At 50.9% G+C, this 138,506-nt stretch overlaps 5 protein-coding genes across 9 annotated transcripts; 4 read left to right on the top strand and 1 right to left on the bottom strand.

The window, feature by feature from the left end:
* The first annotated feature begins 3,005 nt into the window (after nt 1-3,005).
* On the top strand, nt 3,006-7,311 carry TMEM184A (transmembrane protein 184A). Its single transcript, XM_030958291.1, has 8 exons — nt 3,006-3,245; nt 3,884-4,049; nt 4,886-4,976; nt 5,064-5,139; nt 5,673-5,764; nt 6,171-6,340; nt 6,440-6,637; nt 7,061-7,311. The coding sequence occupies exons 1-8, from the start codon at nt 3,021-3,023 to the stop codon at nt 7,309-7,311; spliced, it is 1,269 nt and encodes a 422-aa protein (XP_030814151.1). The 5' UTR covers nt 3,006-3,020.
* Nucleotides 7,312-15,945: 8,634 nt separating this feature from the next.
* On the bottom strand, nt 15,946-25,906 carry MAFK (MAF bZIP transcription factor K). Its single transcript, XM_030958198.1, has 3 exons — nt 25,761-25,906; nt 17,690-17,769; nt 15,946-16,507 (listed from the first exon to the last, which is right to left on the bottom strand). Exons 2-3 carry the CDS (start codon nt 17,723-17,725, stop codon nt 16,073-16,075), a joined length of 471 nt encoding a protein of 156 aa, XP_030814058.1. The 5' UTR covers nt 17,726-17,769; nt 25,761-25,906; the 3' UTR covers nt 15,946-16,072.
* On the top strand, nt 24,065-40,105 carry LOC115909110 (lysosomal alpha-glucosidase-like). Of its 3 annotated transcripts, none has more exons than XM_030958197.1 (20): nt 24,065-24,116; nt 30,285-30,813; nt 31,019-31,164; nt 32,100-32,265; nt 32,734-32,830; nt 33,812-33,931; nt 34,192-34,310; nt 34,574-34,705; nt 35,458-35,568; nt 36,379-36,492; nt 36,651-36,735; nt 37,077-37,194; nt 37,544-37,677; nt 37,763-37,914; nt 38,418-38,566; nt 38,646-38,787; nt 38,973-39,071; nt 39,190-39,354; nt 39,434-39,580; nt 39,790-40,105. In XM_030958197.1, exons 2-20 carry the CDS (start codon nt 30,292-30,294, stop codon nt 39,850-39,852), a joined length of 2,781 nt encoding a protein of 926 aa, XP_030814057.1. In that variant the 5' UTR covers nt 24,065-24,116; nt 30,285-30,291; the 3' UTR covers nt 39,853-40,105. The 3 variants fall into 3 exon arrangements, with proteins under 3 accessions (XP_030814057.1, XP_030814056.1, XP_030814055.1); XM_030958196.1 differs by lacking the exon at nt 24,065-24,116 and adding an exon at nt 28,986-29,089 and having other exon boundaries at nt 30,282-30,813; XM_030958195.1 differs by lacking the exon at nt 24,065-24,116 and adding an exon at nt 28,995-29,089.
* Nucleotides 40,106-40,803: 698 nt separating this feature from the next.
* INTS1 (integrator complex subunit 1) lies at nt 40,804-68,880 on the top strand. Of its 2 annotated transcripts, none has more exons than XM_030958248.1 (47): nt 40,804-40,974; nt 41,079-41,369; nt 41,924-42,120; nt 42,335-42,472; nt 43,071-43,230; nt 43,602-43,707; nt 43,970-44,156; nt 44,286-44,431; nt 44,734-44,875; nt 45,214-45,390; nt 45,640-45,748; nt 46,366-46,486; nt 47,154-47,231; nt 47,732-47,889; nt 49,049-49,145; nt 49,593-49,684; nt 50,009-50,069; nt 50,451-50,648; nt 50,931-51,060; nt 51,225-51,404; nt 51,496-51,645; nt 52,202-52,381; nt 52,569-52,673; nt 53,500-53,667; nt 53,945-54,056; nt 54,382-54,543; nt 55,282-55,428; nt 55,824-55,922; nt 56,297-56,421; nt 57,117-57,476; nt 58,055-58,214; nt 58,830-58,970; nt 59,343-59,517; nt 59,601-59,724; nt 60,260-60,378; nt 61,338-61,425; nt 62,015-62,241; nt 63,223-63,346; nt 63,825-63,958; nt 64,325-64,517; nt 64,778-64,905; nt 65,365-65,477; nt 66,026-66,139; nt 67,020-67,090; nt 67,591-67,682; nt 67,756-67,865; nt 68,272-68,880. In XM_030958248.1, the coding sequence occupies exons 1-47, from the start codon at nt 40,917-40,919 to the stop codon at nt 68,385-68,387; spliced, it is 6,663 nt and encodes a 2,220-aa protein (XP_030814108.1). In that variant the 5' UTR covers nt 40,804-40,916; the 3' UTR covers nt 68,388-68,880. The 2 variants fall into 2 exon arrangements, with proteins under 2 accessions (XP_030814108.1, XP_030814109.1); XM_030958249.1 differs by having other exon boundaries at nt 54,385-54,543.
* Nucleotides 68,881-77,735: 8,855 nt separating this feature from the next.
* Nucleotides 77,736-102,331, top strand: MICALL2 (MICAL like 2). Of its 2 annotated transcripts, XM_030958090.1 has the most exons (17): nt 77,736-77,938; nt 84,453-84,501; nt 88,356-88,497; nt 90,838-91,001; nt 91,623-91,744; nt 92,103-92,774; nt 92,982-93,151; nt 93,998-94,073; nt 94,214-94,329; nt 94,844-94,993; nt 97,671-97,726; nt 98,248-98,371; nt 98,812-98,902; nt 99,264-99,337; nt 99,602-99,716; nt 100,599-100,645; nt 100,737-102,331. In XM_030958090.1, exons 1-17 carry the CDS (start codon nt 77,796-77,798, stop codon nt 100,820-100,822), a joined length of 2,397 nt encoding a protein of 798 aa, XP_030813950.1. In that variant the 5' UTR covers nt 77,736-77,795; the 3' UTR covers nt 100,823-102,331. The 2 variants fall into 2 exon arrangements, with proteins under 2 accessions (XP_030813950.1, XP_030813951.1); XM_030958091.1 differs by lacking the exons at nt 77,736-77,938; nt 84,453-84,501 and adding an exon at nt 87,950-88,089.
* The last annotated feature ends 36,175 nt before the right edge of the window (nt 102,332-138,506 follow it).

Below are 138,506 nucleotides of genomic sequence, written 5' to 3' on the forward strand. Positions count from 1 at the left end.
CCAGCAGGCGGGCAGGGCTGGGACGGTTCTCCGGAGGAGGAGTCACCAGCGGTGCAGGTGGAGGAGGGCACGGGGGATGCAGAGACAGGTGCACGGCAGCCAGACTCCCTCCCGGAGGAGCCCCAAAGGGTGAGTGGGGCTCTGGGGGGGTGCACAGCAGCTGGGGGAAACCCCACAAATCAGAGTTGACCCAGCCGTTGGTTCTGAGCACCTGTGGGAGCCGCTGGGAGGGCAGAGCCTCCGCTAAGAGCCCTGTGCCTGCGTCATCCACTCCTCCAGATGGGCTTCAGAGAGGGCTCGATGCTGCCCTGCCGCGATTTGTAGCTGTGTGCTGTAGGTCCTTCCCCCTGAGTGGCCTGATGGTGGTGTGGAGAGGCTGGTCCCGTGAATAACCCGGGTGTCCTGGCTTTATCGGATAGCAATCAGGAGGATTGCTCCTGCTCTGGTGGGGCTAAGCGTGGATGCTCCCCTCCTCAGGATGTGGGTCAAGGATCTCAGAGGCGGTGCTGGGGAGCTGTGAGGGCTCACCTGTCCCTCCTGACTTGCTTCACCCCACAGGGGGCTGCCACTGAGGTGGGGATTTGTCCAAAGTGCTGCAGGACACAGGTAGGGATGTGAGCTGGGAGTCTGGGCTCTGGCAGTCTGCAGATGGAGAGGAATCCCTGGCAAGGTGAAAGGGCCCATTTGCAGGTGGCCTCCCTGAACACAAGCTTTACTGCTCAGTTTATCTTTTCAGTTCTCACTTAGCATCCTAATATCCCAGGGAGTGCGTGTAACAGGTAGATGCTGTATGGCAGGTACTTGCAAGGTGTCTGAAAACAGGCAGATTGGATATGGCTCAGTCCCATGGAGGAGCTGAATTTTGCAGCTGGTATTATTCTCGGTGTCTCCTTGCTGCCTTTGTTTTGGAAGCAAATGGCTCTCTAACTGCATTGAATTGCCTGACTACCTTGCACGGCCGGGATCTAATTACCTGTGGAGCTGGGAGCCCTGTCTGTGAGCGGCACCGAGGCTTTTGCTTTTAATGACTTGTTCTGCAATGTTCAGAGTGTGACAATGTCGGGGAGGCTGCCAGGACTGGCTGTCGGTGCCACCGTGCTCGCACCACGATGGCTGGGAAAGTTAATAGGAGATGGGATGTCTTGGGCCAAGCATCTGTGGCACAGCACTGGGCTGGAAAACAGAATAGATGAGTCTAGTGAAGAGCACAGCTCTCTGCCATGTCTTGGGGAGTAAGCTGGATCATTAAAAAGTGACTAGAAAAACACAGCTAGAAAGAGTAAGCTTTTCAAGAGTGAGTTTTCATCCTGCTCTGTCATGATGCTCTGGCAGAGGCAAAGCGTGGCCAAATGCAGCCATTTAGCCCCAGCCAGCAGCAGGGCAGCCCCCAGAAAGATTGAGGAGTGGTTGGGGAACGAGGCACAGCTGGACTCTCATCTCCTTCCCTGTGCCACGAGCTATCTCCGTCCTCCTGTTAATGTTTACAAGGCAGTCCGGCAGCATCCAAGTCTGTCCAAAGACCAGCTCCCGCCCCGGCTTTCCCGGGATCCTTTTTCCTGCTGGCCGGGGCAGGAGCACAGGCCGGTGCTAGGGAGGAGGAGCTCGGCTCCCTGCTGGCTGTGTAACACTATCGGCCCGCTGCTGTCCCCGCAGCCAGCTCCAGCTCCGCTCCGCCTCTCGCAGCGCAGGTACTCGCGGTGAGCGGCTGGGGCCTCGCCAGCTGCTGCCCGGGCATCTCCGCTTACACGGGCTGCTGCCAGAGCCGGGGAAAGGTATTTTTAGGGCTGTTGATCTGACACCAGCTGAGTTTGCTCTCCTGTGAGGTTGGGGTTCGGTGAGAGGGCAGAACAGGGAGCTGCAGGGTCAGCTCTTGCTTTGGTTTGTTTTCAGTGTTTAATTGGACCGAGGTCATTCCCTACCACTCTTATCTGTGGCAGGTATTTTTGTGCTTCTCTCCTGTTCATGCTTACAGTTTTACCCCAGGCGATAGTTACCCAGCAGCTAAAATATTTGTTTATTAACAATGCACTGAGAAGCATCTATATTGTTATAGTTCAGCTTGCAGCTTGTTGGGTTTTTAAACCACTATTGTCATACTTGGGGAAAAAGCAGCTTTCCATAGATTAACAAAAAGAAAACCCAAACATGGCAGTTTATGCATCTGTCGGCCTTGAGATATGAAGCTGCCCTATAAATAATTGCTTATTATTAGGTTGGTCCTTGCTGTCTGTAACCACAGGGTACACGGTGTCCGTATGCCCAGCCACCCTCTGCACCAGGAATGCTCAGTGCCTTGGGGCAGCCAGCTTTGAGGAGCACACACTGAGCAGGGAGATGCCATAGCTCTGCCTCTGGCATGGCAGGCTTGCTCCCCTGTGCTTAATTTGGGTGCAGGAGGAACTGCTGGCTGTCCTTCAGGTCTTGGGGTTGGCACTACTGGCACTGTGACACTCCCACAATCCCAAAATGACTGGGTGAAGAACGTGGGTGACACCAAATGTCTGGTTTCTTGGGCAGCCCCAGGCTTTCCACCAGCAGGCCACACAGGATAAAAGGAGCCACGTTTGGGGGGGGACTTGGTGTTTTCTGGGCTCCCAAGGAAGATGACACAAGTATCCTGATGGCTTGTTGTAAAGGACTCTTTATTATCCTGGGTGAGGGATTGGTTTGACCCTTAAGTCTCTGTTTTCTGATGGAAAAGTTGCACAGATCATTCCCTTTCAGGTAGGAGTGATTCCTGAGAAAGAAAGGAGAAAAGCTGGGAAGGAGAAGTGTGTCTTTTGGGAGGCATGGGAACTGCATAGACCTCTTCAGGGAAAAGAGGGTCTGCTTCTGAAGGATATTTGCATTTTCCTGCTGGGAGAAGCAAACACAATCATGGCAAAGGGGCTGGTTTGGGTGAAGGACACCCTGGGGAGGAGATAAACCTCACAGGAGGTTTGTACGTGCTGTGTGGGCTGGGAAATCTGCTGGGACCTTCCCTGTCCTGCACCACTGCCCTTCCCTCTCCCTCCCTGCAGATGAGTAATGCCACACGTGCTGTGCCCTCTCCTGTGGCACCTGGCACACCGGGGCCTGGCACAGCAGCCAGGCTGGCCTCAGCCCCACCATTCTCAGCTGTTGCCCTGCTCATGGCCGCCCACAACACCTCCCAGGAGGACCAGCAGCTTTTCCTGACCACCACAGCAGCACAGGTCATCTCTGGCATCTTCGTGTGGTCAGCACTCATCGTCACCTTCCACCAGGTATGGGCTGCAGCAGATGTGGGACTCAGCACAGGGGTTGACATGAGAGCAAAACTATTGATTGCCCCCAAGTCCATTGCAAATTACTCAGCTCCTGGGTAAGTATTTCTTCCTGTTGCTGCCCAGAGGTGATCTCCCTGCTGTCAGGAGCCTGGTGCTGGCAGCTCATAAGGATGGACTTTGCCCACTCTCCCCAGGTGTTTGCCAGAGCCAGGAGAGGCTGCAGGGATTGGCACTGCCCAGAGGCAACACCCAGTGGGGCATTTGGAGTGTTTGGGGTGCCCAGCACCAGCTGCCTTGAGGCATTCCCTGGGTGGGCATGGTTTAGGGGCTGTGCAGGTCCATGCTGCTGAAGGCAGCCCTGGGGCAAGCAGCTGTCTCCAAGCACTGGGATGGGGCTGCACAGGGGAGGGCACATTCCTCACACAGCCCAGGGAAGGAACCTGATTTCCACATGTTTTCATGCAAGGGATGGGCCCAGGGACTGGGATGGAGCCTGCTGTGTGTGTTCACTGAGATGGGTCTGTGGTGGGAAGCTGGCAGAGCTCTCACCCCAGAGAGGAGGGCTAGCACTGTGCTTTGGAAGCTCCCATCCTGACCTGTGGCAGCCACAACTCTGCATGCTGGGCACTTTGCAGATCTACACACACCTGAGGAATTACACCATCCCCAAGGAGCAGCGCTACATCATCCGCATCCTCTTCATCGTGCCTGTCTACGCCTTCGACTCCTGGCTCAGCCTCCTCCTCCTCGGCAGCCACCAGTACTACGTCTACTTCGACTCGGTGCGGGACTGCTATGAAGGTGAGCACAGCATCTGCTCAGCAGGCAGGCTGAAGGCAAAGCAGGGCTCTCAACCTGCTGACCTGTCTCTGGAGTCCCTTGGGTTGTGAAGTAGCAATTCTCCATTTCTTCCACTTCCCACTCTCCCTTCCTCCATGAAGAAGTTTTCCCCTTCCTTCTCTGTCGGCAGCAGGGAGGGGATGCCCCACACACAAACACGAGGTGCTGCCTTTCAGACACAGGCTTGGAGGGACCCCAGCACCACAGTCCTGGGAAAGAGGTTTTCTGGCTGCCTGGGGGGGGTAGAAGTACAGCTTTTCTAAAACACAAGGCAGATATACCCAAGAAACTGGGGAGTTGGGGTGTGTTGAAGTGCAAAGGAAACTTGTCAGGATTAAGGTTGTTTTTCTACCTTGGTCCTCTCTTCCTCAGGAATTAAGTTGTGTGGGCATTTGCATTACTTCAGGTTTGGTGTATATGAAAAATAAGTGGGGGGATGTCCAAGAAAACTGTTCAGGACCCGCTGCTTGCTGGCCACCAGCCATTTTTGCTGCCCTTTAGCAATTTTGAGGTACTTCCATGCAGATGGTCCCTGGATAGACTGTGTGTGCCCAGAGGAGCTGCTGTGTCTGTAATGAACTCTGTGCACATAGTGCAATGTGTCTGACTCCACTTTGAAGTTGAATAGATTTGACCTGCTGCTCCTCTCACTGGGCTCCCACCCCCCAGCATCCCAAATCTTGATGCAGTGCCAGCTTGGATGAGGAAACACCTGAGCAGGAAGAAATGTGAGATGAAACAACCCCCTCCAGGACTTCCATCAGCACTGCTGATCCTGTCTGCCCTTGCCTTGGCAGCTTTTGTGATTTACAGCTTCCTGAGCCTGTGCTTCGAGTACCTCGGAGGGGAGAGCACCATCATGACAGAGATCCGAGGGAAGCCCATTGCGTAAGTCCCAGCATCCTGAGAGTTCCTCCTCCACCCACTTTCCCCACCCAGCACCCCCAATGGCATCCCCTTGCCTTCTGCTTCCAGGTCCAGCTGCTTTTATGGGACCTGCTGCCTTCAGGGTATGTCCTACTCCATCGGGTTCCTGCGCTTCTGCAAGCAGGTGGGTACCCCGTGGGGAGCATCGACTCCACTTCCCTCAGATGAGGGTTCTCTGAGAGGCAGGTTCCTTCCCCACTGCCCTGCCAAGGGGGCTTAGCTTCATTATTCACTTAAGATGCTGTATTTGGAGGCTTTTTTCCTCTGAGGGAGGCAGGTCACCAGCTTGCTGGCACCTGGCCAGCAGCAAGGCTGCTTGCTGTCCTTGCCTCTGACTCACTGCTGAGTCAGGGTCTCCTCCCACTGCAGAGCTCAGATTGCCATCTCTGTCCAGTCCCAGGTTAGCCTGGACGCTGTCTCACTCTCCAGGACTGCACTGTGGGCTGAATCCTGTCACCTGTCTGTCCCCAAGCCCTCTGGTCCCCCCACCTTGGACTGACTATGCTGCCTTTTGAGAGCTGCCTTCTGGAAGCCCCACTCCCTTGTGCTGGTTCATATTTCACCCCAGAGCACTGCTCCCTCCTCTGTGTGTGTCCCCGGAGCAGAGGGGTGGGATGTCCTGCTGCCCATGGGACACTGTGTCTCTCCCCTGTGCAGGCCACGCTGCAGTTCTGCATTGTGAAACCCCTCATGGCAATTGTCACCATCATCCTGCAGGCGTTTGGGAAGTACCACGATGGAGACTTCAAGTGAGGATGCTGGGTGGGGCGGGGGGTGAATGGGAGAGGATGGATCCCTGCTCCATCACCAGTGTGTCCTGCCAGTCTCCCCAGGAAGCTGCTCCATGGATAGTGAGAGCACTGTGAGCCCAAAGTGCTGGGGAACAGAGACTCACTGCCCCCAAACAATAAAGGGATAAAACTCCTGTAAGCCACAATAAATAAAATAATAAATTAAAAAGTTAATAAAATGAGGTCCCATCAGCAGAGAAGAAGCTGTTACCTCTGCCCTGCTCCCCCTCCTGGGCTGTGTTCTCCCCCACAGCAAAGCTATGCACCCTCCCCTTCCCCATTGATCTCTCTTTGCCCTCAGCTGCACTTGCTTTGCTTCCCACAGCCCAGGGCAGCAGCTCTCTCTCTCTCTCTCTGCCTGCAGTGTCCACAGTGGATATCTCTACATCACCATCATCTACAACTTCTCTGTCAGCCTGGCCCTTTATGCCCTTTTCCTCTTCTACTTCGCCACCATGGACCTGCTGCGCCCCTTTGAGCCAGTCCTCAAGTTCATCACCATCAAGGCCGTCATCTTCCTCTCCTTCTGGCAAGGTGGGTCCCACAATGGACACCCTGTGCTTCTCCTCCCATAGCCCCACCTGGATCAGGGGTGCAGGAGCAGAACTGATCCCTCTCCCTTCCCCCACACAGGGACTCTGCTGGCAATACTGGAGAAATGTGGGGTGATCCCTGAAGTTCAGATCATCGACGGGAAGGAGGTGGGAGCTGGGACAGTGGCTGCTGGCTACCAGAACTTCATCATCTGCATTGAAATGTTCTTCGCTTCCATTGCCCTGCGCTACGCATTCACCTGCCACGTGTACAGGGAGAAGAAAGAAAACTCAACAGGTAACTCTTCCTCACTTCTTCCTTTCTGCAATACTAAGGAAAGAGGAAACCTCCCTTATTTTATTAGTACCCCATTACCAATGGGATGCTAAAAGCTACAAGAGGAATTTCTTTACCCTGTACCCGTGCATTTCTTCTCCCTCTTCCCTCCTGACACCCACAAGCTAAAACAATGGGGCATGTAAGGAGACCTTGGTGTGGCTGGGCAGGATTAGGGGATGGTGGTATTACCCACATGCTCTTGGAGAGGATCTATCCTTTGGAACATGGAGCTGGGATTGCCTTCCTTCTCCTTGGAACCACAAGCTGACATGGCCCACAATGAGCCCCTGATCTCAAATCTCTAAGTAGAAGTGTCTTGGATCACTTGTGCTCATTGACTGTCTGCTGTCCCATCACCCTCCTGCCCTCCCTGTTTTGCAGCAAACCTCGCCCCGATGCAGAGCATCTCGAGTGGGCTGAAGGAGACCATCAGCCCCCAGGACATCGTGCAGGATGCCATCCACAACTTCTCACCTGCGTACCAGCACTACACCCAGCAGTCGATGCAGGAGGCAGAGTGCAAAGCGCCGGGGGACAACGGGCACGTGGCCTCCAAGATAGAGGGACAGAGCAGCAGGAAGAGCAAAAACATTGAAAAGAGAATGCTCATACTGTCAGATGAGGAGCTGTAGGAGGTATCAGAAGAGCCACTGACACTGAAGAGGTTTTAACCCATGCAGAAGGGAGGTGTCTTGAGACTGAGAGAGCCTGGGCTAATCAGAATACTGAGAAGCCAGGAACTCTATCCAAAAAGCCAGTCTCTCAAAGGGAAGATGCAATAACCCAGAAAAGGTTAAGTGAAATAGTGCCAGCTTCTGCTGTCATGGATGAAGCTGTGTTGGACCCTGTGTTGCAGCCTGGGCTTTGCTGCCCCACTGCTGCTGTCTCTCTGCCAGCCCTGTGCCAATGCTGGAGGATGCCAGGCAGGGAGGGGAGCCGGGGTGCAGGACGGACCAGCCGCCCTCGCCCTACTCTTACCTCCAAGCAGTGCTGAGAGGCCTGAGAGAAATGCTTTTCTCAGCACAGTTCTGCTCTAGTTTCTCCCAATTTGAGTAAAAAATTATCTCCAAGGGCTCCGTGGAGAAAACCAGCCCAGGAAGGTGACTTCGCTTCACCTCAAAACCCGGTAAAGGTTGAAAGACGTCATTCCTTATTTTTACATCTTTCCCCCTCTCCTTCTCACAGCAAAGCTTATAGAGATGTGCAAAAGACCTTTACCATGGAGAAGGAGTAAGTCATCCTCTTCTCCCTCCAGATGTGGATGCAGCTGTCCAAGTAACTCCCCCGGGAGTGTGGCAGGACCTCACTGGGACTAACCAGAGGTCTGCAGCTGCGTTTCTGAGAGCTGCCGGTGACAGAAGTGCTTGTTTATGTCTAATCCAGTTTATCTCTGAATGGATCAGAAGTTAAAAGGGATTCCAGCTTCCTTATCAGAATCTTTATTAGGGAACCAGACTGTGACTGGTGGTGGTAGGAATTCACTTACTGGGAACTGTCTGTTCCTCCTAACCCTTCACTATTCCTGGGCTTTGCCTGGCCTGTGGGAGGGCAAGCAGGAGCTGAGCCCAGCTGGGTGACCATGGTGAGGGTAGAGAGGTGCTGAGGGATGTTGCCATGTGAGGCAAGACCACAGGCAAGGGAAGACTGTGTATGGAGGGATGGTCTTTGTATCAAGTGATGTTGAGTTCATATCCTTCTGTTAAGACTTCTCCTTTCTTCTCCAATTTTTAGTCTAATTTCTATTCTCCTGTTAATGAGATGATCCCTGGGAATGAGCTTAGGCACTGGTTGTGCTGTTGTCTGGGATGGTCGCTGGCTAGTGGAAGGATGAAGGCAAATCTGTAGCCTCAGGTCTGCAGTCATGTGGCAAACAAACCAATGGATAAGGCTTGGAGCCCTTTTAAACACAACTCATAGAATTTGGATCTTTTTTTTCCCCTGCTCTTAAGCGGCAAAATGTAAATCACAACACAAAATTATTTATTTTTTTTTCTAATAAACAGCAATTTCTAGCACAGAGCAAGCAAGCATTTTCACTGAGCTCAGCAAGCAAAGCCCACGATCTGCCTGTTCCTGCTATAATGCTGATGCTCTTAAGCTTAACGTCCTCCCTGCCCCTCAATGCTGGCCCAGCAGAAATACCTGCACACGCAGCATCCTGCACATTTTGGCATTCCTACAGGATTTGTGCTCATCTTTTTCACTCCACAAAGAACGTGCGTGTCTCCCGCTTCCTCTCCTTGCACAGCCCCTCTTCCAACCCTCACCTAAGCTGGTTCAGAGGTGCTGGATCTGGTTTAGCTAAGCTAAGCCCAGACTCCAGCACCAATAGGACAAGCTCTGTTTATTATTATTATTCTTATTGGAGAAATCTTACCATGCTATAGCCCAGACTCCACATGAGCAACCTATAGCTCAGCCAGTCCTGCAAGTCCCTCTGGTCCAAAGGAGCACTGCTCATACCTGCTCAGCTGGTGAGACTGCTGCCACTTTTCCTGCAAGGAGGTCCATAAACAAGAGCCAGATGCTGTGCACATCCAGGCATTCATCCAGGATCCTGCACATCCTGGGAGCCAGACTGTCCTGCATAGAAAGTGCAGCCTCAGTACTCAGGGACAAGGCTGCTTGGCTTTGTAATGCAGCCAGCACAGAAGCAGGGACATCTCAGCTGAACATCTTGGTCTTCACCCCTCTGGGAGAGGACAGCCACAGCTGCAGGAACAGAGGCTGCTCTGGCTCCTGGGGTGAGGACAGACTGCAAAGGTGATGATGGCACATCTGCTGGTGCTCTCACAGCCGCTGAGATAAAGACTTGCACAAGAACACAGCAAGAACCGTGGTTGTACTTCATTGCACAAATGATCGACTCCGGTGCATAATGGGCTGCCTCCACTGCTCTGCCAGCAGGTGCAATTCCCAATGCAGACAATAACATTTGCCTATTTATGTCAAGCCCTGATTACTGTATTATATGTAAAACAGATCTTTCTTGCAAGCCAAACAAGGGGGGGAAGAAAAAAAAAAGTCAGCTGTGACTCATGCAAGTCGGCAGTGTGATACCAGCCTGAAGGAGCCGTGCTGGGCTGGACACCAGCTGGCTGCCGCGACAGCAACAGCAGGCACCCTCCGTGCTCCAGCCTGGGCCTCCTGCTCATCCTTCTTCTTGGAGAGGGGAGAGAGGCAAGAGCTGATGGCTCAGGCTGGGCACTGTCATGGCCCTCAAAGCCTCAGGCTGTCAAAAGGCATCCATGGGGAACAGAAATGCCAACGCCGGTGTAGGCTGGACGCCGTCTCCTCTGCTCACGCGTCTCCTCCACCTCCTCAACAAGGACACGGGGAAAGCTGGCGGCGAGCACACGGGTGACCTACACAGGAGCCTGCTGTGCCTGGAGCCACGCCAGCAGGCAGCCCGGGAGGAACAGGCGTCTCTCACTGCCAGCAGCAGGCTCCAGTGGTCGGCAGATTTGTTTTCCCGTTGTCGCTTGTCCTCGGGCTTTCCCCAAGGACAAGGCTGAGCTGCAGCTATCGGATCTCCTGGTGTTTTTTGGGCTTGGATCAGGCAGGTTTACACCCCACTCATGTCAGGGATGATCATCACAGCAAACCCTGCCACTGCACCTGCAGGAGCTGAGGCTGACCTCTCTAAAAGCAGAGGGGAAGGAAGGCAGTCACTGGCCTCATAGCAGAGGCAGCTCTCATGCATGGCTGCTCGCTGCACAGCACCCAGTCAGAGACAGACACTTCTTTTTTGGGGTGCACTCACCAACAAGTCCCTGGGCCCAGCTGATGACAGGCACCAGACTGCCAGACCTGTGCCAGAGAGCAGGATTTGTGCTTTTGCCACCCTGTTCACAGCGACCTTCTATGCTCCTCCCCTATGCATAGTAAATGTTGAGTTTCCTTTCACTTCTGAATCTTCACCTGGCCCATTCCTGATGCCCTTTTCCTCCTGAACTGTGGGCTGCCTCCACTAATGCTCCTCTATCCCTCCAACAGTCACAACTGGCCCACCTCCCTGTCCCCTCTGTTGTCACCATCTCCTCACTGCAGTGACTCCAGGCAGGAGCCAAAGCAGCTGATGATGCTTTTTTTGCTCAGCACAGAGACTGCCATCACCCTCAGGCTTCACCCACGTGCCTGCTCAGCCAAGCCTGCCTGGCCCCACCTAATGCCCATCCATTACCTGCTGACACACAAAGCCTTGCAGCCCTGCTCCTCTTCACTTTGCTCTACCTCTTCATTCCAGCTTTGGCCAACATGCCCATGTGTCTCCAACCTACTGCCTCAACACAGGCCAAGTGTTTTACCCCCTTCAGCTGTTCCCTCAAGAATTTCTACCATTTGAAATAGGGAATTAAAGCCAACACAACCCCTGAAAGCTCACTGGCACAAGGTAGCACCTTTTTAAAAGCCCCAACAGGGAAAAGCAAAAAGATGGAGTATTGATGTAAGGGGTTAAAGCAGTTTATTCACAAGCAGTCACACAGGGAAACCATGAAGGGATATTTCGCAACCCAAAGGAAGAGAGAGGAGTGTCTCTCTCCAGCACTTCCAGACAGGTCACAGTGTCTCCAAGCCACAAGTGGCTTTGCTCAGCATCACAACTACAGGCAGGTGCCTGCTGAGCTGTCAGTCCTGCTTGTGGTAACACAGACATCCCCTGATGGTGCACAAAGACAGAGCCCCTGGGTCAGGAACAGGCACATGTGGTCTGAGCACGGCATCGACCGGACAAACAGCTCGGACAACAGCTATCCCTGGAGCACATTCCAAGTGTCCCAAGAAAGCACCACAGCAAGGCTGAGATGGGCTCCAGGAGGTTGGGTCAGATGATTGCAAAAGCCCAAGGTGCCAACCCACTCACCTTAGCCCAGCCTGCCTCCAAAAAACACACTGCTCACCGCAGCCGGGTGCTGCGCTGGGGACAGGCAGCAAAAAACCCGAGGAAAACACTCCACTGGAGATCAATTCAGGCTCCAAAACGCTGACCATAGACCAGGGCAAGTCTGAAACCAGAAAATGCTTTATTGGAAAGGTACAAAAAAACCAGTCACTGCAGCTAAATTTACAGCAATAAATTACGTCGTGGCTGTCAAGAGAAGTAATGGACACATACACAGGGCTATTCGCCTTACAAACAGGAATCCACATTGCTTGGTATATCAATAATTTATTTTATAATAAAAAAGCAGCACAAAAATAAATATTGAAATGAAATTACTGAGTAACCACAGAGGATAGAATGAGCTGGTGATAAAAAACAACTTAAAACAGAAGACTTCTATCATTAAAAAAATGAAAGCAAGTATCCACCATCTACGGAAACACCCCAGCAGACTGAAATACAGACGAAGGAAAACAAATCCACATTACAAAAGTTTTTCGGTTTTGTTTTGTTTCTTTTTTTTTTCTTTTTTTTTTTTTTTTTTTTTTTTTTTTTTAAATAAAAACAATCATGACAATGAAGTTTAAATGATTCGAGAGAGAAAAAACTGCCACCTTCTCCTCCTCCCCAGGTCTGAGCCATCCCGTGGCACAGCTCACATCTGCCCCAGCCCAGTGCCAGCGCCTCGTCCCTCCCACCGTCCCGGAGCTGCCGTGGCACCCAGGTCTCTGCACTTTGTGGTCTCCTCCTGGCAGATGTAGAGCTGGGCAGGAGCAGAGATGCTGCCTTGTTTCAAAGGGATCTGGAGCTGCCCTGAAGGGAAAGGTTCCCCACTCCCAACAGAGAGCACAGCGAACACATCTACGAGAACAGAGGAGTCCCTTCCCGACGCCTTCGTCTTGTCCTGCCTCCCACCCAGCCTCGCTTCCCACGTCACACTGCGGATGGGGAGCAACCAAAGAAAGGCCAGGCCCAGGGGAGAGGATCCCAGCACCCAAAAATCAGATCCCCCGCTCCTCCTCAGCAGGGTCAGGGGGACAAACTAAGAGGGGCAGAGAAGGGAGCCATCCAAAGTACTGCAGCAGAGAAACGCGGGAGGTGCGGCTGCGGGACGCGCCCCACGCCGCCCGCTCCCCGCTCGCCCTGGGTGTCAGGCTGGCAAGTGCAGGACGGAGAGAAAAAAAACAAACAAAACAAAACAAAAAAATTAAAACACAACAGAAACAAACCGAACCCCAGAGGAATGCAACGCGACAACCCCAAGCTGGAGGGCCCTCCAGGGAGGAGGGTGGAGGAGCTGGGTCTCCAATGCGATCAACAGCTTTCGGGTCATTCCTCCCTCCACGTTACCTTGCAATTCTGATCCCTCTGTGGAAGTTTAGCCAGGACATTTCATTCTCCTCCAGGTCACCACCCAGGGAGCCCTGGACTGGCAATTTCTTTTAATAAAGATTTACAGTATCAAACTTGGAAAAAAAATTATTTTTTTTCTTTTTTACGAAAAATCTGTACGATAAAATGTATATAATTATATATTTATATATATATTTCTCTCTCTTTAAATATTTCCACGTGGTCCTTATGGATATCCAATATGGATTACCTACCATGGCTATGGTATCAACAGCTTTAACAACACCCAGGCCTCTTGTTCTTTATCGAGTGACCAGAGATTTAAGTGCCTACCAGCACTAAACTAGCAATCACTTGGACAAGCCTTTGGCACCCTTCCAAGAACTGGAAAAAAAAGAAATACTTGGCCACAAGGGAAGTGCCACATAAAGATATGTTTCTCAACTCATTCCAACAGCAAGAAGACCCCAGGAACAAAGTTCAACCTCTGTCCCCTTCAGTGAGACAGGTCTGATTTCCCCGGAGGGGTGTCAAGGGCAGCCAGAGGGTGTTCCTATCTAGCCAGGAATGTTATGGAGCTCTGGAGCTGTTTTAAAGACTGGAAGCATTTGGGCATTTTCAAGTCAACTGGCCTTTTTCAATACAGTTTTCATTTAAAGCCCCAACAGTGCCAGGAGTCTCCATTTTGCCTGTTTTTGGAGGCACCTGTAAGGTCTGGGAAAGTGTCCAATGTCTGTGAGCTGGAGAACATGAGAGGACCAGGAAATGACCGTAACATCTTTCTCTTCCTCAGCTTCTGCTGTGGGAGTCAATAACTGGTACTGATACACAGGACATCGATCTGCCTGTTTGGAGATAGGGAGGGAATGGAGGAGAAATGAGGTAACACTAAGTGCCATCCAAACTCTACATGTTGGAAAATCACTTGAAGAAAACTTCCTTCTCCCCTCCAAAGCGTGTGGGTCTGGCAGGGGGAACGAGCCTTCAGGAAGCATTTCACTGACACCCTTTCTGGCTCAGTAAAGTCACGGATGTCGATGTTGGGGACTGAATGAGAACCAAGTCTGAGGTTTCTCTTTTCATTAACCTATTTCACAAAGGATCCTCCTGGGAAATCCAGAGACTCCGATGACAAGGTGAAAAAAAAAAGAAAAAGCAAGCTAACAACTTCTTCCAAAGACAAGTAGGGCTTCACTAAATTTCTACCAACTTACTGCCATTCAAGGCAAGACAAAGCCTCAAACAACAAATTATACGGGGTGTCAGATGCCAGTTCACTGTCCTCTTTCCAACAACGGTAGCACTTGATTATTCTCTTTCAGTCCAAACCACTTATGAATTCTCCGTGATCTTTGTTCCAGAGCCCAAATTCTCTAAGCTCTTCTCCTCATCTCAAAACCTCAGCAATCTCATTCTCTTCTCTTCTACCTGCATGACAACAGGCATCGTCCATTCCATAAGTCTCTGACCTGCCCTACAAAACACACAGTCCCTTCCCTTTCCCACTTCAAGAAGAAAAAAAAAACAACAACAAAACACACAAACACCAACATAGCTAATTTTTTTTTACAGTGACCTGGAAACATTCATTGTTTCATCACTGCTGCGTGACAGCAGAATCTCTCCTTTCAGCTTCCCAAATCCTGCCCACTGCCAAGCCAGAAATCCCTCTCCCAAACCACTGCTCAGAGCCAAACAAACGACTTCTCCATCCCAATTCTTCTGTCCCCTACACGCACATTGATTTTCCATCCTGCCCTCATTATAACTCACCCACTTGCAAGAGAAAGCATCAAGTTTCAGGGTCACATTCACACAGGTTGTCTGAACACTGAGGGTTGTTCACTGTACTCTTTGGATCCCAAATCCAGCATCTGATGTGCTATGGAGAGGGAAAGACTCTTCCAAGCTCCCATCTGACCTCCCCACAGCCCTTCTCTGATCACCAAGGACCGGTGAGCACAGCTCTCCAGCTAAGGATGCTCAATGCCAACATACCAATGCTTTTGTCAAAGAGGAGACTCTAAACTTCTCTCCTCCTGGCTGAATGCTATTGCCCTCTAGTTACACTTCAGTGCTTTAAAAACATCCTTCCAACATCCTCTGCACAAACCCCTTCTCGCAGTGCTGATCCCAGCAGAACTGTCCCACCTTCTCTCCCAGCCAATTCTGCCTCCACCAGTAATACATGCAGCATTTTTCCTCCTCATCTCCCCTCCTCCTCCTCACCACACTGCTCTTCACAGCATTGACTGTGCCTCCCTCCCTTCAGCTTCAGGTAACCCAGGAAAAAAAAAGCTGCTACTTCAAGACTGCGGATCATTTGGAAGAAATAAACTGCATAAATATACCCAATTCACAGGCACACCTTTGGGAAGGAGCTATCAGGAAACTTGGGCTTGGAATAAAGGAGGCTGCAATGTAGTTTTTTTTACAGGCCACACAGGTAATGGGGCATATTAAAATATGTAAAATATATATTTTTCCATATTTTAACAGCATGGATTGAAAACAAAAGGTTATTCTTAATGGGTGTGGTCAGACCCAAGCATTTATCTCCATCATCCTCCCACTCCCATCCACTGTTAGCAGGATGAAATCAAACCCAAAAAGCCTATAGTCCTGCCCTCATAATATCAGGTGGAAGTGGGGAAGGTAGGGGAGACCCTTCTTACAAGGAGTAGGAGGCCACTAAAGGAAACTCATTTTCCCATACATTCATCTCACATGATGATTTCTACGGTCCATATGTTTCCTGGCTCTTGAGCATCATTCACGAAGACTCCGGAGGCTCCTCAGGTATCTTCTCCCAGCTGGAAAGCTGCCCACAGCTGAGAGGGGTTTGTGGAGGCAGAGGGAAGGAGGAAGCAGATCTTGCAATTTGTACTGCATACAGAGCTCAAATCCTGGACACGAGAGGTTGATGGAGCCACTGAGTCCAGACAGAAGCAGCCAGTTAAGTTCCCTTTGTAGGAACCCTTTGGGTTTGTTTGTTTTTCTCTTTTCTTTTTTTTTAATATTCTTCTGGTTTTTTGCACTTTTGGAAGAGACTTCTTAAAATGCCAATTCTTGACGTGACCAAGGACTCCGGAACAATGCATAAGAGCCTTATCCCCTCCCCTCTGAAAGGCTGCTAGTTCCCCCCACCGAGGGCACTAGGAGGCTGCTGAAAAGGGCACAGAACTGGATGAGATTTCGGCTGATTTCACGATGGTGATGACACTGGTGGTGGCAACTTTGGTCGGGGTAATAGGCCCTCGCGCCACAGTACGAGCAAAGGTCTGGAGTGCTTCGTACTTGGAGCGCAAGGCATCCAGCTCTAGCTTCATGCTGCTGTTTTCTCTGGCCAGCTTCTCCACCTCTTGCTGCAGCTCAACCCGCTGCCTCTCGAGCTCCTCTTTCTGAGTCACACGCTTGATGCGGCAGCTGGCAGCGTAGCCCCGGTTCTTGAGCGTGCGCCTCCGCTGCTTCAGACGGATGACCTCCTCTTTGGTGAGACCCCTCAGGTGCTGGTTCAGCTCCCGTACGGACATTGACACGAGTTCATCATCACTCAGCACTGGGGCATTCTCTCCTGACTCCTCCTTTACCTGCAAATACCAACAGCACAGGGGTAGCAGCAAGCCGATGTGAGCAGATGCTCCGGGCAGCAGAAGGAGAAAAGGCCACCCCAACATAACATCCCTACCTGGGAAATACTCCCAATGTGCTGTGGACAGCACAAACTCCACTAAAACATCTGGGTTAAACATGGCAGAGATCTGAGCGCTGTAGTTGTCTGGGTTTGGGTCACCCTCTTAGGTCACAGATCTTTACACACTCAATGGGAACCCAACAGCAAGATTTTCAAGGGGAAAAATGTAAAGTAGGCTGAAGCCTTTTTTTGTGAAGTCCTTTGTCAGGACCTGGAATTCATAATGAATGCTAAAGATGACACCTTATCCCAGCATTATGCTGGGACACCAGTGCAGCATCTCAAAAGCAGAATAGCTGCTTCTGTGCAGGGCTTAATTCAGCATTTTTTGGTTTTTCATTGAAGATTGCTCACTTGAGTCGTGAACAAAACCAACCATGCTTGGCTTCAAGGACAGCCTGATTTGGTTTTGCTGGAGCACAGCATGTAGTAACTGAAGTTACATGAGAAAACCACCAAGGCCTTGCCCTTTCCTCAAGCACATTTGTCACCACCATTATTTTCAGAATCCCAAAATTTTTTAGGCTGAAAAACATCTTCAATATCACTGAACACAGAAGTTTTAAGACACCATCCTTTTGTCTTTCCAGAGACTGCAGGACATATGAAATGAAGAGCTGAAACACTAGAAAGAAATTTCAACCATGTATGAACAGCCCAGGCACTGACCACCACCAAGCTGGTAAGTCTGAGGCATTTACTGTCTCATGGATCTAAGAGACACCAGCTGAAAAAGTCCCTTCCCCAGTGTCTCCCAGTCCTGAGAGTAAAAGTAGTTCATTGCCAAGACTGGGAGCACTGGTTTCAGGATGCTGCCAATAACTCCTGTAGTCAGAAGTCTCTTGGGTAGCTGCTGGGATATGCCAGCCTCCACACAATCCCAGAGACTTCAGGCCTCTTTCTGGGTAATGCCAGTATTCTTCTACCCTAACCTTTCCTGTAGACAGTGGGAAATTGTATCAGCACCCATTTCTAAGTCTCTGGGAATGAAAAAGAACAGTCACGTAGGAGCAGCACGGCACAGCTCTGTGACAGCCTCCCCAGCCACCCAGCGCCACCCACTCAGCCTCTTCCCTACCTTTAATGCCTTGTTCGGTTTGGGATTAGTCGTCATAACCTGAGCACAGTCTTCCGGACAAAACTGCTCAGAAATTGCAACTGGAAAAACAAAACAAGGCTTCCAGGTTAATCACAGAGACAAGGGCAGGAAGAAGATACCCAACACACAGTCCAAACCCCCAAATCAACCACCAGTAAAAGAAATAAGCACACAGTTGTTTGAAGCACTGGGATGGATTCAGATATCATTTACCCTATTCAGATAAGAGAACGAGAAATTTGTGTTGACAAGTGCATTGCTTTTTAACACCCAGACCTTGTATTTTGCTGTTAACCACACTAAGATGCAGCAGAGAAGACAGGGCAGGGAGGAAAGAAGGACACCCACATTCATCTGTAAACAAGAGTCACACTCAGCATCACGCACCACCTTGCCATGTGCCACCCCTTCCCAAGGGGAGAATGGAGCGCGGCCTCCGAGGCCCCGTCACTGGCTCACCTCCCTCTGGAGGCATCCCAGACGCTCCAAATGGCCTATTAGGGACTGAATTACGAGTTACCTCTGCTCATAAAAGGCACCGAAAAGCCACAAGACAACAACTCCCTTCATTCTCATTTTGATGATTATTAGCTCGGCTCCAAATTGAGCCAGCAACCCAGAGAGAAGCTGCCTGGTCTTTAACCTGCTTCCAGCACTGTCCCCACCCAAAGGAGACGCCACCAGAAAACCCAAACAACAGAAACAAAAGCCCCCCTGACAACAAAGCCAGGAAGGAGTTCACCTCTCCCAACACACCAAGACTGTTGCTTCCCAATCCTCCAGCCCCAGACTGTGACAGCAGACCTGCTTGATTATTTCTAGTGACGTGGAGGCATGTCCATCCACAGCCAGCCCGTCCCCTGCCGTGACACTGCCCTTCACTCTCACCTTAGCCACGACTACACCCCTCCGACCAGCGCCCTGCAGAAAATCCACCTGCCCGCACCTCCACCCAGCCCCTTCACCCCATGGTCAGATGGTACCTACCCTGGGAAAGGCACCAGCAGCCGTGCCACCATCACAGCCTCTGCTATGGCTCCCCAGAGGGGAGGGGTGAGGCGCTGGTGCCCCCGACACAGGGCGGCTTCGAGGGCTGCACACCCGCGGCACCGCAGAGCTCCTGTCTGGCGGGAGTCCTCTGTCTCCCCCCACCTTCTCCTGCCCAGCCCAAACCCTCCCCATTTCCACGTCTGCATCGTGTCACACATCCTAATCATTCATGAAAAATCCAGCCAAAGCATCCCAAGCATGATTCCCTTCTGATAGTTGCCATGGTGACCTTGGGAAAGTAGCCAACCCGGAGACAGTCGCCATGGAAACAGAGAAGCCCAAAAGCAATAATGACTTCAGGTCATGTCTGTGCAAAGACATCACGAGGTCGTCGGAGAGTAAACAAACTCATTCATATCTGCAAACAGGGGCGGCGGGATTTGGGGGGGTGCAAAGGTGGGGTGTGGGGACCAGTGGGAGCTGAGTGGGCGAAGGTGCTGGCTCAGCCCGTGCTGCTGTCACTTGAATTTTATCAGTCAAGGCACCTCATCATCACACGACTTACATAAAAATCAAGATGAAGAGCAGGAGGGGGAAAAAAATAATCCTGTAATTGCAGAGCTGCAAGATACTATCCTAGATATTAGGGAGTGTATTTAGGCGCCTCCTCTATTTTTAAGCCTGAGACAGCACAGCTCTCCATGTCTGGAGGAGGGACAAGGACAGCCGCACAGCACACAAGCCAAGATGCTCCGTGATGAATGGACCACTTACAGCAACTGGTGTGCGCTGCATTTTCTAGAGCATCAGCGAGTCCTTCCCTGCTCTCCTCCAGCACTGAGCCCCACCCCGGGCACACCTCCAGCCACAGCCGCCCCTTGTCTCGCCAGAACAGCAGGAATGGGCAGGGCACGGGGCAGGGGGGCGACTCCCAGCCCCCCTGAGCTGCGTCCGACAGACGGGGATGCGCCCAACCTCTGTCTGCGCGCTCTTCAGAGCACCATCTCCCGCGAGCACAGGCACCTCTCCAGACCCCAGCGCTGCCCTTGCACCGTCCAGCGCTTCCCCTCCGCACCAGCATTTGCTGCCCACCCCTACCTCCCGGCCGGAGCCGCAGACGCAGGCACTGGCAGCCGGGGGGAGGAAAGGAAAAAGCTCCTTGTCTTGGCCAGGAGGTCTCGGAGCTGAGGAGCGCAGAGGCGCTGCCAGTGCGGAGAGGAAAGGGCCGGCAGCCCCCTCCCTGCAGAGGCGCAGCCGGGCCGCAGGCAGTTGGTGCCATAGTTATGCAGTGAGTCACCAGCTGTTTACAGAGTTTGAGCGCTCACATTCCCACAGCATCAGAAACTCTTCCTTCCCTCGGCGGCATCCCCCCCTCCCGCGCCGCCCCCATCCCTACAAGGGAAGGGGCGCACTGGCCGCTGGCCGCGCTGCGAACGCCGGAAAAGGAAAGGCAAAAAGGAGGGGGAGGCCAACGAGAGCCCCGTCACACCCACCGAGTGCACAAAAAGCCTTTTGATCCTCACCCAGCGCGTCTTCAAAGCGTTTCGTGCGCCAGCCGATGGAAAAACTGAACGCGGCCGCTTGGCCGCGCGGAGATGGAAAGAAATGTAAAGTATAATGGAAAACAAGAGGCGAGGGGTGAGGTTGCCTCCAGTGGGGGTCAGCGTGAGGGCTCACCTGCCACCCTGAGCAATGCTCCAGCTCTGAGTGATGAAACCCTGCTGGTCACCTGTTGCTCCATGTCACCAAAGCAACAGCTCCTTACCCTGCACATTCCTCAGAGGACAGCACAGGCGCTTGGCTCGGCGTCTTCTGCTGCACACCTGTCTCCCCCCACACCAAAACACCCTGGATGGGCCAGCATCCCTCGGACATAGGCTGGGATCCACCCTATTGCACCAGGCGCCATGGCCAGAGCTGCTGCTGACACAGATTAATGAGGAGGTTCAAGGCACCATCAGGATTTGTGAGGCCAGACCCTCTTAAGACAAGGGTGGGAGAATGTGGGCTGGCCTGACCCAAAGGGCAAGATTTCACAGAGCAAGTAGAAACACTTGAACATGCTCAAGTCAGATATGAGTGCAAGGGCGAGTCTTATCTCTGCACTAGGTGAAGGCACAGGTGTGGTCTGGGCTCCGCTCGAAACCGATACAGCAACACTCGCAATCCTCACCAGCAGTCCTCCAGGGCCTTGGGCCTCATCTCATCTACCAAATCCTTCCCATCAGGATTATTTGGGACTATTCAGCTACCAGCAAGAAGACACTAAAAATCAGCATGTCATCTCCCTTACATTTGTTACTTACAAAGCAAAACCCCGCAATGAAATCATAAACCACTCTGCAAACAAGTCATACCCAGCAGCGTTCCCTAAACATGCTGCACAGGGGTCTTCTGGGACCCTGCCTGCGATTTGATTATTAGAACCCTTTTAGTCTTTACCCTACTCCTGCCCTTCTTTCCTTAATTGCATTTGCTGCATCACATCTAAAATTAGGAGCTCAGCTTTTTGGAACAAGGACCACGCTACATCCGTGCTCTGTAAGCAGTACGACACATTCCGAATGCCACATCAATAAAGCAGCAAGTAGTATTACACCAACTGTGAGGGGAAAAAGCTTTTCCAGAGCTGCTCCACGCTCGTATTTACAGCAAGTGTTTTGACTGTGGGTTACATAAAGAGCCCTTGTAATTCTGCAATAAAGTTACCCATTGACAGCCTTGCCAACGCCCTCTCCCTCTCTCAGACAGCTCCTGTGCCTCCTGCAGCATCCTCCCAAAAACCTGGAAGTCTCCAGCTGACATCCTAAGTCTGACAGTCTCAGCTTAGAGCATCTAGAGATCTCAGTTCCTTTGCTTTGAAAGGGAAAGGCAGCAGAAAGCCTGACTCAGGCAGAGGTAGGACAGAGCTTTCCACACAAGGCTTGCAATTAAGAAAGAAAACATGCCAGAGTGAGATTTCAGACTTTCCACGCTACAGGGCTTTCCAAGCGCGTTACACATTAAGGAATTACTATAAAATCACTGCCGACACCCGACAACTGCAGATGAACTTGAATTTTAAAACTCTTTCTACACCGAAAGACAACCCCGGCCACAACACAAGTGCCTGGCAGACAGCCCTGCTGGCGTTTAGCTTCCATCCTCACACACATAGAGCAAACTGAAAACATGCAAGCCTCACCTTCCGCCAGGCCAGCGACGACTTCCCGAGGGCAGAAAAACAGTGCAAGGTTCAAGCAGTGACAGGGATCTCTGCCATCATGTCTCAATTCAGCACCGACAGCTACGCAGGGAACACTCTACTCATTCCCAAATGCAGCCATTTAAATCCTAGGCAGCTGTTTAAATTTCTCGTTTACCCTCAAGTTGTTCCCAGCTCCGGAGTGCCAGCCAAAGGGATGTGCCTACCACGGGTAACATCTGAGCTGACAGGTGAAGGCAACTACAGATGCTTAAATCCTCATCGCCGCGCCTCTGCCGCTCGGAGGCACGACACGGATTTCCAGCACATTGCAGCATGGTAGGCAGAGCACCATCCCTCTCCCCATCACTCAAAAAGCCATTCTCCTGCTCTGACAACCTTCACACATCCTGTAAGGCAGACTGACGCTTGTCACTCATTTGTAATGAGAGCGGGGAGGGACAGGCTGGTGGTGTGAATCAGAGAGTAGAGAAGCATATGCGAGGCAATATATTTGACATGAAGAGAGAGAAGACACAAGGAGGGGGTGAGTCACTGTTTACTGTTCTAGAGGAGCTCCACGCAGCCCTCGCCCAGCTGGCCAGCCTTCCATTTCCCTTATGGATCGGAACCAGCATCCAGCAGCAAAGGGGAGATTCAGGAACCTTCAGAGCACATTTGAGAGCTGCCAGGACAGAGCTCTCTGAGGCGCTCTCTGGGGAAGCCTGGACATGGATCAGACAGTCTTCAGTGCTTTGGTAAACAACCTAGTCAGAAGCTGCAAAGAGCCTGTGGTTAGGGAGCAGGGATACAGAGCACCAGGCGGGTACGTCTGTGTGTCACCTCTGAAACTTCATGGAGGAGGAGGCTGAAGGGGAAAGGTATGTGACAGCCAGCCCTGGTACTGACAAGCTTACAGCACTTTTTCCATCACGTGCTCATTAAACGCGGTGACAGAGATATACTGGAATTACACCTCAGCATCACCAGCCCAGAGATGCAGCTCCCCAGCCGGACAAGCTGAGCCACCAAGCAACAAATAACTTGCTCGGATGCACAGCCAGACCCTGGGGCAGAACTGGGATTCCTAACTTTGCTGCTCCTGACTCCAAGTGCCAGCCACCAAGTCAGAGATCTTCACTAACTTTAATAATGGAACATACCATTGCTATTTGGCGTCCTGCAATACTGCAAAGCAGTGGGATCCACTATGCAGCCTGTCCCTCAACTCAGGAGCACAGTGCCAGGGTAATTGCTCTCATTACTGCCTTCCCCCAGCCCTTGTGCTGATGGTCACAGAGCACTGCATCGCTTGTGCTTGCTTCATGCTTGGAAGACTCTCTGCCCAAGTTTGAAGATAGCCTCAAACAATAGCTGAGACAGAAGTGGAAATTGCCTGTTCATCTCTACAGGGTGCTGAGCCTGAAACTTCCTGATAATTGAAAGTGCTAGCACCGCTCAAGTATTTCACAGCTGGATGTTTACAAAAATGATCAGCGAGCAAGCTTATCCCGCAAACCCCAACTGCCGCAGGGGCCAGCGCTCCCAGCTGTCCTTTCTTCGCTTCCCAAACATCTCACACAGCTAGAGATTTTCAATACCAAGTCCTGCAGCACATTCCATGCCATTAATCATCTTCCAATGCTGATGGAAATCAGAGGGTATCAAGCTGATCTGTATTTTTCCCTTTCAGGAGGCACACAGCAGTACTGAACTCCACACCGCAACAGATTGCTGAGACGGGCAACGGCGCAGAAATGACATAAAACATGACAAAGCACGCTGTCCTTGACAGGCAAGCAGGGGAAAAAATAAAAAACCCAACAAATTTCTACCTCTGGTTCAGAAACAGTTGTGAAGCAAGGCAAGAAGCTGGTGTAATACAGCCAGGGACACTTAACAGGGCTCAAAGCCCTGTCAAGCTCAGAGCGTGCAGAAGCGGGCAGGGTGTCCTGACAGGCCAGAGTCACCGTGTGCCCAACCTTGCGGCAAGTGCATTGAAATCCTAGGCAGCCGCAGGTCCGGCAGCCCGGCCGGGCGGGAGCAGAGTGAACTCCAGGGCCGCGCAGCCCTGCCTGCCATTGGGCAGCCGCGGCGTCCATCAGCCCGAGGAAGTGACTGAAGGCTTGGGGAAGGGCTCTCCGCAGGCAGCGCCGCGGACACACACGGAAGGAGAGGGGGGAAAGAGCGGAGGGACGCACGCTGCTTTCATCAGTGAGAAAAAAACACCAGGTAAACTCATTCGCTGCTAGAACCCCGACGGCGCCAGGCGCTGGGCTGGGGCGCTGGGCTGCGTCCGCCACAGGGCTCACAAAAACTGAAAGTGCAAGAAAAAGGCGTGCAGCTTTTCAGGGAAACACTTTGCTCTCTCACTGGCTCCCTCCACCTTCCGCAGTCCCAGCTCAGCTTTAGGCACGCTGGCAAAGGAGGGGGCGGCCAGGTGAAAGCGAAAATGGAGGCCTTTCCCTTTTCTGTAACAACTTTGCCCAAAGGGGGCTCGTTCCTAATTTGAGACCTCATGGCCTGCTTTCAGCAGAATCTGTAAAATAAATCCTCCACAGAGAAACCCACGAGGGAGGGGAGCGGGCTCTCAGCCCGAGGAAGAGGAGGAAGGAAACAGACCCTGACACACTGTGAGAGTTTGGAGATCTCAGTTCCCGTCGCTCGTGGCCTGGATGTTTCCCCACCTTAGGCCGCTGCCGTCACGGGGAGGCTGAAGAGGTTCCCCCCACCCACCTCCTCACTTCTGATTAAATCCCCAAACCGTCCCGCGCCCACCAGACAGTCACGCGGCACTGCCCGCTCCCGGAATGTCACCGTCCCCTTTCCTCCCACGGCCAGTCCTGGGCGGCCGCAGAGCATCCCGCTTGCAGGGCGGCCCCATGCACACGCACCCCCCTCCCTCCCTCCCTCCCCACAGGCTCCGGGACCAGCCCGAACACACCACGCACCTCTCCCTCTTTCCACCCGACCAGCAGCTGTGCTCAGCAGAGATAAGCCCCCCATCCGCCGCAGCCCTGACCCCCTAGTCCATCCGACGCGCCCGCCTGGCATTTCCCGGTGGCGGCGGCTGCTCCTGCCCGATAACCCGGGGCGCAGAGCGGATCACGAAGCCGCCACCACGCCCGGCCAGCGCCGCACGCCGCGGCCACGCTGCCCGGCCCCGGCTGCGCCCCGGCTCCCTCCGTACTACAAAAGCTGCTATTTTTAGTCGGCGGAGCGCGCGGCGTCACAACAGGTTTCCTCACTTGTATTTTAAGAGCCATTCAAAGGCAGAGGCAGGCAGCGCGCTCATCCTCGGGGGGAAGAAAAATAACAACAAGAGACAGGGAAAGCATCACCTCGGCAAACACCCAGGGGACCCTCCGGCCCCGTGTCCCCGAGGGTGCGGGGGCGCTGCCAGCCCCGTCCCACGGGGGTTCAGCGGTGCCGGCTCCGCACCGCTGGTGCGAGGTGACAGGGAAGCTGTGACGGCGGGGCCGTCGCGCCTCCGCCCCGCGGGGGCTTCGGGGGCCGCTCGGCGGGGGCGGGCGGCGCTCCCCGAGCCCCCTCCCGCTCCCGCACAGCGGGGCCGCCACCGCCCGCCCCGCGCCCCCCGCCGGGCCCCACGTGCGCGCCCGGCCCGGCTCGGCCCGGTGCGAGGGGCGGCGGCACCACGTGCCCGGCGCGGTGGTGACTCAGCACTTTTACCTCCGCCGCCCCGCCCGCCCGCGCCCAACCGGACCCGACCGGACCGAGCGGGAGCCGGGCCGGAGCCGGGCCGAGCCGCCCCTTCCCCCGCGATCGAGCGGCAACGCGCGGCCACCCCCCCTTCCCGGCTCCGACCCACCCCCCCCCCCCCCGCCCCCTCCGCGCCGCGCCCGGGCGGCTCCTCACCTGCGTGCCGGCGGGAGCGCCCCGTGGCGGGGGCGGCGGCGGGGGCGGCGGGGGCGCGGGGGGCGGCGGCGGGGGCGCTGCGCGGCTCCCTCCTCCCTCCCTGCCAGCGAGTCCCGCGGACAACAACAAGCGCGGGGCGGCCGCCTCCCCCCGCCGCGCCGCCGACCAACCAGCGCCCCCGCCGCTTCCGGCATGGCGCGTCACCGCGCGCGTCACCGCCCGGCCCGGCCCGCCCGCCGCGTCACCCCGGGACCGCCCGCGCCGTTCATTCATGGGCAAGGGCGCGGGACGGGCGGGGCGCCGCTCGCTGCCGGCACGTAGTCGCCCCCCATCATCCCCGTCCCCGTCCCCATCCTTGTTCTCATCCTGGTCCCCATCCCTCCTTCATCTCCATCTTCCTCCCCATCCTCACCCTGATCCTGATTCCTCTATTATGCCCCCTTCATGCCCATCCTCATCCGCGTCTCCTCATCACCACGCCCCGTGCCCCCGCCCCGCTGCGGGGCTCACCCCTCTCCGACAGCTCCCTACCAGCCGGATCAGTCCCGATGGCGGGGGCGCAGCGTGGCCGGGGGTTTTGCACGCTCACACATGGGTGCGTTTCATGGAATCATAGAATGGTTGGTTAGGGAGGGACCTTAAAGATCGTCGCGTTTCAACCGCCGTGCCATGGCCAGGGACACCTTCCGCTAAACGAGGTTGCTCCAAACCCTATCTAAATTGGCTTTGAACACCTCCAGGGATGTGACATCCACAACTTTTCTGTGCAACCTGTGCCAGTGCCTCACCAGCCTCATGGAAAAGATTTCTTCCTGACATCTAATCTATATCTGCTCTTTGTCAGTTTTAAGCCATTACCCCTTGTCCTGCCACCACATGCCCCGGTCAAAAGTCCCTCTTTAGCTTTCTTGCAGGCTCCCTTCAGACAGGGAAAGATGGCACTAAGATCTCCCTGAAGCCTTCTCTTGTCCAGGCTGAGCAATTCCAATTCTCCCCTTTCCTCCTAGGAGAGGTGTTCCATCCCTCTACTCAATTTGGTTGCCTCCTCTGGACTCACTCCAATAGCTCCATGTCCTTCCTGTGCTGAGGACCCCAGAGCTGGACACAGCATTGCAGATGGGGTCTCATAGAGCAGAGGGATAGAATCACTTCCCTTGACCTGCTGGCCCCTCTGCTTTTGGTGCAGCCCAGGACAGAGTTGGCATTCTAGGCTGGAAGCATTTTGTTGGCTCATATCCAGCCTCTCATCCACCAGCACCCCCAAATCCTTGGAAGGGCTGCTCTTGATCTGTTCATTCCCCAGTCTGGATTAATAACAGGAGTTACCCTGACCCAGGGGCAGCACCAGCACTTGGCCTTGTTGCAGAGCAAATGATGGTGGGGAAATGTGTCCTGGGCATCCCAATGCTCTTGGGAGGAGTCACTTGTTCCCTGGGCTCCTTGAGGTCACCAGCCTTGTCCTGCACTAGCTCTGGACCAGCCTTTGCCAGCACTGCCTGTCCTGCAGCCCCCTGAGCATTGCAGCAGGGCCAAATCCTGCCCAGGGCTGGATCCTCAACCCAATCTTTGCACTTTCCTTGTGCAGTTGTGTGAGCTGCTAAACACAGCCCCCTGACCCCAATGGTGTGAACAACATTTCAGACCCTGGTGGCATCCAACAACAATGATAATGCATCAAAAATGTAATAACACAGGCAATTGACTAAACCAAACTGCCTCCCTCTCAGCTGGGCTTGTTTTGATTTTTTTGTGTCCATAACAATGTTGGAAAATCTGTGTCAGCCCCATGCAGTTTGTGCTTTCCAGCCTTGGGGCCAAATATTGGAGCAGCTCTAAGGGCCACAACTGAGGCTGTAAGATCCCATCTTTCCCTGCTCCCTTTGAACAACACAAGCTACAAAACACAGGGAGCCTCATATCTGGCACAGCCCCATGGGTCTGGGCAGCCAGAGCAAGGTTTAGTGAATGCACCTCCCTGATGTTAAGAAATCCCTATTTATCATTGGAACTGAGCTAATGAGGTTGGCTAAAGCTCCCAGGTGATGGGTGGCATGAAGCTGCTGTCCAGTGTAGCTGCAGCAGCTTTGGCCTTCACCTCTCCCAGATTTCCAGGCACTGGTTGAAATCCTGCGCTGGGTGCTGGGACAGGGTGAGCTAAGGGCTAGAGGGCAGATTTCAGCCATCACTGTGGTCTCCACTGATGCCTCTGAGGTTTGTCTCCAGATCTCCTTTCCACCCAGGAAGGTTCTAGTGGCTCAGAGAGCCAAAACAAGCAAGGAGAAGGGATGCTGGGTGTGGGAGACTTTGGGGCCACTGATGTCCCCAACACAGCCACCTGCTGCTTGTGCTCTTTCTGAGTGGTGATAACCAAGAGTGGTCAGAGCCATCCTAAACCATCCAGGGTTTACCCCTGAGACATCCATGAGATGGTGGTCCTCAAGGGCAGGAGGGATGGGCTGGCTGCATCCTGGACGGGGGTTTCACCCTCTGTGGTGACAGCCCCGCACGTGGGGCTCACCAGAATTGAGATATTTCCCCCTGTTTCTGCTACAACACGAGGTTTGACAGACCACATATAGAAGGAGGGGAGCAACTGTGTCACCCAAAATTCTGTTTCTGGATGAATTGCCCCATTCACAACAGGTTACTTTTCATTTTCATTCCCTGGGGAAAGTACCTCTGCTCCAAAGGTCTGTTTTCATTCGCTGCTGAACTTTAGACAGCGGTGGCCTTCAATAGTAAACAAGGAGGAGCTTTCTAGTCCCTTGAAAAGCAGGAAAGCCTGTGCAGCACACACACTTGTTGAGCAGATGAAGAGGAGCGCATGGGAGACAGGACCTCTGGTGAAAACTTGGGTGGAGAAAGGTTCTGGGATGTGTGAGGGTTTGTGAGTCTGGCCCAAAACACACCCAGCATCACGATTCCCTGAAGCCACTGAGCAGGGATAAAGTGCTCTCACCCTACAAGGGGGCACAGAGGTTTAATCAGCTAAACGGAGGTTTAGAACACCTAAACAGAGGTGTTCATTCTTTAGGTTTTGACACCCTGCATGCATCAACTGTGGAAAAACCTAAAAAACCGCTGCTCTCCCATACTCTAGACACAAATATTAAAAATAAAATTCAAAAAAGCACCCAACGCGGAAGAGCGAGCGGAGGAGGGGCGTGTGGGGATGCGCTGCTACTAGAGAGGCGCGGTAGGAGCCGGCCGAGCGGCTCGTCGGGTGTTTACGGCGGGGCCGGCGGAGCCGCAGCGCCGGGAGCGCTGCCCGCGCCCTGCCCGCTGCCCGCGCCCGCTGCCCGCAGCCACAATGTCAAGAGGAGACACGTGTATGTAAGCGCCGGCACGGCCGGAGCGGGGCCCGCAGGCGGGCAGGGGTTCCCGGGGCGCGCCGCTGCCCGGGGACGCCCCGGCTGTGTGTCCCTCCCCGGCTGTGTGTCCCTCCTCGGCTGTGTGTCCCTCCCCGGCCGTGTGTCCCTCCCCGGCCGTGTGTCCCCCCGGCTGTTTGTCCCCCGGCCGGCCGGGCACTGTCCCCGGTGCGTGTGGCCGTGGCGGGCAGAGGGCCTCGGGGTTCGGGAGCCGGGGGAAGAGGCGGGCGGCTGCGTAAGGCGGAGGCGCTGCCGCTCGGGGAGGTTCGCGGCCGGGCCCCGGCGGGTCGAGCCGTGGTGGTGGCCCGAGCTGGGAGAGGGCTGGGGACTAAATGCCTTGGTGGGGGGTGGAGGCGTTTTCTGAGCCTGTGCAGGGAGGAGGGTGAGGGGAGCAGGGTCTGAGTGAGAGCGAGGAGATGGAGACAAGAAAGTTGTGTCTCTTTTTTAAGGTGCTGAGATTGCTGCCTGCAAACTTAACAAGAGCATGGGGGTCTCCTTTGCTTAGAGTATGGGAGGTGTTTGCCTGAGAGGTTGTCAGGATCAGCATTTATCAGTGGAAAGCAAGGACTAATGGCATATTCCCAGACATCCCTTGCTCAGCCCTCCTCGGGTCTAAAACCTCTGAGTCAGGGCTTTGGGCGATGATGACAGAGGATGCTCGAAGAGGATGCTCAAAGCAGAGGAATGCTCAGAGCAGAGAATGCTCCTCACCTCCGAGCTGCACCTCTCAGCATCACAGCTCTGTTCCTACGGGAAGAGCAAGCTCGGTTTTGCTTGCACCTTTCCAGAAACACTGCAGCCCATTAATTCAGACCTGGGAAAAACTCCTTGAGGGGCCACTCTGCCACCTCCCGAAAGCAAATGGTGCTTTGACCTCTTCACAGAGAGCAGCAGGCACACTTTGACCCTTGGGACTGGTGGGCTGTTGGGTGTCAGTGTCTCCCCACACTTAGCAGGCTCAGGACCACCTGACCTTGGCAGAGCCCTCCTTTGCCGAGTTTGCCCGGTGCATCTTGGCTGAAGTGCAGATGTGATGCTGCAGGGTGCTGAGGGAGCAGGCTCTGCCCAAACCACAGGCATCAGGAGAGGGGGAAGCTGTCCTTGAGGCCTGGGCAAGCTCTCCCCCTCTGTCTCTTTCACCCCTTCCATCCAGCAGCAGGACAATGAAGTCGTACCAGAAGCTGACAGCAGCCCAGCCAGCAGCGTGCCGGGTGGAAGAGGAGGGGGCTGCCCCGGTGCCCTCCGGCCATGGGAAGCTGGCCCCGTGGTGGGTGGGCAGCGGGCTGCTGGTGGCCGCTGTTCTGCTGAGCACCATCACTGTCTGGGTGCTGCGGCAAGTGTCGGGGGGCTGGCTGGGACCCACAGCACCCCCAAAATGCCTCGTGGTCCCCGAGAGCCAGCGCTTTGACTGCTACCCGGAGCGGCGCGTGGTGGTGACCCAGGAGCTCTGCGAAAGCCGAGGCTGCTGCTTCATCCAGAGTCCCCCGCTGGCAGAGGGCAAGCAGGGGGTGCCCTGGTGCTTCTATCCCCCTGACTTCCCCAGCTACACCCTGGAGAGCCTCAACCAGACAGCGCTGGGCATGGTGGGGCTGCTGGTGCGGAGGGAGAAGGCCTATTACCCCCGGGACATCCAGAAGCTGAGGCTGGATGTGGAGTTTGAGACGGACACACGGCTGCACATCAAGGTGAGCTTCCTTCTGGCTGCCCTCAAGGGCCTGTGACTGTGCTCCTGACCCTTGAACCTGCCTTCCTGTAGGGGACCATCCCTTGCTTGGATCAAGTGTGGAATCTGCTGTGCTCCAGGCATGGCTGTGTGGAGCCAGTGAGCATCTCCAGCCCTTTGCCCTCTTGCTTTGCTGGTCTTTAAAGCCCTTTTTCTCCCTTTTGCAGATAACAGATGCAGCCAACCCACGCTATGAGGTTCCCCTTGATGTTCCCCGGGTGATGAAGAGAGCAGAAAACCCCACCTACAGTTTGAACTTCTCCTGGGACCCCTTTGGGGTGCTGCTGCAGCGCAAGGCAACAGGGACAGTGCTGTAAGAAGCCACCTCACGCTCACACTATGGCAGTGGAGAGAAGCTTTTCTCACCCTAGTCAGGATCCAGCATGCTTCCTAGAGGTTTTTCATTGGGAAAGCCCATGCTGTGAGGTCTCCAGCCAATTATCACTCTTTGCCTTGCATCTTTTGAGAAGTGCTGACATGGGGATGTGGCAGCAGGTGGCTTCCTGGCCCTGGGCTGGCCACGTGCTTGCTCTGGCCATGGCAGGCCTGTGTGGGATCAGCATCTCTCCAAAAACTTCCCAGAGCTCCCAGGGTGCTACAGAAGCCAAAAATTGTGTAGATCCCAGCACATCACCAATAAATGATCGGGTGGCTCAGGAAAAATGTCAGAGAACAGTTGTGGCTTTGCCCTCTCCCTGCTTTTGGGTTTCCAATCTGTAGGGACACACACAGTTCCAGGCTTTTTGGGGAAAAGGACTGTGGGTAACTTTGCTGTGCATTTTCTGTCACCTCCACAGCTTTGCCCACACTCAGTTGGTGGCAAGCACCACCAGCTGGACAGTGTCTGGTCAGGGTGTGTTTTGGGATCCCATCCTTTCCTCCTCTTTCCCATTTGCTGGTGGCTGTGGTCCATTCTGTACTTGGGAACTGCTTATCAGTGACAGCAGGCTGAGAAACCCCATGGCCATATCACCTCAGTGGTTAAAATTAACCTGGGTGGAAACTTCTGGTGTCAAAGGGAGGGCTGTGCTGTGCTGGCTTGGGTTGGGCTGTGCCTTGTGTCCAGCCAGACCTGAATTTGCTCCTGGGCCAGGGTGTTGGGGGCTGGATGCAGGGTGGGATATGCTGCTAGACTGCCCCTTGAGATGCTTTGAGAGGGAAGAGATCAGTCATTGATGGACAAATGGATCCTAATGAGTCCCAGAACCCTCTCTTGACCCTCTCTCTTTCTTGATGTTGCCCTGGCAGGCTAAACACCACCGTGGCCCCCTTGATCTTTGCTGACCAGTTTCTCCAGATATCCACATCACTGCCATCCAAGTTCCTCTATGGGCTGGGGGAGCACCGTGGCAGCCTCCTGCACAGCCTGGACTGGAACACCCTCACACTGTGGGCCCGTGACGTCTCTCCCACGGTACATCTGCCCTCTCCCCGAGGGGGTGCAGGGGGTGAGGGCAGGAGTGCCACTCTCCTGTGCCTGGGAAAGCATGGCAGGGGTGGGCAGCAGCACTGGGAGAGGCTGATGAGCAGGTATGTGCCAGGGAGGATTTCAGAGCAATTGCAAAATGCTCTTGGCACTCCAAGGGCGCTGGGTGTTTCCGCTCCACCCTGCTCCTCGTGCAATGTGTTATGGTGAGGCAGGAGGCTCCCCCCTCACCCAGCCCAGCTCAGTAGCAGCCCCTGGGCTGGAGGAAGAAGCAGTCTCCCACAGCCTGAAGCTCCAAACCTATCCTCATTCCTTGCCTTATGCTCCAGAGCAGTGACAGATGCCTGGTGAGGTGGTGGCAGCATGTAGAACTCAGAGTCATTTATTCCCCTTTAGTGACATGGGGCTCTCCTGCTTTGCCCTCTTTGCTGTCTGACTGGGCATCTTGCCTTGCAGGAATCATTCAACCTGTATGGTGCTCACCCCTTCTACCTGCTGATGGAGGAGGGTGGAAATGCTCACGGTGTTTTCCTGCTCAACAGCAACGCCATGGGTAGGTGTCCAGGGGACCCCAGGCCAGCTTGTCCATGGTGGAGGACCTGGCAGATTGGGACAGATGGGGACTGCTGGAGTGGCCAGTTTGGGACCTTGGGGTGAGAGGAAGGCGTAAAAAGGAAAGATGTGGTTTGATGGCTCCGTTATTGAGAGCAGCCATCTGTTTCCTGGCTACGGCGAGGCTCTTTAGCAACTGCCGAGCAGTTTAACCACACGCCCAGCTGCCGAGCTGCCATCAGCAAGGCAAGTCCCCTGCATGCAGCTCCATGCCCATTCCCCTGCTCCAGCACTGGGCACGGCTGGGGCACAGCCAGGGGTGCCATCTGTCATCCTCACTCTTCCCAGCTGTGCTGCCAGCTGTGGCCGTGGGATCTGCCCCTGTGTGCCAGCTGATAACACAGCAGCTCCTGCCCTGCCAGGGGCAGCACCAGGACCACCTGCACCTCCCTGCAGCTGCCTCTTGCAGCCAGCTGGGATGATGCTGCTCACCCCAGGGCTCTGGCAGCTCCAGCTGTGCTCAGCTCTGTGGCTGTGATGCTGCTGAGCAGGAGATGCAGCGACCTGAGCTGAGGTGAAAAGGCTGCTCCGTGTGAGGAGCCCTTCCAGGAAAGGCCTGGCTCCCACATGCTTGTTTGTAAAAGCAGCTCTCAATTCACTTAAGAGGGGATTTCAGAGGAGGACATGAAGGAAAGCACTGCACTGAAGTGCTTAGTCTTGGTCCAGAAGCTGGCATAGATTTGAGATTAAAGAGCAGATTTTCAAGATAGCATAAACCCATGATCTCTCTGGGCTGTGATGATTTAAGCTTCCAGACACCCATTTAGCATCTGCTGAGTGCAAGACAGGGATTTCTCTATTCTCCTGAGCATTGCCTGTGGTGCTGCCTGGGCCCCATTATAGGGGCTAAGGTCTGGGGGCTGCTCCCCAGTTGTCTCTACCTTTTTCTCTTCTCTTTCCCTTTCTATCTTCCCACTCAAAGAGGTGGCTCTGCAGCCTGCTCCAGGCCTGACCTGGAGAACCATTGGAGGGGTGCTGGATTTTTACATCTTCCTGGGGCCCGATCCCAACATGGTCATCCAGCAGTACCAGCAGGTGATAGGTAAGTGCCCACACCCCAATACAGCTCTCTGCAGGCACCTCCTTCATGCCCACATCCCTGTCTCACCCCAGATTCACCACCATCCCCAGCCCTCTCAGCTGGGGAGGGATCAGCATCCCCGCTGTCCCATCCCCAGCCCTTCCAGCACACTGTGGTCAGTGATCACCCTTTATCTTCCCTCTTCCCTTACCTTCCCATCCTTTTGAGATGCTGTTGTCATCTTGGGACTCTCCATCCATGCTCCCACTGTCCCACTGCAGGTTTCCCAGCCATGCCCCCCATCTGGGCTCTTGGCTTCCACCTCTGCCGCTGGGGCTACGGATCCAGCAACAGGACCTGGCAGACTGTGAGAGCCATGAGGAACTACCAGATCCCCCAGGTAACCCCCAGCCTGTGGGGCAGGGAGTGCCCTCTCCATCACCCATTCCTGAGCCCCATCACCCATTCCTGAGCCCATCACCCATTCCTGAGCCCCATCACCCATTCCTGAGCCCATCACCCATTCCTGAGCCCATCACCCATTCCTGAGCCCCATCACCCATTCCTGAGCCCATCACCCATTCCTGAGCCCCATCACCCATTCCTGAGCCCCATCACCCATTCCTGAGCCCCATCACCCATTCCTGAGCCTCTTTCCTGCAGGATGGGCAGTGGAATGACATCGATTACATGGATGGGTACCGGGACTTCACCTTGGATTCCCAGAAGTTTGCCTCCCTGCCCTCCCTGGTGGAAGATCTCCACAAACACGGGCAGCACTACGTTATGATCTTGGTATTCCCCCTCCTCTCCCACTGTGCTGTCTTTGCTGCAGGGATGTCAGACAAGGGCATAATGGATGCTCCTGGTCCCAGCTGGTCATTCCTGGCTCTGGGGATTTTTGTAGGAGGCCAGTTCCCAGTGCTGGTCAGGCAGTTGTAAACTGTGACTGGAAATCCCCCTAATGCAGGGACCTTGGAGACACAGCCAGGTTCTTGTGTCCTGTGGGTACAAGGATGGCCCTGACCCCTGTGAGAGAAGGAATGGAGGAACTGTGGGTCAGGCAGTTTAACTTGTGGGTGCTCAGCTCAGGTGCTCTCACATCCCCACAAGTGCTGGGATCTTGTGACCTAGCTGTGATGTCCCTTCTTCCCTCTGCAAGGAGTGGGGACATGGGTTCTGCTTGCTGGAGGCAGTGGGGACCAGCAGGTCCTTGCAGGGGGAAGTTGGATTTCCTCCTCATTGAACTCTCTCTAGTAGCCCTGTCCATGACCCAACATTTCTTGCATAAGAACAAGAGTTCTTGTATTTGTCCCTCCCTCCCCAAAACACCGTAAGGGGTCCTGGGGACTTGCAGAAGTGGCATTTTAGAAATCATGCCTGGAAGTGTTGAACACAAGTTTCTCTTCCCCTTGGGGGGAAACAGCCGCTGTGTGTGGGCTCTGGCTGACCCTGTCTGGGTTCTCTTCTGGAAATCACACTGGTCTGGCCAGGGGAAGGAGCCGTGGTCTGCCTGGGGTGGCACTAACCCTCTGCTCCATCCCCAGGATCCTGGCATCAGCAGCACCAGCCCCCACGGCTCCTACTGGCCTTTTGATGAAGGCTTGAGACGGGGCTTGTTCCTCAACACCACCCAAGGGCAGCCACTCATCGGGCAGGTGAGGAGCTCCAGGGGGAAATCCCAGCCCAGAGGGTTGTGCAATACCAGGGTTGGGATTTCAGCACAACAGAGGGAAAGCCAAGTGGCCAAGGGACTTCTCTGGGATAATTGCCAGAGCCTGGCTCAGCCCTTGTCCTCCTTGTGTGTCCCCTCCTGGTGTCTTCACCAGTTCAGGGACCAGCCCCTGCTCAGCAGAGGAGCCTGTGGAAGTCATATGAGCTTAACAGAGTCAGCAGTGCTGCCTAAGGCTGATCATCTGATTTCTCTCCCTTCCTGTTTCTGGGGTGAGGGGAGGTTGTCTGTGATGAGCAGTGTGCCTCGAGACCTGCTCTGCAGCTCTTCCCTCCCACTTTGACCCCTCTGGCTGTTTTCTCCCACCTGCTCTCTCTCTCTTGCTGTCTCCAAGGAGGGAGCTTTTGGTGTAGCCTGAAAACACGGGGGAAAATGAATTGGCTAAAATTCCTGGAATGAGGCAAAGCACAGAGAAATCATGGCTTTTCCCTGCCATGTTCTTGGTGAGATGATATCAGGTCTTGTGCAAGTGAGGGCAGAGCAGCTCCATCAGCTGCCACTGCCCATGGCCTGTGGGCACTCCTCAGCACCTGGTACTCCTGGTACCATGGATGTAGAAGGGATGCTGTGTGTGTGTAACCCCCAGACTCAAAGCATTGGCTGGGTTTGTCTTCTGTCTCATTGCCTGTTTCACCCCCAGTTGAAATCCCTGGCGTGCTGTGGTGCCCTGTTCCCCATGGTGGCTCCCCACAAATCACCTGCTTGCTGAACCCATGGATTTGTGGCGTCTCCACAGGTCTGGCCTGGTTTCACTGCCTTTGCAGACTTCTCCAACCCAGACACACACCAGTGGTGGCTGGAGAACCTGCAGCACTTCCATGCCCACGTGCCCTTTGACGGCCTCTGGATCGTAAGTCCCTCCTTGCCCGTGGGTTGCTCCCTGCCAGCAGCTCAGCTCATGCCTGGTGTGTATCCTGGCAGGACTGTCCCTCAAATGCAGCTTTTCCAGGTCTACCACTAATCCCAGAAACACACATCTGAAATTGCAGCACAATTTTCTTTGCTTAGGACATGAATGAGCCATCCAACTTCATGGATGGGTCTGAAGATGGCTGCCCCCCAGGAGAGCTGGACAACCCACCCTACACTCCAGGTAGGGAGGGAGATGAGATGTAAAGCTGTGCTCGTAGGTACTGTGTGCTTTGAGATGGCTGCCAACTGAGTGTGGTGAAGGAAAACCATTTCTGAGAGACATTGTGTCTCTTTTACACCCTGAATGCCTCCATCCCTACCTTCATGTGCCAGTATCCATGTGCAAGCCATACACACTTGTTAGGCCATGTCAGGGCGCAGGATGGGGCCATTTGCATGAGCTTTTGGCGCTGGTTGGCAGTGGCAGCTGGCTGTGGGAGGGCTGACCCAGAGCCAGCAAGTGTGGGGAGTCCATATCCCCTGCACCCCAACTGAGTCCAGCTGGGCTCTCCCTCCTGGCAGCCGTGCTGGGCGATTCCCTCTCTGCAAAGACAGTGTGTGCCTCAGCAAAGCAGAAAATCTCCGTGCACTACAACCTCCACAACCTCTATGGGCTGATGGAAGCCAAAGCCACAGCAAGGTACCTGAGCATCCCACTTCCTGACAGCCTGGGCATGGGCTGGGACAAAATCCTTCTCAGAGCTGAGCAGGAAAAGGATGAGGATTTGAGTGTGATCTGAAGTGGAGGAGCTCTGACTGCTCACAGCTTCTGGGATGGGAGTAACCCAGGAGAAGAGGGGAGCTGGCACTGCTCTGGGAGGAATAGGTGAATGAGGCTGGTCCTGCTGGAAGCCTTGGCCATACTGCTCAGACTGACTCTCCACTCCTCTGCCAGCAGGCTGGAATTCTCCCTCAGCTGTTGTGGGATAAGGCAAACCCCTGGCGGGCAGCTCTTACCTTCTGCCCCCAGCTCTGCTGTTGTTTTCCAGCGCCTTGATCCAGATCCGGGGGAAGCGCCCCTTCCTCATCTCCCGCTCCACCTTCCCCAGCCAGGGCCGCTACTCGGGGCACTGGCTGGGTGACAACCGGAGCCAGTGGAAGGACATGCATTACTCAATCCCAGGTGGGTGGCACAGAGCCCCTGCCAGCACTCTGCTTGTTTGGAGGTGTCTCCAAAGCTGTGCCCTGCTGACTGTCCCTGCCCTCAGGGCTGCTGAGCTTCAGCCTCTTTGGCATCCCTCTGGTCGGGGCAGACATCTGCGGCTTCTCGGGCAGCACCTCGGAGGAGCTGTGCACCCGCTGGATGCAGCTCGGCGCCTTCTACCCCTTCTCTCGCAACCACAACACCCAGAACGAGAAGGTCCAGGGCAGGGTGCCCAGGGAGAGGCATCCTAGGGCTGGGATGTGGGATATGGGATGCAGGATATGGGATATGGATGGGGATGCAGGATATGGGATATGGAACTGGGGATGCAGGATATGGGATGTGGAACTGGGGATGCAGGATATGGGATGTGAACTGGGGATGCAGGATATGGCATGGGGGATGCAGGATATGGGATGTGGAATTGGGTATGCAGGAGGTGGGATGTGGAATGGGGGATGCAGGAGGTGGGGTGTGGAATGGAGGATGCAGGAGGTGGGGTGTGGAATGGGGGATGCAGGAGGTGGGGTGTGGAATGGGGGATGCAGGAGGTGGGGTGTGGAATGGAGGATGCAGGAGGCGGGATGTGGAATGGGGGATGCAGGAGGTGGGGTGTGGAATGGAGGATGCAGGATATGGGATGTGGGATGCAGGATATGGGGTGTGGGATGGGGGATGCAGGAGGTGGGACAGCTGCTGACTGCCCGTGCCTCCCCCAGGCCCAGGACCCAACAGTGTTCAGCCCCGCAGCCAGGACAGCCATGAAGGACGTGCTGCTGACCCGCTATTCCCTCCTGCCCTTCCTCTACACCCTTTTCCACCATGCCCACCTGCAGGGGGACACTGTGGCCCGGCCCTTGTTCTTTGAGTAAGGCCATCCCCACCAGGAGTGGGGAGATGCTTGGGCTGAACCAGGGAGATCACGCAGCATCTCCATCCCACTGCAGGTTCCCTCAGGATGAGGCCACCTGGGAGCTGGACAGGCAGTTCCTGTGGGGCCAGAGCCTGCTGGTAACCCCAGTGCTGGAGCCCGGGGTGGACTCAGTCACAGGTTATGTCCCCCAAGGCACGTGGTACGACTTCTACACGGTGAGGAGCATCACAGCATTTGGCCAGGGGCTGGCTGATCCCTGCTTGACCCTCTTGGGGCTGTGGGTGGGAAGCCCTGGCTGAGCCCAGTGAGCCCTGATGGAGGGAGGGTTGGGGATGGCTGCCCTGCAGACCCCTGCCTGAGCCCTGGTCCCTCACACCCATGTCTCTCACTGCCTGCCCAGGGCTCCTCAGTGAACAGCAGTGGGGAGATGTTGAAGATGTCAGCCCCTCTGGAGCACCTCAACCTGCACATCCGGGAAGGTTCCATCCTGCCCACCCAGGTGAGTGCCCACCCACCCCCTCCCTGGCTGCTCTCCACAGTGTGTGTGTGTCCCCCAGCACCTCAACTCCTGCACCCAGTGGTCATGGCCCTACAGAACCCATGTCTTTGAACCCCAGAAACCAGGAACCACCACAGAGGCCACCCGAGGGAACCCCCTGCGTCTCATCGTGGCCTTGTCCTCGCATGCCACTGCCTGGGGTGACCTTTTCTGGGATGATGGTGAGAGCCTGGACACCTTTGAGAAGGGCAACTACTCCTACGTGGTGTTCAATGTCACACAGGTGAGTTGTGGTGGGGAGGGCAGGAGTGGGGGTCCCGTGGTATGTGGTCACCTTTAGCTCAAGCTGTCCCCTCCTACAGAACATCTTCACCTCCACCGTCCTCCATGCCACCACCGAGGCCACCAAGGTCACCGTTGGCACACTGAGCATCTTTGGGGTGCAGAAGCCGCCCAGCAAGGTCCTCCTGAATGGCCAGGAGAAGCCCTTTTCCTACCTGGACAACCAGGTACGGCCCCATTTCAGAGTGCCCTTTGCTGGGTGGGGGTCTCCATCCTGAGGGTCTCCACCCTTCCTCCTCCTCCAGGGTCACAGTGTGACCAACGAGGGGGTGAGGACTCTGTGTGGCTCTCCTGCCATGCCAGGGTTTAGGGGAAAGCATCCTCCATTTCCCTCCTGTCAGGGCTGTACCCCAAAATGTCTCATTTCCCCCCACAGGTTCTCAACGTGAGTGACCTTGGCATGAGCCTCAGCCAGGGCTTCTCCCTGCAGTGGCTGTGAGCAGGGGGCTGTGGGGTCACCCCCACCCCACCAGGACACCCTGCTGGGAGATGCTCAGTGCTCCAGCCCCTGAAGCCGGGATGCTGCCATGGAGGGGGCACTGGGGACTGTCACCTGCTGCTGCTCGTCCCCCTCCAGCACAGCTGGGGACAGGGGGTGTGGGATGGGGGCTTGGCTGCTGGGTGCCCCCTGCATGGTCCTGGGTGGGTGCTGTGGGTGGAGGTGTGGGTACCTGCTGTCCCCACCGCAATAAAGGCATGTGGAGAACTTGTCCTGGGAGCATGATGTGGGGACAGAAGGGGTGGCATGGGGGAGAGGGGGTGAGCAGCCAGTTGCTGCTGTTTTAGTCCTTGACCTCAGTTCTCCTGACTCCATCATCCTGGTTTCAGCTGCTCAGTTTTAGCCCAGATCCAACACCATCAATTCCAGCCCCATATTCCACCCCTCCAATTTCAGCCCCTGACTCCAGCTTCCAATCCCACCTCCTTGATCCCCCTCTTTGATCCCAGATCCCCCAATCACAGACTCATTTAATCTGGAAAAGACCTCTAAGACCAAGTCCGGCTGTGAACTAATCACTTTTTCACACACCATGGCACTGAGTGCCACGTCCAGTCATTTCTTGAGCACCTCCAGAGGCGGTGGCTCCATCACCACCCATCCCAACATATAATCCCCCTTTCCATGAAGAAATTCCTCCTGATGTCTGACTTAACACTCCCTGCTGCTGCCTGAGACTATGTCCTCTTGTCCTGCTGCTAGCAGCGTGGGATAGGAGACGGATCAAGCACCAAAGAACGTATTTTTTAAGAAGATATTTACATATTCCGCACCTCGCAGCCTCTCTGACCTCGGGCTGCCCCGGCGGCCCCGGCGCTGCAGTTCCCCCTCCCGCCCGCCAGACGGCGCTGCCCGGCGGGGCGGGCCGGGCGGTGCCGCTGCGGCGGCGGTTCCGGTTCCGTGCGGCCGCGGCCGTCGGTCGGTCCCGGCTGTCGGTCCGCAGTGTCTGTCTGTCTGTCCCGGCTGTTGCTCGGTCCGTCCCTGGGCCGGTGCTTGGCGGCGCCATGAACCGGCCGAAGGCGGCGGCCGTGCGGCGGCCCAGCGCCGTGCCCAAGCCCTCCGGTGAGTCCCGCGGGGCCGGCCGGGCGCTGTCCCTCACTGTCGCTGTCCCTCACTGTCGCTGTCCCTCACTCTCGCTCACTGTGTCGCTATGTCTCCCCTCGCAGCTCACCCGCCGCCCGGAGACTTCATCGCGCTGGGCTCCAAGGGGCAGAGCGGCGAGGGCAAGGCCGCCGTGACGCTGCTGAAGCCGGCGCCGCCCGGGCTGCCCTCGGAGCGCAAGCGGGACGCGGCCGCCGCCTTGGCGGGCCCGGCGGGGCTGCCCGGGCTCACCAAGCGCCCCAAGCTCTCCTCCACGCCGCCCCTCAGCGCCCTGGGACGCCTGGCAGAGGCGGCCGTGGCGGAGAAAAGAGCCATCTCGCCCTCCATCAAGGAGCCCTCTGTCATCCCCATCGAAGGTGAGGCCTCGCTGCGCTCCTGCTGTCGCACGGAAACCTCGGGGAAACTTCTCCTTGCTCTGGAGTCTCTTCCCAGGAGTCGTTCTGGAAGACCACACTGCAATTATGTTCTCTCCTCGAGGGTTTCCTTCTCTGGATATGGGGCTGAAGTCAAGGTTTTCTCTTCTGTTGGCATTGGGTTGCGTTCATTCTGATAGCTGTTAGTAGCCATATGTGAAATACTCCTTCGAGGAGATCTCAAAGTCTTGATTGTAGTATGTTAATCACATACTTCTTTAGCAAACTCTGGGTCTGGATGTTGCCTTTGAATTGTCATTCCGTTTCTGATATTGGATACATTTACCGAGGAGTGTGCTAGCATGGAAAAACAGTGAAGGGGCATTGTCAGTTGTGAAACAGAACTTTTAATGGCAATTGTGTAGGGAAAAGTTATTGCAGGGGCTAAAAGTGAGCTGGTCAGTGCTTTGCTGTCCCTTGTGACTGGTCCTGCAGCACCTCAGGGTGGTCATTTGGCATGAGGGTAAATGCTAATGCCTGTGTGTTGGTGGTTGCAGTTGTCCCCACGGTGCTGCTGGATGAGATTGAGGCAGCAGAGGCAGAAGGCAACGATGACCGTATTGAGGGGGTGCTGTGTGGAGCTGTGAAGCAGCTGAAGATGAACAGAGCCAAGCCTGACACGACTCTCTACCTGAGCCTCATGTACCTGGCAAAAATCAAACCCAACATATTTGCCACCGAAGGGGTTATCGAGGTGAGGATTCACAAAGTCACTGATGGATCATTCCTGCCAAACTGTGAGCAGAGTTGCACTTTCTCTCAGGCCAGAGCATGGTCTGCATGGCTTTGTAAATACCAGAGCTCTGTGGCAAGCTACTGCAATTTGTATTTCTCTTTCTGCACCTTCTCTGCATGCTTTCTCAATAGATGACTTGTTTATTATTTTGATTTTGTGGATGTTATTCCAGGCACTGTGCAGCCTGCTCCGAAGAGATGCCTCCATCAATTTCAAAGCCAAAGGGAATAGTCTTGTGTCTGTCTTGGCATGCAACCTTCTCATGGCAGCTTACGAAGAGGACGAGAACTGGCCAGAGATCTTTGTCAAGGTTGGTGAACTGAGGAGGCTTCTGCTGGACTGAGGCAGTGGTGGGCAGACTGGGTTGGGAAATGTGGATGTGTTGGAGTAGGAGAGCATCATAGGATTTATTACAGATGTAGGGAAGGGGATGGATGGCTAGTGTCCTCTTGTCCACTGTGGGAATGCAGCTGGAGGAGGCAGAAATTGGAGTCTGGGCCCATCCTTTTAAAGAAAAATCTCCATGGGTTTCTCGAATGTGGCCACCATTGCCTTTTGTTGCCTTAACCCTGCTCTTTTCAGACATATCTTTGAGAGTCTGTATTGATGTAAGTGTTGCAGAGATTCCTTGCTTTCTTTTTGGTGTGTAGGGATTAACTTAAAAAGGCTGGGCTGACCAGCTTGTATATTTTGATGGTATAAGTTGTTGCAAAATCTCTTTTGAGAAGGTGCCCAGTAGAGCTTGGGATGTGGTGGTGTATATTTTTGCTCTTGTATGATCATCTGGTCTGGTTTTCATCCATTCACTGGTTGTGCTAGTTTCTTACTCTGTATATTGGAAATTCATAAAAACTCACAAATACTCCTTTGATTAACCGCATGGAAATGGACTGTGCTCCCTGCTGCAGGTGTACATCGAGGACTCCCTTGGGGAGCGCATCTGGGTGGACAGCCCTCACTGCAAGACGTTTGTGGACAACATCCAGACAGCTTTTAACACCAAGATGCCTCCTAAGACCATGCTCTTGCATGGAGAAGTTGGACGTAGTGGAGGGGACCTTAGTGCTGGTAAGATGATGTTTGGGAACCAGGAACAAAGGTTCAGGGAGTGCATGGAGCCTGCAGTTCTTATTGGCTTGTGAGAATAGTTTGGTATTAGATGGAGTCATATAGACCAGGCTTTGAGTTTCCAGACATTGCTTTTCTTCTTTTGGGCCTCTCTCATGTGCAGGGGATGTTTGAGGGTGGTGAAAAATGGTCCTGTATGGGATGCAGTGTGAGAGGCTGTGGTGTGCTGAAAGGGATCCCTGAAAGAAGCTGAACAAGCCAGAGCACAAGTGATTGATCTCAAGAGAGAGGAGTTGTGTGCTGTGGCCAGTGATTGATCTCTAGGGAGAGGAGTTGTCTCATAGGGTGTACTGTGTCCTGGTCTCTCTTAGGGAGTAGCCCACACCCTTCCATGACAGAGGAGGAGGACAGCCAGAGTGAGCTGCTGATTGCAGAGGAGAAAATGAGCCCGGAGCAGGCAGGCCAGCTGATGCCCAGGTACAGTGCCTCTTCCTCTCCTGACACAGTTGTGTGCAGCTGTGTCTGTAGATGTGTCTGTGCTCACTCACCCTGCAGAGCTGTGGCAGGAAGCTCCTCTGTGCTCCTGTGGCATCTGCTGGGGGATGTTGATAAAGATAAAACTGGGGCCAAGAGAAAAGAGGATTTTCCTGGTTTGCAAGTCATACCACAAACAAGAGAGAGTGCTGATCTCTGGACTGGCTTTTGTGGAAATGAGTAAAGTTCAATTCATGTGGCCCAGGTATGAAGACCTTGCAGAGAGTGTGGAGGAATATGTGCTAGACATGCTCCGGGACCAGCTGAACCGGCGCCAGCCCATGGACAACGTCTCCAGGAACCTCCTGCGCCTGCTGACAGCCACCTGTGGCTACAAAGAGGTGCGCCAGATGGCTGTGCAGAGGCTGGAGATGTGGCTGCAGAACCCAAAGGTGAGGAGAGGAGCTGCTGGAGCACAGCCCTGGTCTGCAATCCAGCCAGGAGGGCTGCATGCTGTACTCCAGGTACCTTTCTGGTCTGTAATGGCGAGTGGCTGGAGTCTTTCTGCTCTTTCTCTGCAGTTGACCAAGCCAGCTCAGGACTTGCTGATGTCAGTGTGTATGAACTGTAACACCCACAGCTCAGAGGACATGGAAGTTATCTCCAACCTGATCAAAATTCGTCTCAAGCCAAAAGTCCTTCTCAACCACTACATGCTGTGTGTCAGGTGAGTGACTGGGTCTGTGACAGGAAGGGAAAGCACTGTGGGAGACATGCCCAGGGACTTGACAGTCTCAGTGTCTCTGCACAGTGGTTTTAAATATCAGCTTGGGGCACAGAGTGTCTTGTGCTTATTTAAATGAATTTCATTGTCCTAGAAATCTTTCAGTAGTCCTTTGATATTGTCCTTTGATATGTGCTGTTCCATCCTTTTCACTTTTTTGTGCTAAATACTTCAAGGAGAAATGAAAAGAATGTGTCCAGCTGCAATGAAGTGTCAGTTCAGGTATCCCTGGTCTTCCCTTGCAGGGAGCTGCTGAATGCACACAGGGATAACCTGGGCACCACCATTAAGTTTGTGATTTTCAATGAACTATCAAACGCAAGAAATCCCAACAACATGCAGATCCTGTATACTGTGCTTCAGCACAGCTCAGAGCAAGCTCCAAAGGTAGGTGCAGTGTCATGGATAACTGATGGTAACCCCAGAACCCCACCTGACAGATACAGTTGTTTTGAGGCCCAGATGAATCTTTTCACAGACAGCTGTCTGATCTGTATCGTACTATTTTGAAATTATATTATTATTCTTGCTCGGAATAAACAAAAATGGGCATTTTTAACTCCCACATTCTGGGTAATAATGCAGTTTCATGAGAGAAACATTATTACAGCTCCCCAGGGGTGTGAAGGACAGGGTACCTCCAGCATGGTTCCCTTGTGTCTCTTCATTTTGTGGATGCAGACCCATTCCAGTGCACTGAACGTTTTCTCTCTGTGTGGCCCCAGTACCTGGCAATGGTGTTCCAGGACCTATTGACCACCAAGGACGATTACCTGCGAGCTTCACGGGCTCTGCTGAGGGAGATCATCAAGCAGACAAAGCATGAGATCAACTTCCAGGCCTTCTGCCTGGGTCTCATGCAGGAAAGGAAGGAGGCCCTGTATGCAGAGATGGAATTCAAGGTACCATTCCCCACCCTTGTGCTGCTGGGTGTGCCAATGATGCCCTGAGCTCTTCTGTGTCTGCTTTCCTGGCCATTCTTCCTTTTGCTCTTTGGTGTCTGAGTGAGTCACTATTTGTGTGTCTCATAGCAGCACTCCCATATCTCAGTTCCAAACATCCACGTTCATAATTTTTGATGACAAAACACTTCCAGAAGGCAGCTCTGGCTGTTGCTATTCAACTCTTTTTTTCCTCTTTTCTATTTTAAGGAGCGGTTTGTCATCCACATAACCGACCTGCTAGCTGTCTCCATGATGCTTGGTATCACAGCCCAGGTGAAGGAGGCTGGAATTGCTTGGGACAAAGGAGAGAAAAAGAGTAAGCAGAAGAACCTAGGTTCTCTCTGAGGATGAGCATTTTAGTGGATATCTGTCCCTGGTGTTGGGAGAAGCTAGGGTTGGGAGCCTGCTGTCATCCTGGGGCTGACAGAGATTGGGGATGTGGCATTTACATGGCCAGGTGCTTCTTGTATCTATGGAAGCAGTGGCTGAGAGGCTGGGGAGAGGGAGCTGTGGGTGGAGGGGCCTCAGGCCTGAAGGGGCAGCTGTAAGGATTAAGGGGCTGGGAAGACAGGCCTTTGGTGTGGCACTGACATGACTGCCCATGTGCCTTCTTCTCACAAAATGAATCCATCTGTGCTTTGTGCTGGGGATTTTGCTGCAGCAGGTTGTCAGAAAGCAAAGAACATGTTCTGCCAGAGCTGGGGGACTCAAGTCTTTCTCATACACTCCTCGGGTTTCCCTTCTCTAGTGGAAGGTGTCCCTGCCCGTGGTGCAGGAATTGAAACAAAATGATTTTCAAGGTTCCTTCCAACTCAAACCATTCTGTGATTCTATGATTTACTGTTGATGCCTCAGAGTACTGGTTACTCTCTTGAAACCACCACACTTCTGATGAGGCCCATGTGTGTATTTTGTGTCCTGACTGTTTTTCAGACCTGGAAGTGCTGCGCTCTTTCCAGAACCAGATTGCTGCTATCCAGCGAGATGCTGTCTGGTGGCTGCATACAGTTGTTCCATCTATCAGCAAACTGGCTCCAAAGGACTATGTGCACTGGTGAGAGTCAGCCTGGTCATGTCTGTGCATAACCAGTCCCTTCCCCAACACTGATATATTATGAAAAACCAGGTATACACCAGGGTTTGGTTAGATTTCTCTCCCATTTTCAGACAGTGAGTAGAAACAGTTATAGCAGGGACTGTCTCCCTCTCTGAAACTTCTTCAGATCCATTCAGAAATATATGATAATGGAAAATATTTCTGATTTATATGATAATGGAAAATATTTCTGATTTAGATTATTTGGGTCCACTCAGTAGGGGATTTTAGCTATCTGACCAAACAAATTCCCTGTGGCCTCCTTGTTGTTTTTTTGTTTGACATCGTTTTTAAGGCTCTGTGGCTGAGGGCTCCACAGATAGTTCTGTCTTCTGGAGAACAGATGATATCCTGGGGTCTTGACACAAGGCATTACTGAGACAGTTCAAGCCAGAATTAATAGTAAGCTAGACAGGTTACTGAAAGTATAAAAGCCCAGAGCCCATGTTGGTTGCATAGTCCTCTCTGTTCTGAATCATGTTGTTGCTGTTGCTAGACTCGTTTATCTGACGGGGCTCCTTCATGTGCAGGTTGGGAAGCTTTAGCAGGATTTGAGGGAGACTGGACTGTTGTATGTGTTCTTAAGCCTCACAGATGGTGTTTACTGTCCTCTTCATCTCTACAGCCTCCACAAGGTGCTCTTCACAGAGCAGCCAGAAACCTACTACAAATGGGACAACTGGCCCCCCGAGAGTGACCGCAAGTGAGTGCGTGCCCCTCCCGGGGTGGGTGCAAGGGGAGCTGCTCTAGCTGGAGGCAGAGGAATGGGTGATTTCTGGTGATCCTTATATAGCTCTGTGTTGGAAAGGCTTGGAACTGTGCTCAGATTTTCTTCATCTGTTACGCTGCCATAAAACTGGGGGGTGTTGTTCCACTCTCCATCTGTTCCTCTTCCTCCTTCGTTCCTGTTCCCTGTGCCAAGCTGTTCTGTATCTTGACACTGTAGTTGTAAGGAGAGCAGCCCCACAGTGTGTGGGTAACTGGGGTAAGGTTAGGGAGCTCAGACTCAAGGAGGCTGAAGCATAGAGGTACAAGGAATTTCAAGTGATACTCAGATAATAATTTGTTTCAAATAGTTGCATTTGGAGCTGGAGATCAGGGAAAGAAGCTGTGATGTATCTTCTGCTCAGATACGTTGTAAGGTCTGTGGAGGGTTCCAGGAGGCTGCTGTGTGTGGTGTGAGATGTCTGTTGTCTCCTGCAGCTTCTTCCTTCGGCTGTGCTCGGAGGTGCCCATCCTGGAGGACACGCTGATGCGCATCCTGGTGATCGGGCTGTCGCGGGACCTGCCCCTGGGCCCCGCCGATGCCATGGAGCTCGCCGACCACTTGGTGAAGAGGGCTGCAGCTGTGCAAGCAGATGGTGAGGGTGCACAAGCTCCCACCAGCAAGAGCTGGCTTCTGTCTCCACGTCCTCCTATTGCCACCCAGGGCTGAGACAGCTCCTACCACCTACCAAAGTGCCTTTGCATCACTTAAAGCATATTTTAGTCGTGATGGCTAAACATTTGGCTCAAAGCCAGCTGTGCTGCTGCTGCTTTCTCACTAGAGGAGCTTCTTATTTTTTCTTACTGTTTCTCTCTGTTACTAATTTTGTATCATGAAGTGTTTGGGAAATTATTGGTTGTGTGGAGAATGAAGGAATGTGAACAACCACCCAGAGTTTTGAGTCAGCGTTTTTAAATTCAATTTAGTCCTTTGTACGTACTGTAAAATGAAATTTGTAGGCTATGCAAAAATGGAAGGATTGGAAGTTAAATTAATTAACCAATTGTGTGCTCTTCCCAAGTCCATTATTGGGACACTTACAAAATAGCAGTTACAAAAGCAATCTTTACTCTTACTCCTTTTATGAATTCATTTAGCATTTGTCTAAATTCCTGCATTGCTGATAAATACATCCATTCAGCTGAACTGTGTGTGTTTGTGGCAAAATTGAGGGTGTTGTCAGAGTTTGATTTTAAAGCATCTTACATGCTCTTAGTGCTGACTGCTTAATGGCAAGAGTGCTTGTGGAAGGATCTAGGCTTTCCTTGCTTTGTTGCTGTTCAGTATCTCTCAAAATGTGTCCAGCCTCTCATATGGGATTTTAAATCCTGCACCATTTCATACGCTGGAAGACACAGAGTGAATCTGAAAACTTGCAACAAAGTTGAAATGCATTTTTAGTTCCTCCAAGCCCCAGAAGTTCTGAGCAGATTTGTTGCTTACCTGAAGGAGTGTATCCAAGTTCTGAAAAAGTTACAAGTATCATATTGGATGCATTTGGGAAAAAAGTACCCTTAAGAATTTAAACCAGATTGCTGCTGAAAAGCTCCATATCCTTATATATTGACTTATAGGATTTTTTGTGTTGTTGCTCTTTAAATGTTGATTTTTAGTTTTTGTAATATCACAAGAGCAAGCCCACAATAACACAGTTGCTTGAAGTAAAATTATTTTTACACTGTGCTGCTTTTCTTGAAGGACTTTCAGGCAGGTAGACAGGTCAATAACTTGTTCAGTCTTTTCTTCTCCTCCAGATGTTGAGGTCCTGAGGGTAGAAAGAATCCAGCTGATCGATGCAGTCTTAAATCTGTGCACTTATCACCATCCAGAGAATATCCAGCTACCTCCAGGGTAAGACTTATCTCATAGATAATCTTGCTGTGATCTAGCTCACTTTCACCTTGTGACTAACATTTCCAGCACACAGATTTTAAGATGCTTTTCTGTATTAAATTTTTGATAATAATAATAATTACAAAAATTTTATAATAATAATAACAAAATGACAAGGATTTTCAGGGTCATGTTCAGGTGGGTATTTCTCTAGAGCAATCAAGAGCTGAGTCATGGAATATACTTTGGTATGCAAGCACTCACTTTTCTGCCCTAGAAATCTTTAGCTGAATCCTGCTTTCCCTCTTGAAAGGATTTTTGTGTGTGTGTGTGTGTCTCTTTGTTGGGAAAAGGACTGAACTGGCATGACTGAATCTAAACAGTGCATGATGAAGGAGAAAAGCAGACTTGGGATGAGCTAAGGAACCAAACTTGACCACTTATCTCTGTTGGTGGCTTTTGCAGGTACCAGCCTCCAAATCTAGCTATTTCTACTCTCTACTGGAAAGCCTGGCCTCTCCTGCTAGTAGTGGCTGCATTCAATCCTGAAAATATTGGTGAGTTTGGACATTTCTCAGGATGCCAGTTGTGCTGCAAAATTTGGCCAAGGGGTTTTCTGCAGAAGTCTGGTTGCTTGTGTGCAAGGCCTGTGCTGGGTTGGTGAGGTAACTGCACTTAAATAACTGTGTATCCCCTGTGGGTGAAAAATGTGTGCAGGTGGGGTTTGGACCAGCATGTGGCTGGAGTTGCCTTGTTTGTGCTCTAAGTGTTATGAGCTGTTCTCAAGTGAGCTCATGTTTCCCCACCTTGCAATGTGTTAGAGTATATTTAAAGGCTCTATTTTTTTTCCTTGTATTCCTTATTGTTCTTCTCTGCTGCAGGTCTGGCTGCATGGGAGGAATACCCTTCTCTAAAGATGCTCATGGAAATGGTCATGACCAAGTTAGTATGGTTAAATCCCTATGTATGTCAAAGAGACCACTGAAAACACACATTTCTGAATTCAGTTTGTGCCATGCAACTCCTTCCTTTCCAGTGGGACTTGTGTAAAATAAACTGGCATCAACACTGTAGTTGGAGTGGGAAAAGTGCTTTCCCTTGACAAGAACATTATAAGCAAGGGAGTAAAGCTGAGAAGAAGGGGAGGGGGGATGACTGCTGTGCCTTGCTGAGAAGGTCTCAGTCTCCAAGCTCCACTGAGAAACTACTTGGTTTTTTCTACATTGTCTATCAGAGCTGAAGTCCTGTGTTCTTTCTGACTGTGGTTCATGAATTTTGAATAGAACAAGATAACCATTTCCTTTTCTAAACTTTTTTTCTCAGTAATTATTCCTATCCTCAATGTACCTTGACGGATGAGGAGACACGCACAGAGATGATTAATCGTGAACTTCAAATCTCCCAGAGAGAAAAACAGGAGATTCTTGCATTTGAGGGTCATCTGGCAGCTGCATCCACAAAACAAACAATTACAGAAAGCAGCAGCCTCTTGCTGTCCCAGCTGACAAGTCTGGACCCTCAGTAAGTAGCCTTCTGCATTCTAGTACCATTATGAAATCCTAGTTAACAGCACTAGTCAGGAAACCCTGCTCCTCCACAGGCTGGTTGGTGTGGGGAAGAAAAACCCTGTGGTGTGGTAGCCCATGGGATCACATAATCATAGAATGGTTTTGGTTGGAAGATCATCTGGTTCCAACCTGCCTGCCACCTTCCTATAAACCCCTCATGCACTACAGAACTGACTGATCCTCCTCACATCAGAGTGAAGGTCTGCCAGCCTGTAACTTGCTGTTTCTGTGGCAGGGGCCCCCCTCGCAGACCTCCACCACATGTCCTGGAGCAGGTGAAAAGCCTGAACCAGTCTCTTCGCTTGGGCCACCTTCTGTGTCGCAGTCGCCATCCTGACTTTCTTCTCAACATCATCCAAAGACAGGTGGGCTGTGGTGGGACTGGATCCCTTGTCTCTGAAACTTGAACAGAGTGAGGGCAAAAGGAAGCTGAGTGAGATTCAGGGGAAGGTGGTTTGCTGCTCAGGAATTAAATGATCAGTGTGCTGTATCTGTGTTCTGCTAACCTTGTTACTCTCATCCTTCCCAGGCCTCATCACAGTCAATGCCATGGCTGGCAGACCTGGTTCAGTCCAGTGAGGGCTCCTTGGATGTCCTGCCTGTGCAGTGTCTTTGTGAGTTCCTGCTTCATGATGCTGCTGATGAATCGACCTCAGGTGAAGAAGAAGAGGAGGGTGAGAGCAAGGACCAGCGTGCCAAGAAACGCCAGGTGAGCATTCTCTTGGGGATCACTTCTGTTACCTACTTTCTGTGCATCCCGGATTTGATTTCACTGGACAGACCAACTTATCACTCCACAGAGACAACAGAAACAAAGGCAGTTGCTTGGACGTTTGCAAGACTTGCTGTTGGGACCCAAAGCAGATGAACAGACAACCTGTGAGGTGCTTGACTACTTCCTGCGGCGCCTGAGCTCCTCCCAGGTGGCTTCTAGGGTCCTGGCCATGAAGGTGAGCAGAATGGAAATCATCTTGACTAGGGTCTGTCTAAAGCCCAGGGCAGAGCCCTAGGTTATCTTGATTCCAGAGCCAGCACGGTGAAGCTGTTCCATGTCATCCTCCTTCAGTGACTTGTCTCAATCTCCAAATCCCATCAAATACACTTCTGCTCCCTGCTGCTCAGAAGTTATTGTTCAACAGCTAAGTTGTACTGAAGATAGAGCTGGATTTTACTATGTTTCCTGTGGAGTTCAGGTGTAGGCTCAGGAGATTGTGTGCCATGTGGAGTAATTGGCAGAGGCTGTTGTCTGTGAGTGAGTGCCTGGTGCTCTGGAGCATAGACAAGGCAAAGAGAATTGCAGGAAGCCTCACAAAGATCATGCTCAGACTGAAACTTCAAGCAGGGTATCTGTCAAGAAAACACATTATATGAGATGAAACCTGTTGTGTGCTGCATTTGGATTGTTCTGTGGTGTTTGAAGCATGTTTCTGTTACATTCACTAGTATGAACCTAGCAGTCCAGCTGTGGCTTCATATGCAACAGCTGTATGTGTGTGACTTGTGCAGGGCCTGTCCTTGGTGCTGTCAGAAGGAGGAATGCGGGATGGGGAGGAGAAGGATCACCCCATGGAAGAAGACTCTGGTGATTCTGAGCTGCTGCAGGGATATCAGTGGCTGCTGAGAGACCTCCCGAGGCTGCCACTGTTTGACAGTGTGAGAGCCACGACAGCTCTGGCCTTGCAGCAGGTGGGTGCAAGCAGCTGAAGGGAGGAGTGTCAGGCTTGCTCTTTTTCTACTAGTGCTGAAACAGATCTAAACAAACTGGATCTGGCTGTGATATTGGCATGTTTATGTGCTTGCAGAAGGTTTTTGCTTATGCTGGTGCTTGTTTTCATTAAATCCTGATTTCTTATGAAAGGAATTCTCATTCTAGGCCATCCACATGGAGACAGATCCCCAGACCATCAGTGCTTACCTGGTGTACCTCTCCCAGCATGCCCCAGTGGAGGAGCAGGGACAGCACAATGACCTTGCTCTGGTGAGAGGAGGGATTGTGTGGGGGACATATGGCATGTTCCAGGAGAGTGGTAGGCATGGGACTTGCTGACCACCAGGATGAGTTTTGGGGAGTGTGTTACTCCAATAACTGCATGTTTGTGTCTGTGCATGGGTTGAAGGGCAAACCTTTGTCTTTGGTTTATACAATGAAATAGTAATCAGAGCAATAACCTCTGGTGCAGCAGCCCATCAGCTGGAATGGGGAATGCAAGAGTGGATAGTGGTTTGATGGAAATCCCACCACCTGGCAGTGTTTCATAAATAAGCAGGTGCTCAACCTGCAGTCATATGTGTTTGGGGAGAGAATGGGAAGTCAGGAACTTCAATGGTGGGATATGTACTCCCCTATAACCAAAACTAGATTTCTGGGTCGATTTGTTTCTGTGAGCTTTTTTCTTTTTAGAAAAGCTTTTGGTGATTTTTTTTAACAATGATTTTTTTTCTTTTTTCTCCCTGGGTACTTTTTTTGTTGCTTTTAAGACTCATGTGGTGATAGTGCCTCTGTTTGGATACACAGAGGAGGTTGAATGATAAGTGTCAGGAGATCTTTTTCTTCAGAGTAAAGCTATGTAAAGGCTGATTTTGTAATGGGGTGCATCAGAATGCATCTGTGCTCTACTGGGGCATGCAAAGATGCATGCAAAGCACCAGCCTTTTCCCTCCTGTATCAGTTCCTGACTCCACAGGGTGATCTCCAGAGTGGTGTGTACGGGGCTGATGATGGGAATGGAGAACCTGAGGCAGTGAAACAGTGGGACCTGGCTGTGCTTTGCAGTAAACACCTCCTGGATGTTTTCTCCCTGCAGGACGTTGCCCGACTGATCGTGGAGCGCTCCACCATCATGTCCCACCTGTTCTCCAAGCTGTCCTACAGTGCTGAGTCAGATGCAGTGCTCGTGGCTCTGCTCTCCATCTTCTCGCGCTACATCAAGCGCATGCGGCAGAGCAAGGAGGGTGAGGAGGTGTACAGCTGGGTGAGTGCCTCCTGCCTTGCCCCAGCAGCTCACAGGCACTGGGCAAGTTAACAGAACAGAAGCTCTTAATGGGTTACTCAATTTGGATAAATCAAGTCCAGCTCAAAAATTCCCTGATCTGAAAATAATTGGATTGTGATGTAGTATCAGAGCCAAGCCTGTGTGTTTGTAAAAAGCCTTTTTTACTTTTTCCCAAGTATCTTTTGTGGCCACTGTTGGAGATGTTGTCCTTTCTCTCCCCAATTTGCTCATCCTGTCTTATCCTGCTTTTTTCCAGTCAGAGTCCCAGGATCAGGTGTTCCTTCGTTGGACTAGTGGGGAAACAGCCACCATGCACATCCTTGTGGTCCATGCCATGGTTATTCTCCTGACACTGGGGCCACCTCAAGGTCAGTGAAGTATGCTCAGATTTTTTTGAGGGGTAATGGTCAATGCAGGATGGCTTTTCTCTATCTGCTGTCTCCTAACAAGTCAGACTAGTGTTAATCCTATTCACAGGCTTGACCCTTGCACTACATGTTTGTAGCTGTAAGATTTATCAGAATATTGCTGTAAAGAGTGAAAGATTTTCAGGCTTATTTATTTCTCTTTTTGCTTTCTGCAGGCAGCAGGAAATGCCAAAATAATGGTGTGTGTTCTGGTGTATTGACAGAGAAGGGCAGGGCATTCTAGGTGCTTGTGAACATGGGAAATAATTTTTTATCCACTCTTAAGCAGGGGATGGTGATTTTTACACCTTACTGGATATATGGTTCCCTGAGAAAAAGCCCCTCCCTACTGCTTTCCTGGTTGACACCTCTGAGGAGGCCCTGCTGCTCCCGGACTGGCTGAAGCTGCGCATGATCCGCTCCGAGGTCCCACGGCTCGTGGATGCAGGTGAGCCTGTGCTGTGTCTGTTGGTGTTTCAAAGCCTGCTGAAAGGAAAAGGAGAGGCTTCCTTGCTCAAGTGTGCCCAGCCATCCTATTTGGATGCCTTTGGATGTAGCCATGTTACTTTTAAAGTAGGGAGTGAGTCTGAATGGATATTCCCCTTTCTGTGTATTTTAAAGGAATGGGAGACTGAATTGAGGTCCCATCTCTTTTACAACAATTCAATTCAAGCTATGCAATCACCAGACAATAGGCACAGCGCTGTGGAAAGCCGTGCCTAAAGGATGTAAAAGCTAAACCTCTGGTTATTCTGGTCCTCATACCACTCATCAGTGCTCTCTTTCTTCTTGGTATTCAGAGCTTTCATCCCATTTTACTAATTAAATGACAGCTGTCTATAGCCAGTGATTGAATTATTCAATAATTCCTGCCTGCAGCCATCAAGAGATAGGGTGGAAGTTATTTTTTAATACGAATGATTGCATTACTGAAGTTCTAATAAAATTAAACAGAAGATCAGATTAGCCAGTGAGTGAATTAACTGGAAGATGCAATAAGGCAGCAATGATTTGCAGAGGAAAGAAAATATAGTAGGCAGCTGTCAGACTTCTGGCTTTAGGCTCTCTGCAGCTCTGTCATTAATGTGTCACTGTTGGTCCAGACAAAAGCATAAAGATCAGGTAATAAAGATGACCTTCCATGGACAGTTCAGAGATCTGAGGACTCAGTGTTTGTCTATTGCAGCCCTGCAGGACCTGGAGCCACAGCAGCTGCTTCTCTTTGTTCAGTCCTTTGGAATCCCAGTTTCCAGCATGAGCAAACTTCTGCAGTACCTGGATCAGGCAGTATCTCATGACCCACAGACGCTGGAGCAGAACATCATGGACAAAAGTAAGAGCTGCAGAGGAGGCTGACTAGGCATTTAACTTTTTCTTGAACTGTTTCCATGAGTATCTCCTGTGACTTCCTTGGAAAAATCCAAGCTAGTTCAGCAAACTTTGTGCACAGGCTGCTTTGGCAGCTTGTTGTCGCTGTAGACACCTGGGTGGCCTTTGGCTGTATTTCCCAGATAGAGGAGGATTTTTTTGTATTGGAATGTACAGAGTCAGAAAGTACTTTGGAAGGTACTTTGTAAAAGAAACAAAGCTTTCAAGGCATCATGTTTACAAAGTCTGTGGGAACAGCAGATTCTCTTGTCTGTGGGGGCTGTACAGACAGCCAATTCTGTCCTGCTTTAATGAAGAGGGCAAGATGATAATGTGCTCTTATTTCCTCCTTTTCTTCAGACTACATGGCTCATCTTGTGGAGGTTCAACATGAGAGAGGAGCAACAGGAGGCCAGACTTTCCACTCTCTGCTTACTGCCTCCTTACCAGCCCGCCGAGGTACTGCCCAGGATAGCCTAAATGTCAAAGTCATCTTCCAAACTTCCCTCCTTTGTTGCTGTTGAGAGGAACAGGGAGAGATGTCTTAAAAAGCAGGCGTGTTGTGATAAACCAGCAAGCTACAGTTAGACACCAGTCCTTTGCTAGAGTTTTTTTGCTTCTGGCAAAGAGAGAAATTCCAGTATTTTTGGAGTTTATTACAGTGAGTTTTTCTGAGTCATATGGAAAAGTAGGTCTTGCTTGGAATTAAGTGAGAAGCTGCTGAATTCCTCAGTAGTTAGAGACTGTAAAGCTGAAGGTGATCTAGTGTTGGGGCTCCAGATGCTATCTACCATAACAGCATTTTCCTTTCTTTCCTTTTGTTGCTCTTGCAGACAGCGCTGAGACTGCAAGGTCAAAATCCAGTCCTGAAAACTCTCAAAATCAGAGTCGGATCCGGGCCTTGAGCCAGGTCCGTGTGCTGGGCCCAGAAGATGATCTGGCAGGCATCTTGCTGCAGGTACTGTCATAACCTCCAGCTGAGTAGCTGCTTCCCTGCAGCAGCTTTACAAAATCCATTTCTCTCAGACTTGCATCTTGTGTCTCCTTATCCTGCAGTGTTTGCAGGCAATAAATATGAAAGCCTTGATGCAATGAGGGTGTGCCATTACAGCCTGGTGGAGTTGATACTGGCAGGAATTTTCTCTTGTAGTTGGAATGTGATGTGGCTTTTGATCATGCCTGGTATTGTCAGTACCTACTAGCATGTTGCTGTCTCTGCACCTTGTTTGTTCTGTGCATAGTGCCTTTCCTCTCAGCAGTGGATGCAGGATTTGTGAAATGCTCACAGGGCCCTGGCAGCAAAGCTGTGTGCAAACAGCATTTGTACTCTGGCTTGTCTGCTTTCAGAGCTTCCCTCCCTCCATTGACTCCAGAAGGAGCCTACAGGGAATTAATTGGCCAAGTCGGTTGTTGGTGTTTGGGTAGTAGGATTCCCCTGCAGTGTCAGTGTGGATAATCGTGTTGGGATTGCAGAGATGCTGCTTATGTTCATGTGCCAGGCACTAGAGTATAGAAAAGCTGTATCAGAAGGTTCCCGTTAGCCTACACTCAGTATAGCTGTAAAGGTAAATCACTCCTCAGCCTCGGGGTGTTCATGGTACAGCAATCCTTTCATTGTCAGTCATAAATGTACTCCCTGTTGTATCTCCCCAGCTTTTCCCACTGACCCCGGACCCGCGGTGGCAGAACTCCAGCCTGCGGCCGCTGGCCCTGGCACTGCAGCAGTCACTGGGGCAGGAGCTGGCCCACATCCGCCAAGGGGCCGTGCCAGAGAGTGGGGTCACAGCCAGCGGGGTCACAGCCAGCGGGGTCACAGCCAGCGGGGTCACGGCCAGCGGGGTCACGGCCAGCGGGGTCACGGCCAGCGGGGTCACAGCCAGCGGGGTGACGGCGCAGCTGCTGCAGGCTGTGGCTGCACTGCTCAACTCCACGCACGGCGGCGCCCTGGTCATGGCCATGCACCGCCACCACTTCATCTCCTGCCCGCTCATGCGCCAGCTCTACCAGTACCACGTGAGTGCCTCGGGAGCGTTTCATTCAGAGGGGTGAGGGAGACACAGGGAATCTGTTTGGGAGCATTTCATAAAGAGGGGTGAGGGAGAAATGGGAAATCTGCAGGGCATGTGCTCTGCTGTGTGCACACTTCGTAATGCTCAGCTCAGGTTGCCTGGTCATGGGTATCTGGACGCAGGCTAGCCACATTAGCCTGGCACTGCTGAGATTACCTGCAGAGTTGGTGCACCTTACCCAGCCCAGTAACTGTTTTTTGGATTTACAGCTGTAGGTCTCTGCTGGTTTTGGGATCTGTAGTCTGTACTGTTCTGGGCATGTCTTGCAAGCTAGGGCATTTGCAGACAGTCTGAGAGCTGAAGTATAATTCATAGAGTCATAAAATGGTTTGGGTTGGAAGGGACCTTAAAGATCACCTAGCTCCAATTCTCCTGCCATGGGCAGGGGCACCTTTCACTAGACTGGGTTGCTCCAAGCCCATCCTACCTGGCTTTGAACACTTCCAGGGATGGGAAGTCCAGAACCTCTGGGCAACCTCTGCCAATGCCTCACCAGCCTAACTGTAAAGAATTTCTTCCCAGCGCGCCATGCCACAGGACACTGCCTTCTCCTCGCTCTTCTTTAAAGTGCTCATGCAGATGCTGCAGTGGCTGGAGAACCCTGCTGTGGAAGATGGTCCCCTGCGAGCTCAGCTGAAGGCCTTTGCTGTGCAATACTCCTCAAGGCACAGGATCAGTGATGGTACTGGCACTGGGCAGCTTATGGGACTCAGAGGGGACGAAGTGGGGCAAGAAAGAGACAAAACTGCACCTGGAGCAGGAAGTGTCACAGGTAGCCTTTTAGACAGGTGTCATAAGGAGATACAAAAGTAGCACATTGCACTGCAGATGCTCTTTCAGGCTGTGAACCATGCCTTAGCTCTGGAGGCTTGCAGTAGACACCTGGTAGCATCTCACCAAGCACAGCAGATCTCTCAGGGAAAACTTAAAATTTCTCAGGCCAGGGATTCTCTGTGAGCTATAGTTTTGGTAGATGAGCATGCAGGAATGCCTCGGGAATTAGGTCACATCATGACTTACAGAGTTGTTTATCATCTGCCATCCCTCGGGAGCAAGAGTCTAACCAAGACCTTGGGCATGGTAATGGGTTTGTGGTTACAGAGCTTCTTCTTAGCCACATGTCCCTGTAACATGCAGGAGAGCTGTCAAGGGTGGTGGTGGCCATAAGTGGCAGTAGAATGTGTATTTGTATGTTTGAGTTGTTGTGTCCTGGAGCCACATGGGAAATCTGTAGGAGGGAAGTCTGGTGTGGGGGCTGGCTTGTCCCTGTGATGACAGAGCTGTGATTTTGTTACAGTTCGAGGTGGCTTCCTGCACCTCACAGAAGCTCTTTCTTTCCGTCGTGACCCGGACTTGATCAGCTCCACAGTCTGTGCCATCATTGCAACCCTGAAATCAGGAGAGAAGTGTAATGTGGAGCCAGAGCTCATCAGCAAAGGTATGGAGGTCCCTTCTGCTCTCCTTCTTTCTAGCATCAGCTTGAACTTCCAGCCCTGCCTACTGTGCAGGCTGTGGGAATCTGCCTTCTCCTGGATCAGAAAATGTGAACTGATCTAAGCTTGGCTGTGTCTTGTATCACCTCCTTTCCCCCACTGTATGTGGGTTTATAAACTGTGATCTGGGGCTCAGATTAAGTCTCTGAGCAAACTGTTGGTTTCCACTAACAAAAAGAAATGGAAGCCTACTATCCCAAATAAAAATGGCTTCTCTCTTCCTCACTGAGCCTGGCTATCAGGAATAATACTTGCAAGGTTCCATACCTTTCACCACACCCTGGGATTAATGAGTGACATCTTTCTCCCTCTGCTAGTCCTTCAAGGTCTGATTGAAACCCACTCTCCCTACCTGGAGGAGCTCCTGACTGTCCTCTTCTCAGCTACTGTTGAGACCAGGTGTCCTGCCATGAAACCAATTGCTGTGGTGTGCTCCTTGTTGCTCCAGGACAAGGAAGAAACCCCAGTAAAGAAGGAGATGGAGAGTTGCAGGTGAGCCAAGGCAATGATGGGAATTCACAGGTAGGTCTGGGTGCATGGTATCACCAGTGACACTGGCTTTGCTTTGTCCACAGTGCTGAATCAGCTTGGCCAGGGCCTGCCTCTGGCCTTCTCAATGACTGGCTGGAGATGTTGGACCCAGAGGTCATCAGCAGCTGCCCTGATCTACAGCAGAAGCTACTGTTCTCCTGGAACAAAGTAAGAGTGGTTGGGCAGGGGGACTGCTGTGCTGAAATGATTTTCTGGGGTGCTGACCTGCACCTGGAAACAGGGCAAGGGCTATTTTTATGCTCTGCCACAGGTTACTGTAGGAGTTCCAAAGCAATACAGGCTGACTAGGAGGACAGTTCTGTGCAAGGCTCATATTTGTCAGTGCAGGGATTATGTTTCCTCTCATCTTTATATTTCCTCAGCTGTGTTCTTTTAAGGACTTCAAAGTGCTTTGTAGACACAGCACAGTCCCATAACAACCCAGCCAGCTGTGTTTTCATTGGTATTTTTGCAGACAGATCAATAGCTTGCCCAAAGTGCCATGCCAAAGTTAAGGCTGAAACTGAATTTCACATCTGATGCCATGTTCTCTCAGAAAGTGCTGCCCTAAATCCTCAATCCTGCTGTCTGTGCTCTCTGCCCTCCTGGATTATCATCCTTCTGCAATACACATGGCATGTCCTGCAGCCACCTTGCTACCAGGACCTGTTCATTACAGCTCTTTCTCTCTTGGTGCTTCCAGGCAGGGTCCCAGGTGCCCTCCTTCCGCCCATACCTCTTGGCTCTCCTGACTCACCAGTCCAGCTGGACCACACTGCACCAGTGCATCAGGCTTCTGCTTGGCAGGAACAGGGAGCAAAGGTGAGTCTTGTTTGGCCTAGCCAAGGGATTGAGTTGGGCAACTCTGTCTGTCTGAGAGAGAACAAGACCTGCCATGTTCATGATGTGACTGCCAAAAATAGTCTTTGTGAGAAGGACGCAGATTTCAGACCGGCTGATTTGTGTACCTTGATGTAAATATTACCTACTGTTTGATGGAAGCAGCACATAAAGATTTGGCTGCGTTCTAAACAGGAAGTGCTAATTATGGGTAATCCTTCTTGCATTGCCCTTGTTGGTAGTCTTTATGAACACAGGGTTTGCAGGATGGCTTGGATAGCAAACTGAGGGCTGTCTCTGTATCTGAGCAGGCTCTGATGGATATTTTGGTTGTACTAAACTCTATTTCCAGTCTTTCTCTAACCCTTTAATTACATCAGGCTCCCAGTTTTGATCTCTGCAGCAGCCCTAGCTCTGAGCTTCTATACACAGCTTTCAAGTACTGAAGTTCCAGTGTAGTGGTATTGTTACAGTTATGAACCAGGACATGCTGAAAACTAATAACAGCAATGCTTCTAAAACTGGTAGTATTCCAGTTTATTATTTTATTCTTAATTTCTTGCTCAAAATTAAATTACTTCCTCAGTTCAAGGTAACTGCTGTGATAGGGACAGTAAGGTCATTGGTCTGATTGTACCAACTATTTTGTTGATGACCAGCTCCTGTCCTTGGTGTTAGGCTCCATGTAGCCCCCACACTTGCTGAATGCCATTTGTTCTGTTCTGTACTCTGTGCTGTGCTTATTGCAACAACTATTTAGTCATAATCTGGGAACAGAACCAACCCCCTTCTTGGGACTTAATAGGTCCTATTTTTACATTTGCAGATGTTTCTTTCTTCACAGCACTCATCATGTTTAGTGATGCTTCCATGTGTTTGTGTGCTGCCCGAGGGTTGTGTTGACTCTAATTGCAAATCTGTCTTCTTTTGTCTTCTGGCAGGTTTGACCCAACTGCATCCTTGGATTTCTTGTGGGCCTGTATTCACATTCCTCGGATCTGGCAGGGAAGGGACCAGAGAACTCCTCAGGTATTGGTTCAGTTCTTCCAATATTCCTGTCTGGATGGAGTGAGAGGCAATGTTTTCACAGTGCCTGATTTTTCCATGGCCAAGAGGTGGCTGGAGTGATTCAGGCGCAGTGTGCCAAGTTTGCTGCCTGTACCTCAGCTGATTGCTTAGTTGCTCTGCTGTTGCATATTACAGTGGCAGTTTAGAGTCCAGAAAGCTGATAGGAACACATAAAGTTTGCCCACTTGGCATTTCCCCTGCAGCAGTTGCCACAATATCTAGTAAAGGCTCAAGGCTGGAGTGACAAGCAAGCTAAAACTCAGCATGGGATGATTGCCATTTTACAAAGAAAAGGAGGCTGTGTCTCTTCTCCACAGAACTGGTGACTGAATTATGCTTTCTGACCTATCACACATGCTGAGATGGAAGTAAATGAAGAAGTAGAGGAGGGGTAAAGAGATTTTATTTGGGGCTATGATTCTTTCAGAGCCCTAGATATGGAGCCATTCTTAAGTGTGGTTTTAAGGTTCCATTCCAGTCAGGGAGGGTGTGACTAGAAGAAACTTGGGATTTGGTGTGGAATAATTTGGGGTGTTCTCTTGCCTTACAGAAGCGCCGTGAGGAATTTGTGCTCCACCTGAAGGCATCAGAACTGATCAGCATGGTGGAGCTGATCCTGGCTGAAGCAGAGACCAGATACCAGAACACTGATGAGGCCTCCTGCACACTCATCCAGTCTCGACTGCCGTTGCTGCTCAGTTGTTCTCATGGAGACCTTGAGAACATCAAAAAAGTAACAGAATATTTGACCAACTGCATCCAGCAGTGGGGAAGCAGGTGAGGATGCAAATGAGGAGCATTGTCTGCTGGAATTGTAGTTCTTGAGCACAGGCAGGTAATGCTGAGACTTGCCAGTATGTCTTCAGTAAGAATGTCATGTTCCAGAGCCTGTATGAAAATGCACACTATCCTCCCCGAGGTTTGGGGAAATAACAAGTGGTTTTGAGTGGTACTCAGCCCAGGAAGCTGATTTCAAAAGTGAAATTTAAGGGCCTTCTTGCTTTTAGGACTTCAGAATGAAATTCTTGACATGCTTGGGGTTTTTTCTTTTGTTCTTTAAGGCAGTGGTTATTTTTGGTTACTAGTTCCTAACGTGGGATTTCTTGTCTACTCATCCCTTGAGTCACTGCTTGTAATACATCCTGCTTCTGACTTGCTTTGAAAGCTGAATGGAGACCAAATTATTTCCTAACAGCTATTTTAAGACTGTGGAAAGAACAGGAAGATGATGTTTTTGTGGCAGTGAAAGGAACTGACCTAATTCCAACCTTTCTTATGGTGATATTAGGAAAGATTCTGAGTGACTGTTTCTTTCTACTTCCTCCCAGTACAGACTATGCCAGGGATCTCCAGGGGGTTCAGGTGTGTGGAGAACATGCTGGTTAGTCTGAATAGTTGTGGTTCTGGCTTGTTTTCCAATGGGGATGGGGCTGACTGTGAGTACCACATGCAGGAACTCTGCACTAGAAATGTAAGCAGAGCTTTCTTCTTCTATGCCTTTGAACTGCAGTTTTCTAACTCCAAATGGCTCGTGATGGATCCCCATAGACTGTGCATGGATCTGTGTAGAAAGTGAATTATTTGAGCTGTTCAAAAGAAGCAAAGGCTTAAAAAGCACTGGTTGAGATTATTGATGTCTGTTTTCACGTGCTCTGTTTACCACATGCAGGAGGAGTGTTACTAATCTGATGGGTCTTGGATGTTTGCTGGTTCAACTAATGTAGTGTCCTGTGGCTGACCCCTCCCTTTCTCCTTTAGCTCTGTGGGGAAGTGCTGCCAGGACCTTCTGCTGCAGATATATCTGCAACTACCTGAGCTCCTGGTCCCTATGCCTGAGATGCTTCTTACCAGTGAAGGAGCCAGAGACAGCAGCACTTGCAAGGTAAAGTTAGAGGCATAGGAAAGCCCCTTTCCAGTTGTGTATGCACAATGGATGCTACCTTGATGCCCAGTTTAGAAGGTGAGGGCTGGCAAAAGCTTCCTGGGTGACTTTGGTTTCTTTATTTTGCTTTTCTGTTACCCCATCCCTGCCTGCACTCTCCAGAGCAGAGAGTTCTGGTGTGGTTTGTTTTGCAGTGTCCTTCTATAAAATAGTATAAGCTCCATAAGCTTCTGTGTGCCAAAGGCTTCTGTAAGGCACAAGTGTGCAGGCATCTGATCCTGCTTTGATGTCTGTAGGGACTGTGGACTTCAGATCCCATGCCAGCTGGAACACTGCATCTGCTCGCAGATTCTACCTGAAAATAATTTCTGTTAACCCCCCTGTGTAGCTGGAAAGGAATTGGGAAACACTGCTGGAGAGCCAGGGGCTGGTTTGTACATTAAACTTCTTAACAGTTTGCTCATTATTTTTCTTGCAGCTTGATGCCCTGGTTCACAGATTCATTAACCTCCTCGCAGACACCAGTGACTCCAAGTCATCCGAAAGCCGCGTGTGGGATGCCAATATGGCCTGCAGGAAGCTGGCTGTGGCTCATCCCATCCTCCTCCTTAGGTACCTCTCTCTCCCTGTGTGTCTCTGGGGCTTACTGCAAAGCATCCACCCTTGTCCTAGAAAGGGAACAAACTTGCAGCAATCACAGTGGTGGTGACAGAATTCACCTTCACGTACAGAAGTCAGGAGAAAAGGCAGCAAAGTGACATCTTTTACAGTGAGGCAACACCTTGTGTCTGTCAGGGAATAATCTTGGAACTGGAGACTGGGGAGCAGAGTATGGGTGGGAAATGGGGTGTGCTGAGTCTATCTGTACAGGGATCAAGACAAGAACTCTGAGAGAGGATAAGGGTTTGCCTTCCAGGAACTGATGTAACATGTACTTTTGAAAGATCTAGGCCTAGATTTTCTTGTTTGGTGTTTCAGGCACTTGCCAATGATCGCAGCACTGCTGCACGGCCGCGTTCACCTCAATTTCCAGGAATTCAGGCAGCAGAACCACTTGACCTTCTTCATCCATGTCCTGGGGATCCTGGAGCTGCTCCAGCCGCAGGTGTTCCAGAACGAGCACCAGGCGGCACTCTGGGACTGTCTCCTATCCTTCATCCGTCTGCTGCTGGTAGGAAAATCCCTCCCTGTGCCGGCTGCTGGCCACTAGATGGGGAAGCTCCTGTAGCAAAGGGCCAACCTTGGTGCTTCTCATTTGAAAGGAAAGCCTTCCTAAATGCCTAAGAACAAAAAAGTGCATTAAGTACCTTGGAGAGCTTGAAGAGGAGACAGCAGATCAAGAAACTGCTCCCTGGTACCCAGAGATGTAGGATGGGGCAGTGCATTGCTGCTATATTTTGGTTAACTCTCACCTTTTTGATCCTTTCCCAGAACTACAGAAAATCCTCCCGGCACCTGGCTGCCTTCATCAGCAAGTTTGTGCAGTTTATCCACAAGTACATCACGTGCAATGCCCAGGCAGCTGTCTCCTTCTTGCAGAAGCACTCGGATCCACTCCAGTAAGCTTCCTTATGCCTGTTAGCCCATGCACAGTCAGATTGCCAGGAGCTAATCAGACAGAAGACAGCAAGAGGATGTGACAGAGTAGCTGCTAATATGGCACTTTTTTACCCTTGGCTCCCTTAAGTCACCACTGAAATGAGCAGCATATCTCTTCTTTATAGGTGAAAACTGAGCCCAAGGAAGTCACATAATGACTTTAACTCCCATAATGGCCTAAATGTTATATTGAGGTATTATAGTGCCCTGCAACCTTTCATAGAAGCAGCTGCAGAGTCTTTCCCCAGAGCAGTGGCTGCAGGGTCCCACCTACAGATATGTGGGGAAAATGGATTTGAGTTCCAGTTATGAAGAAAGGAATTGTTTCTGCCTCTAAGAAGCTCTTTGTTTCAGTGTGCATATCTGTTCTCATGCCCTTATTGCTATTGAAAGCCAAACACACCACTTCTTTTTCCCAGTGACCTGTCCTCAGACAACAGTGACCTAGCAATGCTGAAGTCCCTCCTGGCTGGGCTGAGCCTGCCTAGTAAGAGTGGCATCTTGGACAGGGGCTCTGATGAAGAGAAGGATGGTGAGTCTGGGTGGGAGAAGAGTTATTCCAGCTGGTAAACCTGCAGTCTGTTTTGGAGAATACGTGTTTTTGTGGGCTGTGTTTGTTCTTGTAGCAGCTCAGTGTGTTTAGAGTGGAGAATGGCACTTGTATGCTCAGCAGTTGGGAAGCAGTATTTGGGATGGGTTAATTTGTTTTCCTGCCAGTGATATCACTGCTGGAGCAGAACAGCTCTTAACAAGGGTGAGTTTCCTGGTTGTGGATTTTGCTGTTTTAATCCACACTTAAGGATTGACCTGTTGGGGGGACTCTAAGGGTACATCCATTCTTCCACTGTTGACAGCTTGCACAGCTTGCATGGGGAAATAATTCAGCATTAAAAGAGCTTGCAAAGCTTCCTCCTCAGTGTCAGCTGAGGGGGTTACAGGAGGTGCAGTGAGATTAGAGACAGTGTGAGACAATTGTATCTCAGCATTGCTGGTGGCTCATGATACTCCACTGCACTGCTGGGGAATCCTGGCCAGTCCAGAGGCTGTCAGGAGTGCCCTGCTCTGTCTCTCTCCCCCCAGATGAAGCAGCTGCTGGCTCTCTCCCCCTGGTCAGCGTGTCCCTCTTCACTCCCCTCACGCCAGCTGAAATGGCCCCGTACATGAAGAGGCTCTCCAGAGGCCAGACAGTGGAGGGTGAGTGAGGCCCTGCTGTGCAAAGACACAGGGCAAATGCAGGCATTTGTCAACCTTGTTACTTATCTGTCAGCAGCAGCCTGGTTTCCTGTTTCAATCTTGTGTTTGGAAGTCACCAGCAGTTAGGATGTTGTTCCATTTTTGGATTAACTTGTCCATAGCCTCCTGTGATTCTGTGACAGAGGCTTCCTATGATTCTGTTATCACTTAGTTCAGCAGTACTTCAGTGGCCCTTTTAGGCCATTTGAGATTGGCCCTTCTGGGCCATTTGATTGCCCCTTTGAGGCTCTTCAAGGATCCTCAAGCATTTTGGGGGATAGCATGAGTAAATCAAGGAATGCTGCAGTTCGAGCCAGGTCTGAAGTGCTGATAGGAATGAAATACCAAACTGATGAGAAGCAGGATTTGCTAGAAATCCCCAAATGGCCTTCATAGAAGAAAACCATGTTAATCTGGCATATGGGAACAATAATCTCCAAAGGTCTTCTGAAACTACATGTGTCCTGTGTTCAAACCTAAGTTGTGACAGTTTTCCTTCCAAGGTAGAATAGGAAAAAAAAGTCCTACCTGTACCCTGTTTTTTAAAGAAACACTCTGAAGGTCTTTATTTACAGAAGAAGGTGTTCTGAAACTGAAAACTCTCACCCCATTGTATTCCTTCTGCCTGGGCAGGTTGGGATGTGTCGATCTGGCACATCCCTGGTCTCCACCTTTCTGAGGAACTGCCTTCATTACACTACCTCTGTGTGCAAGTGGGGAAACTTGGGAGATGATGACATCTCCCTGATGGCTTGGGAGATCTGTTTTGTGGGGAAAAAGAAAAGATTCTTTGCTGGATCAGTGAATTTCAGTCACCTTTTCAACCTGTGTCTTCTCCCAGACATCCTGGAGGTGCTGACAGACATTGATGAGATGTCCAGACGGAGGCCAGAAATTCTTGCCTTTTTTGCTGTGAGTATTGGTGTCTCAAACTGCAACTGGAAGGGATTCTTTTCACCAGAGACTGTTGCACAGCCAGCTGAAACACCACCCTTCCTCTGCTTTTTGGGTGGTTGTTGCAGCACCTTAGGAGAAATGTGTCCTCAGTTAGCCCTGCTGAGGGCAGACAGTATTTCCTTCCATTGCATACTGCCTCAACTATCATCTACTGTATGTCAGAGGAAGAATTAAACCTCTGTCCTCTTCCCAGGGCAAGGAGAGAACAGAACAGCTCTGTTGAATAAGCTGGAAACTAGGGAAAACTCAGCTGTCCCACATGAAATAAGATTACAGAAGGGTACTTTAAAGTATTCAAAACCAGGATAATCTGTCTTACAAAGAGGGATTTCTGGGGTCAGCCAGTACCTGCTGGATTTGTGTTGGGCTGGATTGGTGTGGAGGGGGAGTAATGCCAGTCTGAGGAGTTTGTGGTCCCTGAATGGCCCTGTGATCCACATTTGTCCATCTTTCAGACAAACCTGCAGAAGCTGATGAGTTCATCAGAGGATTCCTGCCGAAACCTGGCCTTCAGCCTGGCTCTGCGCTCCATCCAGAACAACCCCAGGTGAGCACCACTGCACCTGAGCCTGTGCTGCCTGATCTGGGGCTGCACTGACCCTGTCATGTTTCCCTCCCAGCATTGCTGCAGATTTCCTGCCCACCTACATGTACTGCCTGGGCAGCCGAGACTTCGAGGTGGTGCAGACAGCGCTGAGGAACCTGCCTGAGTACACCCTCCTTTGCCAAGGTACCTGGAGATCAGCCACCTTTGGGCCGTGGTTGGCCTCACAAGGGTCAAAACTGGGGTGCTGTGCTCCCCTGGGAAGTTTTCATGGATTGCTGTTGCTTAGACCAGGCTGTCAATACCAGCAGTAGCTTTGGGCTGAGCTTCACAAGGGGGATTTGTCATAGAGACAAGGGGGATTCCTTGAAGTAGATTTGCTCCCTTACAGTTTTCTCTGAGTTGTGACCTCTCACATGATCACAAACCCACAGAGCTGTTAGAGGGGGGATAGTGCCAAGTTCTTATGGAAGGGGAGATTTCTCATACAGCTGCAAATGCTCCCCCAGTGGTTGTTGGTGGATTGCTCTTGCACAAGGAGCCCTGGGGCCAGTCCTCACTCTGCCTTTCCCTTTCCTTTTCCCTTTCCCAGAGCATGCAGCAGTGCTGCTGCACAGGGCCTTCCTGGTGGGCATGTACGGCCAGATCGACACCAGCTCTCAGATCTCAGAGGCCTTGAAGATTCTGCACATGGAGGCCATGATATGAACATGTGGTTCTGGGGGTTCCACTTCCAGAGGAATTAATTTAATGGATTCATCAGCTGCATTACAGCCCTTTAAGAAGAACAGTGTATTGCAACCCATGTGCTGGAGGATCAAAGAGGTGATGTGGCAGGCCAGACTGTGCTGGAAAAGAAGAAGGTGCTGACTGAAGATCAGAAAAGGGCAACGATCAATCTGGCTGGCTAAGATGCCATTATTGTGGGAGAAAAATCTCCTAAACATTGTGCCAAACAGGGACCACTTCCTTCTTGGGATCTTGGGGCAGTGGCTGTTGGTTTGTTATTTGGGGTTTTTTGTCTCTCCAAGAAGGCACAGCTGCTGGGAGAGCAGAAGGGAATGAGTGATGGCCCTTGCAATTGAAGTGTCTGCACTCTCTGTGTTGGAGAGAACATGCAGATTTGTGCAGGGGGAGAGACCACTTTGGTTTCTGGGGGTGGGTGGTTTTTATTTTATAATTAAAATTCTCTTTGTTTCCATTGTGCCTTTCTCTGCTCTCTTGGGCATAGCTTGACATCTCTCTCACCCTGTTCTTCAGTCTCTTGTTACTCTAGACAAAGCATTTCTGGAAGACCCATCTCCATGGCCAAGTGCTCACAGGGCTGTCTAGGCCTTCTACAGGATATGCAAGAAATAGAAGAGATTTGGAAGGGTCATTGAGTTACTATGGATGAGTTGGGTCAGTACCAGCTCCTGACAGGACAACTTTTAAGAGATTCCTTGGAAAACTTTTGTTTAAAAACAAATAAAACAAACTTCTTGGTACATCTGCAAACATCCCAGCAGCTGGCCACTGTCACAGTGGAGGCTTTGAACCAGCAGCTGGGTTTCCTCCTTGGGATCTGCCAGTTCCTCCCTGTGACTCTTCTGACCACTGCTCTCTGGTCCTTGCCTGCTGATAGGGGTGAGGGTTTATTTGCCAGCTGTCATTTGAGGACAGGAAATCTTCCTTTCCCCTGCTCCAGAGAAATTACTGCTCCTTGTGCTTGTTCTCCAGCCTCACTTAATTCTAATCACCAATTTGTTCTCCTGTCATTTGTCTCTATTCCTCTGGTGCTCCACTTGTTAGTAGAGAAACACTGTAGTATGGTAATGACAAACATCCTGGAGGAATTTTATCTCCTTGCTGGTGGCAGGGACAGTTGTGACCTCATAGGTGGCTGGGTGGGGAAATGTTGGCTGTTCTTGCACATGAGGAATATCACAGCTGAGCACTTTAGCTGGTGTGTCAAAATATGAATGAATGTCCAGCTGGCTTTGCAAAGAAATGGAGAAGAAAAGGGGGAGAACTGAACCTCCCATCAATTCTAAGTAGCCTTGTCTTTAAATAGAGATTAGAGCCATCAGTTATGGATGCAACATGCTCTTTTCCTCAGCAGCATCTGCTTTGCATCCAGAGCCACTACTGTGGCAATTAGCTCCATGTAAATTATGTGGAGGAACAGCTGAAGGAGATCAAGTCAGTGGAATGGGTTTCCTGAGGGGCTCAGTGACAGCAGGATTAATGCCTGTCCAAGGGGAGCCAGGAATCTCACTGGGAACCCTTTCCTTAGTCCCTTATCACACATCATTAAGGCACTGCTCAGTTTGTCAGGGCAGGGAGGTAGTTCTGTTGGTGCTGCTGTGGGCCTAGAGCAGCTGGGAACTTGTGGGACTTCCTGGAAAAGGGCTTTTAAGGACTTTGAGTCAAGGAGCAGGGAAGATGTCTCAGGACTGTTATTGTGCAAGGACAGTGAGTCAAACACGATAGTGGTGCTTTGGTAAAGATCCTCTCTGCAGCTGGGGCTTTCCAGAAATTCCACTCTGGGGCTGCAACTAGAAACATTTACAGGCAAAACCAAACAATGTGGTTGGTCCCAAATTGTCCTGTGTGTGTTTTGCAATGCCTGTGGTGAGCAGAGCTGCTCCAGGATGCCTGGGTCACAGGAGCAGGACATGCTTGGATGTTGGCAGAACTACTTCAGGACCCCCCAGTCCAGAGCAGACAGGCTTTGCAGAGCTGTGTGGAAAGAGATATGTCTGGGAAGGTGGAAGGAGCATCTCTTTAGCAGCAGCAGGAATCTCCTTTTGGGAAATCAGGAAATGAAGTCAAATGGAGATGATGTGGGTGGAAGTTACTCTGCAGAACTGAGACTTCCCATAGATCTCCCAGTACAAAAATCGTCTGTGATTTGTTGATCTCTCCTTTTTGCTGTGTTGAAGGTTCCCACAATGCATTTTCTCTGCTGCCATCCTCTGCTTGGACCCAGTGGAGCTAAGCAGGTTGCCTTGGCTTGAAGCGCATCATCAAAACCAGATCAGTGCTGAAAACAGGGCTGTCAGAGGGTGCCAGGCTGGGTGGAGACAGCTCAGGGCAGGGCCCCATCCCTGCTGTTGGGGAAGGCAGCTGTGACAGCTCTCAAGTCGTTGGTGACAGTGGTACTGATGCCCTGACTGTACACTGTGCTCTGTAATTTCCATCTCTGCCTGGCTGAGCACCTCCTCTCCTCCCATCCTGGCTGAGCTGGCAGTGTCCCCCTTCACAGCTCATCCCAGGCTCCTCCTGGGGCTGGGAACATCCTCTGTGTCTTCAAGAGCTGGTGCCTTGATCAGAAGAGGAGTGGTGAGGAGGTTTGCAGGGTCTTTCCTGGCCAAGCCCATGGGGCCCCATGACTCACCCAGTGCAAGTCACTGCTCCCATCTGCCTTACAGGCAGCACATCCCAGACTGCTGCAAAATGCTTGTTCAGACACTTTTTCACCATCATCTCCCGCAGTCAAGAGCTTTCTAAAGAGAACTGGGCTGCCAGAGCTGGTGGCTGGGGCTGGGGAATGTGTTTAACACTGGCTCATGGGGAGGCTTTTTGTCTTCTCAGCTACACTGGGAATCCCTTGCCAGCTGTAGGGGGAGGCATGATGGGGAGGAGAAAACTGGCCAGAGGTTTGTTTCTCATCCTGGAGCTGCACCCAGCTCAGGGCAAGGCTGGCTCTTGTCCAGCATGCACATGATGGGTCTCCACTGCTTGGCTGGGCACCGGTGGGCATCTCCAAGCTGGCCACACCACGACCTGCCAGGCCTTGTGTGGCTGCAGTTGTGGCCCCTCACAGGTGCCAATGTCCTGGAGGTTCGTGGCTTTTTGGCACAGCTCTGGGCAAGGTTGTGCACCCCAGGAACTGTGAGGGGTATCCTGGAGCAGCATGTAAATTTGGTTATGAGCACGGGTGTGACTAAGCAGGGAGGTGCCTGCCTGTTCCTGCCTCAGTGCCTGCTGCCTCTGGGACATGCTTGGCATTGGGGAGCTGGACAAGCCCCACCACTGAGCTCAGAGGAACATCTGCCCAACCTGCTACACCAACAGCAGAAGCACAGGGAGAGGTGTGCAGGTGACAGCCACCAACTGGGATTTCATGGCTAAAGGCTGATGTGTGCCAGCCATGAGAAATGGGAAAGGGTAAAGAGAAGCCTCACCTTGCAAGGAGCAGCAGGCAAGAAGTCTTGTGCAAAATGAAAAAGGAGAGGAAAACTCTCCTTCTACCTGGTGTCTGTGAGTGGAGCCTGTTCCCAGGACTGCTCCCTGGGGCTCTGCCATCCACTCCCTCCAGCCAACCTCATCTGTGACCCCCATCAGTGACAAATGCAATCCTGGCCCTGCCTGCCCTCAATTAGCTTCCTTCTGGCCATACCACAGTTCAGGACAGTACAGTTCACACTTAACTCGAGGACTGCTTTGCTAAAAGCTAAAAATGGTAACTTTAGGAGTGTCAAAGCCAGCCCCATGCCATCCAAGTAGCCTGTCTGCTCTATGGGTAGCATTTGCCTGAGGTAGACTGCTCCCTGTGTTGCCTGCCCTTGTATTTAGATAATTTGCCCTTAAAGTAGCAGAATATAGAGCTTGAACTTTCCCATCATTTTAAAATCAGAAGACCTCTATAACAACACATCTGCCTGTCCTGTGTTGCTGGTGGTGTTTTGGTATCAGCCTGTTTGCAGGAACACCATCCCTAACACAAGAAGATACTGGCAAAAAATGTCAAGACCCCCAGCAACAATTAAAAAATTAATTAAGCTACAGTAGGCCAGTCATTGCTGGGTAATTATTAAGCTGTAAGAATTGCTAATTGTCTTATTAGCATTAAGCAATTATGCAAATAATGGAAAACATACCATAAGAGTAATAAAATTACCTCCCTTTCTCTCTCTTTTTTTTTTTTTTTAACCAATAATGATATTCAAAATCTGAAGTGATGCATATGGTTTTATTGTGAGTATCTTTGGAGAGGAGTGAGACCTCTAAGGGTGCTCAGCCCTTTTGGGGCATCCCAAAACACATTTACCATGAGTTCTCTTGCAGAGCTTGTAGTGCCACACACAAGGCCATACCCTGGTTCTGCACCCACCAAGGCACCAACACAGGGACACAGAGTGGCCAGGACTGGAGAGTCACAATTTTATACTGTCATAGATGTTCTAGGGCAGTCCCTGTTCTCCCCCTAATAAAGCACAGACTGCTTCAGGCTTGGTCTGGATGAAAACAAGGCAATTTGTAGTTTTTCTGTCAATTCAGTGCCGAAGTGGAAAGTTCTGGCCTTCAGAGTTGCTCTGTCTCAAGGATTGTATTCCTATGAAGTTTGTAACCTGAGGTAAGAGCTGGCTTCTTCTCCAGGTGAGGTTCCAGTTGGATTTCAGGGTTCAGAAATAAGGTGAATGATGAGGAAGTGTTTTTGTGTTCCTTGAACAAGAACAAAACCTCACCCTCACTACCAGGAAAAGGAAACTTCACTTGGGCCTGGAAAACATGAAGTGATTTTTTGCTTCAGCATGTTCACACTGTTAATCACTAACAAATTTTATTGGTTTTACAGGCTTTAAATTCTGCTTTACTGATAAGACACAGCATTTCAAAGTGCCCAAGCCAGTTCCTGCTTCAGGGTGTGTTCTGCTCCCATGGAGGTTCCTTGATAAACCTGGGGTCACTTCACGCAGTTGCATGATCCAGACAGATTTTGGTCTACAAAACACTCCTTTGCTTTCACTTTCTGATAAGAATGGGGATGTTCTCTCCTGGAGGACCAGAGAGAGTGTTCTGCCATGGTAGTGAGAAGACTGGGGATCACCTTTGTCTGTTTCCCCTCCTTGTCAGACAAGGGGAGATCACCTTATGAAATAAATACCACCCCCAACCCTCTTGGGATGCTCCTTTCCGCTCCCTGGGACTGCTGACCCACCAAGCTGCTGTTAATGCCCTTTTCATTTTTCCTATCACCTGGTGTGTAGGATGCAGGATGTGAGCAATCTCTTATCTTTGTTGCCTGGAAACAACTTTCTGAAATCACCCTCTAGCCTGCCCTTCATTTCACTGCACTGGGGGACAGAAAAGCCAGCAGGACATGTGGCTGGTGGGTAGGAAGGACAAGGGAGAGAGAGTTTTTTCTGTTTTGATGTGATATTTGTGTATTATACCTAGGTGACAGGACACACTTTTTTCTGATGCTCACTGGTTTTGGTCCTTTGAGATTTTAGGATAATAGGTTTACCATTTATGAGCTTCTCAGGGGGATGTGTTGCAGAGAGATTTATCAAGTGCCTTTTCCTGTAACTTCACATTTCTCTTTCATCTTCTTGGAAGAATGGAAGAAGTGGAAATTCTTGTTCAGACTTGAATTCCATAATAACTTTTTTTCTGCCACTTTTACAGGTCAAACTAGTCAGACTCTGAGGAGAGGCAGGTATCATGTGGAAGCATTTCTGCGTGAGTAGCTGTGAAATTGTTGGGGCTTTCTTTTCCCTGTTTGGGGCCTTTCCCTCTCTATGGAGTCAGCTTGGCTGCCTTCTGGGAAGAGAGAGCTGATGAGGCATGTTACTGATGAGACAAATGCTTTTTCCTTCTTGTTTTAAATCCCTCAATTTAATTCAAGCCATTGGCACGGGGATGTATGAGAGCTCTTGGCTACAACACACACTTCCTATTGTTGGGAGTGAACAGCCCTGCACACAGCCTGAGGCAAAATTATGAAGTAGCTCAATTTGATCAGCTGATTTCTCACAATAGTTAAAAGATGCGATTTTTTTCTATGATGTTACGTTCTCTTATGAGGAAAAAAAAAAAAAAGCATCACTTGATTCTGAGCTTCATGAGGCCCCACATTTCCTGATACAAGGAATTGGCCCTTCCCCTCTTGAGTCTTCAAGGTGACAAATGTTGGTTGTGGTTTTTTGGGTGGCCTAGTCAGATATTTAAGTTTTTTCTCCACTAATGGTAAAGTCCATTGGTTGCTGCATATGGGAACCAGGGTAAATTTAAGAGGTGATGGCAGAGTAATCCCCACTGGTCATAGTCATAGCAACTGTCAGGAAGCACCAGCATTGCTCTGGTGCAGCCTGGTATCTAAAAGAGAACTGAAAAGGACTGAGGAAGAGAAAGAAGAGTGTCTATAAGTAGAGAAGAATAAATCAGTCCATGTCTGTGGATTGCTGCTCCAACAAGCTTCCAAACACACCTGGGGAAGGGAGCAAGGGAGCAGGCACTGTGCTGCAGGACACGCTTTGCTCCATGAGCCAGCTGTGCACCACAGGTAGGAAACCTCACCCAGCAGCTCTGGGAAAAGCTCAGTGAGCAGGGGCAAAGTCTGCAGAAAAGGATAAGGACCTATAAGGCTCCCTCGAAGGAAAAGATGTAGAAAGGAGAGGTACAATGCAGAGTAAGGATTTGTCAGCATCATCCCTTGAGGAACATCCTCAGAGAACAGCAGCTGTGGGTAACAGGCAGCTGCACAGGCCGCTCTGCTCCCTTCCTGCCCTTTCCTCTCTCAGTTGTTACTTTACCTGTTGGTGCATTAAAGGCTCATCAGAGCTGCAAACTCCCACAGAGCTCTCCTCCAGAGGTTGCACAAGTTTCTGCTGCCTGTACTTTGGAAAGCCATTCTTGGGCCAGCAGCAATACCCTTGCTGTATTAGCAAACTCCTTCAGCAATGTCATTTTAATCACCTTAGTGGAAAATGTGCACCTGATTCTTCTGGTGTACCAAGGGCTTACCTCCAGACTAACCCTCTCTTGGGGTGCACAGCTTGGAGCCAGCAGCTAATAGTTTCTTCTTCTGCTGCCGGCAAGCCTGGATTTGTGGTCTGACCATCCTGGTGAAAAACAGAGCTCAGTGCAGGGAGGGACGAGGTGAGATGTGGTGGCCTGTGACACACAGGAAATCACAGCTGCTCTGAGCCCAGCCTGGCTTTCCACTCCGTGGGTCTGTGTCCCCTGCCACCCAGCCCCAGCTGTCCCTTCCCAAAGCACGAGGTAATGAGAAGGGACTGACTGCATTGGCTCATTGAGCTGGGTTTGTTAGAAGACAGATTGTCATGTTAAACAAATATATTTAAAAAACAAACTCTCATTCCCTGGGCCGTGCCCCATCTGGGCCATTAAATCTGAAAGGGGTAAGTACAGCTGTGTCAAAGCTGCACTCAGGAGCTGATTTTCCCTGTTTGTATGACTGGCAACTGGCAACCACTCCATTTCCAAACCTCATTTCCTTCTCCTCCTTTCCCAGAGCTGTGCTGTGTCGATTGGAAGCACAGCAAGGGATGCACACAGCTAAACACAAACTCCAGAGACACATTTCCTAAACCCAGCACTTCCTCTTTATTTCCTACCAAGCCCTAAGATACCTGAGGATGGGAAGGACTGCTCACTGTTAGCCAGGCTTTTTGTAAATTATACAATTTTATCAAAGGTGTTGTGGAAATGTGGGACAGCTCATCTTTCAGGGCTCCAGCAATTCTCTTTTTTGAGGGAAATGATGGGTAAAAACCCAACTTTGAGTTAATCTTTCTTTTGATTGGTCCCTTGGTAGTCTGATCAATTTTGAGTGCAGATGTTTCTGCTTTCCATCACAGAATACACCCAGGACCTGGGAGCAGCCTCACAGTGCCATATTTCCTCCTCACCACACCACTCTTGTTATGGTTGTGCAGCAACATATGCTAAGGCCTTATTACAAGGGATTCCTATAAATGGCATAAAGGATTAATAATGTATTTATAACACAACTTTTTTTTAGTATAAAGTGATCTATAAATTTGTAATAAATGTTTTATAATGTTTTTGTAGCCTGTTATAAATGATAAATGGGAGACTATAGATGCCACATCAAATATTCATGCTGCATTGTGTGCATTATTATGCCATTACTGTTCAGGAAACCATTAATAATAAAGTGAATGGAGATGTAAAAGTTGCTGACATGCCCAGCAAGCCATTTATAATGAAATGTATAATCCTTACCATAAAGTAAATACATTGGCCAGTGATTGTTGATGAAATGGAAACACTCTGAATTATTTGTGAGGTATTTATATATTAATGTATATTATCCATATCATGTCACAGAAATGCCGTTAATGTATTATATGTATTATTGATTATTTTCCCCTAATTTATAGGCAGCTGTTTAAGTGTTACCTTGTCTCTTCTCGTGTTTTGCCAGCTGCGTGAGGTCTGCTGAGTTATTTTATGGGACGCGTGTGCTGCGGGGCAGCTGCTCCGAGCTGGGCATCGCAGCGCTGCAGCGAGCCCAGCGGGGCAGGGCGGCAGCGGGGCCGCCTTCCTCCCCCTTATCGAGCCGCATTCCCTGCGGGCACGGGGCGGGGAGGAACCCGCGGGGCTTTTCCAGCCTGAACGAGTCCTTGGTTTCATGGCACTGCCCATGCCTGACGCGCTGCGCCAGCGGGGACAGACCCGCTGCTCCCGGCTGGCCGCGCCACAGCGAGACCTCTGGGCAGGCTCCGGGCTGGTTCTAGGCTGGTTCTGAGCAGGTTCTGAGCGGGTTCTCTGCAGGTTCTGAGCAGGTTCTCTGCAGGTTCTGGCAGCCGAGCTTCGTCCTCCCTCCTCCTCCTCCCCGTTCTCTCTCCAGAGGGTCTCCGGCGGCACCGCTCGCCCTTGGTGTTACCTGGTGATGCTGGGGGTGTATCCGCCGCCCCAGCTCAGGATTATCCAGCGAACACTTACATTTAGGCGCTTTATGGTGCTTTTTAACTTTTTCTCCTCCAAATAGGGAAAAAATACCCCTCCCAGTGACTAAATATGATTCACGCCTCCCCTGCTGGCCGCCCCTTCGGGCAGGACGTTTTTGTGCGGGAGCAGAGGAAATTTCCCTTGCCCTCGGTGCGGGCCCCCTTGTGCCGGGGGTGCCGCTGCCCGCTCCCCGAGGCGAGGCGGCGCTTTCCCGCCGCTTCTCCGCCCCTGAACCGCCCCAGAGCCGCCCCAGAGCCGCCCCTTTCCCCGCCTCCCGCCGCCGGTCCGGCCGCCACCCGCGGGCTGCTCGGCCCGGGCTGGGCACGGCGCGGCGCGGAGGGTCCCGGCCCTGCCCGGCCCTGCCCGGCCCTGCCCGGCCCTGCCCGGCCCTGCGGCTCCCCGCGGGCCATGGCGGCCATCCAGAACCTGCAGCTGTGGTGCCGCCAGCAGTGCGAGGGCTACCGCGATGTCAGCATCACCAACATGACCACCTCGTTCCGCGACGGCCTCGCCTTCTGCGCCATCCTGCACCGACACCGCCCCGACCTCATGTGAGTACCGTGCCGGGCATCGAGGGACGCCCCGCTCCGGCCCGGGACCCGCGCTGGGCTGTGCCCATCGACCCCGTGTCCTCCATCCCCAAAGAACCCTCGCTGGGCTGTGCCCATCGAGCTGCGGACCCCGTGTCCTCCATCCCCAAAGAACCCTCGCTGGGCTGTGCCCATCGAGCTGCGGACCCCGTGTCCTCCATCCCCAAAGAACCCTCGCTGGGCTGTGCCCATCGAGCTGCGGACCCCGTGTCCTCCATCCCCAAAGAACCCTCGCTGGGCTGTGCCCATCGAGCTGCGGACCCCGTGTCCTCCATCCCCAAAGAACCCTCGCTGGGCTGTGCCCATCCCACCATCCATCGAGCTGTGCATGTGCTGTGCCCGTCCCGCCATCCATCGAGCTGTGCCCATCCCTCCATCCATTGAGCTGCGGATGTGCTGTGCCCATCCCTCCATCCATCAAGCTGTGCCCATCCCGCTGTCCATCGAGCTGCAGACCCCGGGTTCTCCATTCACCCAAGAACCCTTTCCAGGCTGTGGCCATCCCGCCATCCATTAAATTGTGGATGGGCTGTGGCTGTCCTGCTGTCCATTGAGCTGTGGACCCTGGTCTTCCACCTTCCCTGGGCTCTTGCCCTCCCTGTGGGCACATCACCAGCAGCATTCTGCTCACACCCACGCTGAGAATCTCCAAGAAAAAAGCTCTCCTCTCCCAGCCTACGTGCTGGTTTTTTCCATACATTTTTCCTTTTTCCCTTTTTTTCCCTCAGTAGTCAGATTATAAATGTTCCAAATGAGTCCTTTCCATTGCAGAACAAGTTCAGGCACTGATCTTTGGGGCAGCATTTCCTTCTTTGCTGTTGTGTTTGCTCTGGCTGGGCTCTCCTTGCTCAGCCCAACAGCAGCGCAGCACTCACAAATTGCAAGGCAAGGGCTATTTAAACAAAATGCAGTAAAAGGGCAGGGCCCCACAACCTCTGGATTCCTGCACATCCTTGTTTTTCCCATCTACAGCTCTGTCTGTGGGAGCTTAAGTGCTTTTTGTGCCTTGTTGGGGCCATTTCTGGTGCCTTGTGGGTTTCGAACTGTCCCTGCCCAAATGTTGACATATGGGAACATGAATGGCCAAAGGGAGTCATAGATCCTGCTTCATAGCTGGGGTTCTTTGAGTTTGATTTTTTTTTTCTTTTGGGCTCTTTGAGATGGTGGGATTGAGGGGGAAGATGAAGGCAAGGGAAAGAATGCCCAGGAGTATTGATTTAAGCATTAAGTCTCTCCTGGTCAGATGTGCCCAGCTGGGTGAGGAACAGATTGGATGATCTGTACTGCAGTTTTCCTCCTGTCCTGCGTCTTCTCCCTTCTTCTTCATGCTCCCAGCACAGCCTGCCACGTGGGTTTGTGTGCAGCCATCCTTCTTGCAGGTGTCTTGCTTCTGCTTGAACCCAAGGGAAGACCTCTTGTTTTCTCTCCTCTGTTACCTTGAAACGTGAGAGAAGCTGGAGCAGGCTTGGGCAGCAGGAGGTTGGTTCAGGAGCTCCAGGCACCCTTTGTTGTCCCAGTGCTTGCGCCGTCACCGTGGTGTTGCCATGAATGACTTCCTGACATGTTGTCATGTCCATGTGACTCCAGATATTTCCTTTCCTTCCTTTGATTCACAGTCCCAAAAATACAAAGCACTGGGGCAGAAGGGTTGAGGTGTTCTCGTGGAGGGGCTGTGACTGCTTCCTGCAGCTGGCCCATCCAGAGCACGGCTGTGCACAGGGGCTCAGCCATGTGAGAGCTGGAATAATCCTGTTGCCCAGTTTAGTGAGTTGTTTATAATCCTTGAACTGTGCAAAAAGGGTTGCGGATAGACAGCTCTTAAATAAATTTTCTTGTGCTGGAGAGGGAAGATGTTCCTTGAGGCATCTCTCTGTTGCCATTCATTTTCTTTTGTGGTGGACATTCTGCCTGACTTTATTTGGGACGTCACAGAAGCTCTCTCTGACTCAGACCAGCTCAGCAGGGGCTGCCTGAAGGTTAAAGTAAGAGAAGCCTTTATTTGTCACCTCCTTCATCCGTGTCAGTGCTGTAATTCAGGAAAGCACCACGTGTACTACTGACTGGGCAAAGTCCTGCTGGAAGGAAATGGTGCTTTTGGGTGGTTGGTGGCCAGGCTTGCCAGGTGTCAGATCCTGGGGCAGAATACTTGTGCAGGTTCTCCATTTATCCCAAAAAGCTTCTCTTGGGTGTTCTTGGTGCAGGGTACAAAGGTGGAGAAGTGCAGCTGGGTGCACGTGTGACTGTGACTTCTGCTTCCCAGGGGTCCATCCTGGGCTCCTGTCCTTGCTTCTGCCAAGGATTCTAGTTAAAGGTTAAAAACACCAGACTGAAAGTAAAACTAGAAAGGGGTGCTTGGAGCTCTTGATGTGTTTGCAGCAGCTCTGCTGCATAGATTGCTTGCAGAACATGAGTCAGTCACAGCATCAGTTTTGCAACAGTGTGTTTTCTGTCTTGGTTTACACAAATGACATTCTTGGGCTGAGTGCAGGGGATTTCTCCTGCAGGAGCCTGAAAAATTACCAGGAAAACTTCAAGCTCAAAACATGGACGTAAACATGGGCTTCTCTTGTGAGGTATGTGGCTCAGAGGGCAGGCTGGTGTGGGTCTCCCCTTCCTTCCTGTTTTCTTGCTGGAAAACATATGTAAAATATGATAACTCCTCTCAAACTTAGCCAATGCTGGCTTGTGTGCTACCAGTGAACAGGGCAAGCTGTGTAAAATTAGAAATGCATTTCCCACTCACTTCCCACTCATGCAAGGATGCTTGGGGGAGTGAAGATCCATGCTGAATTACCATGGAAATCCACTTCTTTTTTGTCCCAGATAAAGAGTGCTTCAGAGTCAGTCCCAGCTGGGCACACACACACACAGTTTCAGGCAGGCTCCAGCCCATTTTCTGGGATGGTTGTAGAGCCTGGGGACACCTCTTGTCAGAGGAGCATGAAGGCTCATGGCAGCATGGTAGGAGGCTGAGGTCAGCAGCTGCCACATGTGGTGGTGAAGGTTGTGCAAGCTTCAGCCAGGATTTTAGTGGCCTTGTCCTGATAAATGAGTTAAAGAGGCAGGGGAGCTGTGCACAGCTCACTCAGATATTAATGCCAGATGTCAAGGAAAGGTTTTGATTAAGATCCTTCTCTTCGTCCAGGATCTTGCTCTTTCCCAGGCTGCAAGCTGGTGCTCTGGGAATGGGCTGGTGGTGAAATCCCCCTTTGGCACTGCTCTTTCCCCCAGCAGCATTTCCAGGTCAGTGGCAGCTCAGCAGGGCAGGATGAGGTCAGGCTGGGGATGGGCTGTCAGCAGCAGGCTGGGGTGAGGCAGAGCTGCCTTGGCTTGGTGGGTTTGTGGTTTGTGTGACAGGCATAGGCAGGGGAGGATGGCTCAGGGTTCATTTCAGCAGCATTCTGTCACTTGCCAGCCAGAGCATGGCAGTGTGGGGCAGGCATTCCTCAGAGGAGGATGGGCACATGGGGGACATCTCCCTCCTGGAATTCCCAGCCTTGTCCCACCTTTGCATCTCCAGAAAGAGCACAGCTGAAAGGTCCTGTTCCCAGCAGAGCAGGCTGGTTTGAGCCTCCTGTCCAAGGCTGGGAGCTGGCAAAGGGCGCCTCACTCCTTTACAGTGATCCTTTTGACTGCACATCTTATTGTCTGTAGAGAAAGTAGCACAAAGTTGCCCAAAAGCAGAAACTTTTTTGGTGCCATTGAGGCTCTGGGATTTTTTTTTTTCTCCGTCTGTTCCAAGGTCAAGTTTCCAATCAAGTTAGTGCTTGCAGCAGCAGAGATTCCTCCTGTGGAAGCACATGGGCTTGCAGAGGACTGTGGCATGTTTGTGAGTCTGTGCAGCTGGAGCAGGGGGTGGTCACAGAGATTTGTGGGCATGGGAAATGCTCAGCCACTTATTTGCTAAGGGAAGGGTTTGTTTTTTTTCAGAGCTAAAATCTTCCCCTGTTTTAAAACAGGAATAAAACTATTCCTGTGCTTGTGAACTCCACTCTGATTTGTTTCCAACACTGGAGGCCTCTCTTGGGTCACATTTATATTTTTCACATTTTCCAATTAATTCAGTTGCCTGTGTTTTCTCAGTGGAGAACTCCTACTTCTCTGTTTGTATTACCTTTGCTGTCTTAGGATTACACTGGTCCAGAGAGCTTTGATATTCCAAGATAGGAGATGCACCAGCAAGATCAATTTCCAAAAGAAATATTAGATGTAAACAGTTCACCTGACTAGCCAGGAAAGAATGATGCTGAGAGGTCAGGGGACTCTTGAAATGACCAAATAACCTGGTTGTCTGCACTTTCTTTTGAGGAATAGAAGGGGATTTGAGACATTCACCATCAAAAGATTGGGGTTTTTAGGTCTCTGCTGCATGCCAGGGAGTGCACACACCACCACAGCAAACAGTGTTGAGTGTGGCTAAGGCCACTGACTGACAATAAATAGTAGTTCCAATGTCTTGCATGTCAGAATGACCAAGGAAGCTGGAGCTCCTCTCTGTTCTTGCAGTGTTTTGTGCATTTCCATGCTACAGAGACTGTTTGGGAGCAGAACTGGGAGTGAGGCAAAGAGCTGATATCACCTCCTTTAGCTGGGTCTTAAAAAAACCCAATTTTCTAGCCTGACTTAACCCGAGGATGGTTGTATCTATTGTTTCACTGAGACTTTTTTGGCACGTGATTATTTTTGTTGCTCTTTTTAATCCATTGTCTCGGGGAAGGGAAATCTTTGGGCAGGAGCACTGCTTGAAGAGAAACCTCTGCAATTCCCTTTGATTTTGCACAGGAAGGACTCTGTGGTTTAGAGGTGGGATGTGCCTTGTCTTTACGTGCTCCTGGGGGGAGTTTAACCTCAGGGTTTTATCTGCCATTCCTTCTGTCCTTATCCCACACAGCAATGCCAGATGTGGGAAGCAGGGAGGAGGCAAAGACTGTGGCATGATGAGCCAGCCTGTGTAAGGTTCCTCTCTTATTTATGATGTAATGCTCCACTTTCTGTGCTGAGCAGATAAAGGACCTGGCTTGCTCCTTGCTGTTACAAGCAGTGGAAAAAGTTCCCCCGCTGCGATACAGATCGTGTGTTTCTCTCATGAATAGGGTGCTGTGAGCCAGCTTTGCCCTGGCTCTCAGAGCTACCCTGGCTCATCCCAGAGCAGAGGGATGGGCTAAGAAGGTGGGTCCACACCGGGTGTTAAGGTGCTACATACAAGGAATGCAAAGTGGGTGCTGTTTTCTGTTTGTCAGTGAGAATTCCCCTCTCAGGTATCAGCCTCTGTGCCAGCAGACACAAGGATTGGAAGGTGAAACGGGGTTATCAGAAAGGAATTGACCCTGCCAGCTTGCCTGGGCAGGAGGAAGCAGTGTTGGAGAGCAGGGCTGCCAGCCAGCAGCCAGTTTCGTGTTCCCTGCTTAGCAAGTGGCAGTCAGTTTCTTAACAAAGCTGATGGTGCTGTTTCCTCAGCAAGGGACACGCTTGCAGCAGCACAAAGTCTCCCCTGTGCTTCCATCCCTGTCCCAGCACATCCCAGGTTCTCAGTCCCCAGCACAGCGCAGGGAGTGTGGATCTGGGTTGGACCAGGCAGAGGGAAAGCAAATCCGGGGAGAGGTGAAGAGGGAAGTGATGTCTGGAGACAGCAGAAAGGAGTTGTTGACTTTGGCTTGGATTTGTGAACAGTAATTGTCACTTCCTTTTCAGTTCCTGATTATGAGCACAAATCAAAAGTTACAGCCCTAGGGAAAGCAGACAAAAATTTCTGCTGGCAACTTTGGTGTTATCAGATGCAGTATGGTGTGGGCAGAGGTTTTCCCAGGCAGATCCCTGGTGCTGGTTTTGTGGAGTTCTGCCAGAGGAAAAAAGAAGATTTGAAGCCAGAACTCATGTGCTGCTGGACCCAGGAGCTTCTGAGATCAGAGGATATGGGTGTGTTGGAAAAGCATGTGATATGTGCAGTGTGTGAGGGCTCCATGAGAGACTTCCCTGGAGCTGAGCTCTCTCTGTGTGGAGACAACTTTCAAGGCAGGAGAAGAACATGGAAAGTACTTTCAGGGGGAGAGTTTTCATACCTGGCCAGCAGGTGTTGGTGTGTCTTTTTGAGGTGGGAGGGAAGCAAGGCTTTTCTGGGGAACAAGAAACCACCCCATGAATTAGAGGTTGCTCCTGGCAACCTCAGGAGAACTCCTCAATGTGCCTGGGATGTTTTTGCACCAAAATGTCCTGTCCACAGGCAGCTGTGGGAGTCAGCCCTGCAAAGGCAGCTGTGCCAAAATTGTCTTTGCTGCCTGTGGGCAGGTGTTGTGCCTGCTGCACATCCCTGTCCTGGGTACAGCAGGTCTGTGACTCTCAGGTGGGATCTGCCATGCTGCCCTCTCTAGAGCTGTCCAGGGGTGGGTGGGATGCTCTGTCCCCTGAGCCAGAGCTGGAAGTGGAGCAGCTCACTCTACATCACCAACCTGAGACTTTTCCTCCTTCTGTATTTCAGAAACTTCGACTCGCTCAGAAAAGAAAATGTGTACGAGAACAACAAGTTGGTAAGTGACTTTTAATGTTTGCTTTTGGTCTAGTCTGGGACGTGGCACTTTGCTCATGTGATTTAGCAAGAGAAACCCTGCAGACACAGTGTGCCCATTGTGCTGTGTTCCAATCCTTTGCCTTATTCTGCACCTTCCAGCCTTCTCCTCTGGACAGCAATGCCCAGCCTGGCTGGCTGCTTGAAAGCACCTTCAGACTGTTCACACTCCTTAGCTCACACAGTGATGCCTGTTCCCAGTGTGTCCTGTGGCAGCAGGAGCTCAGGCAGAGCTGCTAGAGCTCAAAACGTGGGCATGTTGAGTGTGTGATGCTCCTGAGGGGTGGAGCAGGAGCTGGGGAAAAGCTGGCGTGAGAGGGGAAGCACAGGGAGTGTCCTCCCCTTCTGTTCCTTCCTGGTGCAGGGGATCAAGGTGGATATATATCCTAGCACCTGTCTGGATGCTGCCTGGACACTTCAGCCTGGTATTGGAGTTTCTCATGTTCTTTCCACAGAGAAAATAGAAGTTAGGCAGGCCAGCCCCCTCCTGCACTGGATTCTAGCATGGTCTTAGTGATCCAAGGAGGGATTTTCCTCTCCCTCTCTCCATTGCAAAAGGAGAGGCAGTGAATTATAACACTTCTCTTCCCCTGGCATTGCTCCATGCAGTTTCATGGCTGCTTGACAGGAGCTTGGGATATGAGCAAACCATGGCAGCTCACCCCTGTCTGGTGTGGAGCAGTGACACACTCTCAGGCAGTGAGCTGGCTGAAGTGCTTCTTGCCTCTGGGAGAGCTAAACCTGTCCCCTCAAGGCTCCTTAGCTCCTGCTGCCCTTCATCCCTGTCATGTCCAGCACAGACCCTGAGTGCCCAGGCTGGGGCTGCAGCCTGTGAGGAGTTAGTGGCACTCTGGGGCTCAGCCCTGTGTGTTCCTCTCCTCAAGGGGAGATTCAGACCATGCATTTTGCCCTGGAGGTTTGGTGTTTGGCAGGAGCTGGGGCCTCTTCTCCATGGAATCTTGGCTGAGGTGCTGAGGATCCCTGAGTGTTGCTCCTTGTCCAGCTGGGCTGATGCTGTCTGCTTGTGTCTGGGAAATGAGCTCTGTGAGCTGCCTCTGCTGCTTTCATTCATGAAAAGCTTCTTTGTGCTTCTCATAAAGAGTTGCTCCCCTCCCTTTGTTGCAGCCTGTGTGTCCCCTCCTCCCCCTTTCTGAGTTTCTTTTATGTCCTTTGTTTTGCTCTCCCTTCCTTACTCCACCTGCTGTGGGGTGACTTGTCTGTGTTGTCCTTTCCCTGCTGGTGTCCTGCTGTCCTGCTGTGCTGTCTGTGGGACTGTCCCTCCACCTCTCTGTGCTCCTGGGCTGCTCTCCATCCTGGCTCCTACCCGGCCTTGCTCTGCCTGTCCTTGGGACACAATGATTTGCTGATTTCTCCCAAAATTACTGCTCTGCTATTTTCCAGACCCTCCCTGATGCCTTACTCATCAGAGGCTTATTTTCAAGAGCTGTATTGTGCATATAAAAAAGCCTTGTTTGAGCTGCAGTTTGCCATATAAGGTCATCTGTCAGGGAAGAATTTGTCACTTCTCATGTACCACAAGACCAACCCCAAACCTGTGAAAAAATTCAGTCGGTGGCACTTTTTTTGATAGAGATTTCAAAAATATATAAAGAGGAGGAAAGTTTCTAGAGGCCTGGAGTCAGTGCTGGTGGAGGGTGGTGTGGTGTGGCAGGTGGAGCCTGTGCCAGGCAGCTCAGGTGGCCTCAAGCATATCACTTTCCCATTTGGCATGGACATGGCAGCAGTGGCATTTTCTTCCCCTGGAAAGCCCTTGGAGCTGCACAGATGAAAACCATGATGGAAAACCAACATGTTGGTCTGTGATGGTGTTCACAGGGGTTCTTGGATGAGGGAAGAGACGAGGATCTGACTCTATGTTTCAGAAGGCTTGATTTATTATTTTATGATATATATTACATTAAAACTATGCTAAAAGAATAGAAGAAAGGATTTCATCAGAAAGCTAGCTAAGAATAGAATAAGAAAGAATGATAACAAAAGTTTGTGTCTCGGCTCTCTGTCCGAGCCAGCTGAGCTGTGATTGGCCATTAATTACAAACATCTAACATAAGCTAATCGAAGATCTACTTGTTGCATTCCACAGCAGCAGATAACCATTGTTTACATTTTGTTCTTGAAGCCTCTCAGCTCCTCAGGAGGAAAAATCCTAAAGAAAGGATTTTTCATGAAAGATGTCTGCGACATTGGTCCTTTAAAGGGCAGCCTGGGCAGGCAGGCAGAGGAGGTGGTGGCTGGGTCCTGTTGGGTGCTGATCCTCTTGGGTCTCCAGGCAAGAGCAGCTCCCAGGAACACGAGGGTGCTGCAGGCACAGGGGACACCATGTCCTGATGGTGCTCTCTGCATTGCTCACCTGGCTCTGCCCAAACCAGGCGGGTGCACAGAGCATCCTCCTCTCTGTGATCCAGCAGCCCCTGGCTTGTGTTCTGTGCCTGGTGTCACCCATGGCAGGACGTGGCATGGCCTGTGTCCCCACTAAACATCACACCAGCAATGTCCAGCAAGAAAACTGGACTGGTCAGACCAGTTGTGCAGCCAGTGCAGTGGGGAGCACTCCAAGGAATGCATTAAGTACCAGTTTACAAGACAGGAAGGTGGCAGGCTGGGCTGGCAGCTGGGGTGACACAGCCGGTGGTAACTGGCTGAAAGCGTTTTTAATGTCAGCTCTGCTGCATTTTTACTGGGATACCCAATGGAAAAAAATGGTAATTATCTTGCTGAAAAATAGTGGCTGTTTGTTTCTTCTAAGCAGGAATGGTTGGCTTGTACACCAACACTGTGTGTGTCCGTGCCAGAGGTCAGATGTGGAGGGGTTTAATATATTCAAGGGTTTTTTTAACCCTTTCACTGTGGACTTTAGCAGTAGCTTTCCTTGTGCCTCTGGTCCTGCAAGTGCTGTTTTCCTTTGCTGTATTGGCATTTCAACAGGGATGCTCCAAAAGGGGAGAAAAAGGATTTTTTTCCCATAAGTTGGGAAGGAACAAGGCTGGAGAAGGTCCTTAGTGAAAGCCCTAAACTGAGCTGGGCAAGAGTGAAGTTTGCTTGTTGCAGTTTTTTTTTTTTGTATTCTATTAAAGACTGTTTTTCAGAGGCAAGAGAAAATAGCTTTTGCCTCCTTTACCTGCAGTTTCAAAGCAGAGGACACCAGAAAGAGGAATATTTACCCCAAATACATGTTAGGCAGCATGGAAACAGTTAAACTGGAAGGCAGCTCTGTATCAGGAATTTTTCTGCATTACACCTCTTTTCCCCCTTTCTGCTCTGGGAGAGCAGGGTCTCTCCTGCAGCCTGATTTTCAGATGGAGAAGAGCAGGCAGTAGGAGGCTGGAAACTTTAGCACAGCACTCAGAGATGAAAGCTGCCTGCAAGCACCTACCAGCCCACCGTTAATTGGGGAGAGCTCAGGTTGGGCTGGGAGCCTGGAAACAGCTCTGCCAGCCTGGCCTGACACATCCCCTTCTGCCAGCCTGGCTCTCTGCAGCTGTGCACTCACACACACAGGCAGGCTGCAGGAAGAGCAAGGCAAGCCCAGGTGAGTTACTGAGCTATGGCCAGCTTGCCAGGCCAGATTTTTGGCTCCTTGCCTGGGTTTCTCAAGGCAGTGGCTGGAAGCCACGACTCCGTTGGTTCCTATGATGTAGGAGTTAAACTGGTGCAGCTGTTCCCCAGTAGAGTTATTTTTATTTGAGTGGGGCTGTTTGCAGTGCACTTTCTTACTTAGGATGAGGAGCAGCTCTGCTGCCTGCCATGGATAAGACCCCTCTATTTTTATTTTTATTTTATTTTTCCCTTCTGCAGGCATTTCGGGTGGCAGAGGAGGAGCTGGGGATCCCAGCCCTGCTGGATGCAGAGGATATGGTTGCTCTGAAGGTACCAGACAGGCTGAGCATCCTCACCTACGTTTCCCAGTATTATAATTACTTCCATGGACGGTCTCCTAGTAAGTACCATATTCCCTGGAGGGCTGGGAAGGATCAGGGCTTCATTTCGTGCTTTCCCTTGCCTCCTGACAAGCTTGGAAAATGCAAAATAAACTGCACAGAGGCCTTCTTGGTACCAGAACTGTTTCACTGGGGGCCACTGAACTCTTTTGGAAGGGTACAGGGCCATGTCTTGTCATTGAAACTCTGCCTTAACATTTAAAATAGTCTAAAATTTCTTGTGGTCCAGCTGAGAGGAGCACTGAAGGTTCCTCTCCATGGTCCCCACCTCAGCTTTCCATTCCTGAGCACCTCCACCCCTGTTCCAGTCTTTGCCACACCTGAGGGCTGGTGAGAACATGGAGGAGAGCAAGGCTGAGCTTGTCTGTGAGGCTGTGCCAATGTGACAGCATCCGTGGTAGGGCTTGTACAGCACAGCAGCACTGATAGAAGGAAGGAGAAGAAAATTATCACCCTAACTGACATAACTGTGATAGAAATTCTGTCAAACATAAAACAGAGCTGCCAAGGCATTATATTCATATACTGGAGAGTTTAGCTGGGCTCACAGGAGCATTTTTGTAGTCTTGGTTTATATTTGGCTTTAAGCTCACACAAAATGAAGTAATATAATAAACCAATTTTACAGGTTCCTCCAGAGGAAACTTTCTAAAATGGGACATGAATGGCTTAAGTGGTTAAGGTGAATGTAAATGGAGAGATATGTATTGAAAATGTCCTACATCTTGGAAAGAAAGCACAATTCACTCAGAGCTGCCTTTAATGCTTAAACTCTTCCTACTTCTCCACCTCTTTACACATTTAAGCATGCTTTTTCTCTCCTTCCACAACTTCTTCCCTCCCCCTCTTCATTTTTTATTTCTTGTTTTAAAACTGTTCTGATTGAAATCAAACAAATTCCATCATGTTCGTGCCAAGTGGTGAGAATCTGGGTCAGGCTGGGGTCTTTGCCCCCTCCCCCTGCATCTTGTCTACCACATCATCAAGCACAGCACATTTTTATACTCCCACAAGTGTCCCTCAAGACACTTGGGTTGCATTCCTGTTGCTGGGGTGAATGGGGATGTCTGAAAATGAGCCTCAAATGTGGAATGTGCCCTCTGACACCGAGCGGAGTCGCGGGCTCACAGCCGTGCCCTTCAGATGGGCTCAGCAGGACCCTGGAACAAGCAGGACACAGGAGGGCAGGCAGGGAGAGCAGACAAGGCTTTAGTGAGGTCATCACGTTGTGGATGAGCAGAATTGAAGCCACCCATCTTTGTGCTGGGCTTTGGGAATTCAGTGAGTGGGCACAAGTGGGGAGTGAGGCGCAGTCTGAGCCTGAGCTGTGTGCTGGGTCAGCTGTGCCCTGCTCCCTGCCCTGGGAGTCCTGGGTGTTTATTTGGAGACTTGGCTTTCTTGAGGGCAGACTGCTGGGAACTGGGCTCCCTCTCTGCTCCCTGCCCTTTCTGTGTTTACTGAGCAGGGTATAATCTCTTTTCAGACGAGTGGCCATTGAAGTGTCACTTGGAAAGTGAAGCTGTGGCTCAAATATCCCACAAGGAACACACAGACATCTCGTTCAGAATAGGAAGTGGTGCAAGAATAACACCCCACTTGGGGTTTGTGTCTGTAAAAACTTTGCACAAAGCCCTGTTTCCCAGGGAAGGTTCCCTGCACTTCCCAAGGCACAGGGCACCATTCCCTGCTTGACTGAAGTGTGTTGGAGATTCTCTTTCCTCCACTTGTATTGAATTTTGAGGGGTTCTATTTCATCTGCAGAGAAAAGAGAACTGGGCATTTTCAGGCTGCTTGTGGCAAGTCTTGGTTTCCACATCAACACCTTTATGGCACCTCCAGTCTTTGCAGAATTACCCATTTTTAGTGGTCATTTCCACATTCAAGAAGGCTGTTTGCTCTGTGGGAGTCCCAGCTGGGGTGTGGGGTGGACACTTGCAGCAGTGAACGTTCAGGCTCTGTAGGAAGTCTGGAGCACAAGGACTTGAATGAAGCAAACTCTCTATTTGCAAACCCTTCAGCTCCTTAGCCATGACTCCTCTGCCTGTTCCAGCAGGGCCTGTTCCAGCTGGGATCAGTTCCAGCCAAACCATGGGCTGGAACTGAAAACCCAAGGTCTTGTTCTCACCATCGATGGATGGCGATTTGCATTTCTTCACTCTTGCATTTGTCTTCATGAAATTCCCTGAGAAGACAAAAATCAGCAGTTTCAGAATGTTGTTGCAATTCACTTGTTGCCTCTTGCCCCTCAGCATCAGGCACCTCTGGATATTCTTACTTTATAAGTTATTCCTAAACCAGTGAGTTTTCCTTAAAAATATTCCCTTCTTCCATTCTTCCAGTTGGAGGCATGGCTGGAATCAAGCGTCCTTCCTCTGAATCTCCAGAGCAGCATCCTGGGAAGAAAACTGCTCCAGAGCCTCCTAAGCCAGTGCCACCAAAACTGCCTCCTCCTGCCCACCCACCAGCCAGAGCTAAGCCAAAGGAAACCTCCCCAGTTACCACAGTAAGAAATGTGGGTTTGGGTGTTCCTTATGCCTTAAATGTGTTCAGTGAGATGGAGAATACTGGGCTGGTTCAGGGCTCCTGCTGGTAAGGACCTAGTCCCTAAATTTTCTGTTCACTATGAGTGATTTAATCCAGAGGTCTGATTCTGGCATAGATTGAGGTGGGAGTCACTGGAAAACCGTCTGTCAGCCTGGATACTTCCTGAACAGAATGTGGGTGTCTTGGGACATGGATGTGCTGTTCCTAGATATTGGGGATGGAGATTTTTACAGGATGTAATATTATTTTTACTAGAAAACATCGATCTAATTATTGGATATGGTTTCAAAGCAGAGTAGGGATGAAAACAGGGTAGAAGCCCTTTCCCAGCTCATTTAAATCAGAGACCTTTGCCTATAGGCAGACAGGGCACCCTGCTTCTCTGGTTTTGTGGGAACATATTCCCCATGCTCTGTCCTTCCAAGGGCTGTTCCACTTGGATGACCAAGGGTTTAGAGGGGATTTCCTGGTGTCACTTCTCTGTCCTGGCTGTGCATGCCAAGCACTCACCTTCTTGGGAGATTTGTAGCTGTGCCCAGTGCCATGCTCTTGCCTGCTCACCCTCTTCTTTTCCCCACAGAAGAGGGTCCTGGCAGAGAGTGGCAATGTCCCCAGCAGCAGCTGTGGGGTCTGTGGGAAGCACGTGCACCTGGTGCAGCGCTACCTGGTCAATGGGAAGCTCTATCACAGGAACTGCTTCAGGTACAGCAGCTCTTCAAGGCAGGGGCACAGCCCTGGGGCTCACAGAGGGCCAGCCTGGTTCTTTGGGGCTGGAGAGAGTGGTGGGGCACATTTTATTCAGAGTGGAGGCAGTCTGGGCTTGCTCTTGACCTGTGTGTAAGGGAAACTGTCTCCACAGGTCTATGTTCATCTACACCTGTCCTGCTTCAGGCTGTGCTATCAACAGCTCTTGTTCTGGTGCCTGAGGAGTGTGCACACAGGCACACACTGTCAGTGTGGTGCCCTTACCCTCCTGTGGATGGTGGAGTCGTGCCTGCACTCCCAGCTCTGTGTCTCCCAGCACTCTGGAGGATGCTTCCTGAGATTTTTGTATCCACAGGTGCAGGCAGTGTTGGAACTTGCTTCTTCCTGGAAGCTACAAAGCTGGGCCTGAGCCCGGTACATTCATCTGTACCAGCCACCAGCAGCCAGACAGTGTCCAGATCTCTGGTCTCCACAGTACTGGGAAACAGCCTGACAGTACCCCAGCCCCTGCTGCTGCCAGGGCGTTCCAGAAAGCAGCAGAACCCAAGAAACCAGAGCAGGTGTTGAAGAAACCCAGCCAGGAAGGCCTCACTAATTCAACCAAGCCATCTGTTTCATCTTCTGGAAGCTCTGGCTTCAAAAGTGTAAATACTCCATGGTTCTCCTCAGCTGTAAATAAATCAGATGACTGCAAAGGTGCCTCGTTGGGGAATAAATCAGATCCCCACGAAGGCAGCCCAGCAAAGCCTCCTTGGACATCCTCCACAACAAAAACACAGCAAGCACGAGAAAACTTTTTTCGGTCTTTGGAGTCCTCCAGCAATAAAGCTCCTGAGACTCAAAAACAAGTCCAGTCTCCTCATGGGCCTGATAAAACTGCCCCTGCCAGAAGCACTGCTGAGGTCAGTCGGGTGAATGCTGGGAAGGATCAGGCACGTAACCACATTATACAGGCTCTGTCTGCATCAGGCACTGCTCCAAGCAGGCCAGGAGGACTCAGTTCCACTGGCTCCTCAGCACCTGGCAGGTAAGCACTATTTCTCTTTCCCTTTTTACTGCCAAGATGTTCTTTGGGATAATTGAGAAGCCCCTGAATCTTTCTTTACTTTGTCCTGACTGCTCTCGTGGCTCAGTTTTAAAGGCTTGTAGAGGGACACATAAAAATCATCGGAACAGAGGCAAATAAAAAGGTCCATCCTTTCAAAAAGACTCATTAAGTCGTTCTTTTTTGCAGTGGCAAGTTTTCTCCCACCAGTTCTCAGAGTCCAGCTCCAAAACCACAGTCCAGCAAAACAGGGTGCCCAGCACCAAGGCAGGAGAAGATCACAGACCCTGTGCCCAAGAGCCAGGCTGCCAGCAAACCTGCTGACCCTTTGCACAAGCCAGAGCCAAAAGGCACCAAAGGTGAGCATGAATGATTCACACGGCTCTGCCTGGACACAGCGCTCCAACTTTATGCCTTCTCTTGGACCAGTGCAGCAAATGTGTCCCTGACTCCTGTCCTTTGTGTCTGTGAGTGATTTCTGAGCTCTGGGGCTCAACACACCTCCCTGTGTGCACTATCCCTGTGCAACTGCTCCCTCTAGCATGGGGAGTTCTACTACTCTGAGGATCTCCAGGTGTTTGAAGTTGTACTGCTGTCATCAAACACTGGGATCGTGGTGGCTTTCAAAGGCTTGGGGTTTCCCAGGTGGGAGACCTTGCCAGAGCTTTGGGATGGTTTTTTGATTGCAGTTGCAGGTCACCCAGCCTCTTTGTCTGTTTTGTACCAAGCTTCCATCATGGTGACTTAGCAGTAGGCCAGGGGATGATATCTGGGGGTTCCCAGTGTCCCAGGCACTTTCAGGTGGCCTGAAGAACTGTCTGTTTGCAGTTAGCTGTGACTTTGTGGGGCTTTTTTGTTTCTCCTTCTTCCTGCCCCAGCCTTTGGTCTCTGAGATCTGAGCTGTTTGTGTTGTATTGCTGTTGAACGTGCCTGTTCACATACTCTGTGGCTGATTTTCTGTAACTGTGATTGATTTGAAAGTGACAAAATGCCTCTTAGATTGCCTACTACCTGTTGTATCTGAATCTGCCCATGGTAAACTTGTTGAGCTGGTGCTGGTTTGCTGCAATAACATCATAGCACCTGCCCCAGTGCATGCCTTATCTCCTAGGATTCTCCTGAGACTCAAATCTGGCTTGTTTCTTTTTATTGGATGCTTTTGTTCTTGTGTATTTTTATTTGCCTTGCTGTGTTCTTTTCTTCAGGAAGCACAAATGTTGCTGACAACAAGTCTGAGAGCCCAGAAGGGTGGAGATCTCGGTTGAAGCCTGTAGCCAACAAGTGAGTGTCCTTGGAGCTGGTGGATTTCCATGACAAATGTGACCATCCCAGGTGGAGATCCACACCAGGATGTCCAGAACTTTTCCCGTGGACCATTCAGCATGAGAGATTTTCCCTACCTTTGTCTTTTTCCTTTGCAGGGACCAAGATGTCTCTAAGAAACCTGCTGAGAGCTCCCAGGTGGGAGCAGGGAGCCCAGCACAGAAGGAGCCAAAGCCAAGCCCATTAGTTGTCCCACCAGCAAAGCAGGACTCTGGTATGAAGGATAAAAGCTTTGCCTTCATTTTGCTGATCAGGAAAGGGACAGGCATTGTACTGCAAGGATGTGTTGGTGGACAATGTGCCTTTGCTTTCTGCACCTGCTTTAGCCTTGTGGTGCCTTTATTCTGTGCCTTTGGTGGGTGGCCTCCCATCCTTCCCCAGGGAGAGGGACTCAGTTTCCATAGGGTTCCCTTTTCTGCAAGACAGCCAGCAAGATTCCACTTACTCTCTCTTGCATGATTGTATAGTGTTGAGAAATCTTAGTGATGGTTCCCAGCTGTTTATTCTCCTCCCAAATGTTTGTTCTCCTCTTACTCTGGCCTTGTAATGAGTGTTTTTTCCCTGTTTACTTTGGGTTTATGCCCTTCATTATCATCAAGAGAGGAGGACTAGGACTAGAAATGGAGTTTGGTAGTGGTGACTGCCAGAGATATTGGGCATTAAAGGGATTTTTGTGAGATAAGGGTTGAAATTTCTTACCCAAAACCTCTCTGTGCTTCTTAATCCAGCTTCATCTGGTGGATTCACAAAGAAGTTGTTGATTCCCAGCTCAGATCTTATCAGGAGCTGTCAGAATTCAAAGCAAGACTGGAAAGATCCTGGAGGGTCTGCCAAGAAGGAGGAAGATGGCAACCAGTTGAAAACAAACACTGCTACATGTAAGATCTCTTCTGCCTGCCAAAGCCACACTGTCAGGGAACAGCCTGATTGTTCACTATGGGATATGTGTCCCAGAGATTTCTGTGCCTAACCCTCTGGCTGCTGTCATGGGGGCAGAGTCTGTGTAATTGATTTTTATTAGCCAGCTTGGCCTGAGCAGGAAGCAGCAAGGCCAGAGAATTCAGTGGGAAAGGAAGAAGTTGAAATAGGAATTTTTCAAGGTCACTGCCCTGTCATTCTTTGGACTTAGTGCTATGAAGAGGACCATCTCCTAATTTGGGGAACTGGGATCTCGTTGATGTCTCTGTTCCTCTTCAATTGAGTGGCTTTAGGAAATAGAAGGAATGCAGAGAACTGTTATCCAGAGACTGCAGCTGGCAGGATCCAGAGGAGCAGGAGCCAAGGCTGCTGTTTCTTTGATATTCAAAGATGTCCTGACCAGTTTGTCCCTACTCTTAATCCAGTTCCTTACTGCTGTTTGTTCACCCACAGCTTTATTATGCACACCTCTCCTCCAATGCTGAGTTATCCTTGCTCTGACATATCCCACCACAATGCTGAGGAAATTTTCTGGAACTAACCTGATGTTTGCTGCTGTCCTGTTTGCTCAGCTTCTTTGTCTCCCCTTTCCTTACCCCATCTTGCTGTGTCTTACCTGTCTGGAGTAGAAGATTCACACAGCAGGACTCAGTCCTGCCCTTGATGTTTGTCTTGGAGCAAGCAGGATGGGTCCTGATGGTTCAATGGCCTCATGCTTTATTTTTTATCAGCTGGTTCCAGCATTGTCCTTAGCCAGCTACCAAACATTCAGTCTCCAGTTGTGTTGTCTTTTTTAAAAGTTTGCTGTGCCTCCTTTGCCAGCATTTTCCCAAAACTTCCCAGCTCCTCTTTCCTCAGCCTCAGCCCCAGGGTTCAGCTCCAGTCTCTCCCAAGGAGTGAGTGAGCTGTTCAGATAAGGGAGGCTGGGTTCATATCTGTATTTCTAAAGGTTAATGGTTGCCATGGGGGAGGGCCATTGGGAAATGTTCCTGGCAGTGTCCCCCCACTTTTCCCCAGTTGAAAGGCTGGTTCCTGCTGCTGCCACTGGGCAGGCTGGGGGGTAGGGACCGAGCTCTTGCCCCTCTGTGTAGATTTTACCTCAGCACTCAGAGCTGTGAACAGTCAGCTGCTGTTCCTGCCCTCAGTCCTGGGCTGGTGTTGAGCTGTGGATGGTGAGCATTTCTGTAGATGATTCATTTTCTTTGGTGGGAGGTGGTGTTTTCTGCTGAGAAAGGAGGCTCCAGGGTTTTCCTGCCAGCTGTCCTACTTCCAGCTTGCTGGCAAGCAGCCAGCCCATCCTGTGTCTGTCAGGCCACAACCTGAGGGTATCAGGGGATATCAGATCCTGAGCTGGTCACAGGGTGTCACTTTACAGGCTCTTCCCCTGCAGCGACCCTGGCCTTCTCTCCATCAGGGGTGCAGCTCTCTGCCGTGCTTGGAGGTGCTGCTGAGGCCACCTGGAAGGAGCCAGAGGTGCAGGACTGAGCTGGGAGAGGGAAGTGATGTTTGGGCAGGCAGCTCGAGGCAGGACAAGTCCCTCTTGGAGGAATCTTTAAGAGAAGGTGCAGGCAGTGCACAGGCAGCAAACAGCAGCACCCAGAGGGAAGAGATCCCTGACAGAGCCCAGCAGTGCAGGAACAGCACAGCCACATCCAGCATCTTCTGCCTTTGCACTCCTCGTAGGAAGCACAATAGAGCAAGGGCTGGGCAGCTGGAGAGCTCTCCTTGAGCTCTTCCTCCATCTCCAGAGACTCTCAGGAGGCTCCCCATGTCTGTCTGTCCTGCCTTTCTGCTTGTGTGTGCTCAGCCTGCATTGCTGCTGCCTTTGTTACAGCCCTGCTCTTTCGATAGCAGAGTTTGCCTCCTTATCTCATCATCCACTGACGCCTCTGTTCCCTCTCTGTGGTAATTATCCAGCCCAGCCCCTTGGGTATCCAAATACCTCACACTCTTCTGTAGTTATCCTTGCAGCACAGTTGGGCAGAGGAAGCTGAGGCACAGTGGAACAAATACACATTGCTTAAGGATTGATTTTAATAGGTGTCCAGAGCCTCAATAATGCTGTGTAGTGGGGCCTAAGGGACTTCTCACCTAGGAGGTGTTTTGTGGGAGGAATTGAACCTTTAGTTTCTTGAGATCTGCATTGAGGTCCCCTAGACTATCTTTGTTTCATCAGTATTTACTGATACTCCTTTGTAAAAGAGCACTAGAGGGACATTTTTAGTGTGTCTTGGTGTTTGCTGTGACAGTAACCCTGTCTTTCTGTGCTGCCCTTTGGAACCTTAATAAGGAACAGGTTTTGCCATAACAAATGTCTTTGGGTTTTAACAAGGTAGTGAATGAACGTGCAAGTGAGTATTCTTGGGTGGAAGTTCCAAAGTCACACCTGAATTAGGTGACTGTCTGTACCCTGGGGTTGAAAGCAGCAACCTGTGACCTGAGGGACAAGCCATAAGGAGTAAATCAGGCTGTGAGGAGATGTCTCTTACTTTGGCCAGGCATATGAGTGCATGTGTATCATCTGTGACCTCTGTTGGGTAGCTGGCACCTGTTGTGCTCTGGTGGACTGGGACAGGCACTGTCCCACACCATAAAATTATTTAAAGGTTGTTGTGATCTTTTTTTTCTCTCTTCTAGTTAAACTCCCTGTTCCAAAAAGCAAAGGGGAGCCTCAGGTGGTGTCCCCAACCAAGGTATGGCTGGAAACCAGGTGTAAGTGGAGCAGGGTGGGGTGGTTAAATATCCTTCTGGAGTGCTTGTCCAGATATATCTAAGTTTGTCTTATTGGGAGGGTTTGTTTGGATACCCAGGGAAAGGGTGAAAGGCTGTGGGGCAGAAGAAGGTGGAGAAGCTGCTGGTTATCTTCCGTGCAGAATCAGAGCTGGAATCAGACAGAGCCAAACAAAACTATGGCAGAGATTGCATTCCCCACAGGAGGAGGGAGAATGTCTGCAGGCTGACAGGTGTGGGGGAGTTACCACTGACAGCACGTGTGTCACACCCTGCAGTGGGCACTGACAGCACGTGTGTCACACCCTGCAGTGGCCACTGCTCTGGTGTGAGCAGCCAGCTCTGCCCCTCTGCTGGCCTGGCCCTCCCAGGTTGTGGCTCTGTACCTGGGCTCCTCATGCCCTTTCCCATCTCTGTTGTGACCTCACCAGACAGTCTCAGGGTTCCTGAGCTGCATTTGGCCCTACTTTTTTTTTTCCCCTAGCTGCACCCAGACTACCTCCCTGAGGAGAAGATCCAGGAGAAGGTTTGTGCCATCGAGAAGCAGCTGGACGAGCTGGAATTGAAAGGAGTGGATCTGGAGAAGCAGCTGCGTGCCTGTGAGGGAGGTGAGGAGCCCTGGTGCCAGCTCTGCCCTGTTGGGGAGCTGTGGGGCTCAGGTCCTACCCCTGGGCACTCTTGGCTCCATTTTTAGGAGCTCAGGCTGCATGGGAGTCACCAGGTTGCCAGAGGTACCTGGTATATAAAGTTAAAGCCCAGGGGATTTTGAACCTTCTCTGGCTGTTTTGTAACATATTTTTTGAGCATGTCTTGTGTTAATTTGGCTGAGGATCAGAGTTTGGAGAGTCCTGTAGCAGAGGATCCATAAGCAGCTTCCTTGAATCCACAGGGAGTGACCTGCATCCCGAGGGGCTCCATAGATTGCCTGTTTTCACTTGAGCTTGCCTGGGGCTCCCATAACTCATCCTAGGCTCTCCCTCAAGAGATTGTGTGTTTGAGCCAGGGGGGCTGAGCTGATGCAGCTTCTTGCCCTTTGTCTCCTCTGCAGATGAGTCTGAGGATGCCCTTATGGTGGATTGGTTCAAACTGATCCATGAGAAGCAGCTGCTGCTCAGACAGGAATCAGAGCTGATGTACAAGTGAGTACAACCAGAAATTCTCCTCTCTGCTCGTGCACTTCCTGTGGGCAGTGAAGGACAGGGAGTGTGGCAGCCCAAAAAAATCCTGTGCCAGTTGGTGGGAGGAGAAGGGTTTAGGGTGTCTCTGGTAGAACTGCCAGCATCCTGATGCATTAGCTGGTGGGCTTTGAGCACCCAGGGTCTGTGAAGAGCTCGTGAGGAGGGAAACATCAGAAATGTGATGGAGGAACATTTCCCCTGAGCCAGCAGCCCCTGCCCAGATGTTGGGAAGCACAGAGATGAGGCTTTAGCATGACAGGAGAAGGGTCCAACCCTGGGGCATGGCAGGGCAGTAACCCATCACTTCTGTCCTTCCTTCCAGGATGAAGCAGCAGAACCTGGAGGAGCAGCAGTGGAACATTGAGATGGAGCTGCGAAGGCTCATGAGCAAACCAGGTAAGGACTGGGAGTCCTGCTGGCCCCAGGAGCCTCCACCTTGTGTGCCAGCCCTGGGATGCCCCTCAGATCTGAAGGCTCTGCCGGGACTGCGCTGTGGGTGTCCCTGGGCAGAGTCCCTGTGACATCCAGCCCACCTCTGCTTGGTGAGGGCGTGTAGGATGTGCCCCTGAGTGTGAGGATTGTAAATTGGGATGGAGGCAGGAGCCACAGTGGGGAGGTACTGCCTGTAGCTGTGAGATGGGCTTCCCTTGTCTTGTGCAGAGGAACTGAAGACTGCCAGGGAGAAGGAGCAGGAGAAGGAGCTGCTGGAGTCGTACCTGAACACGGTCAATGACCGCAATAATATTGTGGATTGCCTGGATGAGGACAGGCTCAGGTGAGGCTGCTCAGATGGTGGGAAATGAGCCAGCACTGCTGTATTTCCACTGCTGCCCAGGCTGTAGGGGTGGATGGGTGGCTGTAGTACAGCCTTCTCCTCCATGAGAGGTGGGTGGTCACCTGTCATCAACAACTTGTCCTGAATGCTGCTGTCTTTGCATCCTTGGCAGCTGTTGGGAAGGGATCAGGACCACAGCCCTGTTCTCTCTCAAGCTAAAGCTGCTGTGAGAACTGGGCTGTGGAGATGTGGAATGCAGGGAGGAGAGGAGATGGGGAGGCTGGAGGCAGTATGGGAGATGCAGGAGCAATCTGGGAACATGAGGTCAGGAATGTCTGCTGCAGCAAGTGGAAGAACAACTGTAGCCAAGAACTGGATCCTTCCCAAGTTCATAGGAAAACTGTGTCAAGTAGCTGGATTTGTGCCTCCTGATGCTGAGAACAGCTTCCATTTCTTGACCTCAGAGCACCAGCTCCTGCTTGTGGATTCTGGTGCTGCCAGGACAAGGTGGTGACAGCAGTGTGCCTGTCCCTGATGGCAGTGAGCAGCTCTGTAGCACCCCGGGCTGCTGTGTCTCAGCTTCACTCATCTCCTGGGGTGTGCTGGTGTCTCACCACTCCATGAACTCAGATGATTCATCAGCCAGCTGGGAGAAGGTCTGGAAATCCCCACACAAGCCCTTGCTTTCAAGGCAACCAGATGGAATTTGCTCATGTCTAAGACTCTAACTGTCGGGTTTTTTCCTGCAGCCTTCTCAGGGTATGCTGTGGAGGTTGGTCCTTTCTTACTGGGGAATAAGAGCAGTATTTGCATGGGCTTTGGTATCTGCCAGCTTGTCATGAGCACAGCAGAGTTTTCTAATGCCATGCTGTTCCATTACAGAGAGAAGGAGGAGGACCAGATGTTGGCAGACATGATACAGAGGTTGGGTAAGGGCCCTTTCTCCTCTTCCAGAGCAGCACTGGGGCTCACTGGGGCTGTGGGTCTCAACCTGCTCTGTGTCTGCTCCCTCTCCTGCAGATGGATCTCTTGAGAGCCAGGAGCCAGAGAGGAAGAAGAACAAGTTCCGCCTGTCCAAAATATGGAAGCAGAAAAAACAAGAGTAAAGCTCAGGAGCTTGATGTTCCTTTTCCCAGCTGTGCAGAGAGACCCATTAAAGGTGTGGTCCTTCCTCAGTGCTGCGTTCTTGGAGCTGTGCAGGACTGTGAGAGGCCCCAAGGGCCTATCAGAGGTGTGGTCCTTCCTGAGTGCTGCTTTCCTGGAGCTCCAGGGCTGTGAGAGGCTCCTGTGCTCCCTGACATGGAGACTGCAGGTTTGCTGGCCAGAGGGACAGTGTGAATCCCCCCTGGCCCTGGTGTGGGGCCCAGGGATACCTTTCCCAGCACATGGACTTTAAAGACTGTTTTCCTTCTCTGGCTCTGGGTCAGAGCTGGTTCAGCCTTGCTGGCAGCTCAGGAGGGCAGAGCTCAGGTTGCCCACCCAGTGCCTGGGTCAGTACAGTCCTGAAAGCAGGAGCATGGCCCTGCATGGCTCCCCACAGTGTCCCACCCCTGTCCCCAGGACACTGCACTGGGCTGTGCAAGGGCCACTGTCCCTCCCTTCCTCCTCTCTGCTTGTGCTGTGGCTCTTTGGCCAGGATCAGAGGTGCAGAGAGGGAGATGCTACAGGGCAAGAGGGGTTGATGTTTCCCCTCTTACCACACCAGTGCAAACTGGAGGCTCCATGGCTGGGGGGAGCAGAGAGCAGGCCCTCCTCTGTGTCTGGTGTGGGATGTTCTCCACCCACAGCAGTTTCAGCAATAGTGATTTGTTTCCAGACCTCTTTTGGAAGTTGCTGTAGGCTGATTTCTCAAAGCCATGAGAGGCTGCTCACTGCTTCATTCCCTCTGTGGGGGAGATTTGCAGCCTCCTTATTTCTCTGACTGCTCAGTGAAGCAGCGTTTTCATTGTCTGTGGCCTGTCCTGATGGAAATGAACAGAAGCATTATTTTAATAACCTGGTGCTAACTTGGGAGCACAAGGGAATCCATGGGTTTGCCTCACCCCTGAGTCTTCTTCCGCATGGGACCAATATTTCAGTTCCTGAGCTCCATCCCTCAGGATCCCCCCACTGGAGGGACATCCAGTGCCCTCAAGGGGTGCTGTGGGTCACCCTGGTGAGAGCAGGAGCAGGAGCAGGTTCTGGGCTGTTGCAGGGAGCCTTTCCACTCTTCCCTCAGTGCACCCTGCCCTGGGTGCACCCTCTGTTCCCAGTCATGCTGAGGAGCAGGGATGGAGACAGCCATGGGACGATCCCATTAATTCACGACGCCTCTGCTCTGTGTGAACCTCCTCCCTCCACGGCAGCTCCTGGAGGTTCCCGCGGGCGCTGTTGCCCAGCAGGAGCAGGGATTTAGCCGGAGCAGGTTTGCAGTGCCGGCGGCAGAGCAGAGGTGATGCATCCCTTTCCCACGAGGTGGCAGTGGGACTCTCCGGGCAGGGCTGTGCTGGGGTGGCACCAGTGCCCGAGGGGCTCCCTGGAGCCCGCAGGGGCACCGTGTGTGTGTGTGTGTGTGTGTGTGTGTGTGCAAGTGCTGGGACATGCCGAGCCTGCAGATGCTTTCACCCAATAAAGAATTACTGGAGCAAATCTCAGCATCCCGGTGTGGTTTGGGGATTCTGTGGATATGGGTGCGCTGGTAGTCCCTCTCTGGAGCTCGGTGTGCCTGGGATGGAGCAATCCTCGCCCACAGCCTGCAGGGCAGCTGCACGTCCCACGGGAGCAGTGGCACCAAGGGGTTCTCACCGACTTTGTTCAGGTGTCAAACTCACCCCTGCTCTCAGGTAAATGCAATTCCCCCCTTGCTGCTTTAGCATCACACACGTCCCAAAGCCTGTGGGGTCCCAGCCTGGCCAGCAGATGGGGGAGAGAAAGAGGCAGAGCTGGTTCTGCCCCAGCTGGGCCGTGGCGTTGGTGACACGGTGTCAATGGTGAAAGGCTGATGGAGGCTCTGCCGCCTCTCTGCCCCCTGTGCTCACCCAGAGGGGAGGACAAACTGGGCTGAGGGCACATGCTGACCACAGGGGCTGGCATGCTGTGCCTTGCCATCCTGGTCTGCTAACGTGAGGGGAGGGAGGAGGGCTCCTCTTCCAGACCTGGGCAGTGGCAGCAAATCCCCAGAACTAAACCTGCCTTTGTGGGCTGCCAGCTGAGAGGAGGGGAGCTGAAACCATCTCTGCTGAAGGAGAGAAATACCTTTCCTGATGAGCTGTCCCAGGCTGTCAGTATTGCTGGGCTTTCATCTTTTCGGGCTCTGATTCTCCAGCCTCAAGAAGTTTAGTCTGCATGGATTTGGAGGATGGTGGCAGCACCATCCAAACTCATCCAATCCTTCCCTCTCCAGCCTTCACCCACCTTGAGAACATGAAGAAATGGACCTCTGCAGGAATGTGAGAACAAAGTGCTTAAACAACACCCCCAGGGCCCTGTGGTGGCAATGGTGGCACCTGCTGTAGGGTTGGCTTTTGTGAGAAGGCCAGGGGCTGCTGGCAGCAGCAGGGGCACCCCTGCTCCAAGAACAGGTTTTGAAGGGAAAACTGCTTCTTCTGCCATCTGGAGTCTGTTTGAGATGGTAGCCATGGTCTAAGGGATGTGAGGTTCACCTGGAAATGCTGTCGTGGGTTTAGGTTTGAGTGGTGTCTAGGTAAAAAATACTGAGAGGGAGAGGAGACAGAACCCAGCCTGGCTCACCATGCTGTTGCTGTGAGGCAGACTGCAAGACTAACCTCAGTTATTTCTACACCAAAGATTGGAGGGTAAATAGTGGAGTAATGGTCCAACACATCCTGCTCGGAGTCCCAAACTCTGGTCTGTATGGGTGGAATGCTGTCTGGCTGTGGCCAGGGTGTACCAAAGCCAAGCTCTGTACAGCCTGTCCCACAGCTCCTGCACACCCTGAAAAATGCTGATGGTGACCATGAGAACAACCCAGCTTGTTCCTCCTCCCTCTGCCTTGAATTTGGGACTCACAGGATTTGCAGTTCCACCATTCTCCTAATCCAGTGCTTGAAACGAGCCCTAGAAGAACTAAGCTGTTGGCTGAGGTGGAGACAAGGAATGGCTTTTCTCCAGCTGGCTGCTTTTAGCTGAGCTGATTCCCCTGCCTGACCCCTGTTTGCTCTCCTGGCACAAGCAGCTTTGCTCACCCCTTGGAGGTGCTCCAGGAGGCGAAGCAAGAGGATTTGGCCTTGGGACTGAGCAGCCAGGGAGGTGCTGGGAAGCCAGCTCTCCACTGCCTCTCCACAGTGGCCACTCCTGAGTAATTAGGCAATCCAGGCACCCTCCTATAACCGAGTGGGAATCAAATTCCTCTCCCTTCTCCATGAGAAAGGGCTGTTTGTGCTCTGCTCCAGCCCCACCAGAGGTCAGGCTGGCAGGGGGTTGACAGATCCATTGCTGTGTGCATGTGGGTGTCTGCATTTCGGTGATGACTGAGGCCTTAATTACTCTTCTAGCTCAGCTGCTCCACTTCCAAAATGGTTTTAAGGGGGCTGAGCTTCCTGCTCATTTCCTGATGGCCTCCAGTCGGGTTCGTGGCCTCACCAGCTCCTGGATACCTGGAGTGCTGCTGCTGCTGCTTTCTTTGCAGCTGAAGAGGAGTGTGGGGGCTGCACAGGGCCTGCACCCCTGACCCTCTGCCATTTCAGAGGCTCTTGGGGATCCTTCTGCAGCTTTGGGGTGCTGTGGGCTCTGTCACTTCCAGACTTGCAGATGAAGCTGTGCTTAGGCTCTCTGTGTGTGTGTGTGTGTGTGTGTGTGTCTCTCTTCTGCTGTTTTCCTTAATTACAATCTCCGAGGTAATTTCTGACGCATCATTAACAGTTCTGAGTAAACAAGGGGAATTCTCCAAATTATTTGCCATGAGCACAAAGGGAAATCGACTTTCATCGTCTCCCTCTTCATCCAAGTAAGAAGCTGATCTGCAGTGAGCATGGGGATGTTGTGGCTGATGCTTTGAGTCTCTTTGAGGCAGAGCAGCAGCACATCCAGCTTTTCCAGCTGACTGGGGCCAATTCTGCCCACAGCTTTTTGTCCCCACTGCTGAGCAAAGTGGCTGGGACTCGCCACCATGCAAAGTGCTTCTTGCCCATGACAGCTTTGGGTGTTCACCTCTTGTTTCCAGCTGGATGAATCAGAACATGAGCTGCTCAAGAGATGGGACAGTCCAAAAGCATCCTCAAGGCTGTGTCTCAGCTTGGAAGGTAACACCCAGGTCACGGCTGTTGGGTTGAAGGGTAATTCCTTAGACCAGAGTGGATTTAATGAGGGAAAGAAGGAGCCCTGATATGGAGAGAGTACAGAATTGGGGAGGGAAAGAAGAAGCACTGAAACAGAAGAACTTGGAGCCCAGGAAACTAAGTCTGAAAAAAAAAAAAAGAACTAAAGCAAGAACTCACAGGGATGCTGGTGTGGCCTGTGAGAGCCACAAACACACCTGGCAGCGGGAGGAGGTGGCTGGGGAGGGCTGCTTAGCTGGATGGGAGAGCATTCCAAGCCAGTGCAGGGCTCAGGAGAAAGGGGCCTCGCTAGAGGGGTGGCACGTGGAGCTCAGAGCAGGCAGTGCCTCTGCTGGAGCATCCCTACCCCTGCCCTGCCCTGACAGCCCCTTCCTTCAGCCACGCTCCAGCACGGCGGCAAAGCAGCTGCAGCAGCAGCCGAGGCAGCGAAGATTATTTATATTCATGCTGCAGCCCTGCCAGCCGTGCCTCTGTTATCTGCCATGCATGAATATTATTTGAATACGGAGTTTGTCCTGACTATTCTTCCATGTGAAACGAGGGATTTGCTGTGGGATGGGAGCCCTCCCTCTGGCTGTCAGTCAGGAGGGGTTTCCTTTTCCTGTCTCGTTGGAAGCCGCGTCCCCAGCAAGGTGAGACAGTGGACACTTTTTCTCTTGTTAATATCCATGTCTAATCTCCTCTCAGAGGGGCCCTTTGTCCTAGACTGTAGCCAAGATGAGTAATTCAGGGATAGATGAGACGCTATAATTGGTTTGTGACAAATTAAAACATTTTTCCTTGGGAGCTGAGAGCAGGACTGTGGTCTGGAGCTGTCAAGCGTCACAGGGGAGGGCGATTTTCGGAGTAAGCGCATTGCAAATTGGCTCCAGATATGCCTTGGAGTCTGAAATTAAACTCCAGCTGGTGACTCTTCTCAGTTGGGGTTTTATTTTAGGGGAGACAAAGGGAACATGTGTGTGGAAGGACAGCCTGATCAATACAGAGAGTGTGACTGCTTTTTACATCGTGCCATGAGCTGGGAGCCAGAATGAGCCATGGTGGGGATGCTGGGGAGCACCAGAGGTGTGGTGGGACTGAGCAGGCCAAGCCCTGGGCTCACCACTGCCTGTGTTTCCTTCACATTTCTCTCAGTGGCTCCTCCATCATGTCCCAGAAAGGAAGAACCATGATGGAAAGCTGCAGATCACACCATCTCCTCTCTTGGTCACAAGTGGGTGCCAGCTGCAGGACCTCTTTAGGAGATACAGGCTGGACCTTGCCCTCTAATAATTCTTTTACTGAGCCAAAAAGAGTCCCTTATTTCCACCCAGAGAGCAGGAGAGTAGCTAAAATTCAGGAACACAGAGATGGTCAGGACAGACAACTTGGTTTGACCCTAAGGTGTTTATGAGCTGGTCTAGGGCAAAGGGGTGGAGGTGGGAGGAAAAGAACTTCCTGATGCTGAGCACAGTTCCATGGAGAGAGCTACAGCAGCAGCATCCCCACCTCGCACTGAAGATGGGTGGAGAATGAAGGAATGCTTGGAAAGGACATGGGCCTGTAAAGGAGGTTTAAAAGGCACAAGAGGAATCACCATGTGGGCTGGTTTGTGTGTAGATGGTGGTGGGGGAGAAAGCCTCAAGATCTTGTATCTGATACAGAGAAAAGGGAGGCCCAAGGAAAGGGTGCTGTGAGTTTTGCAGTGTCTCAAAGTGAAGCAAACAGTCTGGAAGAGATAGTCCTAGTTGTGAAACACGGGGTAAGTGCACAGGCGGTCAGTGAGTTGGAAGAGTTCAGACCCTGGAGGTGCTGGGTGAAGAAAGGAGGAGATCTGGGCATCTCTTAGATATGAGGAGTAAAAGGAGCAGGCCCTGGTGGCAGGGTGATGGGTGATGGGGAGTTGGGGGGCTTGGAAGGAAAGATCAGAGGATCTGGTTTAGCAATGGAAAGTGCATGGATGCAGCAAATCCTGAAAGGCAGGATCAGATGGTGAGCTGTGACTGGTGTCACTGGCATTAAGACGTTAGCTAATCCGGTTTAAGGGGATAAGCCCAAGAAAAACTGTGGAGACCTAAATTGGAGCTTGTCACTCTCCCGTGGAAAGCAGAAGTGTGGAGGAGGAGGAGGAGGATTTGCTGAAAGAGGCCCTGGATGGTTGGTCAGAAATAGAGGGTGAATGGAGGATGGCTGTGAAGATGAAGGGTCAGGAAGTATCAGGTGGGAAGGAAACAGGAAGGACAGGAGTCACCAAAAGTGGAGAAACCCAGGAGCCTTCTGGTGAGCAGAGTCTCTCTGTCAATAACTGACCTGTAGCCCATCCTAATGGTGAAGCTGGCAAGGTAGCAGGGAATCTACAGAAACCCAGTGATTTTGGTCTGGGAAGCTTAAATGATGCATATCAAAGCCAGGATGTAAATTGCACAAGTGTGATGTAGGTCTGGCACTAAAGTGATAAGAGTCATATCAAGGGAATAACTTAATTAACTGGTCTTGATCAAAGAACTATATGAATTCAATAGCCCAGTTTTCAGTGCTAAATGATGAAGTTTAGAAAAACTGTACTTGACACAATTATCAATTTTCCTGTCCGAGGAGCTTTGAAGTGCCATTAAGAAGGGACAGTCTGTTGTTCTGTTTAGGACAACGTTCTCCTTCCCTCCAGTGATCAGAAGGCAGAGGGGCTCTCTCTCCTTTTCAAGTGCTGATTTGAAATGGTCTGAAGCATAATAAACACTGGATGTCAGGGGGAATGGTACTGAGGATTTCACAAATTAATTGTTTCAGATGATGTAAGTCAGGAGTAAAGAGCTGCCCTTTCCCTGCCATCCAGAAAACAAAAAACAGAACAAACAAACAAAAAACCCCAAACAAAACCAAAACAAAAAATCCAAGAAGATGTGCAGAGGATGGGTCTTTTCTCTGCTGTTACCTTGGCAGGCCTCAGCCAGGGATTCCAGAGAGGTATCTGCACACATTTGGATGTGCCTTCTGGAAAAGGATGTCTAAACCTTGTCAGTGACAGTGGTGGGAGTAAAGCCCTGCTCCTTCCAGCTACCTCTACCTGTGAACAGACTTCCCTGCCCTTCTCCATTCTCTGGGCACTGTGTCCTGTCCACTGGTGAGTATCTCATTCCAAGGCGGGGAAAACTGGGAACGTGTCTTGTCTGTCCAGTGCAGTGTGAGGCTGCTCTGAAAAGCTGAGAAGCCTCAGAAAGTCCCTTGGGAAATCGAGGATTAATTCAATTTCTTCACTACTCCAGGACTTCCCTCTGCAGAACACAGATGGACTCTGAAATGAGGTGGTTCCTCCTCCTGCGCAGAGAGAGGGAATGATTTCCAAAGCAAGCCCAAGTTCCTCTTTCTTGGGTCTTCCCCAGAACAAGACAAGCGATGGGATGATTCCCTCTGCGAGCCACACTGCTGGTTTGTCTCCAGGAGGTGGAAGGAAGCTGGGTGCTGGTAGCCAGGAGGCAAAGCTGCAGCTGGCCACGCCGGCTCCGAACAGCGAGGGCAATTAGAGATCAGAAGAGCTGGGGTGGCTTCGTCACATTTCCCTGCTGCTGTTCTGGAGGTGATAATATAATTCATATCAGAAGAGTTAGTGGGCTGAAAATGAATTGGAGAAATCAATCCAGAGGGTATAAATGAATTAGCATGTAAATGAGGACACTTGCTCTACATAGTTTAATATTGCCTGCAGCTGTAAATAATTCCAGGGATGGAATCAAAAGCCGCAAACAACTTCATTTTTGTGCTCCTCCCCGGTCCGGGAGCACCTGCAGCTACGACCGACCCACCCTTGCAGAATCATCGCATTGCAAGGGAATTAAAGGAGATGAGATGTATAAACTTTTTTTTTCCCCTCCCCTGATTGGCCATTATTTACAAGACTGCTGCTCCCAGTTGTGTGCACCAAGTCCCTGTTTGTGCATGCACATGGCAGTCTGAGTGGTGGGGAGGGGGAGGTGGGGAACCAGCCAGCAGTGAGACCTCGTGCAGCGCATCACGAGCCACCTTGGTCACCCTGTGGTGGGCTGGTGTGTGTGTGAAATAGCAATTTCTCACCAAACAGCTGCAGTGTGAAAGCTCCTGGTTGGGGTGGAGGATTTAACCCTCCTGGGGTGCCTGAGAGGTGGGTGCTTGGAGAGCAGGAGCTGGCTGGGGTAGCGCCTTGGTTCTTGGAGCTGTCTGGAGAGGAGGCATTTCCAAGGGATGGGGAAGCATTTGCATGAGGGCACTGAACACTTATGTGCAGTCTGGAAAACTGGAAGAGGTGCAGAGCCAGGTCACCAGAGAGGGGAAGGTGTCGGGAAGCCCCTTTATGAGAGATGACTAAAGGAGCACAGCTGATTTGGCCTAATGAAAGGAAGGCTGAGAGATGTGATTGCACAGGCAGATAAACACAAGAGAGGGAGTGGAGCTAGTTAAGCTAAAGGCCAGTGTTGATACCAGAACATGCAGACACAAACTAGTCATGAATAAATTTCATAGGGAAATGAGATGGAAGTGTCTAAGCGCCAGAGCAGAGACTATGGACGAGCACTGGAGAGTCCACACAACCAGGCTGCTCTTGCAGTGGCGTTTGACTGTAAAACAGGATTACAGGAGCAAGTCCCTCGAGATCAGGCAACTACGTTTTGTGATCTGGGAAGTTCTGCCTGTTGCCAAAAGCCCCTTTATTATTCTGGCAGGGGAAGGATGCAGATCTGAGGAAGGGCATATGTCTCTTCGAGTGACTCCAAGAGCAGTTGTTGAGAGCTTTTGGAGTGATGCTGATGACAGGAGGTTAAAGATGATCCTCAGCAGTCTTTTGTCAGTACTTCCCTCTTGTTTTTTGACACTGACAGATCACTGAGTTCCCTCTTTCATCAGGTTGGAGTTTCAGGTTCTGCACTAACTAGATCTCCCAGGTGGACTGGAAACACTGATTAAGATGGATAGAGTGAAAGCAAGTCCATTAAATTGTTAATAAAGAATATTACACACATACCTTAATCTGCAGCTAGCCTGACACTTTATAAAAGTACATTAGGATATAATCCAATTGAAGCCACAATATCGAGAACATCTTATCTCATCACAAATTGAAATTATATCATATTCCTCATTTCTTAAATTAAAAAGCTAAAACCTTTTAGTTTGCTCTCATATGCTTGTGTAAAACTTAATCAGTGGTTTTAACAACATTATTTTTCAATATGGGCCATTTCTGCTCTCATTTATTTACAAGAGAGAACTTCCTGGTAGAAGAAGTGATTCAATTTGCAGGAGGATACATCAAGCACTTAAGGATTTTGTAGGGATTGATTGATTATTTATCGTGTTATCTTGCCTGGAGACATCTGATATGCCTGTGCTTTTGCTATCTCTCATTCCACCTAATGTTCTCCCTTTGCCTCTCACTCCCCTCTGGTGCCACGGGCTCTCTTCCTGCACACACGTGTCTGCACGAGCATGGAGGGAAAGGGGGCCAGGGAGGCAGGGCTGAGGTTGTCTCTGCTGGGATGAAGATGCTGGACTGGGCAGATGGGAGAGATTCATTTCACTGGGAGATAGCACAGAGGTGAGAGGCGGAAGGGTGGTTTGAAGTTCTGCTGGGTTTGAACTGCAGGCTGCGGCGCTTCTCTGAGTGCAGCAAACGTGTCCTTCCCTGCAGGGGATGGAGCTGGGACACAGAGAGGGTGGGTGGTTTGCTGGAAGTGCCCCCAGGAGCAGAAAACAGCCCTGAAGGGCCATCAGCTCTAGTTGGTAGCTGGTCACCTGGGCCACCCTTCCCAGGGTAGCCATAATTACTTTCAATTCCCCAGTGAAGCACTGGATGATGTCCTGGAACGTCCGTGGGCAATGCTTCCCACTCAGCTGAGCTGCCCCAGGGATGCAGTGGCTTCTCCAGGGATCTTTGCAAAAACATCCTGATGCTTATGAGGAATCTGGTGACCTGATATGGCCAGGACTGGGGAGCAGAGAGGAAGGGGCCACCTCTTCATGCTTAAAGGAGCCACTCTCACAGCAATGTCTGATTATCTCCCACTGCTTCACTGTGGCAGAGGGGCTCATTAACAATAACAATTAGCATGTCCATGATGGAGGTGTCAACCCAAGGCCTAAGGGGTGACGTGCAAGGTCTCCATTTGAGAGGGGATGACCCTCAGGAGCCCTGCAAGAGGGGTGTGGCTTGAGCTTTGTCTTGAACATTGGCCATTCTTTGGTGCTGGAACATGAGTGGGAGAAGGAGGGTGTTGTCAGTGGGAGCTCTTGGCCTCCCATCCCTGGTGGGGCATTGGACACAGCAAGAAAGAAAACTTTTTTGATTTTATGCAAGAAAAAGACGACAGTAGAAACTCCAACCAAACCCTCAAGCATTTGGACTGTGATTGTCTGTAGGCACTGGGAGCCAGGACATCTGAGGTTTATTCTTTTCACTGCTGCACATTTTGGCAAATCTCTCTCCCTGCCATAGTTTTCCCTGAGCAGTTTGAGATCAGCTGGGTTTATTCTTTTATGAGTACTAGAGTGCAGGAATTGCTGTCTTCTGGTGAAAATAAATACAAAAATCCTGAAGCACGACTCCAAAGAGAGATGAGCCTGCAAAAAAAAAAGCACCGCGCTGGAAAGGGAGTATGTTTGGTTTGTCTTATTTTTCTTTTGCTTTCTGGGATTTTAGGATTCCTGTTGCAGGGATTGCACCAAGATGACAAACTAGAGAGTTTTCAAAATGGAAACACAATCCCCTGACTCCAGGAGCTCAGACTTAAATATCAACAAATAACTCAGGATGCGGTGCGAGTGCTGATGGAGCAGCTGACTCAGTGAGCGTGGAGGTGAGCAACTCAGGAGCCCCACAGAGCCCCAGAGCCCTGATTTGCTGAACCCAGTGGAATGAATTCCTCTACTGGGTGATCCATGTGCATGGGCCTCCATGGGATCACGGCCAACACTTGCCAAGTGCTGTGAGATGCTCGGATGAAAGAGACCACAGAAGCGCAAAGTATTACTTTTTCATGATTGCTGCAATTGCTATCCTTGGGGCTGTCCAAATACTGTTGTTCCAAGTGAAAATATAAAATCCTTTTGGCACGTTTCTGTTTTGCGTTGTGATAAATAGAAATGCAGGAGGGGGAAAAAAAAACCTCCTCCTAAGAGCGAGAGAAGGAAAAGCAGCCCCTGTGCAATTTGTTACACATCTCATATGTCTCTGACTGCTAGCTGCAGAGATATTTAGAGGGAGTATTTAGCCAACCCAGTGCACAGCCTCTGGAGTCCCGGCTTCTGCTTTGGTCCATGCTTGGTTGCACCTTTACAGCAGCTTTATGGGTTTTCAGCACAGCATTTCAGGAGAGGCTTTGATTCTGCAGGATGCCAACTGCACCGAGTGAAGCTAAGATGATTAATCAAATTATTTGAAGGGCGTTCGCCAGAACTGGGCAGTGACCAGTCTCTGTCCTAATCTCTGGATTGAGATGTCAAGCCAGCCTCCAGCTCGGAGCACTGAGCTCGCCAGGAGGCAGAGGATGGAAAGAAATCTCAGTCAGCAAACAGCCTGGCAGGGCTGCCCATGGTGGGGAGGGAAACTGGCCATCAGGGGCCATGGGCTGGGGCTGCCCAGCGGGCAGAGGGAGGCTTTGTGTGTCAGCAAGGCTGGACAAAGCTTCTCTAGCTGTCATGGAACAGGAACAAGGTGATGGTTGTGCCTCAGGCTGCCTGCCTCCCACCAGGCTGCAGGGAGGAAGGGGGAATGGTTGGGATGTGCAGAGTTCCTGCAGGTCCCAGCTGGCCACAGCATGAGGAGGGATTCTCTGCTCCCATGTCAGCTTAGGTTGTGGCTGTGCAGGATGGAGGAACAAGTGGCCTGATGTGGAAGGGATACAGGCACTGACCGAGTCATTTGGAACTTGGTGCCCATGTCAGGTGCTGTGGGGAGCTGGAGCTTTGGTTGGGAAAGGTGCAGGGTGGGTGGTGTGGGATGAGGCTGGCAGAGGGCTTCGGGAGATGAGAAACACCGCGGGAAGCAGGGGCTTCGGCTCGGTGACACGCTTTTCCCTTCAGGGACCAGCTGGGTTTTCCACCCTGCTTGGTTATATTCACAGTTAAAGATGAAGCTTGGTTATATTCACAGTTAAAGATGAAGCCGAAGCACCTGAGAAGGAGAAGGCACACGCTGCAGCAGCACAGCCCAGGGCAGCTGGGGTGGGGTTAGGGGGAAAGCCACTCACAGGGGGACGAGGGACCCTCCTCTGCCCTCTTCCCCTCCTGCTCGGGGCATTGCAGGCAGATGGGCTTTCCCCAGCGCCAGGGCGAGCACTTGGCACTGCCGCTCAGGGAATTGCAGGTCTCGCTCTGCTCTGCAGCTGGCTGGGTGGGCAGGATCTCTGCCGCTACGCGAGCCCCAAACCGTGCCGGGATCCCCTTTGCTGCCTGAGCTCACAGCGCCTGAGCCGTGCCACGGGCCGCTGTCCCGAGCATCCTCCGGCGCGCTGGGGGCTGATTTCCTGCCCAGCACTCAACTTTCCCTCTACAAAACCCTCTCCGCACCTCTCCGCGTCTCCCCCAGCCCCATCCCGGGCGCTCTCCCCCCGGACCGGGGCCGCGCGTTCGCGGGGTGCGCTCGCCATCTGCGCGCTCCGCTGGATCCCGGCCAGCGCTCGGAGGGTCGCGCTCGGATCCTCACCGTTCCACCGGGCCCCCGGTGCCCACGGCACCGCCGTCACGTGTGGCCATCAGCTGATGGGGAGGATGACTCAGCCGGCAGCTGTCGGGCCCCTAAAATAATGACAAAAACAATTAGCAGTCCAAGCAGTAGCCTCTCCTTAATTATCTCCTCCGAGTTTAATTAACTAGCTAAATTATCAGCAGTAATGTAGGCATTAATTATGTCAAATTACAGTGTAAAAATCACAAAGTGTGGAAAATGTCAATTCAGCTGCGCTCACCTGCCGGGCTGAGGCAGTGCCGGTGACAGGGGCTCAGCCTGGCACCGGGGAGGGAAGGGCTGCTCCTCCTCCCCCGGGGATCAGGATCCTGCCACGGATCCTCAGCGACACCGTGGGGACACCAGCACCGATGGCGACAGGCACAGTTTTATTTGGGGGCTGCCTGGATGGGTGCTGGATTGGGAAGGGGGGAACATTTTTGGCTCTGGCAGAGGGAGGGGAAGGAGCATGGCTCCCCAAACCAGATGGCTTGGATGCTGAATTATTAAATTATGAATATTAATACAAATCAGACACGGAAGAGGTAATAATTTTGCTGCCCTACAGAAATAATTAACATAATTTTGATAAATTACATGATAAGAGAATCTCAAAATTGAGGTAGATTTATCTTAATTAATATCTTGGACTTGCTCCGAAAGGTAAATTGTTCCACTGGGGCCTGGGGAAGGGTGAAGAAGGGGCCCCTGGCTCTGTGAGCCAGACCTTTCCCAGGGTTAGCACGATGGGGAGGACAGGGTGCTGCCCCAGGCTGCTGAGGGTGCAATATCAGGGTTATTCCCACCCCCATGGAGACACCGAGTGACTTATTTCAGGTTGGTCAGAGAGCAGGAGTCTGAACTGGTGTCCCCAAGCTCCTTTGGACACAGAGCCACCATCCCCTGGGCTCTGCCAGGCATTTTCCACAGCACAGTGCTGGGCAGGCAGTGATGTCTGAGCCCACAGGATAAATGGCTTCACCAAAACCTGCTGCCCAAGTGTCCCTTGGCTTTGCTTCAGGTGCCCCTGCTTGGGCACACAAGCATTGCAACCCGTGTGCCTGCTCCATCCATCCATCCATCCATCCATCCATCCATCCATCCATCCATCCATCCATCCATCCATCCATCCATCCATCCATCCATCCATCCATCCTCATGGACACTCCAGGCAGCCACAGCAAGTTCAGAGGTTTGCTTTTTGCTGAATCAGTGTTGGTGGGGACATGCCACGTTGGAAGTTAGCCTGGAAGGGAATGGGACGTTCAGTAATTGAGTGATTTTGCTTCACCTTCTCTCACTGTGGTGTTCCCACTGTCCTACGTGGTTTTTTTTTGGCTGCATGTCCCTCTCCAAGTGTGTGTGTGATGATGGGCAGTGCCCTTCCCTTTTTCCAAGCTGGGTTTTCCCCAGGACTTTGTCTTGGTGCTGCTGCTCATCAGCTCTGCCCGCAAAGGTGTAAATCTGCCCAAAAATGGATGTACAGACAGGGTGTGCAAAATTGCTTTATATTCTATTTGCATAAAATGTAGTACTTAAATCTCAGAGTCACCCAGGAGGATGTCACCTTCCAGCAGTGACTTAAGCCCCAGAACATCCCCAGGCACAGGCAATGCTGGTACAGATGTGTGCATGCAGATCATCCATAGCTTGTGGCATCAAAGCTGCAACTCGAATTACAGGGCTAATTGCAAAATTAAAGTCAGTTATTCTTTACTAGGACATTTTTTGTAATGTCAGATCAGGTGATGTAGGAGAAGATGTTGTCTGTACATCTATTTTGTACATTTTCAATGTCCAGAGCTGTGGCCCCACCATAGTTCTTCCTGGAGCCTGGTTATGTTTCAAGTATGTGTCTGCTGGAAATGCTTGGAGCTTGGTTACCTGGTGTATTTCTGACAGGGGTGAGCAGGAGGAGAGCGAGGAGCAGCCAGGAGAGGCTGCTCTCAGGAGGCTCCAGTCCTGGTCTTGAGCTTGAGAGGTTTTTAGATTCACATCCATGCGTTTGCCAGCTTAATTGGCAAAGGCTTTAATTTTTCAGAAGAGTTGGAAATCTTGTTGATCTGTTCCCACTGGCAGGATTTAAAGCCTCAAACACTTTACTTTTTCAAAGAGCTGTACAAATGTTAACTAATACAGCCCCAGTTAAGCATAATCTCTAGATGGGGAAACAGAGTCACCTACTGCATGAGTGCCTCAGCCTGGATGGGGAGTTGCTGGGACCTTGTCCTGTGCTTCATCCAGAAGGCACTGTCATCTCTTCCAAGCCTTCCCCACTCTGCCTGATCCCCTTGCCTTGCTGCTGTAAAACCAAGCTGTATTTAATTGTTTTTGGCTGCGCAGGAAATAACAAAAAGGGAAAACCCAAAGCCACTGATTGCAGCCATGCCAAGGCACAGGCTGGAAGCAGAGACTTCTCACCATGTGGCAGCTTGGTGCAGCCAGGTGAGGCCAGGGATGGTGCCCAGCATAATAAGGGATATTCCTGGAGCTCAGTAGGAACCTGTATTGGGAATATCATTAATGGAAAATGCACAACAGGAGATCCTTTGCCCTACTGGGGACTTCCAGCTCTGCACTAACAGTCATTGCTGCTATGGAGCATGTGGTCACCCTGCCACCCCTGCTGCTCCCCACCCAGCTTGTGGGGTGGCAGAAGAGGGAGGTTGACCTTGGGGTCTCCTCTCGGGCAGACCCCATCAAACAATCCCTGTGGCTGGAGCTGCTGGCAGCCCCAGCAGCAAAGAGGGATGTGAATCCACTGTGTCTGCCCAGGGCTGGAAACCCTGCTCACACTGTGCTGAGGGACGCTGAGCTCTGTGCCACCCTGGGCTGGGGCTGGGCAGCCCTTCCTCACACCCAGCCCTGGCAGGGCAGGGCAGCTCTGGGCTCCTCCTTTCACCCATCCCTGGGTGAATTTTCCCTGCAGAGCAGGGAGAGCCCGGGGCTCTGGTGCTGCAGGAATGCCCCAGTGCATCCCGGGGGAGCTGCTGTGCAGCAGGGCTCACGCTGTGTGTAGATGTATGCACACTCACACACACAGGGATGGCCTGGCACAAACACCCACTGCATCCAACACTCAGTCTGAGCCCAGCCTTAACCCCTTCACTGCTGCAGGAGGCGCTCAGTGCTGCCAGGAGGGGGGGACGTGCAGCTGGTGGTACTTAAAGCCATTGAGAGGGGAAGAATGGGGCTGGTTCTTGGGGGGATCAGGTTGTTCAGCTGTATCCAAAGTAGGGGATGGAGAAAAGAAGTTGAAGCCCGGTGTAATGCAAGGCACAAAGGAAGGATTTTAGGAGGTCTGGGTGGAAGGAGGGTTGGATGGAGAGTGGGGTTGGAAGAACACCCCCTTTCAGGCACCAACCCTGGGCTGGAGGAGGAGGGTGTGGAAGGGGGGGAAACTGAGGCAGGGAAATAGATGGACACACATGGGGCCATTGTTGGTGTGACCACCCTGCTTCTGCTTGACCAGGAGTTCTGTGTGGGGAGAAGGAATCCAGGCTGAGACAGCAGGAGAGTGCAGGAGCCATCCCTACACATGCACATATGGGTGTGAGCAAGATGCTCCCACCTGGGAGAGCACATCTGTGCTGCAGAGCTGATGGAAACCTCATCACTCCCCTCCTCTTGCAAACTCCCCTCTGCTGGGGCTGGATGAGGGGAGACTGGCACTGCTTCTGCCTTTTGTGGCTGCTGTTTCCACTTTGTTTCAGGTTTCTCCTCTGTTGGGACTTTGGGCCTTCCCCTTCCCCACTAATTATATAATTACTTCACAACATGCTGCAGGAATAGTCAGGGAGACGGCTACAGCTAGCACAACAATGGTGACAAGTAAAACATTAATTTCTGGAGTTCTTTTAATTAATTCATCAGGAATCGTGCTGTGCGGGATGATTACGTTAAAGTGTTTAATTACAAATTTATATGTAATGATGCACTTTAATTACTTTGGACTGGTACAATATTATTGGGCCCTTTTCCCAAGATTCCTGGCACTGGGTTTGGGCTTCACATAAGCAGTGCCATGGATGCTTGTGCCTCTAAATTATTTACATGGCATGGGAGAAATCCAGTCCTGATTGATGAGAGCAAATTTTTCCCTCAGCTGAATGGGAGCGAGGGCCTTGGGGAATCCAGAAAGGGAAGGTCAGTGTGGCGTGTGTGTGTCAGGCAGAACATCAGGGCAGTTTCTGTTGGAAGAATCGAGGTTAATCTGGTGGAAACTGAAGTGATAGAGAGCCAGGCACGATAAATATTTATCAAAGGGACCAGTGTCAGGATTCTGGTTCACCAATGCAGATATGTCTTGGATGGATCTCACCAAGAGCCCTTGCCAAGCACGTTGGGTGGTTTCTCCAGATCCCCTCCTTTTGCTTGTCCCCCTTGCCTTTGTCTTGCCTGTCTTTGTGTGCATGTGTGTGTGTGTGTGCGCACACTCATTTTCTTTCCCTTTAGGCTCCCATTTCCCCCTCATCCCATCTCTATTTGCCTCCGTGCACAGGGAGCATCTGTCATTCTTCTTTCTCCTTTGTCAGCATCCTCCCGGGCTAGACAGACCCCAGAGGGATGGCCATGCTGTTAGAGAGGCCTGGGAGCTAAAGGGCTTCAAGTTTGGGGGTTAGCCTGTCTTTAAGCTGTTCTACATGCAAAATAGCCAGATGTGTAGTATATATATATATATATGTGTATATATATATATAATGTAGGTATAGGTAGATATATCTATGCTACACAAAGTAGTCTGCAGGACAGGCAGCACCTTGCTGTTTGGGGTTCATGGCTTCTGGCCTACAAGGATCTGGCAAAACTTGAGTTTTGTTTGCATTTGGGGATCAGTATCTGGCAAGGAAGAAATCAGACTGTTTCCTTCTCAAGACGAGGGAAAGAGAGGTCAGCTTTGGGTTTGGACTGATGGGTCCTGGCCTCCTGCACTGCTGAGGTCTGGTGTTGTGTCACTGACACTTGTCTTGCAGTGGGTTTATGTCAGTGCAATTGCAACCAGAATTTGCGGGCAAATAGCAGCAAATGGACCCTGTGAGATGCTCTGCTCCACTGCAGCCGTGACTTTGCATGCTTATTTTCTGTGCAGTTGCACAGATGAGGCACAGCTTTGCCCAGGACTGCAGGGTCCCGGGGTCCAAGGCACTTAGAGAGCTGTGTTCTCTGACTTTGAACACACACAAAAGGAGTCATTTGCATGTGCTGATGTCACACTGCCACTTTCTGGGGGTGCAAGTTGCTTTTAGGGATGTGCCAGTTTCTGGTGGAACTGGCTAGGAAGAGAAGGGAATTTTCATGTGAGCAGGGAGGGGTGCCTGGACAGAGGTAGGTGAGGATTGCCCTTGTGGCCATTGCGCAGGGGCTGCTTTGCTGCAGTGAGACCATCATGAGGGTGAGCAGGTAAGAAAGAGTCATTCTGAGATCCAAAATACACATCTCCCTGCTGACTCACAACTGCTGCTGCTGCTATAGCTGAGGAGGTGGGGGAAACCCTTTTTCCCAGGTGTTTGCAAGCACAGCTCACTGCAGAAGGTTTTGTCTCCTGTCAGCCTGTGGGAATGGCCCCTCACTGCACAGGAGGGAGGGAAGCCCTTGTCCCTGCAGCTTCCCTGTGCCCTTTTCCTTTGCAAGTGTGTTTGTAAGCTGTGACCACAATTTGGCAGAGAGCTGGGAGTGCTGGACAGCTCAGTGAGAGCAGAAGCATCTCTCACCACAGCTCAGGTATTTCCAGGCCAGAGCTGGTCCCAGAGTTTGGCATTGCACATGTGAGGTCGTGCCACCCCTTTCCTGCCAGTCCTCGGTGGGAAGGGATTTGGGAGCGATGGCAGGAGCTCAGCTTGCCTGGAGGGTGGAAGGGATTCAGGGAGCTGTGACCATGGTACAGGCAAAATGTGTGAGCATCATGGAAAGCAAACCAAATGGACTTAGGTTGGTCCTAAAGTCCTTGAGTGGGACAAATCCTGCACAGATTTGTAGTAGCCATGGACTCTGCCCTCGTGGACTTCGTTAGAATGCCAGGCAGGCTTCAGGTGTGGAGGGGATTTTTTTCATTTTGGGGGGGTTTTTTCTTGGTTTTTTGGGCTTTTTTGGTTTTTATTTTGTTTGGGTTTTTTGGTTTTGGTTTTGTTTGAATTCCCTTTGACCTCACTCCAGCCACCCAGAACTGGTTTTAGTGCTGGTACTTCCTCAGGGAGGAGGAGCCAGGACACTGCACACATAACCACCTATCCCAGGTGTGCTGTGCCAATCAGAGGCACGGCGCAGCCTTCCCGGGCAGACCCACCAGGCAGAGAGATTCATTTTGCCGTAAATAATCCCATTTGTGGCTCTTGTCCTGCCCACACCAGCAGGTTCAGGGGCTGGAAGCAGGATGCGATGTGCAGGATCCCCGAGGGGGGCTCCCCGCCGTGTGCCAGCTCCCCATCGCCTGATGCTGCGGGGACAGGAGGCGATGCCCGAGCTGCTCCAAGGCCCCTGCCAAAGGCTCCGCTCCCCGCGGGACCAGCGGCACGGAGCCCCCGGAGCTCCCGCTGCCGTCCCCGCCCGCTGCCCCGCGGCCCCGCGGCCGTGCCCAGCGCGGCTGGCACCGGGCTGGCAATGCCGGGGAAGGCTCCTCGGGGCTGCCAGGGCCAGATGGTGCTTGCGAGCGGCGCCAGGTCCCAGCTGAGCGCTGCCCGGCGAGACGCGCTGCCAAAGGCGCGGCATATGCTGCGCTCTGCCCCGCACCTGCCCGCGGGCAGCCCGGGCACCCCGCCGGGCGGGCGGAGGAGCGGCAGCCCCATCTGGGAGGAATCGAGCTGGTGGAGATGGGAGTAGAACCCCAAAACACGGGAATTGTAAATAAAGCCGTGGGGCGAGGGGCGATGCAGCCGAACCCGGGGAGGCCGTGGGGAGCAGCGGGCGGAGCAGCACCCAGGAGGTGGTTGGGATATGGGATGTGGGATTTGGGACATGGGATATGGGATATGAGACATGGGACATGGGATATGGGATATGGGATATGGGATATGGGATATGGGATATGGGATATGGATAGTGATAGGATAGGATTTGAAAGATATGGATTTGGAAGGATAGGATAAGATATGGGATATAGGATATGATATGATATACACAGGATAGGATATAGATATGTATGAATGACTGATAGAAGGATAATAAGAAGATAATAGATATGATATAAATGTGGGAATGAATGGATATACTGGGATATGGATTGGGACTCATATGGGTAATATAATATGCATGGATATGGGATACAGGATATGGGATATAGGATATGGGACATGGGATATGGGACATGGGATATGGGATATGGGACACAGGATGTGGGACATGGGACATGGGATATGGGGCATGGGCCATGCCCCTTCCACACAGAGCCCATCCCACCAGGATCCCCCTTTCCCTTTGCACAGCACAGAGCCATCTGCCCAACCATGTCCCCACCAGCCCCAGGAAAACATTCTGGGAAACTGCTGTGGGATATTTAACTCCTTGTCAGGAGCAAACTCCAAATGGTCGTGAGCACAATTAATGGGAGAATATACTTTCTGCCTGTTTTGAATTTTCTTTGGTAAACTGTACCCACTTGGGGCTCGGTCTATAATTTATTGAAAAGAACCAGAGTGGAAACCAGCTTCATACTGTGAGTAATTTCTAGCATCGTGTAATCTATCACCACGAGACAGGGCACTTTGTTTCTCTGAAAAATTATTTTTATACTTGGCTTAGTAACAACAACAATTATTATTATTAATATTAATAACTACTTGTGTAAGGCCTTTCATGCGTGGTTTAGGAAGTGTTTTTGCACATGGGTCAGTAGGTGCTGGCTGCATCTCATGGGAAGGGAAACTGAGGCACAGATTTGGCCACTGCCTCACTCAGGCTTACCCTGGTATGCAGAGCCCTCACTCCCAAAATGCAGCCTGGACCACTGGGTTGCTGCTGTAAAACCAAGCTGTATTTAATTGGTTTGGGCTGTGCAGAAAATAATGGCTGCTTCCCTTTGTGAATTCCAAAAATATTTGAGGGTTTAATGATGAAGGAGATGAAGAAGTTATTCTCTTTAAAATTTAGGTCTACTTAGGTCCAAAAAATTATAAAGCATAGTCCAGAAAGAAATAGGCCCTGCCACATCCTGGTGGCTGGAGCTCATCCCATGGGAGAGTGCAGAAACAAGCACAACATCTCAGCCTGGAAATAGTGACTCAAACGTTCCCTCCACTTACTATTAATGCAGAAAACATTAGAAGCTTTCCCTCAGGCTGGCTGGCTCCCTGGTGTCTGGCCTGTGGCCACTGAAGCCCCAGTGCTGCTGTCCTGAGCACAGGGACATCTGCAGGGCTCTCCCAACCTCTCTGTCCAGAGGGGAAAAATGCCATTTCTGGGTACAGAGCAGCAAAGAGCTGCTGCTGTAAATACAAATACACCAGGGATGGGGATGGGGATGGGGATGGGGATGGGGATGGGGATGGGGAGGGGAGAGCCCCAGCTCATCTCTGGGGTGGATAGATGTGGATGGGAACACTTCAGCTTCACCCTCTCTTGTCCTCTCTGCTGCTCAGGCCATCTCCAAACTAAACATGGTTGGTCTGGACATGAGTGAACTTACAGTGAAACTACTCCAGGTGACAATTGCATTCTTCTGTGGAAGTGGTATAAACTTTCCATCCATCCATCCATCCATCCATCCATCCATCCATCCATCCATCCATCCATCCATCCATCCATCCATCCATCCCTCATTCAAGACCCTGTCTTATCAGTAACAAGAGAGCTCTTCAGCTGAACTTCGTCCCTGTCTCTTGCTTTATGGCAAGAACAATAATATTTCACATTTATAGAACACTTTACATCTTCAAATTGCATTTGCAGGTATTAACTAATGAAGGCCTGGGTTGCTCCTGTGAAGTGGAAGGGTATGCAATGTTATCTTCTGCATTCTCAGGTGGAAAATTCAAGGCAGGAGGGGAGGTTGGGCAGGATCACCACTGGATCCTGAACTTTCTGCCTGGCCCCAGGCAGCACCCCCTCTCTGGGGACACCATCTCTTGGTTTACTTGCAAAATCTTCTCCTCTAGTAAGAAAAAGGGGCAAAAAATATTAGAAAAAAAATCCTTTGTTAACTCCCATCAGGAATTTCAGTTTTCTTTTGGCCTTTTTTCCTTCATTTCTTTAAGACAATGAAAAATGTTTGGAGCAGAGACATGTTCCTTAATCCTGTACAGTGGTAATATAATCTTCATTTGTTCCCAGTCATTCAAGCTGAATCATCCTCGAGCTCTGAAGCTGATGTGTGAGCACAGTGATTAATCCAGCCACCACCTCAGTGCAGGTGCTCCCATGTAAAACACAGTAAGCCAGCCCAGGGACAGGGGGACAACACTCATTCCTACACCCAGGAGCATGCTGGACTGAAGCCTTTTTAGGGAGTGGCCATTTCTGCTCAGTTTGCTGTGCCAAAGTCAGATTTTTAGGGTTTACCATGCAGGTGAATGAGCCTCAGACACAGATTGTGTGTGCTGTCCCTCTGCCCAGGCTGTCTGGACATCAGCACTTCCAGCAGGGTCGTGCTGCATCCCTGATAAATTCCCCATTTCCATCTGGGAAAGAGCTCTGGGAAGTTGTGCTGGAGGAGCCTGGTGGTGGTGGCAGTGAATTATCCAGGAGGACAGTTATCCCCCAGGGGGACTGAGCTGTCACTGCCCCATGAGGCTGGGGGAGCAGGGCCCAGAGGGCAGCTCACACACAACACCAGGCACCAGATGGAAAAGCAAAGTGTTCCCACTGCCAGACCCACCATCTCTGCCTGCAGGAGTTAGTGACAAGGGCAGGCAGAATCTTGGGGAAAGCCAGGGTGCACATAACTTTTTTTCCCCCACTTTTCTCAGATTTCCCAGGACTTCCGAGGGTTCTGATCCATGGCACGGTGAGGAAGCCAATAGATGGCACTGTGCTGTTTCTGGAGGAGCCCAGCCTTTCTGGAGGGTTTCTGGGATGCCCGATTGTGGGAAAGCCCTGCACTTCAGGGAAGCTTCTCCCCGTGCAGAAACACGAGCAAAGTCTCACCGTGGAGAAGGCTCCATGCCCAAAGCACCGGGCTAAGCAGGGATATTTGTACACAGCCCTGGGATGTTATCTGTAAACAGGAAAAAGGAGGAAAAACCCTCCAGCAAACAAGGTCAGTGTTAGAAAAGCTCAGATTCTCATCAGGGAACATTTTTGACCCTGCAGCCTCTGTGGCAGCCTCAGGGCTGTGCCAGTGCCCAGCTGAGGAAATCAGCTGTGGGGAGATGATGATTTTGGCAGGAGGGACAGGGCTCCCCAAGAGTGTGCCTGGGTCAGCTGGTGGCCCTTGTCTGGAGCATGAATTTAGCCCTGGGGACTCTGGAGTTCACCACCAGCAGGACAGAGGTGAGGGATGGTGAGGTTGGTTCCTGGTAATAAACCCCTGCCTGTTTTTCCATCAAACCTCCCCGGTGTGAGAGTGCTCTTTATTTCACACATCCTGAGGCCTGTGCTTGCTGCTCCAGGAGCACAGGCAGCATTGGGCAGCTGGTTTAGGGTGAGTTAGCCCCATCACTCAAAATGTGCCTGCCTTCCAGGCTGACCCTAACTCACTTCCAGGCCAGTATTGTGAGTCCTGTGGAGCCATTCCCCAGTGCTCCAGCCCTACCTGGTGGGTATCACTGATATCCTGAAATCCTTGATTTCAGCTCCCTAAAGAAGTCTAAGCACTGAGATAAGGCCCCTGTACTGATATTGCATCCTGCACTGAACAGCAAATATGGGGATGGGGAAGCCTGGCTCCAAACCCAGGACTGGGAGCTGCTCTTACCTGGGAGCTGCTCCTGAGCAGGTGTCAAGGTGGGGTAAGCTCAGAATGCCCAATTTTCCCAATTTTCTTGCCCTAAGGCACCAGACCTGTCCCAGGGAGAAGGCCCAGCAGTGAGTGAGAGCACAGTTCCTCACCTGGCCCAGCCATCTCTCCAATTGTCATTACTACAATTTGCTGTTTTCTTTTCCCCTCCCTCCCTCTTTTAAAGCCCCTCTCCAGGTCCAATCCAGCAGAGGTGTGCAGTGTTTGCTGCCAGGTCCTGAGCATCCCACAGAGCCACTGTGCCCCCTCTGAGGACCTGCTTGGCACCTGCACAGCCCCACAGGCCTGACCCTGCTGCCATTCAGTGCCACCTTTCAAATCACTCAAGTCAAATCAGGGTAAGTAGTTATATCAGGCTGACCCCTGCCTTGTCAATCTCTACATCATTCCAAAGGCAACTTAGCCTATTCATTCATAAGGAGAGGCTATTGATTGAATAATCTCTGTTATTAGTGCTTGGGTAGAACTTGTTCTTTGTTGTATTTTAATATTGGGTGTGTTGGTAGCTTAAACCCACCTCTGTAGTGCCCTGCTGTAACTGCCACTGCAATTACAGTAAAGAGCATGAGCAGATAGTTGATTAAACCTTGCAGAGATTATTACAAAAGCAAGGCCTCGTTCTGAATGCACATATTTCAGGAGAAACAGCATAAAGAAGCATGCACGTGTGAATTCCTAGTATCTGCAAGCACAATTTATCCTTGCAGGTCAATAGCTCATATTGTCTGCTCTGCCAAATTGTTCAAACATATACAATGCTCTCAAAACATTGCTTAATTAGATTCTAGAGAACACTGACACACAAACAAAAGATATTCATATCAAGGATTTCAGCATCAAATGTAGTTTGCACAGATCAAAGAACATTTTTGGTGCAAAGAGGTTATGAATGTGACAGGTTGTTACTCCACAAGTGCAGAATATGACAAGAGAGGAAGCAGTGATCAGAGAGCAGAGCACAAAGAGGAACAAGTAAGGACTCGTGAGGGACACAGGCAAGATAAAGCTGCAGAAACAGAGGGAAAAGGAAGATTATTGAAGAGGCAGGGAAAAGGAAGATTGTTGAAGGGGCAGAGAAAATACCTTACAGGAAACAATACTCCCTAAAATGGACATTGAGCTTTTGGAGGGTGTAGGGTTGTGAATTGCTGGGGTAGAATGAGATTTGTCCCCTTCCATAGGGATGACATCTTAAGAGCAAGATCCAAAACATGAAAATGATTGTAGGCAAAATCTTTCTTGAAGTCACTGAAAGGAGACTTGGCTGGGAGCCTTTTGTGGCTTTGTTGTTTGGTCTGTGTTGCTTGAAACTGGGAAAGGGGTGAAGATGAGGAAGAGAAGGGACAGTTCAGAGTCAGGGGTGGGATATCGAATATGCAGCCCTAGCCAGGCCTTGGATCCTGGGGCAATGAGACAGGAAAGGGGACAAATATAATTAACAACTGTCTGTCCTGAGTTTCAACAAATGCTGCTGAGAACACGTGACATATCTGCATATGCCCAGTGTGGGGGAGAATGATGGTTTGCTGGGGATGTGGGTGTCCTGATGCCATCACTTTGGAACAGCTACAGGGTCTGAGAGATCCTTGCTGGAGCCTCAGTGATCCTGGGGTAAGCAGGACTGCCCCAAATCTGCCCCCAAATCTGCCCCAAAGCTGGGGAAATATTCAGTCTGGTCAACAGGTCTGAATTCAGCTCATCCACAGGGCCTGGAACAGAAAATTACTCTCTGGTGGATACCTGGAATAGAAGGAAGGAGCTGGAAAGAAAATACTGGAAATGGATGTAAGGGTAGGCACAAAGTAGCAGGCCAGGAAAACAAGCAAACAGCTAAAAGAGCAAGCCAAGGGGAAGTCAATAAAATTGACTTAAAATACATATGAATGAAAAAAATTAATAAGCCAAAGCTGTATTTAATGTCAATATTGTTGTAGTAGTCTGAGAAATCATGAATAAATAAAAGCAGATGGTGGATTGATCATCCAACACCAAGAAAGGCACTTGTGAAGAATATTTTCTTCTCAAGGCAGACAGACTCATATGTGTGTGTCTCGTTTGCTTTAATGGGAGTCATGTTTGCAAACTCCTGTGTATTAGGAAACAGGTAAACCTCCGTGGTTAAGGCTTGTTTTGACACAATTATTTCCTTTTTCTCCTGGAAAGTATTAACTTCTGCTTTGAAAGAGTTCCACATGCATATTACACTGTATATCACAGCAACCTGCCAAATCCACTGTAAATTATTCAAAAATAGGCTGACAAATCAAGGACTAGCATTTTAAAGTGAGGGTAATTTGCAGCATTATTTAAGAGCTCCCTTTCCCTTCAACTTTTCCCAATGAGCACTAAAAGCAAACTGTCCCTGCTGGTTCTGACAAGGAAGGATTGCCCTTATTTCAAATTCTGGCTGAAAGGCTGGGACCTGCACCTCATTCCTCAGAGATGCTGGGGGCTCTCAGAGCCAATCACACTCAGAAAAGCTCAGCTCCTTGCCCAGCCTTTCATCTATTGATTTTTCCTCATGGATAGTGCATTGCAATATCGTATTTTAAAAATTGGGAAGAGGGGAAACTGCACCACGCTGAGCTCCCAGCACAGAGCATTTGCTATTAGGCCCTACTGCAGAAGATTGTTTAAGCATGCAGTTTCTGAAAAATCTTATTTTTTATGAGGCTCTTTCATTAGAAAAGTCCTTAGTTACACTGCAGATGCAGAGACCAAGGCATTTGTCTGTGTCTCTATCTCTAGTCCTCAATGCCATGGCATGCAGCCCTCAGAGGCTGCAATAACACCCTTAATGTCCCTTTGAAAATGCTTTGTTTGTCTTAAAAATGTAACTCCCACATGGAAAGAAAAAAGTGGCCAGGCACAAAATAGTCAGCATGCTCAATGATGCAGATTTTTATTCCAAATTTATTCCTACTCATCAACAGGGAACACAACCACTTTTGAGTTTTTTCTCAGAGATCTGGACTCACAGCTGCGCCCAAGCAGGGTGTGGATGGCTCATCCCACCACTGCTTTGGAGAGGAGATGGATGTGAAAGTGGAGACATGAGGAGAGCAGAGAGTGTCCCTGATTCACGGTGGCTCAGTTCAGGGTCTCCCAGTGCCACTGAGCAGGAGTGGTGTGAGCTGGAGGGGCCCCTGCACAGCTCAGCAGCAGAGCAGCCTCCAGCACACCCCTGCTGTGGGTTTGTACCATGCACTGACCGTGTTTCTCCGTGCCTTGAGCAAGTCATGTTTAGAAAACCTCTGCTGTAGCCTTTGAGATGGGTTGTTTTGCATTTTGACCCCTTTCTGAAGCCATGGAACTGCCAGGAAAATTTTGTTTACTAAAACCAAGTAGATTTGGAACCTCTGTGCATGGGGTGGCCATTACATACCTCAGGAGATGCTGAGCTGCCTGCTGAATATGGCCTGATCCTGTCAGGTTCCCAGCATGGTGCAGAGGAAGCCCAAAGGCTCTTTGTTTATCTCTGGCACAATTTATGTCTTGTTTCAAACCTGGTTTTGTAGCCTGGGTGTTCTTGTTTGCACTGTGCCCATTACTGCGAGATGCAATTTATGGCTTGTGCTCTTCAAGTGTTTGACAGTTCTGGTTTATCTGCCCCAGGAGCTTTGTCTTTCCCCTGGAAATGATTAGGTGGTTGAGAATTGACTTGAGGAGCTATCAGGAGGAATAGGCAAGAGGAACAGCAGCAGCCTGTAGGAAGCTCGGGAGACCTGTATCAACAGGTATTTCAGAAAGGGGAGCTGTTGCTAAAGGAAACTTGCAGAGCTGTGAACTGGATTGCCACCAGACTCTAACCCAGCTGATAAAGTCAGGTGTGACCCATGGCCTGCTCAGCCTGTGCAAACCTTGACTGCAAGCTCCTGGGTGTGCAGGACTGTGGGATCAGGGTGGAGGCTGGCTCTGCCTGCAGCCACGAAACCAAAAATCCCAAAAGCAGCAGTCAGGACTGACTGTGCAATACTGAACTGGGGCACAGTGGCTGGAAAGCTGCCCAGTGGAAAAGGACCTGGGGATGATGGTGAGCACTGCCTGAACCTGAGCCAGAGTGTGCCCAGAGTGTGGCCAAAAAGGCCAATGACACCTGGCTTGTGTCAGCAATAACGTGGCCAGTAGAACAAGGATGGTGATCATCTCCGTGTGCTGGGCACTGGTGAGGCTGCACCTCAGATCCTGTGTTCAGTTCAGGGCCCCCCAGTCCAAAAAATACATTGAGGGGCTGAATCAAATCCAGAAAAGCATAACAAAGATCAGGAAGAGTCGGGAGCACAACTCTGATCAGGAGTGGCTGAGGGAGCTGCAGCTCAGCCTGGAGGAAAGGAGGCTCAGGGGGAACCTTCTCACTCCCCACAACTCCCTGAGAGGAGGCTGTAGCCAGGAGGGGGTTGGTCTCTTCTCCCAAGCAACAAGCAATAGGATGTGAGGAAAGGGCTTCAAGTTGCACCAGGGGAGGTTTAGATTGGATATTATGAAAAAATTCATCACCAAAGAGTTGTCAAGCACTGGAACAAGGCTGCCTGGAGCAGTGATGGAGTCACCATCCCTGGAGGTATTTAAAACCTGTAGATGTGGCACTTGGGGACATGGTTTAGTGGTGACCTTGGCAGTGCTAAATTAATGGTTGGGCTTGGTGATCTTAAAGGTCCTTTCTCACCCAAATTATTCTTTGATTCTGTGATTGAAAATGCGGCTAAGTGCTGGCTGCTTGTGGATGTGAGCACCCTGAGCACCAGCAGCACAGGGACAGGAGACCCTTGTGTTGAATTCACAGGGAAGGAGATCCAATTTTGCAGAGAAAAGATAGACCAGGCCCTTGTGACAAGGTACAAGGCAGGTAAGGGCTGGTGCTGACTGCCAGGCAGAGGTGGAAAAGGCTGAAGGGAGATTTGGCTTAGATTTAGGAAATCCTGAAGGCAGCGGATAATCTGGGCACAGAACGGTCCTTTCACCAAATCCTGTAAATACAAGAACAAGAGGCACTCAATTGAAAACAGTGAGAGATTAGGTTTGAGATAGATAAAAGAGCTCTTCTGGACACGGCAGGTAGTGAACTTTGGGAACTTACTGCCACAGGAGGAAAAGGGGATTAGACAAACTCATGGAAACAGCTTTATAAGTAGCAGCCAAAATCCCTGGCCAAGCATGCACTCTCCAGCATCCCTGCCAAAGCAGCTCAGGGTGTCACCACATTTCTCTGCACAGAGAAAAGCAAGTTCTTCCCGAGAATATTTCTGGGTTTCACATTCTCTGAACGTCAGAGAAAGGAAAAACAATTCTTACAATTTGCTGTGCCTGTGTATGTGCTAAAGTAGAATGCAATATGGAGATTATTTACCCAAAGTGATGGTGTTTTGTTTCCTTGGCCTGTCAGGGCCAGTTGTGTGTGTGTGTCGGGACTGTGGGCTGACAGTCACAAGATTCTGTGCAGTGTGTGCAGAGTTGAGTGCTTGGCAGATTCAAGTTTAGATGTAATGCAATATAGTATAGTATAATATAGTATAATAAAGTAATAGTAATATAGTATTATATATAAAATAATATGTAATATAGTATAGTAGTATGGTATTATATATAAAGTATATATAAAATTATATATACTATAGTATTATATATATACTATATATACAATAGTATTACATATAAAATTATATATACTATATTACATATATATAAAATATGTAATATAGTATAGAATAATATAGTATAATAAAGTAATAGTAATATAGTATTATATATAAAATAGTATGTACTATAGTATAGTAATATATTATTATATGTAAAATTATATATACTATACATACTATAGTATTATATATATACACTATATATACTATAGTATTATATATAAGTATATATAAAATGATATATACTATATTACATATATATAAAAATATGTAATGTAGTGTAGTAATATAGTATTATATATAAAGTAATATGTAATATAGTATAGGATAATATAGTATAATAAAGTAATTAATTAGCCTTCTGATAAGCTGGAGTCCTCCTCATCATTCCTTCCTTCGTCAGGGGCTCCCTGCAAATACTAAATCAGGGAGCACGAGGGAAGTGGAAAGCAGCAGGGGCAGCACGCTTTTCTGAAACACCATCTCCTGCTGTGCCCATCAGAGACAGTGTGCCAGGCTGGACATCCCTGTGGATGGAGCCAGCCAGGGCATCCTGCTCACCGAGCTCCCTGGCACCAGCACTTCTGCTGCAGCACACGCACGGGGCTGGCACACTCCCATGGCAGGCGTGCACAGGCCATCCTCCTGCAGCTCCTTCTGCACCAAGGGGTGAGTGGCACAGCTGCTGGGGTGGTGCTTGGCCCCCACGCTCGGGGCAGGGGCTCTGCTGCTTCCCTGCTTGCCATCCTCCGAGCCCCAGCCGTGGCAGCTGCCCAGAGAGCTCCTCGCCACTGCAGCGCAAGACACATGGATCAATTAACTCAGTTGCTGGGTTTCGCTTTTGAATCAATTAACTGGAACTGAAATTAACTAAAAATATCCTTTGCTTATTAACAGACTGAACTAATTGCAATAAAAGGTGGAAGGAAAAAAAAAAAGGGGAGAAACACAGAGATGTTATTTGTCACAGTGAATCTCAGCCCTCATCTTGATCGCAGATATTCCTCATTCATGGGGTGGGCTAATGATTCCACAACCTCCAAATTGGTTGTGTCATCCCATGATGTGGCAGCTGTGTTTCCCACTATCTCCAGCACATCCCAGCTCTGCAGGGCTGGGATGGGGCCTGTCCAAGACCCACTCTTGTATCCACCAAGTCTCCTGTCCCGGCTGCTCCACAGGGCCTGGCAGCATGCAGTCCTCTTTGTCTTGCCTTCCTTCCCTTTGTTTCTGCCTTCAGTTCTTTGTTTGTCTGGTTTTTCCCTCTTTTTGTTGTCTGCATCCATCATTTCTCTGTTGGCTCTCCATTCTCTCTCCTTCTTCCTGCGTGCCTCCAGGGATTTCCATCCATTCCTCCCAGCCCTTCCTTCCTCCCCATTTCCACCATCCTCTTCCCCTTCCCTCTGTCCACAGCCCTATCCTGCTCCTTCCCTCTGTCTTCCCAGCTGCAATTAGAGCTAATCAGATACCTGAGCAGCTCTGCAAAGCTATTAGTGGCTCCTCTCTCATCCCAGGGGGAGCTGAGCAGAGCTGGACAATTAGGCTTTTCCACGCAGCCCCCAGCCTGATAAACACAACAACCAAGGTGGGGCTGTGGGCACATCTCTGCCGCTGGTTCAGAGAACATCCCTGGCCACACTGGGACTCCCAAGGTGGCATCCAGCATGGAGGGTGCTCATGAGGAGCACACCTGGCCACCCTCCTGCCCCTGTGTGTGCCCTCTGTCTGATCACCCTCTCTGAGGAGCCTGGGGGTGTTTTTGGTGGGGGCAGAGCCTCTGTGGCAGGGCTGACGTGCAGGGTTTGTTGCAGAGAATTTCCCCGCTCGCTCCCAGCCCAGCGCACCCCTCCTGCTGCTGGATCTATGAGCTGTGTGTGTGTTTTGTAATTAAGCAGTTAATTGCACTGGAGTTCTTGATTAGCTTTGGGGGATGGTAATGTTCTAGCAGGATGAGATGTTGTGTACAGTTCAGAATCATTTACAGAAATTGGAGCTAATTTTGCTGTCTGTGCTTATTACTGCATTAATTTAATTTGGGTTGCTTTTAGCTCATTAACACATCTAATTAATTCGTTGACATCACTATTAAGATGTCTCTTTGAAATTGGCGTCTCCAGATAATCAGGATGGAAGAGGCTGACAGATCAGGCGCGAAGCTGACTGGGAAAATGGGGAAAAAAAAAAGGGACGACTAATGAATTTTCCATCAGAACCGCACGGTTTGTCAGAGTTGGTATCAGAGAGACAGAGACAGAGCTGGTGAGACAGAGAAAGGGCACGAGAGACACAGCAGTGGTAAAGAGAGACTTTCTTTCAAAAATATTATATTTGTTAGTAGAGCAAGCAAGATGCGTGAGGGGACAATAAATATTCTTTAGTGAATCGACATCAAGGCTGCATATTTCTTAGTTAATTTTCCTCTCTCCCTGGTTCTCTGTTGCAGCCTTTTGGCTGTTTTCATTTCTCTTCTGCACCACAAATGATTCTGTTCTCCCAGTGCTGGGGACTGTGTGTTGTCCCTTCTGCCACCACAGGTCCTGCTCTGCCAAGGGCAGGGGGAGGCGGTAGGGATGGGAGAGATCCTCTGTGCCCTGTGCTGCAGGGAGGGCAGGGTTCAGGGCATGGATGGACAATTGCAAGCAATTAAATTACAGTGGTTTAATGAGTTTGCACGTAGCAAAGCCTCACTGTTTGGTGATATGCTGGCCTGGCAACATTTGTGAAATAAACCAGCTTAGCTTAAGCCTGCCCTCACAGTGGTTGTAGCAGAAGAGAAATGTCCTGTGGGTTTGGAAGGGCGGTTGTGGCTTGCTGGATTGGGAGGAAAGTCACATGAAGCCTTTCCCAGGAGCTGCTGGTCCTGTACCTGGGCACAATCCCAAGAGCAGAGGTGGCTGTGGGGCACCCAGGACAGCCCACCTGCCACCCTGGCTCTGAGAGAGGGTAAAACAGCCTTGGTGACATTCCAGGTGACATTGAACTGGAGCCTGGGAAATCAACTGCACACGGGGAAATGTGAGTAAATCCAGCAAGAGGAAGCTGGTAGCAGGGAGGCAAATAACACCTTCACCAGGCACGAGCTGGGGCCCTTGTCCAGGGCATAAACTCATGGACCCTCCTTGGGAGCAGCTGTGAAGATGAAGGTGAAGGTCCCTGAGGCTGGATGGTGGCAAAGCTCAGGGAATGTCACTGGCAGGGCTGGAGTTAGGTGGGGTGCAAAAGAGCAGGGAGAGAGGAGCCAACACTGATCTCACTCCCTGACCCAGGTTGATAAGGATGTGCTTAAAATGACCCAGAAGAGCTGCTTTTCTAGCTCCAGGACACTCATTTGGAGCAACCCAGAAGAGCTGCTTTTCTAGCTCCAGGACACTCATTTGGAGCTACCCAGAAGAGCTGCTTTTCTAGCTCCAGGACACTCATTTGGAGGGTTTATGTGCAAGGGATGCATTTGTGGGGCACAGCTGGCTAAAGGCACAAAAGGAGGAGGGTGGGTGGAAGACTTGTAGAGGGCAGAAGTACAGTGAGAATAAAACCAGAAAGGAACAGGGAGGCTTTGGGGTGGGAGGCGAGAATTGGGGAGTCCTGGAATCAGAAATTTATTCAGAGATGAGGCAGCACTTGAGGAGCGGATGGGGAAACACCAGACACAGACCTTTTCCTTTCTCTTTAACCCCTCTGATGTCCAGCTCTGCAGGGCCCTGAGCCAACAAGCACATAGCCAAGCTCTCCAGCCTACTGGGTTTCTTTCCACTGTTCTCATATTATTTCCATTTCCCCAGATTTGAGGAGCCTGGTCAACATGGTGGAGAGCTGGAAGCCTGAGCGTGGCCATGCTGCTTTAGCAGGAAACTCTCCCCTCCTCCAGCTCCAGGCACATTGTCCTAAAAACACGAGGTCCTGGACACAAGGGGAGGAGGAAGCAGACTCAGATTTGTTCTGAGGTGGATTATGGTTTTCTCCAACTCAGAATTCACAGCCTCTTTCTGTTCTTTCTGACAGGTGGGACAGAAACAGTAGAAACAGCCTCAAACTCACTTCACTCATGATTTCAGCTTTTTTGGGTTCACAGAACTCCCAGGTTTTCACAAAGCATGTGCAGATCTCTCCAAACACTTACAATCTGTGCTGACTGACAGCAAAGCAGCTTTCCTTGGTTACCTTCCACAACTCCTGGTGGCTCCCTCTGGAATCTGTGGGCAAACACGTTGAAAACATCAACCCAGCTAACCCACCACAGTCCCAGCCACGTTCTGCACACACCAGTCAGCATGCTCGTTCCTGGAAGCATTTTCAGTGGAGTTGGTAACATTATCTGGGCTACAAACGTAATGTTTCCTTCTCACCATCTCTGTGGCCCTCCCAAGGGAGGTGCAATGTGGATGGAGGCAATAGAAGGAGCATTTTCACTGGGAATAGCTGTGCTGCAGAAAGGCTCTTGTAAAAGGGCTTCAAACTAATTGATTTTAAAAGAGAAGGAAATCTCAAGTTGCAGTAGGAAGGCTGCTGTGGAGGGAGAGGATGATTTTAAAGGGTCTGTGCATGGCTCCTGATTCCTTGGGAGGACCTCCAAGGCTCTGAGGTCAATGGGCTGAGCCAGGCAGAGCAGCCCCGTGCCCCTCACTCCCTGTCCTCATCAGACCCATTGCCTGTGTGCCCTCTCAGGCTGGAAAAGCCAAATGGAGAAAGCAATTTCTGCCTCACAGCAATTACCAGCCTTGCTCAGGGGGAGCTGAGGATGGGCCCTGGCCGAGGAGGCCCCAAGGTCCCTCCAGGCAGGGTCTAGGTGATGGTGAAGGGTTGCAGAGGTGAAATCTCCTTCATTACCTGCTTTGCTTTGCAGAGCTCACTCGGGAGAAGCTGGTGGTGGTGGATGGAGGTGAAGAGCCAAGACCTTCCCATTACAGGGACAAAGGCAGCTGAGCTCTGTGCTGTGCACTGTGGGACGGGCACAGGGAGGCTGAGCCCTCTGACCAGGGATGTCAGCCTAGGAATCACATGGCATGCAGGCATCTACCTGGTTTTCAAAGGTGCCAAACCAGCCTGGGGCAAGTCACAAATAGAGGAGACTGGTTAAAGAGCCTCTTTTCTGGCAGTCTTGCTTTGTCCTGCTGCCATTGAACTGAAATATCCAGGCCAGTGCCATCATGGGTGCTGTTATTTGTTGTCCTTCCCAAATGGAGACCAAATCCTTTGGGATTTGGTTCCACCCCAAAAGAGGCAAGCCCAGGATCACACTGAAAAGCCACATCAGTGGCATTGGCTTCCTCAGATTCCTTGCCCAACTGCAGGGCTAAAATGCAGCATGTCTGTCGGGCTCTTCTATCTGTGACTGGGGAGGAAAAAGATCCCACAAATACCCCCACACTGTCGGTCTAAAATTGAACCTGAGCAGGTCTGGTCTTCCTCCCCTGCATCACAAAGCCCCCTGTAAGGAGCACAGGGTGATTTACTCCAATGCTGAGCTGCAGTTCCCACCTGGGGAGGAGAAGTTTGCTCCAATTCCTATTCAATTTCATTCAAGGGAAGAGAATATTAGAAACTCCACTCTTTAGCACTTCATTAAACACTTTAGTTTAATAGCATCCTCCAGGGAATCCCAATCTGGACCACGTGAGCCAGGAGTAAACAGCTGCATCAATTAACCCCATAATCTCAAGGGTGCTATTAGAAGGTGAGATACCCTTAGAAAGTGCATATGCCTGCAATTAGGCTTAAAATACTTAAGTGTCAATAGCCTCAGTTATTTGTGCTCCCTGCTATTGATCTTGCTTATGTTTTCCACATTAAACAGTCTTTCTTACTTCATCAATAAATTAAGTGCTGTTTAGATTTATTCACTTTTTCTATTAAATAGTGCAAACTCCTGAGCTCCTGGCTCTATCTGAGATGAGGGTCTCCAGCCCTCTTTGCTGGCAGCTCCATCTTGCTTTTGTTCCAGCAGCTGGGGAAGGCAACAGCAGGATGGAAACAAATGCAGGAACTACCGGCTTGGGTTGACCATTAACAAAGCTCAGGCATTTTGTCTGGGTTTGCTGGATTTGCTGTTTTATGTGTTTGTTAAACTAGAATTGGAGAAGACCTTAGGGAAGGCCAGCTTTCCATACTATGAGCATAACAGAAATTTTTGAGTTTCTGCCACATGGGGATTTGAGGAAGGGACAGTTTCTACATATTCATGCAGAAGATGCTTTTCCTGGCTTTTCTTCACAGTAAAAAGCTTTGGGAAGAGCTTTCAATTGTCTGAAATGGCGACCAGCCAGGCAGTGAGCCCGTTCTTTTTCCTCCTCATGCTTTCCATCAGCTTCATTGCTGATTGCAGTCTCCTCCTTCAGGCCCCACATCAGGTGTATGCACAGAATGTGACTGTGCTGTGCTGCTGGCTGGAAGCTGGGCCCATTCTGGGACATTCAGGTGTTCCAGAAAGGTGTGAAATAGTAGAGAGACCTTTCCTGCAGAGCAGGTTGAAAAGAGGGCTTGAGGAGAGGGAAAGTTTTATGATTGTTTCTGTTTTGCAGTTTGACTTTTAAGTCCTAATTCTTACTCACCTGGGTGTGGACAAGGCTGTGGTCCTGCTGCAGGGTAAGGCTTGTGCAGAGGGTTGAGCACACTGAATGAAGCAGCAGCTTTTGCCAAGGGCTGGTGGCATCATATGCTGAAAATATCTACTGCCCTTTTCATTCTATAAGTTCTTCAACTGACTTCTCTTGTTGTCAACATATCCCTTAAAGACCTTGTGTCTTTCTGTAAGGAAATTGTGACACTCAGGATTTTGGTTTAGTCATGGAATTGGAATTGCTGGGTTAACAGCTTGACTCTGTGATTTTTTTCCAACCCAAATGATTCTATGATTATTTTCATGGTCAATTTTATTTCCTTTGGTCATCTGGACTTTTTTGCATTATGCTCAATGACTGTTGTTTCATGAGGAGCATGCTTGAAAACAAAAGGAAAACTTAGGGCACTTAAAAGAACAGTCATTCACATAGTCCACTTTGTTTAGTTTGCTGTTCCCTGCCCATCTGGTGTGTACCAGTGCATGCAGGATTTTATTTTTACCCAGGCATTCCTGACTGGAGGGAGGCCGGCAGGCCCTTGTTTTTGCAATTAAACCGTGTGCTACTTTCCATAACTCATTAGCCCTTTAGTTTCTGGATTAATTCAATGTGCAAATAATGTCACAAATTGAATATTAGTAGACTTCTATTGAGGATTAAGAGGCAGTAAAAGCATATCTCTGTGTCTTCATTGCACTCTGCATGGCTGTGGTTTGTTCAGCGTGGCCAGTGGTTTGTTAACCACCCCATAGCTCACTGCCTCCTCTCCTGGGCTGGTTTGGCAGGCATAGCCCAGAATTAGATGAGGAAAACAACATGTGAATGTGGAGGTATGGCAAAGGAATCACTGTCCAAACTCTCTGTCCGAAGAGTCCAAACTCTTTTTTCAAAGGAGAGCTTTTCCTGAGGATGGCCCCAGCTCTTCTGGAGATGCTCCCACACACACCCAGCAGCCCATGGTCAGCTAATGGGCTGTGCTTGCTCTGAGTTAGACACTTCACCTGTGCAATTGCTTGGGTTTGGCAATGGATTTATTGCCTCCAATTATTTTCAGATGCACAGCTAAGGTGGGATTGCTAAGACCAGCCTGAGCATCCCTATTATTGCTCAGAGGTGGAGCAGAAAAATCAGGGTTTGGAAGGGGTGCAACGTCCCACCCAGGCAAAGATCTCTGTGAGAGCCCCAGTGCCGGCTCCCAGGGCTCTGGTTGTGGGTTTGGGACCCAGGGTGGGCAGTGCCAGTCCCACATGAGCCCAAAGCTTTTAACCTCAGAGGTGCTGATGGTGTCAGGGTGGGCAGGATGGTTCCATGCCACGAGAACTTTCAGGGCATTGAAAAGCAAAATGGGTCCAGCTTTCTTTTAATGCACTGAAGTGGAGGCAAATTTCAGTCTAATAACGTAAAGCAGCAATAACCATTATAATTAATTTATATAAAAAAAACATTATAAAATTACACTTGATGCATTTAAATCTCATCCAGGAGCAGTGCTCGTTTTCCAGTTAAGCTATGGGTTATGCAAAGGCAGACAGGGAAAGAGGTATTTCAATATGTCTTATAATTTTATATTCTTTCTAATATCTCTCATGCTAATTTCATTATGCAACACAGTCAGCACAATGATGTAATTATTGAAAAGTAATTTTGCAATAAATGGATTTAAATGTGTTCAAGTCCATTGTAAATTCAATCTCTTGGTAAAGGTGGATTGAACAGGCAGGAAAAAGGGAGCAGGGACGTTGCTGGGTGAAAACTGAGAAGTCCTGAG

Source organism: Camarhynchus parvulus, chromosome 14, assembly GCF_901933205.1.
Source record: "Camarhynchus parvulus chromosome 14, STF_HiC, whole genome shotgun sequence".
NCBI classification, from domain to species: domain Eukaryota; kingdom Metazoa; phylum Chordata; class Aves; order Passeriformes; family Thraupidae; genus Camarhynchus; species Camarhynchus parvulus.

Bases quoted from the DNA above. Each gene is read 5' to 3' on its own strand.
- TMEM184A (XM_030958291.1), top strand. From the start codon at position 3,021: ATGAGTAATGCCACACGTGCTGTGCCCTCTCCTGTGGCACCTGGCACA. The intron at 4,050-4,885 runs GTGAGCACAGCA...TTGCCTTGGCAG, and splicing joins GGTGCGGGACTGCTATGAAG to CTTTTGTGATTTACAGCTTC. The intron at 5,765-6,170 runs GTGAGGATGCTG...CTCTGCCTGCAG, and splicing joins TACCACGATGGAGACTTCAA to TGTCCACAGTGGATATCTCT.
- MAFK (XM_030958198.1), bottom strand. From the start codon at position 17,725: ATGACGACTAATCCCAAACCGAACAAGGCATTAAAG. The intron at 16,508-17,689 runs GTAGGGAAGAGG...TGGTATTTGCAG, and splicing joins AACCGAACAAGGCATTAAAG to GTAAAGGAGGAGTCAGGAGA.
- LOC115909110 (XM_030958197.1), top strand. From the start codon at position 30,292: ATGAAGTCGTACCAGAAGCTGACAGCAGCCCAGCCAGCAGCGTGCCGG. The intron at 35,569-36,378 runs GTGAGGAGCTCC...GCGTCTCCACAG, and splicing joins GGCAGCCACTCATCGGGCAG to GTCTGGCCTGGTTTCACTGC. The intron at 39,581-39,789 runs GTACGGCCCCAT...TTCCCCCCACAG, and splicing joins TTTCCTACCTGGACAACCAG to GTTCTCAACGTGAGTGACCT.
- INTS1 (XM_030958248.1), top strand. From the start codon at position 40,917: ATGAACCGGCCGAAGGCGGCGGCCGTGCGGCGGCCCAGCGCCGTGCCC. The intron at 59,518-59,600 runs GTGAGCCAAGGC...CTTTGTCCACAG, and splicing joins AAGGAGATGGAGAGTTGCAG to TGCTGAATCAGCTTGGCCAG. The intron at 64,518-64,777 runs GTAGGAAAATCC...ATCCTTTCCCAG, and splicing joins CCTTCATCCGTCTGCTGCTG to AACTACAGAAAATCCTCCCG.
- MICALL2 (XM_030958090.1), top strand. From the start codon at position 77,796: ATGGCGGCCATCCAGAACCTGCAGCTGTGGTGCCGCCAGCAGTGCGAG. The intron at 84,502-88,355 runs GTAAGTGACTTT...TCCCTTCTGCAG, and splicing joins TGTACGAGAACAACAAGTTG to GCATTTCGGGTGGCAGAGGA. The intron at 91,745-92,102 runs GTACAGCAGCTC...TTGTATCCACAG, and splicing joins TATCACAGGAACTGCTTCAG to GTGCAGGCAGTGTTGGAACT.